The following is a 144,179-nucleotide window of genomic DNA, read 5'->3' as shown; positions in this document are numbered from 1 at the left end:
TACCTGCAGCTCAATGTCTTATCTTCCTTACAAAGATTCTGTTCTTATAGGTTTGGGCTAGAGATTAGGATACAGATTTGTAGCAAATCCCTCAGTAATTCTAACCTAGTGGTTCATGGACATTATGAAAAGCATTTCCAAAAATATGTATAAATAAACTCTAACACTTTTTTGCTTATTTAGAGTAGCAACAAGAATACTATATTTTCTTTCCTTGAAGAATATTGGGAGAATTCCAATAAGGTGTCTGTATTTTAAGGGAAATATAATGTAAACCACAACATTTATTGCTTTCAGATAGTTTTCTTGTCATTGGAGATTGCATGAGATATTAGAGTAGGAGATGAGAAAAGAGGAAAAGTTATTTGCTGAAGAATGAAGCAGACTCATTTGTCATATTGCACTTGAATTTCTAGATGTCAAGAAGTTATGTATTAATGCATGAAAGAACATGAAGGGGAAATGCTAAATAAATCAATCTTCAAAAAAGTAAAGTCTAAAAAGAATATCAACCAGAAAAACAGGCAGCTTGCCTCTAGGATAGTGGTGTCTGTTGTGCTTTAATATCTCAGAGTGCCTAAAAGACTGATAGAGGACGCTAAAGTGAACCCATTTACTTCCTCTCTGATGTGCCCAGTATAGCTACAAATATGCAGGCCAATGAGGGGTAATAAAGCAATTTATATTCCTGGGGTCTGTAAAATTGTTGGGGATCATCAGCACACGCTCTGCCCTGGTAGGGCCAAAAGAAGACTTTAATTAATAGCCCAATCTAACCAAAGACCAGCCCCTCTTATTTTGCCTATTAGAACTAGAAGTTATTTTACATACTTATGACACTGTCAGTTATTTGAGCAATTCTGCCTTTCGAAGGTTTACTCTCCACTTGCAGACCTCTGCCTTTAATTTACACCTGTAGCAATATTTCATAGCTTTTTTTCCCCAATCAGATATAACATTCTTGAGTTGAAAAACTTGTGTATTCAACAGTTTTCAAATTCTGAGAAAGCAAAAAGTGGCCCTTCAGGTAGCCAGGCCATGGTGATCCCAACTGAACTTTATCAAAACTCAGAATAGAAGCATCGTTTATATAAAGCCACTTTGTGACCATGTTTGGAACAAGACAGACAAGGACACTAAAAACCGTAAAGAAGATTAAACATCCCCCTCGTATAGCTAACAGAAATGACTATTAACCCTTTACTAATGATACTTCTGGTCTACATCTACTTTAATCCTCTCCTTTCCTAGATAAAAGTCACCAAGGTACCCTATCACGGAGTTGATCCCAGTTCTTGACAACATCTAATGCAGCACTGGCTCCTGCTTCCTTAAATCTTATTTAGGACTATCATCTCTAGTTCAAATTCTATACAAAGCCCCTCCCAAATCCACTTAGTGAATTATCCCATAATTACTAAAGGGTGCATTCTTAGCCACTGAAGCAAGAAAAATAAACCTAACTTATTTTTCTTTAGTACAGGAGTGTTCCTGCTGGTCTTTGTTCACTAAAATGTAAAACTTGTCAATTTAGAAAGCATATAATGTTGTACCCCCAAATGAAGTAGGCACATACATTGTGGGTAGAAAGTGAGGGGGACACACTGGAGCAGGAATGGATTTGTAGTTACCTGGTTAAAATCAGCTTGAAGTGGCTGATTAAGAAATGCAGCAATGCATCAATTGAATAAATATATCAATCAAATAAAACAATACATTAATAGGATTTTACTTTTAAATGGGAAATACAGAGTTGTAGCAAGTAGAAGGACAAAGAAGAACTCTTCTATTTGAGCATATTAGCTACAGTTTTTGTTTCTGTATCTGGTTGTAGAGTTAATGTGACACTCTATGAGAATCTATACAATATTGACAGATTGATTGTCCATTAGTGCTTTTGGTAACAGAATTCACAATTCAGACAAGAGTCTTTCAGCAAAGACTCTTAGGCCCACTTACTCTAATTAGGTCAGTTGATAAATAAATATATTCAGATAATATTTTTCATCTTTAGAGATAAATGAGCCTCCCATGTTATGACAGGTTGTGCTCACTCACATATCAATTTCATCAAGAAATAGATGAGTGGTGGTTCTCAAATATGGTTGTACATGAAGTTCAGGCCTCACCTGATACTATTCGATCACATTGAATGAGGGGAGCAGGCAAGACCATTTTTTGCACCACCGTATCTGAAATGATCAACGTGTAACTAAGAGTAAGGACCATTGCATAGGCCAGGTGTGATGGCTCATGCCTGTAATCCCAACACTTTGGGAGGCTGAGGTGGGCAGATCACTTGAGGCCAGGAGTTGGAGATCAACCTGGCCAATGTGATGAAACCACATCTCTGCTAAAAAAATACAAAAAATTAGCCAGGTGTGGTGGTGCACACCTGGAGTCCCAGCTACTCGGGAGGCTGAGGCATGAGAATCACTTGAACCTGGGAGGCAGAGGTTGCAGTGAGCCGAGATCACACCATTGCACTCCAGCCTTGGCAACAAAGCGAGACTCCATCTCAGAAAAAAAAAAGGATAATAAATCTTCTTTATGCAAAGAAGCTTATTAATTGGTTGCTAGATATGCACCCATCCTATATAACTACATTATTCTTGTTAAGTAAATGCAAAAATTTCTGTAACTAGAGTTTATAATCAGGTTGGGGGAACAAAACTAATAGACATAAAATAGCCAAATTTTCCATCTTATAAATAAGATTGAATTACTTCAGTAGTTTTCACATTTGGCTGTGCACTGAAATCACCTAGGGGAATATTTGTAAATAAAAATGTTATTTGGCTCACTCTGAGAGGTTTGGATGTAATTGGCAGGGAGTGGACCTTAGGACACTGGCATTTTAAAAATCTGCTCAGATGATTCTAATATGCCACCAAGTCTGACAACCACCAAATTAGATTACCTTTAAGGTTATTAAATAAGGAAAAATTAAGAATAACATGTATATTTGGGATGACAATTTACTAAAGGGAATTTAAAGTAACGAAATTTAGTAAAGGGAAGAAAGTGATGAGAGCTGGAGTAGTTGAGACAGGCTTCTTGGAAACAGGGAAATTCTGTCTGTACTGGTTTGGATACTTTAGTTGGAAGCTACAGAAACCAAAAGCTACATACTGAATGATATACCCCCAAAGTTCCTAGGTTGAAACTCTGCCCCTCAATGTGAATGTGTCAGGAGCTAGGGTTTTTTTTAATGTGATAATAAGGTTAAATGAGGTAATAAGAGTAGTGACTTTAATCCCCTAGGACTGTGACCTCAGAAGAAGGGGAAGAGAGATTGTTCTCAAGGAAGAAAATCCCCAACCATGCTGACCCTTTGCTCTCAGACTTCCAGCCTCCAAAACTGTGAGAAAATAAATTTCTGCTGTTTAAGCCATGCAATCTATGGTATTTTATTATGGAGCAGCCTGAGCTAATATACCAACTCTAATTCAGTTAAGGAAAATAGACTTAACTAACATAAGGATATTAGTAGCTCACAGATTTGTTGGGGAAGCAGATGTATCAGACTTTAAACTAGGTAAAAAGACAAGCTGTTGCAGATAATATTACAGGAGAAGTCTCATAGCAGATTCCATCACTAGGCTGAATAAACTTTTTTTTGAGATAGGGTTTTGCTGTGTTGTCCAGGCTGGAGTACAGTGACACTATCGTGGCTCACTGCAGCCTCAACCTCCCCAGCTCAAGCAGTCCTCCCACCTCAGCCTCCCTAGTAGCTGTGTCTAGAGTGCACACCACCATGCCCAGCTAATTTTTGTATTTTTTGTAGACAGGGATTTGCCATGTTGGCCAGGCTGATCTCAAACTCCTAGGCCCAAGTGATCTACCTGCCTCAGTCTCCCAGAGTCTGCGATTATAGGCATAAACCACCAAGCCCAATAAATAAACTTGAACTCTCTCACTTGTCCTTGAGGTATTTAGGAAACAAAATCCCACTCAGAGGTATCCACTTGGCTGAGTTTATACCACCTGCTTACCCTTTGATAATACAGGACAATAAAAGAAAAGATACAGTCAGAAAAACCTTTGGGGACCTCTTTGGCTTCTATAATGGAAAAGCATTCAGCTGAACAACAAATCCGTACAATATATTAGAAGTAGAATTTGGATATGGAAGTGACAAATAGGGTATTCTGAACAAAGCAACATTGTAGGCTATGATGCAATGGAGGCATATAAATACAGCAATTTTGTTCTTGATATTTCTTTTATCGTAAATCTAAAATACTCTCTATGATTTTAACTATCTCGTGGCTTCAACTGCAACCTGGACACTGATGATTCTCCAATTTATATTTCTATTCTAGACAATGCCTCTTACTTCTAGACTAGACTTGTGGTGGTATATTATTGTCTCAAATTATTTACTTCCTTTTCCTGAAGGAGGATCATACTTACGAGATTGTTTTTTATGTGATTTGCAACGCTTCCTCTATAGAAATACACTTGCCCATTCCACTGATGTTGACATTGGTCATGTGACTTGCTGCAGCATATAGGATGTAAGCAGATGTGACATTGGATGCATCTGAGCAGAAGTTTAAAGAGTCATTGCAAGGTTGGCTCTGGGAATGCCCCATATCACGGCTGCTATCTTGGCCATAATCCCAGAATGAAGACAACACACAGAACAGAGCTGAGTAGAATCCAGTGAAGCTGCAGCAGCTTGTATGTATTTTGAGCATGAAGTAAACTTTTGTTGTTGAAAACCAATGAAATTTTGGGATTGTTTCTTATCACAGTCTAATATAGTGAAAAATGTTTCACGGAGTTTTCTACTGGACTCTTTTCTGAGGGTTCTGCAGTCACTCTAAATCCAAAATCTCTATAACGGAATTTATCATTACTTAAATTTGTCTTCCTTTTTTGCATTCCTTATTCTCAAAAATTACATAACTGGAAACTCTATGATCTTCCCTTTCTCTCAGAGGTTATCTGTATCCCGTATATATAATATTAAGCCAAGTGCTGTAGATCCCACTTAAAAATTATTTATTTATCTATTTATTTATTTATTTTTGAGATGGAGTCTCACTCTGTCACCCAGGCTGGAGTGCAGTGACATGATCTCAGCTCACTGCAACCTCCACCTCCCAGGTTCAGGCGATTCTCCTGCCCCAGCCTCCTGAGTAGCTGGGGTTACAGGCATGCACTGCCATGCCTGGCTAATTTTTGTATTGTTAGCGGAGATGGGGTTTCACCATGTTGGCCAGGCTGATCTCTAACTCCTGAGCTCAAGAGATCCACCTGCCTCAGCCTCCCAAAGTGCTGGGATTACAGGTGTAAGCCACTGCACCTGGCCTTAAAATATTTTTTCTTTTCTATCCCTTCTTCTCCAAGCCCTGAAGCTACAAAAATAAAGTCAAACTTTTAGACATGGCATAAAAGATCTTCATAATCCTACCCTAAAAGGTTATTATATATGGTTGAAGGTGAATAAATATTAATAAAAAGAATAAACAGCCTAAATGAACACAAAGCACAGGTTTGAGGACAGAGTGAGATTACTCTATATAAACAAAATTCAACCTGATTATGGACAGATGTTAAAAACAGCAAGCCTTTAAAATGAGATCTTAATCATATTTCCTCTTATAACTAAGGTTTTCATGACCTGGATAACACAGACTATGCAAAGAAAAACACCTGGCTGTTTTTCTGGACTGAGTCAGGAGACTTGAATGGGTCATGTTACCTTGGCAAGTCTCCCTATGTTCTCATCTCTGAGGTATAAAGAATACCAGCCTTGCTTTCTTCCCGGTGTTATTATGGAGTTCAGACGAAACAATTCTTCTGATAACTCTTTGTACACTATAAAACCTGTAAACAAATTTTAAAATTTAATTTTTAAAGTTCATTGTTCTTTAGAATTGTGGACCCAAAGCATAGTTTTTGATGAGGTCCTCAGGGAAAGATGTAAAAGTCAAGGACTTAAGCTAGATAATGAGAATCAGACTCGTAATTTTTGGATAGAAGAGCAAATGTTGAAAGTTATAAATTTAGGGGAAAATAGGAAAAGAGGGAGAGTGGCAATACTGTAAATATCCCCAGTGGTCTGAGATTAAATGGAAAGTGAAGTAATTGTTTTAAAACGGTTTCTTCTGCTTAAATTTTTAGTGACTAACATCTTTCTTTTTTCCCGGGAGAAGATAAAAGAGGCTTAAGTTTACTTAGCATGTGGCCCTGAGACTTTTTGGATCAAGGCCCCCACCACCCCGGCAATTTTTTGTATTTTATTGGGGGGGGTTTCACCGTATGTCGACCCTGACCTCTGATCCCCCTGGGATTACAAGCGTGAGCCACCGCGCCTGGCTGGCCCTGAGACTTTTTCTCTCTCAAAAGCACTTTCATTCCATAGAGATATGGCAACTCCTAAATGATGTTGGCAAGACATTTTGAAATTGCAGGTTAAAAGACAAAGAATATGAGGTTAGCTAGATAACTGCAAAGGATGACTCATGTAGTGCTCTGATTAGTTGTTGTTTTAATGGGATTTTAAAAGTGTAATTCTGTGTCAGCTGCCTGCATTATCCAAAGTTTTAAAGTATATTCATCATCATTCTCTCCTGTCAGAGAACAAGATTTAAGACGAGGCTCTCTGAGTTTGAATCAGCAAATTACTAAACAGGAAATTGGATCACCAGTAATTAAGTCAGCATTTAATGATGATAATAAAGAACCAATGTTCTTTAGCCCATATCCATCTTGAGCACGAACAAAAGTTTACCTCTCCAATAGACAAAATTTAATCTTTGACTCAATATCAGTTAATATTAAATATTTCAATTAAAACAATCACTCAGTATAGTTATAAAAAAAGTCACAATCTTAATATCAAACCTGGATTAGATAATAATTAAAAATTTTTTAAAAGATCAAGGCAATTTTTCCTCCAATTATATTATTACAATGTACAAGATCAAATTAGGTTATAACAACTGGAGGAATCTTCAATAATATATTATATCCACAGAGACTTCATTTTCCAAATATTTAGCTCCATGTGAAGACATACAAATGTGCTATGTTATATCAACAAAGCAAAGAGTGGGTGGGTGGAAAATACTGTCTGTTGTTTGGCAAGTTTGCAAACAAGTTGATCTGGAATGTCCATGAAGTCAAAGAAACTGTTAGTAATAGTCCTTCATTATCTTATATATACTTCATAATTCACCCCTCAAGGGCAAGGCTTGGGAAAAATGGCAAGGCAGGCTGAGTTGTGGTCATTGAGTTGTTCATAAATCAATTCTGCTCCTTACTTCTACTCCTCCTTCTTTCTCAACCTCTTTGTTAAGGATAAACTTATATTATTTGCTTCTTTTCTTTCCTTTTCCTTTTTCTTTCTTTTTTTTTTTTTTCTTGAGACAGAGTCTCGCTCTGTCGTCAGACTGGAGTGCAATGGCATGATCTGGGCTCACTGCAACCTCCGCCTCCTGGGTTCAAGCAGTTCTCCTGTCTCAGCCTCCTGAGTAGCTGGGACTATAGGCACACGCCACCAGGCCCAGCTAATTTTTGTATTTTTAGTAGAGACGGAGGTTCGCCATGTTGGCCAGGATGGTCTCGATCTCTTGACCTTGTGTCCCGCCCACCTCGGCCTCCCAAAGTGCTGGGATAACAGGCGTGAGCCACTGTGCCCGGTCCCTTTAAAAAAAAAAGACAGGATCTCACTCTGCTGCCCAGGCTGCAGTGCAGTGGCACTGTCACGCTCACTATAGCCTTGGCCTCGCAGGCTCAAATGTTCCTGCCTCAGCCTCCCGTGTAGCTGGGAATGCAGGTGTGAGCCATGACACCCAGGTAATTTTTTGTAGTGATAAAGTGTTCCTATATTGTCCAGGCTGGTCTCAAACTCCTGGCCTCAAGCAATCCTCCTACCACAGCCTCCCAAAGTTTTGGGATTGCAGGCATGAGCCACAGCACACAGCTATTTTCTTATTTTCTATACTATAATTTTATTAAGAAAACCATGGAATTAGCCCTCTCTCAGTTAAATACTGATAGCAATCTTTTCCTCTGGCTGTGATTTACATCTTTTTTATTCTTTCTCTGTAATTTCTCACTCTTCCCTCCTCCTCTATTTTTGTTTATTTATTTTTATTATTTATTTATTTATTTTAGTTTTTATGTAATCCTTCCTAATCCATTTTTCCCTTTTGTGCTGCCACAACAGAATAGCACAGAATAGGCAATATACAATTAATAGAAATCTATTGGCTCATGGTTTGGAGGCTGGAAAGTCTGACTGAGGGGCAGTGTCTGGCAAGGGCCTTCTTACTACATCTGCCCACAGGACAAAGTAGAAGGGCAAGAAAGAGGAGAGTGCAGGGAGCCAAACTTCCTCTTTAATAATAAACCCACTTCCTCAATAAGAACATACATCCATTCATGAAGCCAGAGCCCTCATGGCCTGATCATCTCTTCTTAGGCCACACCTACCAACACTGTTGCATTGGGAATTACATTTCCAACACACACTTTCTGGGGGACACATTGAAACCATAGCACAATCCCTTCCTTACTTCCTAATGTGGTGTAGTGCAGAATTCAAGAGTGAATGGTGGAGCCGGGAGCGGTGGCTCACGCTTGTAATCCCAGCACTTTGGGAGGCCGAGGCGGGCGGATCACGAGGTCAGGAGATCGAGACCACGGTGAAACTCTGTCTCTACTAAAAACACAAAAAATTAGCCGGCGTGGTGGCGGGCGCCTGTAGTCCCAGCTACTCGGAGAGGCTGAGGCAGGAGAATGGCGTGAACCCGGGAGGCAGAGCTTGCAGTGAGCCGAGATTGCGCCACTGCACTCCAGCCTGGGCGACAGAGCGAGACTCCGTCACCTGGGCGACAGAGCGAGACTCTGTCTCAAAAAAAAAAAAAAAAAAAGAGTGAATGGTGGAGCCAGACTCCCTAGATGTAATTCCTACCTCTGCTACATGCTAGTTGCATAATCTTGGGCAGGATACTTATCTTCTGTTTGCCTTAGTTTCATCACATGAAAAAGTAGGTGAAGAAAAGTACAATCTCATGAAGTGAGATAATATATGTATAGCCCCTAGAATAGTGCCTATCACTTAGTAAATGCCTTTTTTTTTCCTAGAATGAAAGTGGGATTTTTGTTTCTTTTGTTCACCGCAGTTTAACCATTATCACTCTATCTCTAATACCTAGAACAGTGCCTGATACCATTGTTTATTTTTTCTTCCTCTTATTACTATTATTATTAATTATTATTATTATTCGTTGTAGAGATGGGTCTCACTATGTTGCTCAGGCTGGTCTCAAACTCCTGGCCTCAAGTGGTCCTCCCACTTCAGCCTCCCCAAATTGCTAGGATTATAAGCATGAGCCACAGCACTCAGCCTGACGCCATTGTTGAATTAATTAATTTGGCACTTTCCTCTTTATTTCTATCGTATTTATCTTACTATTTCTTTTCTCTTTGGAGCTCTGCTTCCTCTTTCCTCTGTGATTCATCTTTGTTCTACTTCTGCATTTTTTCCTTCTTAGGTTTCTATCATCTACTGCTAACACTTTTCTTTCATGTCTGGGTTTAAGGTTTTTGAATAGAATAAAACATTAAAAAGTCAATTTTTATTAATAATTAGTCATTGGGTTACCGATGAAGAGATAGAGAAAGAAGAAATCCTTAGTCAAGGAAAACTAAAAATAAAATACCATTTTTAGTATAATATTTTATGTTAAATTTATGATGACTTCTATTTCAGTCTTTTGTACATATTAATCTGCTACTTTTTATCAATAGCTTTAGTTTGGCTCAAACATAACAATAGTTCAAATAACGATATAATAAATAGTTCTATAACCTTGATCTGGATTCATTAATTATTAATATTTTACCATTAAAATATTTTATTTCACATCTCTCTCAGTCTGCCACCCTCCCTTACACATACAACCATGTATACATCCTTCACTAAGAACAATTTGAAATTATTACAGATGCCACGTTTACCATTAAATACTCAAGGATGAATTAAAAAAATAAATTTCTATGTAACCACTACCATATTATACCTAAGAAAGTTAACATTAACCCAATAATATCATTTAATATAGAGTCCATATTTAATTTTTTCCAGTGGTCCCCAAAAAGTGTATTTTAGATTTTATTCTCCTGCAGGTTTATAAATTATGGTTGGTTAAGAATCCTTAGTTCCTTATAATCTAGGATGAAGGAAGCATTCAATTTTTTATGACATTGACTTTTTTAATGAATTCAGGCCAATTGTTTAATAGAATGTTCCACCTTTTGGATTTTTCTGATTAGCTTCTGCTTAAACACTTTAGACAAGAATTCTACATAGGCAACATATGGCACTTCTCATTGCATCGTATCAGAAGACTTACAGTATTAGGTTGTTCCACCATTACTAATGCTAATTTGATTACTTGTTTAAGATGATAATTACTAGATATCCCATTATAAAGGTACATTTTACCCTTTGCAATTAATAAATAACCTGTGAGATTAGAGTTTGACACTATGTTATCTTGTTTCCCAACAGCCACTCATGCACTGACTTAACCATCCATTGATAATCCTTTCCTGAATCAATTATTAAACTGAGTTCTTTGAAATGGGAATTTTCTAATTTTGTCATTCCTTCTTCATTTCTTAGTAGATATTCTTCTATAAAGAAGAGCTGCTGGGCCCGGTGCCGTGGCTCACGCCTATAATCCCAGCACTTTGAGAGGCCAAGGTGAAGAGATCACTTGAGCCTAGGAGTTTGAGACCAGCCTGGGCAATATGGAGAAACTCCATCTGTACTAAAAATACAGAAGTTAGCCAGGGAGTAGTGGCAGTGCCTATACTCTCAGCTACTTTGGAGGTTCAGATGGGAGGATCACTTGAGCCTGGGAGGTTGAGGCTGCCATGAGCTGTGATTGTGTCCTTGCACTCCAGCCCTAGTGACAGAACAAAAACCTGCCTCTAAATTATAAAAGAAAAGAAGCTTTTTTGCTTGCTACCTCTCCTATCCCTGTTTTTATATCATTGTGGACACAAGTATTTTTTAAAAATCAGTCTGTTATTCATTGCCATTATTGTTATTTTTGATGTTCAAATTATACCAAATTTGGCAAGTTACAGTTCTGTTACACCAGTTTTGTTTACTTTTGACAAGATCATATTTAGTCCGCACACTTCATTACTTTCTTTCTTTACTTTTTTTTTTTTTTTTTGAGACACAATCTCCCTCTATCACCCAGGCTGGAGTGCGGTGATGCGATCACAGCTCACTGCAACCTCGGCCTCCCGGGTTCAAGCGATTCTCCTGCCTCAGCCTCCTTAGTAGCTGGGATTACAGATGTGTGCCACCATGCCCAACTAATTTTTGTATTTTTAGTAGAGACGGAGTTTCACCATGTTGGCTTGTCTGGTCTCGAACTCGTGACCTCAGGTGATCCACCCGCCTCAGCCTCCCAAAGTGTTAGGATTACAGGCTTGAGTCACTGTGCCCCGGCCCCCACTTTGTTACTTTCTTGCCCAAGATGATCTTTCCTTGCCAGGGACCTAGAAGTAGACTTTTTATGAAAAGTCTTACTCCTCCTAACATGTATTAGAAACAAAGATCTGGATACTAGGAATGGTCATTGTTTCTCAGGGGTAGTTGTAGGTCTTTTCAGTGGATAGAACTAGGGAGTAGATATTATTTTTATTTTTGTTTTTCTGTTTTAATTTTTTGTAGAGACAGAGTCCCACTATGTTGCTCAGGCTGGTCTCAAACTCCTGGGCTCAAGGAATCATTCCTCCTTGGCCTCCTAAAGTGCTGGGATTATAGGCGTGAGCCACTGCACCCAGCCTGATATTATTTTTAATCACAGGTTTATACATTGTTCAAAACTATGTAAAAGGGATATATTCAAGGGAGTGTGTCCTTAGTCCAGTCTCCATTATTTATAGGTCATTTTGTGTTAAAAGTTTCTGATTTAATTTTTTTGAGTTGCTATTTGCAAAATAAGTAGAGATCTATGTTGATGTACGTTTCTTATTCTTGTGCATCTAGCTTTTTTTTTCTTAAAAATATCATGGAGAATAGTGCTCCATTGTGTGCATGTATCATAATCTATTCAACTAGATTATTAACCATGGGAATTTAGGTTTTTTCCAAAAGTTGCAACTACAAATAATATATCAGCATGAATTACTTTGTACAAACATTTGTTTTATATTCATGGGGGAAATCTCAGGGTAAATTCCTAGACGTTGAATTGCTTAAGTAAATGCATATGTACTTTATTAGCTATTACTAAATTCCCCTCACTGGAAATGTAATACTTTATGTGCTCAGTACCAATGTATATATAGGCCAATTTTCCACAATTCATCAATATTTAATTTTCAAGATTTTTGACTGTGGCCATCTGCTAGATTAGAAATCGTATCTCATTATAGTTTAAATAGCATTTTTCTGTTGAGTGAATTTAAGCATCTTTTTATATGCTTAGCAGCCACTTTGTTTATATTTTTCTGTGAATTAACCATGTCACTTGCCCATTTTTCTGTTCGGTTTTAAATATTTTTCACCTCTCAATTTTTGGGACTGTTTACATGTTGTAGAAAATAGCCCTTTATCTCTGACATAAGTTGCTAATTGTTTCTCTCAGTTTGTCATTTGTATTACTGCTGTAGCTATGCTGTTTTGCAATTGAACAATTATATACATGCACCACACATTTATACTCAATGTACTGAGCTTAATTTTTTTTCTTTTATTGCTTCTAAATTTGATTTGGTTTGTAGTTTTTGTTATAACTTAGATATTATAACCTCATTTCTAGGTTATAATAAAACGAACACGTGTTTTCTTCTAGTAAATGTGTGACTTCTTTTTAAAAGTATTTGTTTATTTTTTATTTTTATTTTTATTTTTATTTTAGACAAGGTCTTGCTCTGTTGCCCAGGCTGGAGTGCAGTGGCACAATCACGGCTCACTGCAGCCTCTCCCTTCCAGGCTCAAGCAATCTTCTTGCCTCAGCCCCCTGAGTACCTAGGACTACAGGCACACACCACCATACCTGGCTAATTTTTTAAAACAATTTTTTTTTGTAGAGACTAGAGTCTAACTAACTATGTTGCCCAGGTTGGTCTTGAACTCCTCAGCTTAGGCAATCCTCCTGCCTCAGCTTCTCAAAATGCTGGAATTGCAGGTATGAGCCACCTTGCCTGGCTTTAAAATTTTTTTATATCTTGGATTAATTTGGAATTCATTGTGGTATAGAGTGTGAGTTATGAATCCAATTTTATTTTACTTTTTTCAAATTACTGTACAGTTGTCTCATTATCATTTATTTAAAATTGCATTTTTACCCAAGAAACTTGAGATTACACTTTTATCTTTCTCTAAACTTTCCTAGCTATTTGTTGTTATTCCTGAACTTTTTTTCTGTCTTACTGTTCTGAATAATCATGTACCATTCTACATTGTTTAAAATTATAGAAGGTTTATAATGTATTTTAATATTGGTGAGGTTAACCTATTCTTTTATCCTGCTGTTTCAGACTTTGTGTTGCCACTCTTACCTATTTATTTTACATATGAACTCTAGAATAAACTTATCTAGCCCTAGAAAGTCAAAAATTAAAAAAACTTGTATTTTCCCCATACAATTGACATATAATAAAGATAAACATAATAAATGTTGAGTGTCCTATTCAAAAGAAGATCTTTCCACAAATAATGGAACACTTTAAAAGAAACGTCATTTTTCTACTTTTACCAATAAAACCGGCAAGTAAGGCAAAGTAGAACCGCTTCAGTATAAGACCTTGGATATCTTTTAATAAATAGGAAAGAACCAATTATGATGAACTCATTTGTGATTTGAACACGTATGCTAATACTTAAGTCATTGCTATTAAAAAGGCTCATATCTCTTATTTATAAATATTGCTTGGAAAACTTCTTAATAGCTAATAAATAAAATTAGACCAGTTCACATCACAAACCAAAATACATTTCTTATGTATTTAAACACAAAACTTCAAACCACTAAATTTACATATATTAATGAAAAGCAAAAAAATCAAACAATTAGATTTTTAGAACAAGACTAAGTCACTGAATCTTGAGTGGAATACATTTTTTTAGCATAATCATTAAAAAAGAAAGAGGCAGGGGGCAATGGCTCACGCCTGTAATCCCAGCACTTTGGGAGGCTGAGGTGGGCGGATCATGAGCTCAGGAGTCCCAGACCATCCTGGCCAACATGGTGAAACCCTGTCTCTACTAAAAATACAAAATTAGCTGGGCGTGGTGGCACATGCCTATAATCCCAGCTACTCGGGAGGCGGAGGTTGCAGTGAGCTGAGATTGTGCTACTGCACTCCAGCCTGGCGCCAGAGCAAGACTCTGTCTCAAAAAACAGAAAGGAAAAGAAAGAAAAACTGATATGGGGATACAAAAGTGGGGAGAATGTGAGGAGGTATAATGTTGCAAATTTACCTATCAGATAAAATGTTCACTATTTGGGTATTGGGTACATTGGAAGCTCAATCCTCCCCAGTATGCAATATACCCATGTAACAAACAAGCATATGTAGCTCCTGAATCTAAAATAAAATAAGAAAAATCTGTATGAACTAACATGAAAAGATACTCAAGCTATATTGTTGAGTTGAAAACTAAGTTGCAAAGCAATATATGATGCGATTCCACTCTATAAGTGACAAAGTATATTTATGTGTTTTTGTTATGTAATATGCACACACAGACACATATAGAGAGAATTCTAGATGGATATACAAACTATTAACAATTGTTATTCTTGGAAAGTAGCAGGCATGAGAGATGAGAGACTAGAAACTCACTGTATACTTTATATGTATGTAGTTATATACTGTTCAATTTCAATTTTTGTAATAAAGATTTATTTCCTGACATTTTAAAATAACTTTTTAAATTTTAAAATAAAAGCAATGTAAAAATAAAAGTAAAAGATTGATAGAATAGAAATGTCAAATATTTAAAAGATTTAAAAGCATATCTAATATTCTATTACATGAATATTAGTCTATTACATGAATAAAAGTCTGAAATTTTTGCAGCAAATAACAAAGGGCCTTATATTCTCAATAGGTAAACAGTCTGTTGTAGTTCGTGGTTTAAAAATACAGCAAGAATCTAGCAGGTATACAAAAATAATTTGTATCATTGCAAAACAGTATTAAAAATGATGACAATAATCTTGCTAAAAATCGAAGACCCATAAATTCCAGTAAACATAAGTGCTCCCCTCCCAATCAAATTAGCAAGATCTTGTTATCTATCACTTGCAATGTAAAACAACTACTTGGCCAGGTGTGGTGGCTCACGCCTGTAATCCCAGCACTTTGGGAGGCCGAGGTGGGTGGATCACGAGGTCAGGAGATCGAGACCATCCTGATCAACATGGTGAAACCCCGTCTTTACTAAAACTACAAAAATCAGCTGGGTGTGGTGGTGCATGCCTGCAATCCCAGCTACTTGGGAGGCTGAGGCAGGAGAATCGCTTGAACCCGGGAGGTGGAGATTGCAGTGAGCCAAGATCGCGCCACTGTACTCCAGCCTGGCGACAAAGTGAGATTCTGCCTTAAAAAAGAAACAAACCAACAACAACAACAAAAAAAAAGAAAGAAAGAAAAAGAAAAAAGAACTACTCAGCTCTGGGACAGTGAGGTCAAATGGGATAGGTTGGCACAATCATTTGCAACAAATGTTACACATTATATGTTTAGATTTAAAAATGTTCATATCCTTTGATGTAGTAGTTAAGCTTATAGGAATCTGCTGAAAGGAAATAGTTCAAAACACGGCAAAAATGCTAATGAAATGTTTAGAAACAATTCAAGTGCGCCCTCTCTTGGGAAATAATCTAGAACTAAAATCTGACATCTAGTGTTCACTGCAATAACTGCATAGTATTAAATGAATGTCTCGTAGTCCTATCATAAGCGATGTCTTGTAACAAACAGTGTTTAAAACCTAAAGCATATTTTGCCTTGGAAACACATACATTTGTTGGTGGAAGGGAAAACTGCACATAAATTAGTAAGAGGAAAATTCAGACATTAGCTATGCGTTTTGTAATTTTTTAAGTCACTAGAGCAAGATTAAGAAATGAACAAGTTGTCTCAAGGAAAAAATTTCCTCAAGTGGTGAACAAAATTGGGACAGTCCTGGGAACACATATGACACTAGAACTGCTGAGGTGGGAGGGGGTAAGGAAAAAAGGAGACACTGGGAATGACTATCTTCCTTCTTTTATTCCGTCCTTCAGGGCCAAGGTCAGAAAAAGCAAAGTGTTATTAACGATTAGGTTTTATTGTTGAAGCTTAGATTGAGAACCCTGGGCTATGAGAAGCTTAGGAAATGTTAACTAGCCACACTGATGTACGGAAAAAAATCTGTATTTTATGTTTCTACTATCTTCATTTTCCCCACTGAAATAAATAATTTTAATCCAACCATTTCAGGCAAGAAGGAAGAAATAATATTTGTACTCCATGTCTTGTTACTCCATCTGCTACCTTTTACTTTCATTGTCATTTTTTCCTTGCCCCTAGTATTTATTGAGGTTAGAAAAAGGGATACAAAATTTGAGGTGTAATCAAAGACAGCTTAAGGAAATTTAATATATATTTATCTCATGTTCTTTCTGAAAATTCAAATCACTGAACAAAACTTAGTGACTAAAAAAATGCAAAATTGACAGAATCAAATCTTGTATTATTAAATGAGTTTCTATTTTAGAGGCTGTATAAATGTTCCCCACAATTGCACTTCCCTCTCTTGCTCCCAAAGTTTGAGCAGATTGAATTCTCAGTTATTCCCCTCTATGTCTCTTCAGTGAATCTTAGGCAGACTGAATACTCATTCTTGCTAAAATATTCAGATGCTTACAAAACCTAGTCAAGATTTATCCCAAACAGAGAAACACACGTCTCAGGAAGCTGAGCATGTTGCCTGTACTGACTCCCTTTATCATTATATCTAGCCATGGCCATGCCATAAAATACGTGCCACCACTTACCAACTTTTCCTTTAATAAAACTCATTAAACTGCCTTCAAAACTATTTACCTACATACTTGCTCCCTTCTTACCTTCACAGTTGAATTTCAAATGGATTACACGTTTTCTGTAATTGTTTTTGCAGTTAGTGTTATTATGTACATCTTTTCTGTATCACCAAACCTAGTTTTCTAGTATTCCATAAAATTTCATTGAATGCTTGTACTATATTTAACCAGTGAATTACTTAAAATATTTAGGTTTTTTCACCTTTACACACAATGCTATAATAAACATCCTTTTATACAAATCTTTGCAAACTTTTATATTATACCAATATGACACATTTTAAAAAGTGGAATTTTTATGTAATGGAAATATGCATTTTTTTCCCAGATTTCAGGCCTGTGTTCTATTAACGAATATTCCTTATTGCAGTATAACATGCATACAGAAAAGTAGATATATCATAATTGTATAGCTTGATAATCATATGCTCTAGGTCCTGACTCACAGGGGGCGAGGAGCAGGTGGTTAGTCATGCAGATTTGCCTATGGAAAGACTGAGCCCAGCAGGGAAGGGCCTGGCTAAATCAGGGCTGGAGGGAACATAGTTGTGTTACTAAGTGGAACACAGCTGTGTAATAAAGTGTTACAAAGTGAACACACCTTTGTAACCCATCCAAGTCAAGAATCAGAATATTACTGGAAATCCAGAAGCCATTTAATGTCCAATTTTACTTAGTATCCTTCTGAAGGGTAATTACTTCCTGACTTCTACAGATATAGATTCATTTTGCCTGGTTTTAAACTTTACAGAAACAGGATTATGCAATATGCAGTTTCTGGCTTCTTTTTGGTACATATGTTTAAAATATTTGAGAGTGAAATGTGGAATGAAGATGTTTCATCCCTAATGTATTCTTGACCTCTCAGCATAATTTGACACCATTGACCATCCCTCCATTTTTAAATTTTTCTTCTGTCTCTTCCGTGACAGTCATCTCCCGGCTTTCCTCCTACCTTCTGGCTGCTCCTTCTCCTATTCCACAGCCTTTCTTTTCCCTTGCCTTAAATAGTTGATGCATTTAAGTTTCAGTCCTAGATAACCTTAGCTAAATTCTTGGCTTCTGTTATCATCTATATACTTCTAAATCAATACATCTATACCAAATAACTTCTCTGAGATTTAGACTCAACTATCCAACTTGATCCTATCACTTGCATGTTTCAAAACTCAACATCCCAAAACTGAACAATTTTCCCTGCTACAAATTGCTCCAGATTTGGGATTGTTCCAGGGTTTCTGATCTCAGTGAAAACTACCACCAGCTGTGGCTTTCACAACGTAGAAGCCCAGGAGTCATCCTTGACATTTCGCTCTCAGCATACCCTACAGCCACTAAATTATTAAGTTCTGACAACTCTTCCTTCTAAATAGTTTAAGTAACTGTTCACTTCTCACCATTATCATTGCTAGCATTCAGATCCAAGCTACCACCACCTTTTGCTTAGACTATAGCCTCCCAACTAATTTCCAAACAGATTAATGTGCTACTTAAGGCTTTTTATTGGTTTTTATATTACATTGAAGAATTTCCTTAAGTCAACAAATAAAACCTATGTAAATCGAGCCCCTTCATACTTCTTTTTGTTGAGACACAGTCTGGCTCTGTTGCCCAGGCTGGAGTGCAGTGGCGCTATCTTGGCTCACTGCAACCTATGCTTCCTGGATTCAAGTGATTCTCATGCCTCAGTCACCCAAGCAGCTGGGCTTACAGGCATGTGCCACCATGCCCAGCTAATTTTTGTATTTTTAATAGAGATGGGTTTTTGCCATGTTGGCCAGGATGTTCTCTAACTCCTGGCCTCAAGTGATCCATCTGCCTTGGCCTTCCAAAGTGCTGGAATTATAGGTGTGAGCCCCCACGCCTGGCCACGTTTCTACTTCTTGAGTTTTTCTCTTCTCCTTATCCTCCCCTTACTCCAGACATTTCTCTGCACATGCCTTAAAAGGGTCAGAAACAGTCTTAAAAGTTGAGCAATTATATCCAACATGGTTAGCTGCAAGATGAAAGTAAGAAAATAGTATAAGAGCAATTTGGTAGGAAAAAAAATATTTCAAATATGGGGTCTGTTTTGGAGGTGGAGGTGAAGGTAGAAAATTCAGAATGTAACGCGATAAGGGAATAATTATTTACAAAGTGTTCCAAGCTGCTTAAGAGGCCAATTAGCATAATGACTAGTAGTATAGGCTTTGCAATCCAACAAACCCATGTTCTGATCATGATTTGGCCACTTAGAGCCTGCATGACTTTGGTGACTCATAACACCTCTAAGCAGGATTTCCCACAATAAAGCAATACTTTATCCCTCACCAGGATTAAGTTATATACATCTCATATTTGGTACAATTATTAGCACATAGTTAAATGTTAGGCAAATTATCATGAGGAAGAAAATAAGGCTATAATAATATTTCCATATATCAAGCAGGAGTAACTTATGCTTCATCGATGCTAAAGATAATTAGCATCCTTAGGGCATATTCTCCTAAGAGGTTTATGGACTCTGGTTACTTGGTGCTTTCCTCTCTGGATCCAAGGATAGATAAGTTTCCAGGTAACCGTGGGCTCAGGATGAGCTAAGCATATATTTACTCTTACTGAGTCCTATTTTTTTAATTAAAATATGCTTTACTTTAGCCAATTTGTTTCCTTTCCTCAGAATAAAAGCCTAAAAGTTGGATTTTCCCCTATCTTTGTAGTCAGGATTTTGTGACCTCCTTGGGGATAAGAAACCAATATTTTCTATATAGCTAAGTCAACGTTATCAAGACAAGGCAAATCCAACTATTGTGTTAGTGCCTGCTTTTATTGTAAATGGAGAACACAGCTGGTGATGCTTATCTCTTTCTTTACTGCCCTTGAAAGGTATACATACACAAGCAATTGGAACCCAAATTAAGAAATAATGACTAGAATAAAAGAAAAATAAAATTAATATTTTAATTATTTAAGCATTTTAATTTTCATTATAAAAATGATACATGATTTAGTGAAAATAATAGATTGGAATTAAAATGGCAGCATTCTGGCTTTGCCTCCAGTACTAATTATAAAGAATATAATCTTGACAAAGTCATTTCTTTTCTCTGGTCCTCAAATTTTTCATATGTAATCAGAGGGTTAAAGTTTATTATCTTATCAAAATTCTATGAGTATATACCTATACATATAGAAGAAATGAATAGAATGTATATATATGTGTATGCATATATGTTATATATTCATTTGCATGCCCCCAAACACCCCTATATATGAATCTTAGCTTTATATGGGAAAGTAGACTATAAATAAGGGGGCTGAAATAGATTATAGGTAAAGTCTAATCCTGTGATGACAGCATTTGTTTATAGCATCAAAATGCCCATATTGTCATTCATCCAAGGCCAATAAGCAGTGGGAAGCTGTTAGAAATGCAAATTTTTGGGCCCTACCTCGTAGAAGGAGAGGCCTAGTGACGTGTGTTGCAACCTGCCCTCCGGGTGATTCTGATAAACACTAAAGTGTAAGAACCACTACATTTGAACATTCCCAGGGCAGTGAACTATAGGCTAGAGTCCTAGGCAGAAGTAAAGAGCAAGTAATTAAAGGGGAAAAAGGAGGTTACTCTACAGAGAACTTGGTGGCAGAGGTGTTAGGAACAGAGGTTGATGAGACATAGCAGTGGGGACAGGGGAATATGATGGCAGTAGGGAAGCGGTGTGGCTTTAAGAATATAGAGCAGAGGTCCAAGCAGCAATCAAAAAGCAGTAGCCACATGGTCCTGTGTTAAATCATTTGTTCTCATGCAGTAATTTCTCCTAGTACACTAAAACTGCTGGCTTTAGAACCTATTCTCCTACAGTGGATCCTAAAGGAGGACAATTGTCCTCAGTCTTCAGCCACAGCTACTCTTCATCCCCACAGCTACTCTTCATCCCCACAGCTACTCTTCATCCCCACAGCTATTTACTGGAGAAATCTGAGATACGAAAAATTAAGGCTTCTCAAGTGGATCCTGTATGTATTCTCCAGACCCCTTCCAACAACCCAAGAGTCTCCTGATTCCCATTTTAACTCTCCCCTTGTTGGCAGCCAAGAGTGTGTGTATGCTCAGGGAAAGTAAGAAAACCACTGCAGTTTTTCACTGGGCTAGAGATGAGGCAGGCCAGAGAAAGTCCCAGGGGTGAGAATAAGCCTGTGGAAGCGACAAGGCAAGAACTCAGCATGGAGACTCTTCAGGAGGCTTATAGACGCCTTGTTGTCATCCAGGACGTTCCCCTGAGAGGCGAATCCCCGGCTTTGCAACTTCCTGGCCAGCGTGAGGGCCACCAGCCGGCTGTAACCTTTCCTGCGATGTTCTGGCAGGGTGTAGCCATGGCACATGGTGGCAAACTGGTCTGTGATGGACCAGGAGACCGGGTTTCCCTTCTCATCCCGGACACACACACTAGGGAAGCAGGCGATGAGGTTGGCGATGTACCGGAGACATTGTTCATTGCCGCCCCGCGACCAAGTCCTGTTGAGTAGATCCGCATCGGCAACACTCAGGTAGGTTAGTCGTGGGGAAGGCCCGTTGCTAGACCAGAATGACACAAGAACAAACAGGACCTCAGACTCATACGGTTATGCATAACTACAGTTTTTTTTTTTTGAGACAGAGGCTTGCTCTGTCGCCCAGGCTGGAGTGCAGTGGCGTGATCTCGGCTCACTGCAACCTCTGCCTCCCGGGTTCAGGCAATTCTCCTGCCTCAGCCTCCCAAGTAGTTGGGATTACAGGTACCCGTCACCATCCCAGCTAATTTTTGTATTTTTAGTAGAGACGGGATTTCACAATGTTGGCCAGGCTGTTCTCGAACTCCTGACCTCGTGATTCACCCCTCTCGGCCTCCCAAAGAGCTGAGGTTATAGGCGTGAGTCACTGTGCCCGACCTATAACTACTCGTTTCATATTGGTTCAAACTGAGAAACCATCCCTGAGAGGGCACCTAAGATTTTCAGTGAGTTAGAATCCACCATTCCCGATTTACGAGCACCTTTCCGGGTTTCATTTCTGAGAAGACAAAACACATATTACACCAAATTTAAGTTGTTGCTTCTAATTTTGTGTTCACTTGCTTTTGCTTTCAGCACAGGTTAAAGAACGTTGTTTCTGTTGTTAAATGAATTAAGTTTGGCCTGCAGCTCCCTCCATACCTTGAGTCCCCATGTGTTGAACTGCAACCTAACTTGACACAAAACCAACCTTAGGAGTATAACGAACAGCTGAGTTTGTTACACAAGCCAATCACAGGCAGGTAAGTGAGCAGACCATGCCCAAATACACAGATACCTAACTGTTGCCAATCAGAGGATTTACCTACTTTGCTTCTGTGTGTGGCGTATAAAATCTCCCACTGGTGGGTATAACTCTGAACTTCTCATTCGGAGTGCTGCCAGATTCATGAACTGTTCTTTGCTCAAATAAACGTTGCTAATTTTTTTTTTCTTTTGAGAGCTTTGCTCTGTCTCTCAGGTTGGAGTGCAGTGGTGCAATCTCAGCTCACTGCAACCTCCACCTCCCCGGTTCAAGCGATTCTCATATCTCAGCCTCCCGTGTATGTGGGATTACAGGTGTGCCACCACGCCTGGCTAATTTTTTTTATTTTTAGTAGAGACAAGGTTTCACCATGTTGGCCAGGCTGGTCTCCAACTCCTGCACTCCAGTGATCCACCATCCTAGACCTCCCAAAGTGTTGGGATTATTACAGGTGTGAGCCACTGCACCCAGACCAACGTTGCTAAATTTAATCTGTCTAAAGTTTTTCTTTTAACACTTTCTGTAAACAACAACAACAACAAATACCCTCAGAAGTGCTTTTATTTAGTCCTGACTCTGCTGAAATCCTCTCTGAGGCCTTGGTAAGTCCAGATTCTTGAAGCCCTAATCTTTTGCTCAATAAAAAAAAAATGTTTTAGAATAGAACTTCTGTGGTTATGCATCCATGGCCAAAAAAGAAATAAAATCTCTTAATATGCCAAGCATATGTGCATGCTTTAGAAATGTTTTTTTTTTTTTTTTTTTTGAGAGGGATTCTCGCATTGTTGACCAGGCTGGAGTGCAGTGGCTCACTGCAACCTCTGCCCCGTAAGTTCAAGCGATTCTCCTGCCTCAGCCTCCCAAGTAGCTGGGATGACAGGCACGTGCCAACATGCCCAGCTAATTTTTGTATTTTCAGTAGAGATGGGGTTTTGCCATGTTGGCCAGGCTGGTCTCGAACTCCTGACCTCAAGGTGATCCACCCGCCTCGGCAAGTGCTGGGATTACAGGTGTGAGCCACTGCGCCTGGCCATATTTGTTCTTTAAAACTGTCTCCTAGACCTGCTGTTTTCTAGGTTAAATAGTCCCAACCTTCAACTTTTCCATTGGCGGTATTTGTATAGGCCACTAGCTTTCACTGTATTTATTCTAATGTTATGAAAGTTTTTATTAATTTACTATATAAAGCCCCTGATATTAAGATAAAGAAACATAATTGCTGCAATTTCTAAAAACTGAAATGGATTACTTAGTTGAAAGCCTATGAGGCTGACAGTGCCTCAGAATTTGCTCTCAGTCTTAAAGCTATTAATATCATAAGACTATCCCCAGTGACTGGTAAGAGACTGATAATGTTCTTGTCATCATCTTTATAAAGTAAAAATTTGTGTTTTCTTTTAATTAGAGGTGTGTAGCATTATTGCACATGTCAGGCATATTATCAGCTATGGAACTGGGCCAGTCATCTATCCACTAAGCAGGAGGAATAAAATAGCTGGCTTAATGGAATTTTCAATTGAGTTTTTGAAAATGAACTTTAAAACAAGGGCAAAGAAGCTTCAGGCAGAAATATCACTGCCAAAAAAAACATTGCTAAGGCAAGTGTTTCAGGAGTAGTTTTGTTAGAGACTGACCTTGTTTCCAAAGGGCCGGGTGTTCGAAATAGAGTTCACATAGTTGGGTAATGTCTTAGGTGTTAAAGGCAAATTGTTTGCATCAGTGTTGTGTGGGAAGTTAAGGAAAAAAAAAAGACAAAATGTCTAACTGTATGCAAAAGAGATCAATTCAAGTTAAAACCCCATTTCAAAAGGCTTGACTGGACAGAGGAAAATTTAAATAATACCTCAGGCATACAATAGTAAACAGATTATGGGATACTTCAAAGAACAAATAACCTGGTTTCTTCAACAGAAAAGTAATGCAAAAAATAAAGATGAAGGGGAACTTATAAGTCAAAGGAAACTTTAGATGTATTAAAGAGTTCTATGTATGAACCTTGTTTAGATGTTGATTCAAAACAAACTTAAAAATATTATGACAATATCAGAAATATGAATACTGTTATTTTACTTTAAGGAAATATGTTAACAATATTTTAAGGGACTGTGCAGAAAAGACTAACATAGAAGGCTTGAGGCCATCGCCCTTAAAAAGGCCCAGTTGCAAGGCTGACCCTTGGTTGGTGTCTGGGAACGTGGATCTGGAGGGGGGCTACCATTTCCAGGACTCACATAAATGGCTCACTGTGATTAAATTGTGCAAACAGTGTAGGTTTTGCTGAACACTGGCTTTCTTCTGCAAGTCTAGGAAATCGATCTGTGCTTGGCAGAGGATGCTGCCAATAAAAATCCTGGGCACTGAGTGTCTAATAATAAGTTTCCCTGGTAGACAACTTTTAGCAGAGCACAGTGGCTCATGCCTGTAATCCCATCACTTGGGGAGGCCCTGACAGAAGGATTGCTTGAGGCCAGGAGTTTGAAACATTTTACACATATCATTATAGGTCATTGCTTAGGGACTGAGCACATTCTGTGGGACTCCACTGAGAGAGAACTCTTGGAAGCTTGTGCCTGGTTTCCTCTGGACTTTACCCAATGCTCTCTTTCCCTTTGTTGATTTTGCATTTTATCTTTTCATTGTAATCAATCATAGCCATGAGTATATTTGCTGAGTCCTGTGTGTCAACATAGTGAACCATAGAACCCGTGGGTATTCTTGGGGACCTCGGACACAAGAGTAATATCAGTATAGTGGGTGCTTTTTTAAGACTCATTTTTTAGAGTTACATATTAAAATATTTAAGGATAATGTCTGGGACATTTTCTTCAAAATAATCCAGGAAGTGGAAAGAATATACAGTTGTATGAATTAAATAAGGTCAGCTACGTATTGGTGGGAGGTTCTTTATACTGTCCTTTTAACTTTTATGTGTGTTTGAAATTTTCATAATTAAAAATACAATAAAAGAAAATCCAGTTGCTTTCCTATGACTTAAAATGTACATTCTTCTTAAGGTTTAGTGCTGTTTTGCTCAACTATTTCTTCAACATTCACTGTAGGAGTAAAGAAAATTAACATTCATTGAGGTGGGTGATTTTTAATTATCTTGCTTCAGTCTCTTCCAAAACAACATGTCAGGAAAATATTATAACAATTTTTTAAATATTAACTGGCTTGGTTTAATCATGCTACATTATATACATTTATCAAGACATCACATTGTACCCCATGAATGTGTACAGTTATTGTTTGTTGATTTAAAATGATATTAATTTAAACAACACTGAAAGGAATGAATTCAGGAGAAACTGAGACTCAGAAAGGTAATTAGTAAATGACGGAGCAGGGACTCCAAAAGAAGAATAAATGCAGATACAAACTAATCAATGTTTTGAAAGATTGCATCTGGAGTTGGACTTGGGATTCTTTCTTGGCTTTATAATTTACCCCTGTGTGTTACTTCATCTCTGTTTAAAAAGGTGTGTAGGGGAGGGAGAGGTAATAATAATAGTCCTACTTTACAGGGTTGTGGAAAGAACTAATGGGATAATATATTTAAGACATGTAGTCCCTGGCAAATAAGAGCTCAACATAAGTCAGCTGTATACCCCCATCCCTGAAACAGCAAAAACAATAATAACCTTGGACTCAGACAGTATAAAGTATTTAGAATTATTTGAGGGATGAGGACACCAAGGAATACTTTTTCCATGGATACTATGAAAACACAGGAATTCTGAGTTCATTTATAACTATGGACAAAGATACTGATTTGATTTTCAATGAAATTATGAGCAGTCAAGCACAGGAGAGAGGAGAAGAGTAAGCACACACAAACACACACACACACACACACACCCATTTATGCTCAATGGTTGAAATCCAAAGTGCCTAGATATTCCATGGTGATACTAAGTACTCCAGTTACTGCTACCTGTACTTCTATAGCAGTAAGTCCTGCCCCAAATGCAAAAACTTGGTTTACATACAGGAAACTGGTATCTGGCAGAGTTGAAACAGGAGAAAAATGAACAGCCTTGAAGGAAGTTAGCTTTACATTCAACTGCTTTGAGTTGGCAACCACTTTGGAAACATCATATAACTCACTCTGCAGCCCTGTGTATAGAAAGACATAATTTAATATGTGGGCATTTTAGTTGAAAGAGCAAAAAGTAAATTTGTTGCAGTAATTTTATACTGAGAATCATCAATACTAGCAGTTTGCCACCTTGTATTATCCTAACCACTATATATTTACATCTAAATTATTACAGCTATTGTCTAAGTTTCAAATTTTTGTAGGAGTTTCACATTCCCATGATGTTGCCCATTGGGACCACTCATCACGATGTTCATAGAAACTTATGATGGGAATATCTCATGGGACTTTAGATTTCTTGGGAGAATATTAATACTTTGGACTCTCACACTAACCTTAAGCTCTATGAAATAAAGGATGACATTTTAGAGCTCTAAAAGTCTATGAAGTATACAAGAGCTTAGATTTGTTTGGCATGGCAAACCAACTTCAAAGACTCTCTTTCAGTCTATTACACCTCGCCATTACAGAACGCAAGGTGTAAACTCAGTGTTGGTGAGATTTACCCTGAACTTACCTTACCTATTGCACTTGTCATAGTTATTTGATAAATCTTGATTCAGTAGGTGTTGTATATATATAAAGTGCTATGCTAGACAATGTTCATAGTGGTACACAAAAATGGTATGGTTCCTATTCTTTATTTTATTTAGAAACAGGGTCTTGCTCTCTTGCCCAGGTTAGAGTGCAGTGGAATGATCATAGCTTCCTATAACCATGAACTCCTGGGCTCAAATGATCCCCCTCTTTCAGCCTCCTGAGTGCGTACCACCGCTTGGCTGATTTATTTTTTAAGTTTTTGTTTTGTTTTGTTTTTGTAGAGATGGGGTCTCCCTATAAGTCCAGGCTGGTCTCAAACTCCTGGCCTCAAGTGATCCTCCTGCCTTGGTCTCCCAAAACGCTTGGATTATAGGCATAATCCACCATGCCTGGCCCTTCCTGGTCTTTGTTCTTAGAGAGTTTATAGTATGATTCCTTTCTCCACCTTTCCAAATCCCCATCTACTCCGTCCTTTGCAGTCTGTGTCCTGATGGATTGAATTCTCTGCAAACTGACTTTTCCTCTTCCCATGACTAATGGCTTGTTTCCTCCCCTCTGGTAAGGCTCTTCAGTGTGGGCCCGGGACTTCTTGAAGAATGCATGAGTGGGAAGGTGTATTGAACACAATGTGCTATCTGAGCCTTGGCTCCTCCCTCGGGGAGTTAAGCCTCAGAAAAGATAAGTGGGCTTTTGAGTTAATGTTATTGAAATTGTAGATGCTGTGGCTAGTATCTCATATTATAACACTGAATTCCATCTAAGTAATTCAAAAGACTATGAGAAAAAAGGAGGCAGTGCCTACTTTTCAAGTGTGTGTTCTTAAACACACTATAGCTTAATTTTGGTCTCAAATTTTTTAATCTACATGTTTTCCTTCAATCCCTACCCCCACTCTTTGATTCTCTCAGTTCATTTGTTTAAAAAACCCAGGTGTTTGCTGTGCAGTTTTCACAATCTTGGATTTTGTTGATTGCCTCTTCATGGTGTTCTTGATCATGTCCTTATGTCGTCTTTACAAGTTACGACTTTTAACAAATGATTTTCTCCTTTCCCACAAGTGAAAGGAAACTCCACATCTTGCTCTGCCTCTTTCTACCTACCTTCTCATGAGAAGAGTGGCTAACTGGATAAGCCAGGATTCAGGACATTTATTAGACTAGTTACCAATAAGCAGGCTTCTGAAACTCTCAGGTTAATACACATGTAGATAATCTTTTTCACATCAGTGCAACCAGTAATGAGCAGAAGAGCCTGGCCTGTGTGGGTAGCTGTATACTTTTTCACTTCCTGCTTTCATATGGCAAACTAAAGGGGTTTAGCTACTCTGGGTAGCTTGTTGGGTTAAACATGATTTAATATTGTTCATTAATGGCTGTCAGATTAACAATGGCAAAGGCATTCCTATGCAGGTTGTGTCATTCCTCTGGACATCAAGTCCTGAAGCAGCTCCATCACCTAATGCTTGATCTACCCAGGAGCCAAACTAGTATCTATGACTGGAGCCTGCACTGTGGCAAATGTTGATCATGTTGTGCCTGGTTTCCTCTGGACTTTACCCAATGCTCTCTTTCCCTTTGTTGATTTTGCATTTTATCTTTTCATTGTAATCAATCATAGCCAGGAGTATATTTGCTGAGTCCTGTATGTCAACATAGTGAACCATAGAACTTGTGGGTATTCTTGGGGATCTTGGACACAAGAGTAATATCAGTATAGTGGGTGTTTTTTTAAGACTCATTTTTTAGAGTTTTTGGCCTTATGGCCAGTAGGCAGGCTTTTGGAATTGTGTTATGGAAACAGAGAGGATTTATGACCTTTGTGGGTACTCCAATTAAGAATAGTAAACATACCAATGACTTCTTAGAAGGTATTCAGTATTCCAAGAACACTACAGCTGTTACCGCAGAAGTCTGTAGTCAAAAGACCACAGGAGAAGCCAAGGGTAATGTCCAGGCTGACTTATGTGCTAAATGAGGGACCTTTACTACTCCAGCTATATTAGGTGATACTAATTCACATTTGTCCTCACCAAACCTTCAGAAAGAATGATTGGGTCAATTTACATGACTATAACTTACTCACAACTATCAGCTCAGCCTTCTGAAAAGGATATTGGAAATTATATAACTTTTTTCTATATGATGATGGATTGAGGTGATTTAGTGATAATAGGCCTGTAGCACAAAGATCCATCCAATTACTACCATGATTTTTCACACCAATGAGGAAATTTATTCATTTCCATGTTAAAGTAATACTGGTCAGAACATTTTTTTCTAAATTGGCTGTGGAAGTGATAAAATCATGTCTCATTTCTAACCAGCGTGACTGGGGCAAATCTGTAAAAGTGAGAGATAGTTTAGAGCTTCCTGCCTAAGGTCTTTTTGTGCATTTACAAATAATTTTTTTTTTTTTTTTGAGATGGAGTCTCGCTCTGTCACCCAGGCTGGGGTGCAGTGGTGTGATCTCGGCTCACTGCAAGCTCCACCTCCTGGGTTCATGCCATTCTCCTGCCTCAGCCTCCCAAGTAGCTGGGACTACAGGTGCCCCACCACGCCCGGCTATTTTTTTTTATTTTTAGTAGAGACAGGGTTTCACCGTGTTAGCCAGGATGATCTCAATCTCCTGACCTCATGATCTACCCACCTCGGCCTCCCGAAGTGCTGGGATTACAGGTGTGAGTCACCGCACCTGACTATGAATAAATTTTATTCATCTGAAGTCTTTGGGTTATGACCATGTGTTAATCATTATTTGTAAATTCTCCAGGTGGATAGAAGCTTTTCCTTATTGGAGGGCCTTAGCTTTCTGTAGTTGAAAAAAAATACTAGACTTTATATTTCCAATATGAGGTTCCCTGCTTTCCTGTTAAATGATCAAGGAACTCATTTCACTGGAACAATCATAAACAACAACTTTATTGCCTGTGCCAACACCTAATCATTATGAAAAGTTGGAAGAGTAAGTGTACACTGAAGCTGAAACTATTCATCTAAACTGTCAGAAACCCTTAATCTTCTTCTCTCCTGGCATAAAGTTCTGCCCCAAGCCCTGATGGCCATGCCGTTATCACCTCACAGCTCATATAAACTCTTTCTGTATAAAATCACTTTAGCAGCTTAGTCAATAGGGTGAGACCCTGTCTCAATAACAACAACAACAGTAACAACAAAAAGGGCCCTGTGTGGTGCCACCTGTAGTCCTAGCTACTCAGGAAGCTGAGGAGAGAGGATCCTTGAGCCCAGGAGTTCATGGCTGCAGTGAGCTATGATCACATCACCGCATCCAGCCTAGGTTGCAGAGCAAGACCTTGACTCAGAAAAATAAAACAGTCATTTGAGGACATTTTATGCAGATCAATCGATTATTTCTTTCCAGAATCAACTGCTTCAGAAAAAATAAGAAGCCTACCTAGTGGCTAAGACCTAAATTATAGTTATTTTAAAAGTGTGATAGAAAAGGATTAAAACCAATAAGGAAAAATATTCTCTGATTCTCACTGATATCCATCCATATTACAGTAATAGTAGAAAAAATATGTCACCTAAGAACAGCTCCATTTAAATGGTCTCTTTTTATCCTGAAGGCCAGGCATGCCTCATTAGAAGTGACAAATAAGTGTTCTTACAACACTAGAATATAGAAATGGTAAATGCATAAAATGTATGTGTATGTATTTATACATATATGTGTGTATACTTTAATCTATATATTTTCATATATATGAAATATCTATATCTATCTGGATATATGCTAAGGAGGAAAAAAACCTGGCATAATATAAGTCTTGCACTTGACCTCACCTTGTATTTGAAAAACTTGGTCCCAGTTAAAAACATCACATTCTTCCAATAGCTGTCGATAAGCCCTGACATCCTTGTAGAACACAGCATAGGCATTAGTATAATGATCAAGGTTATCTGTCTCAGCCTAGGACAGAAGATATAATCACAAAAACGTAAACATATTATCTGGATAATCCAAATCTTAGGTAGATTAGATACCATTAGCTGGACATGTTTAGCTAATTTTTATAGGTGGCTAACAAAATTAGCCCCCTATAAAACAATGGCTAAATGGGAATGGGGCTAATATGCTGTAGTGAGGGGAAAATGAAATTTTGTAGCTTTTGCTTGATTCTTCTGGGATTAGGAAAGAGTTTTTCTTTCTTTCTTTTCTTTTTCTTTTTTCTTTTTTTTTTTTGGAGATGGAATCTCGCTGGAGTGCAATGGCATGATCTCAGCTCACTGCAATCTCCGCCTCCCCAGTTCAAGCGATTCTCCTGCTTCAGCCTCCTGAGTAGCTGGGATTACAGGCGCACGCCACCACACCCAGCTATTTTTTGTATTTTTAGTAGAGATGGGGTTTCACCGTGCTGGCCAGGATGGTCTTGATCTGCTGACCTCATGATCCGCTCGCCTCGGCCTCCGAAAGTGTTGGGATTACAGGCGTGAGCCACTGCGCCCGGCTGATTTTTTCTTGATTCTTTCTCCTGGGATTAGGAAAGCTTTTGTTTTGTTTAAAAATTTTAAAAATTATTTTTTATTTTTTAGCAACAGGGTCTTGCTTTGTTGCCCAGGCTGGAGAGCAGTGGTGAAATCATAGCTGACTGTAGCCTCGGACTCCTGGGCTCAAGCAAACGCGCTGTCTCAGCCTCTCAAGTAGGTGGGACTACAGGCACGAGCCACCACATCTGGCTAGGAAGGTTTTAAGACATCTATTTCACATTTTTCTAGGATTTTGTTTATTTATAAAAATAAAGAGAGTATATAACTCAGTGGATTCACCTCCAAGAATTACACCTTTCAGAATCTTCCTAATGTGGTCAGGATGGTACCTCTTTGGCCACATGAGCTTCTCCTTGGTCTCAGGGGCAGAATGGGGCAGATGTTGTCTTCACTCTTCTTCCAAATTCCCACATGACCAAAGTCATCAGTCATAAGGAATCATTCACCCAGGGAAAAAGCTAGTATCTATAAGTCAGCCATTTGTGCTTCATCCTTCTAGAGATCATGAAACACTAAGGAACTACTTTTTTTTTTTTTTTTTTTTGAGACGGAGTCTCGCTCTGTCGCCCAGGCTGGAGTGCAGTGGCGCAATCTCGGCTCACTGCAAGCTCCGCCTCCCGGGTTCACGCCATTCTCCTGCCTCAGCCTCTCCGAGTAGCTGGGACTACAGGCGCCCGCCACCACGCCCGGCTAATTTTTTGTATTTTTAGTAGAGACGGGGTTTCACCGTGGTCTCGATCTCCTGACCTCGTGATCCGCCCGCCTCGGCCTCCCAAAGTGCTGGGATTACAAGCGTGAGCCACCGCGCCCGGCCGGAACTACTTTATTGAACATGTTTGGACTAGAGGTTTTTCAAGTTCCTGACACTCTGAAGCCAGTCAAATTATAAACTAATGCTGAGGCTGGGCATACTGGCTCATGCCTGTAATCCCAGCACTTTGGGAGCCCGAGGCAGACGGATCACCTGAGGCCAGGAGTTCGAGATCAGCCTGGCCAACATGGTGAAATCCCATCTCTACTAAAGTGTCTACTAAAAACACAAAAATTAGCCAGGCATGGTGGTGGGTGCCTATAATCCCAACTACTCAGGAGGCGGAGGCAGGAGAATCGGTTGAACCTGGGAAGTGAAGATTACAATGAGCTGAGATCATGCCACTGCAGTCCAGTCTGGGTGACAGAATGAGAGAGAGAGGGAGAGAGAGAGAGGGAGGGAGAGAGGGAGGGAGAGAGGGAGGGGAGAGAGGGAGGGGAGGGAGGGAGGGAGGGAAAGAAGGAAGGGAAAGAAAGAAAGAAAAGAAATGAATGGTGAAACAGATAGTGTTGTAAGCTAATGTAAATGGCTACTATGGTTATAAAATACCATTACCTGTTTTTTCTTTCCAATTCCTACTATTTTTTAATTTTTTACCTTTCAAAACTGTACCTCTCTTTGTCGTCGGGTGATAACAGCTTTGAAATCTGGCCATGAATCCAACACCACTTCTTTTTGAAAGGGGTTCCCACGATTTATGTTCATCACTGCTCCGTAAACCTGAGTCAGATAACCCAGAGAGACAAGCCAATCATACTATTAGCTGTTTCAGTCACATATTATCTTCTTTACCTCTTGTTCTACTGTGTAATCATGTCCACGAGAGGGGAAATTATAAATATATATATATATATATATATATACATACATTCAGACACATAATAGACACACATATTAATTTTTCTATTGTTATTTTATCAGTGCACATGAAAACTGGTAAAAAGTCTATGAAATCCTATAAAAACTCTTTCTAAACCTAGTTTTTTATAGGATAGCAGTGAGAGGTACCAAATTCATAGGCTTACTAGGTGGGTACTTGGCACATAGGCAGCAGTAAATACTTGCTGAATGAATCAGGATAACATATGCACTTAGGGTTCATGCATATTTAAAAATTTCCGCAAATAATTTTGATGCTCAGCTGCTTTTCAAGCCCAGTATACTACTTGAAAATCACCTGTGAAATGCAACTACTTCTTCAACCCTAAATTACAATTAGACATCATTAGAGGGTGACACCAACTCAAATTAAAACAAACAAACAAACAAAAACTGCACTTTAGATTTGATGGAGCAAGGCTCTATAAGCATTCCCTGAGGGCTAAAACGATGTCTCATTCATTATTATGTCCATGGAGCCTGACAAAGATGATTGAATGCTTGGTGACTCAACCAAACTGGAATAATATTAGAATTCTTTCTATGGTCTTTCACATTTTTTCTTTTCTTTCTTTAAAGTTTGCCCTTCTTTTATTATTACTATTATTTTGCGACAGTGTCTCACTCTGTCATCCAGGCTGGAGTGTTGTGGGGCAATCACAGATCACTGCAGCCTTGAACTCCTCAGTCTCGCTCTGTCATCCAGGCTGGAGTGCAGTGGCGCGATCTCTGCTCACTGCAACCTCCACCTCCTGGGTTCAAACGATTCTCCCACCCCAGCCTCCTGAGTAGCTGGGACTAAGGCAAGCACCACCACAGCTGGATAATTAAAAAAAATTTTTTTGTAGAGATGGGGTCTCATTATGTTGCCCAGGCTGGTCTCGAACTCCTGGATTCAAGTGATCCTCCCACCATGGCCTTCCAAAGTATTGAAATTACAGGCATGAGCCACCATATGCAGCCACATATTTTTCTCTACTAAGAAGGATGACTGTCCTACAAAATAGCTTTCATATGTCACATGTATGCTTGTAGAGGTTGGACAAAGTTGGTGGTAACAAGGACTGCTGAACTATAGGAATCCTTTTTACCACCATTCATGTTCATCAACAGTGAAATGAATAAATACATTGTGGCACATTGGTACTATAGATTACAAAGCAGCAATCAAATTAATTTCACAAACATGATGTTGAGCAAAAGAAGTTAGATACGAAAAAGATACTGTGTGATCCAATTTATGTTAGATTCAAAACAGGCAAAACTAAATTATGGCTTTGGAAGTCAGGATAGTGGTCACTTTTAGGGAACAGGAAGAGGTAGTAGTTGGAAAGGGGCATTGCAGGTGGGAAGGAGTGATGTCAAAAGTAATTTTCTTTCTCTGTAGTAGTGGATGTTATGTAGGCATTTGCTTTATGAAAATTCATTGAGCTGCATAATTAAATTGTGTGCACTTTGTAGCTAGCATGTGTTAGATTTCAATGGACTTTGTTTTGCTTTGTTTTGTTTATAAGGACATTGGAACCTACATTTACTTCCCTTATCACTTTCTTGTTTAATTAAAAAACAACTTTTTTAAAGAAATGGGACCTTGCTGGCCTTGAACTCCTGGGCTCAAATGAACCTACTGCCTCTGCTTTCCGAGTAGCTGGGACTACAAGCTTGCTACCGCACCTGACTTTATCACTATTGTAATCTAAATCACTCATTTTCTTCAATGCCTAGAATTGTACAACTTTCTTCTATATTACCCAATCTGGACCTCATTCACATATCCTCATAGAAGGAGTCTTTCCAAATTGGGTTCGGCTTATATTATTGTGTAACATGGGTCACCCTTAGTGAAAATTCAAGATCTAAAGTAACCTGGAAGGGTCATGTTTGTTCTGTTAATCATTAAATTATGTGGCTGCTCATCTTGCATATACAGAGCAATGTTTATTAATATAGTTTCACATGAGGAAACTATACATTCTTACTCAAGAATGTAACCTAAATATGATTGGAATGCTTAGCATGTTAAAAGGCAAAAACCCTTTCAATATTCAGATTCAGAAAGAAAAAAACATAACTTGTTTGTATAGGATTTGGAACCAAGTGAAATATTTGACACTGGTTAAATACAAACTCTTCCAATAGCTATTTATTCAAAGGGTGAATGTTGAGTTGAGGGGGTGTGGCTAGAAGGATGTCAATGTGCTGGGGGAATGAGATGAGAGCTTATGAAGGAACTTTGGAAGGATATTTAATCACTTAAACACTAAGCTGAGGTTACAAAATCCATAGCCAAAAACTCCAAAAAATGGAGGAAGTGTAAATAAACAAAACTGTATTTTCTTTAATATTCTAATTCTCTAACATCTTTTATTATCCTGTAAAGGTAACTGAAATTTTTTTCATTATCTCTGGCAAAATAATTATTTGGACATATTATTAAAGCAAAGTGGCCTACCATTTCATTCTATTAATTCACTTCAGTGTCAGCATTGATCTTGGGGAAATTTGGGTCGGATTGTCAATTTGGTACCTTTTATTTTTTAGCCAAATGATTCCAAAGTATTATTCACATTTTCGTTACCACATACAGTTTAAGCATGATCAATAAGGCAAGATGGCCAGATTTAATTCACCCAGTATAGTGCATTAGAGGACTCCTTCTAGATCACTTTTGTTCAAATTTTAATGTACATAAGGATTAAATAGGGTCTTTGGTAACAATGCAAGTCTCTGTCTTCACAAATTCTTATTTGTTATGACTCTCATGGGTGATTTGCATGCCACTCACATTTGAAAACCAGGCATAGGGCAGTCTCCTTGCTCAAAAAATTCAGCTCTTAAAGGCAATTTCACTGCATTTATAACAAGATCTAAACCTCAGTTCTATTATTTTAACTAGATTATGTTCTTAACTGCAGTGCCACCTAGTCCATACCCTTCTGCTATTTAAAATACTTTAGAACTCAAATTTATTTAGAAAGAATCTAGAAATTACCTAAATTTCTTTAGGAGTCATCCAGGTGACTATGAAAAGTGTAGTTTCCAGGGGGTGAGAGGAAAGGGGAGGGAGAGCATTAGGACAAATACCTAATGCATGTAGGGCTTAAAACCCAGATGATGGGTTGATAGGTGCAGCAAACCACCATGGCACATGTATACTTCTGTAACAAATCTGCACATTCAGCACATGCATCCCAGAACTTAAAGTTTAAAAAAAAAAAGAAAGGAAAAAAAAGAAAAGTATAATTCCCTGGGCCTTATCCACAGTCTATTCAATCTGTCTCTAGCAGGAGGGAGCTGGGAAGCTGTATGTTTAACAAGTGCTCCTAGAGAGTCTTCTTATCAGAAAAAAAGGAAAATAGCCACAAGTTTGACATTATTTTACAGATTAACACAATAAAGAAATAAAATAAAATTATTAATTTTATGGTACCTTGAGTGATTCAGGAAAGCAACTCTTCAACATTTTCTCCAGTATCAGTAATTTGGTAGAACAGTTTAGCACCAACATCTTTTCCAGAGCTCTTGCAACTCCACACCTAATTAGAAACTTGAAGGTAGGCATTTAATTTTTGCCTGTTAATATTTGGATCTATTTAGGAGTATTCTTGTAATTCTATTTTCATTGGGTATAATTCTGACTGCCATTGCTCCCTCTGAAGAGGGAAAAAGGAAGATGGGGAGGCACTGGGATGGGTAAACCAGAGAATACATGGGAAGTGTTAATGACCTAATCCCGAACAGATGTGAGTATCTATCCTTGGTTAAGTCTATTATATACATTGATTGTACTCTAAACTCTGTCTTCAGAGCATGTATAACAGTTGTAATTTTGTATTTGTTTGTGTTTTATTTGATCTAAATCCATCCTGAGTAACCTATAAGCTGTATGAAGGTAGGACCAATGCCTTCTTTGTGCTCCACTGTATCCACAGCACCTGCCAAAGGACCTGGCACACAGTAGGGATAGTCCAAATAGTTGATGAATGGAAAATATGAAGCTCAGGGTAAGAACCTCGAGCTAAGTTGGAAAACATCTTTTTCACAATGTGGGGCAAAGACTAGAGAAAGACTTGAGTGGGTTGGGTCGTTATGAGGAACAACTGGAGAGAAATATCTAGATTGAAGATGAAGAATCAGAAGTAGTCAAAGGCTGAGACTCATTTTAGCCTGATAAAATTAAAGAAAAAAGAAGGGCCTAAATATAATGTATGCAAAGTCATCTGTTCTCATGCAATTAGATTTTTTATTAGATTTGGGGGCTTCACCTCCCCTGCTTTGTTACTTATCAAAAAAGTAGTGACAACCCTCCCCTAGTATATCATAGATTCAACTCCATTTTTCCTTTTAAGTGGAAAGGGGCAGGGGTTGCCCCTCCAAAGCCAAGGCTTGTTGTTCCCCACTTAGGACCTGAACATTCAGAATTATGGAGATTAACCATAGCTATGACTGGTATGAGAGTTTGGGCTGGAGGAAGTGTTATAAGTAAATCCACCTTGTCACCTTGAAAACTAAGACAACAGATTGATTTACACTACTATTTCCACACAGCCAAAAATATCATTATGGCAATCGTCAAAAGGTCAATTCAAAGATGGGACAGTAAAGATGATGAGGACTTATACCCCCCCAATTGCTAATGTCCCCCCACCACCTCTCACACAACCCATTCCCCCAACCCCACATTCACAAAAAGAGTACCATCCCAAAATATATATACTATTTATATGGAGTCCAACAAAACTATACCACTTAAAAGTTGTGTTAAACCACCATATATGTTACTAGTAGGAAAGATGCATATTAGTTCAGAAACCAACGTAATTACATGTGTTAGTTATTACTTGTATACTTGCATTGACTCATCCTTTAATCAATACCACAGTATTTTAATAGTCAGAGCCAGAGAAGGTATTTGGCTTCCCGTAGCCTTGCATAGGCCTTGGGAATCTTCCCCTTCCGTCTATGTTATTAACAATATTCTACAGAAAATTATTAAAAGGCGTAAATGATTTAGTTTTACATTAATTGCAGTAATAATGGTTTGATTGCTGTTACTGCGACTGCTGCTACTGCTGAGTTGCATTACATCAATCTATTCAAACTGTTCATTTTGTGGATAAATGGCAAAAAGATTCTACTCAGATGTGGAATTCTCAGTCAGGTATTGATCAAAAATTGGCCAGTCAAATTAATAACCTGACAAACTGTTATATGGATGGGAGATAGAATTATAAGTTTAGAACATAGATTACAAATGCAATGTGATTGGAATACTTCTGATTTTTGTATAAATCCATTTCAATATAATGAGTCTGTTCACAGTTGGGAATCAGTAAAATGCCATTTACAAGGAAGTGAAGATAATTTAGGTTTAGACATAAGCAAGCTAAAAGAACAGATTTTTGAGCCCTCTCAAGCACACTTAACTGCTTTACCTGGTGCTGAAGTTTTAGACAGTATCTCTGAGGGGTTATCTAATCTCAACCCCATGCAATGGGTAAAATCTTTGGGAGGATCCACTATTGTTAATTTTGTTCTGTGTATAATTTGTGCTATTGGTTTATTGTTCATATTCAAAATTGGAAAAAATATTCTTCAATCCAATCGTGATCAGGGCCAAGCTATGATTGCTATGGTTCATTTAAATCAGAGAAAAGGGGGAGATGTAGGGAGACTCCCTGAAACTATTGCTATGGAATAAAAGATGAAATGCTCCTGATTATTGTAAATACAAAATTGCATGCAGGATTGTGTAAAGACAACACCAGGCTGGACTGCCAGAATGAGCCAACAGCGCATGATGTGCTTCCCCCTGCAGAGAGCATATGAATGGACGTGCAGTCAGGGAGGTTTCATATCGCCAAGATTCCTATCCCAGAAAAGCAGATGTTCATAGCTCTGGGAAAGGAATGCGACCCTTGTGGAGAGCCTATAAATGGACGCATGAGGGTGCCTGTCCATATGGATAAAATAGGGCTATAAACGCCCTCATCTTGCCACGGCTTTTCTAGGCCTCTTTAGGGTTAAGGCATATTCCCTTCTGAGATTTCTGGTCTAACCAGTTGTCTAGCTTCACATCCTGTTTCTATGGATTGTTTGTAACCAGCTTTTGCTGCAGCTGTTACTGCTGATTAATATCTTGCTAATCATAGGTTATGGAAAGACTGTGTTTCTGTTTTAAGGCTTTGTTAGAAATTACTGATGCACACACTATATTGTAAATTCTTATCTCTGTATACTGTACTTCTGCATACAGATGTTATGTTAAAGAATTACTTCATCCCCATGTGACCATCTCATCTCATAATCAAATGACCCTAAATCCCTCACTAACCTACCCTCCACCCTCACTAAACTTAATAATAAATGCTGGTATATTCAGTGCATTGGTGGCACTGTGGGACCAGAAGGCGGTGACCGCCCTGGACCCTGCTTTCACTATCTTGTGTGAGTCTATTATTTCTCGACCTGCCGATCTGCCTGGGAACAAAGAAAGAGCCCCATTGCATTGTGGGCTGCTGGCCAGCCCCCGCAATACACACCACCACGCCTGGCTAGTTTTTTTATATTTTTAGTAGAGATGGGGGTTTCACCATGTTGGCTAGGCTGAATCTCGAACTCCTGACCTCATGTTATCCACCTGCCTTAGCCTCCCAAAGTGCTGGGATTACAGGCGTGAGCCACCCTGCTTGGCCTCCAGCTTCTTAATAGTAAAACCTCTACTTAATCAGGCTTCAACCTACCCTTCTAGACTATACTCTTGCAACTCACAAATTAGGGTGACAAACTAAAATCAGAGACATTCCCCCATGGGTTCATGCAGAGATTACACTACAATTAATCTACATTTGACAATGCCCTTTTGGTAAAGAGCAGAATGTCATATCCTTACCACTCAATTACTACTGTCCATAATCAGTATGTTCTGGAATCGGAAGTTAAAGGTTGGTAACTCCTTTAACCAAATTATAACCAATAGACTCACTGTTTGAAAGTATTTATCAAGAGAAAGAATTATGCTCATGTAAGTTTTAGAAACTGAAGTTTCTTTGGGGGCATTTGAGTGTTTATAAGCACAGAACAAGCATCTAAAATATTTTATTGATTAATATTTATCATAACAATGAAAGCATGACACTCTCCTGGGAGACTTTTAAGTCTTATAAACAATAAAACATAAGATCTCTGTTTTTGTAATGTAATACACTATTTACAATATAACGGTGGGCATTTGTTAATGAGGAAATACATTTTTTTACGCACTTGTAATCCAATGCTAGTAAGTATTTACTAGCATTATGTTAGGATTTTTGTTCAGAGAGGTTGTTCTAGTTGTGCCCATATCACAATGCAAACAAATTTATACTTGGTAATGCTTATTTTCCTCACATCAAAATTTAAGAGTAAAAATTTTCCTCATATCAAAATTTAAGAGTTAAAAAAAACCCAAACAAAAACACGCCAAGAAACAAAACAAAATATATCTTTCCTTGAAATCTAATTGCAATGTATTCATTCTGTATAAGGTTGGATTTCATCTCTTCTCTATTTTTCCCATCCCTTTCTGCAATTATAAACTATGACTTGAAATGTACTATATTAATGAATAAATGTTTACCTGCTGGGGGTTCAGTTCAGAACTGAGGGTTTTCAGCTGTGTATCAGTCCAGTAGCCCTTTTATATAAATGGTAAGATTATTCTTCAAGGCTACCTCCCTAATTAGCCCTTAGTGGAAAGAGGAGGGAGAGAAAAAAGAAAGTGCCCACACCTGTAGAGGGGGAGGAGTTTATGATGATGATCAGGTGAAAATCATCTCACTTAAGCACAGGCATTTCCACTCCATCTCTTCCTTTTTATCACACTTAGCCTTATGGTGTAAAAGCCAATGAATGCTAATCTTGATTTAGAGATAGGTATTTTCTAGACATAAAATCTGTCTGTTAATCAGTATCTCATGAACGAGAATAAAAAGAAAAGGAACCCAGGCGAATGGTAGTACAATAAGAAAATAATAAAAAGGTACTGACCCCTTAGTTATTTTTTATATATTCTGAAGGAAATGATTTTTCTGCCCTAAACTTCCAAGGCTGAAAGGGGGTAATCTCTACAGAGGACACATAAGTACATGAGAGTAATTTCAAGAATTTTAATTACTTCAGCCTATTCTTTTAAATGAAAAGTCATTCAGAGTTTACTCACTTCTTTCGAAAGACTGCAATTTCAACCACCATGTAAGTATTTACTTGGACATCTCAGCACTCAATATCTGAATCTTGAAATAATATGCAATACAAATGTCTCAACGGCATATGCAGAGTGCTTCAGTTTGAATGCGGTCACATTGGAGGATTCTGTTTACCATCTTTAGGTCTCATAAAATGGTAATAAGGTAGGGCATTCTTCACTAGAGGACACTGAGCTTTATAATACATTGGGCAGCTAGTAGTTGACAGCGAGCGGAGAAATTGTATTAGATGTCAATTACTAGATGTCAAATAAGAGTTTTTGATCTTGCTGTATATATTAATGACTTCTTTTTTAAAAGATGTTACTGAGAACAAAGTATACCTACTCTTGGCCCTAAGGAGCCTATATAAATACAGTTTTCTAAATATTAACTGAGTAAAATAGATTTTTTAAAAGTTAAGCTAAGGCTTTTATTTGCAAAACAGAAACTCCTTTAGACAGTAAGTTCAATATCCTAGGGGAAACTTTAAAAAGTTTGGAGTCTGGTTATTTATAAACTCTTAGACATGTAAAAATCTCCCCAAATTCAGATTACATCTTGTTTCCAAGTGCATTTAAAACAGAAACTGGAGCTCTTTGTTCTTTATAAAACATCAGAACTAATTGGAACTAATTTTTGCCCGAAGAAAAAAATAATAAAAAGGCAAAAAAAAAGGTAATTAAATTTGAGATATTTATATATATTAGGCTAAGGCAAACATTTAACTCTGAGATTAAAGGAAAAAGGAGGAAAAAAGGAGATTCCCAGTATAAGATTAATTTAAAGGAATTGTCTTCTGAAAACCCAGGTGAACAAATCCGCAATACATATTATCACTCTACTCAGAAAAATACATCAGATTGTACTTTGCTATAATAGGGGTTACTCATTAGATTCACTAGCCCCTTCTACTTGTAGTTTATCAGAAAACTCCTAAGAAGAGGTTCAATTGTTTTTTCACTTCCTTGTTCTATCATTTACTATCTGTGTTATCTTAAGTTATTTAGCCTCCCTGTGCCGCAGTTTCTTCACCTGCAGGATGGAGATAATAATGAATGTTATGTGGTTTAATTCCCATAGGGTCGTCATTAAGATTAAACGTTGGCATAACTACATGTATATATGTAATGGGATTAGACTAGCACCTGGCATATAGCAAGCACTCAATAAATGTCAGCCGTTTTTCTTATTGCTATTACTGTCTTATATCCCTGTTGTATTATTTGAAAACTTACAGTAATTTTAAGGACCCCTCTAGGGGGTAGAAATGGGGCAAAATTGGCTAAGGCACATTTATTTCTATTAGTTTAAAAATGAACAACTTCATTTTAAAAATGTGCCCTATTGTAGTTCTAATGAATTTAGAAAATGTCCCTCTTTTATCTTCTTTGTCCAGTTTTAACAACTATTATATCCAATTTTGGATACGGTTGCTGAAGCAACTTCACAGCCCTGATAAGAACAGAGGCTACCTTAATAAGACAGCAAACACCTAAGTCAAGAAAAATTGTTTCTATGGTGGCTTAGTTGTGAAGAAACACATTTAGTAACAACTCTTAACCAAAATTGCGAATTAGAAAACAAAAATAGCTCACTTTTTAACATAATAAAGCCCAACGGAGAAATTAAAATTTCTCTCTGCTTTTGCTTTCCTTCTTTCCTTTCTCTCTCTCAAAGCTAAATATTTCTTAACAATGAATGAAACATGAGAGGATTTAGACTTATGTTTAGAAACTAAGCCAACCCATATAATTCAAATACTAATTTCGACAGGTGCAACTGCATATTTTCGGTAAACAGAGAATGCCAAGAAATTCTATCCAACCAAATAAACAAAAGTAAATCCTTTAATTTTAGGTTCCAGTGCAGGTGGCTCATATTTAAACAAAGCCTGTTTGTTGAACATGCCCAACTGGGAGTTGAGGAAAATCGAAGGGCTCATATAAAGTAAGAAATTTAAGTGGCTGACATTACACTAAGGTTCTGCAACATATCTGTAAAGTCGGCCTCTCAAAACAGTTCTACCAATTCACCTTCCTTCAGCACAAGTACTCGGTGCCCATTTTTCAGTATGTTCAGCAATTTTCTTTTAGCTTTGTCCCGTCTTCGTCAATTTGATAGGTGAAAACATGTTTTAATTTGCATTTAAGTGGTGAAGTTAAGGTTGATCGTCTTTCAAATACTTATGGATGTCTTCCTTTGAGAATTGCTCATTTTCCTATTTGTATTTAACCTACTTGTTAATGACATTTTAGAGCTCTTTATTAATAAAAGCTTTATTTGTTTTATTTATATTGTAGATATTTTCCTGTTTGTGATGTGTCTTTGGCTTGATTTTGTATTATTTTTATCTTTTTTTTTTGAGACAGAGTCTCACTTTGTTGCCCAAGCTGGAGTGCAGTGGCAGGATCTCACCTCACTGCAACCTCTGCCTCCCAGGTTCAAGCGATTCTCCTGCTCCAGCCTCCTGAGTAGCTGGGATTACAGGTATGCACCATCACGCTCAGCTAATTTTTGTATTTTTAGTAGAGATAGGGTTTCACCATGTTGGCCAGGCTGGTCTCGAACTCCTGATCTCAGGTGATCCACCCCCCTCAGCCTCCCAAAGTGCTGGGATTACAGGCGTAAACCGCTATACCCGGCCGGTTTTGTACTTTTAAAAATCTTATTTCAAAAAGTTCAAAATATTATGTAAGAATTTTTCATGGTTTTACTTTTGCTTATATGCATAATAGGGCATTTGCTACCCTGACATCCACTGTTCATTTATTTCTTTTTAGCTTCTATTTTGATATTTAACTTTATTTACTGGGAATGTATTTAGGTATAAAGAAGGAATATTAAACATCCTTTCACCCTACATCATGTAGTTAGCCAGTTTTATGAAGACCATTTATTGAATACATATTTTTCTGTATTTCATTTGAAATGCTATCTTTATCATATGCTGCATTTTAATACAATATATCCTCTATCCCAAAACTGTATATTTTTTTGTTTTAAGTTTCTGGCATTGGCATTTATCAGTCACTAGAGAAGAGATGCATCACAGTTGGCATGGGCTGTGCATGGGAGAACTTAGATGGCTGAGGGCACTACAGAGGAGGACTGTTATTTGAATTATTGAGACCATGTATAGTTAAAGTTTATTTATTTATTTATTTTTATTTTTTTGAGATGGAGTCTCACTCTGTCACCCAGGAGTGTAGTGGCGCTATCTGGGCTCACTGCAATCTCTGCCTCCCGGGTTCATGCGATTCTCCTGCCTCAGCCTCCCCATTAGAGGAGCCCGCCACTGCGCCCAGCTAATTTTGGTATTTTTAGTAGAGACGGGGTTTCACCATGTTGGCCAGGCTGGTCTTAAACTCCTGACCTCAGGTGATCTGCCCGCCTCAGCCTCCCCTGAGATTACAGGTGTGAGCCACTGCACCCGGTAGTTTAATTTTATTTGGATCTTGTCTTGGGTCTCTTTAGTGTTGCCATAAAGGAATACCTGAGGCTGGGTATTTTATAAAGAAAAGAGATTGGCAGGGCGCGGTGGCTCACGCCTGTAATCCCAGCACTTTGGGAGGCCAAGACAGGTGGATCACGAGGTCAGGAGATCGAGACCATGCTGGCTAACATGGTGAAACCCCATCTCTACTAAAAATACAAAAAATTAGCCGGGCGTGGTGGCGGGCGCCTGTAGTCCCAGCTACTCAGGAGGCTGAGGCAGGAGAATGACGTGAACCCGGGAGGCGGAGCTTGCAGCGAGCCGAGATTGTGCCACTGCACTCCAGCCTGGGCGACAGAGGGAGACTCCATCTCAAAAAAAAAAAAAAGGAAAGAGATTTATTTGGCTCATGGTTCTGTAGGCTGCACAAAAAACATGGTGCCAGCATCTGCTTCTGGCCAGGGACTCAGGCTGCTTCTACTTATGGTGAAATGTGAAGGGGAGCTGGCATTTGCAGATCATGTGGTGAGAAAGAAAACAAGAGAGAGAGGCGAAGGTGCTAGACTTTTTAACAAGCGGTTCTCATGGGAACCGAGAGAACTAATTTACTGCTGGGAGAATATCACCAAGCCATTCATGGGGGATCTGTCCCCAAATTTCTCCCATCTGGCCCCACCTCCAATATTGGCATCAAATTTCAACATTAGATTTGGTGGCATGAAAAACAAATCTCATGTCTTTCTCACATTGCAAAATACAATTATTCCATCCCCCAAAGTCTTAACTTGTTCCAGCATCAACTCAAAAGTCTAAAGTCTCATTTGAGACTCAAGGCAAGTTCCTCACAACTGTGAACCTGTAAAATAAAAAAACAAGTTATTTACTTCCAGGATACAATGGTGGTGCAGACATTCCCAAGGATGTCTGGGAGGAATAGGCCAAAAGAAAGGGGTAATAGGCCCCATGTGAGTTCCAAACCTATCAGGACAGATATTAAATATTAAAGCTCCAAAATAATCTGCTTTGACTCCATGTCCTGCATCCTAAGAACACTGGTTCAAGGGGTGGGTTCCAGAGCCTCAGGCATCCCCATCCTCATGACTTTGCTGAGTGCAGCCCACGTAGCTGCTCTCATGGGTTGGAATCTAATACCTGCAGCTCTTCCAGGCTGAGATTGTAAGCTGTTGGTGGCTCTACCATTCTGAGGTCAGAAAGTGGTGGCCCTGCTCCATCTGCTCCACTAGGCACTTCTCTAGTACAGGCTCTCAGCCCCTGTGGCAGGCTTCTGTCTGGGCACCCAGGCTTTCTAATACATCCTCTTAAATATAAGTGGAAGCTGCCAAGTCTCCACTACTCTTGCATTCTGCATGCTTGCAGACTTAACACCACATGGAAGTCCCCAAGGCTTACTGGGTACACCTTCCAGAGCAGCAGCCTGAGGCCCTTTGAGCTGGTGCCGCTGGGCTGTGGGGAGCAGTATCACCTGCCCCGTCAAAAAGCCATTCTTTCATTCTAAACTTCTTAATCTGTGATGGGAGGGGTGGCATCAAAGATTTCTGAAATAGCTTTGAGACGTTTTTTTCCATAGTCTTATTAGCACCTGGCCCTTTTTAGTCATGCTCATCTCTTCAGCAAACTATTGCTGCTGCTTGGCCATAATCTTAGATTCCTCTCCTAAAACCACTCTTCTTTCCTCTTCTAACACAAGGCAAGGCTGCACATTTTCCAATTTTCCTCTGGTCTCTACTGTAAGCAGTTAGAAGTAACCACGCAGCAGCCTGAGCACTTTGCTGGTTAGAAATTTCTTTTCCCAGATACTCTAGGCCATCTCTTAAATGAAGCCTTCCATAAAGCCCTAGAGCATGGACACAATGCGGACAAGTTCTTTGCTATGGCGTAACAAGTGTGACTTTTGCTTCAGTAACTTATAAGTTCATCATTTCCATCTAAGGCTTCCTCAGTGTGACCTTTGCTGTCTCTTTTTCTACAAGCATTTTGGTCTACAACTACTTAACCAATCTCTAAGAAGTTCCAAACTTTCCCTTGTCTTCCTTTCTTCTCCTGAGCCCTCCAAACTCTTCCAACCTATTACCCAGTTCCAAAGCTACTTCCACGTTTTCAGGCATCTTTAGAGCAATGCCTCACTCCTGAATACCAATTTTCTTAGTATGTTTAGTGTTGCTATAAAGGAATATCTGAGGCTGGATAATTTATTAATGAAGAGATTTGGCTCATGTTTCTGCAGGCTGTACAAGAAGCACGGTACCAGCATCTATGACACCACGCCATTCGTGAGGGATCCGCGCTATGATCTAAAGAACTCCCACCAGGCCCCGCCTCCAATGTTGGGGATCAAATTTCAACATGAGGTTGGTGGGGCCAAACAAACCCTAAGCAAATCGTAACAGATCTGTAATTAATTCTTAAATTCTTTCCAGAGAGTATACCAAAATGCGGTCTTATTTAAAGAAAATACTGTGTATGTTTTGGATTGGATGCTACCTACCAAAAGATATTGTAGATCTCTTAAAGTTAGATTACAAACTCTTCAAAGCTACAAGAGTAGTATGGCCAGTTCACACAGGGTGAAGAACTATATCACTCAGCAACAAAGGTAAGTTAAAATCCCAGCTAACTATCAGTTATCTGTTAAACAGATGCCCTGAGAGAAACGGCATACGTAATTCCTCCCTCCCCACCAAAAGCTACTATAACATTAGTGTTAAAAATCACTGAGTTAGGGCTCTACTACTCATTCTAAAAACATGAAGCTTTAAGTTTCCAAGTGAAGGGTTTTTAAGACATTTTGTAATAATCTTTACTTTTAGTCACTTTGCCAGGTTTTTCTTTGAGATTTTATTTTCCTCCAAAATCTATTAATAGACCTTCTTTACCATTATTCCTATAAGGATATTGCTTGTGACCCTTTTCTTGAGCTGCCCCAAGGTCCTCATGTGTGATCTCCTCACTACAGTAAAAACCCAACTTGTTTAACTGCAGGTTTGTTCCTTGTGGTCTCTGCCTGAAGGGTATTAACAGAATTATGGCATCTCCCAAATTAACTGATATTACAGGTCACGCAAAAAAGTAATTGCAGTCATTTTATTTTACAGATTAAAAAAAAAAAAAAAACACCCAAGACAATATACTGTAGTTTGTTAGAAATAACTTTTTATATACTAGGTTATAATTTATTCACATATATAAGCTTATTATCATAATGAGAAAAGGTTTATACATTTTGGTTTTTTTTTGTTTTAATAAATGTGCTAAGGTTCCTTTTTAATACTTTTTGGGAATCTGTTTTGATGACAGTAGAAAATATTCAACATTAATTCACTAAACAACCAAAGAAGTAAAATTTTGATACTACCTCCAAAGTTAAAGATACCAGGCATATCTTCACTGCTTCCCAAAAAGACTAGGGAGTTAGGTAAAAGAATGAAGGCATTTGAGGATTTTTCAAGTTCCAGATGACCAGACAGAAACTGTAAGCCATTGGCTACAGAATGAATGATAGCAAACAGTAAGGTTTTTATGCATTAGACACTATATGTAAACACTTATCACAGCTCCTGATACGAGCTGTTAACCAATAAATGAGCTCCATTCAGGCATTATAAACTATTAGATCCTTAAGGCAATTCCTATTTTAAGGTTTTAGGCAAATACTTATAGATACAGCAATATAAATGTTAGTTTCCTAGATTTGGCAACTGCTAAAAACAGTTTTCAGAACTACATTAGATGCTAATGATAGACCTACAAAGACTAATTTTAAAATGCATATCAGGAGATAATAAATCCTACAGAAGCCTTAGCCTCTGTACATATAATCATAGGTTAACAGTTTTACAAATTCACGAACATTAAATTAATATGGAACAATCTAAAAAAAAAAAACCTCTTTAAGAGGCATCCAGTTTCTTATAGGCTTCTTCAATGAAGGTTGACATGCTCTTCATCTGTGATGAGTTATGAAGAATATCCAAGTCCTTTAGAAGAGCATTCTGGTTTGGAATTAGCGCCAAAATTTCTTTCTGTGGGAAAGATAGTATTAAATATAGTTGTTAACATTTTATTACGAGAAATCTCAAATGTATGTTAGAGAGGACAGTAAAATAAACCTTAAGTATCTATCATCCAACTTTAATAATTGTCAACGAATTGCCATTCTTCTTTCAAATCTATCTCTCCCTCTCCCCATCCTGCTCCTTTCACCACTGGTAAATGATAGGATTTGTTTTTGTTTTTGTTTTTTTGAGGTGGAGTTTTGCTCTTGTTGCCCAGGCTGGAGTACAATGGCGCAATCCTGGCTCACTGCAACCTCCAGCTCCCAGGTTCAAGCAATTCTCCTGCCTCAGCCTCCCGAATAGCTGGGATTACAGACATGAGCCACCACACCTGGCTAATTTTGTATTTTTAGTAGAGATGGGGTTTCTCCATGTTGGTCAGGCTGTTCTCAAACTCCCGACCTCAGGTGATCCGCCTGCCTTGGCCTCCCAAAGTGCTGGGATTACAGGTGTGAGTCACTGTGCCCGGCCAATAGGAAAACTTCAAATTACTTCTTGAGAAAACATGAAGACTTTCCAATGCTACAAACATTTACACTACAATGTCTACTAGAGTCCTTTGAAGAAAGAGTTTACTACAAATAAGACAGTACTATTTTATAAGGAGTTATATGCTATTGTTAGAAGCATTAAAAAAACCAAACTGTCAATATTTACTTCTAGAAATGTATCCTACAATTATGACTACACAAATCAGTAAAGACATATGTACAAGGGTGTACCCAGTCTTACCTGTATTAAAAAAATTATGTATTTCCATCAGTAATTTACAAATTATATGACCTCCATGCAACGGAATGTTACATAGCTATCAACAAAAATGAGAGATCTATGTGATTGATGAGATGTTCAAACTATATAGTCAAATGAGAAAAGCAGTTTGCCAAATGGTTCATATCAGGTTCCATTTGTTTAAAGAACGAAATAGGACATAATGTTTTCATATATATGTAATGTATAACTGGTCTATGATATGCAGGGATGCCTCATTTTACTGTGTTTCCAGACACTGCGTTTTTTACAAACTGAAGGTTTGTGGCAACTCTGTGCGAAGGAGGTCTATCAGCACCATTTTTCCAAAAGCACATGCTCACTTTGTATCTCTGCATCACATTTTGGTAATTCTTGTAATATTTCAAACTTTAAAAATTATTACGGTATCTGTTATGGTGATCTATGCCCAGTGTTCTTTGATGGAACTGCTGTAATTGTTCTGGGTGCCATAACTGCAACCATATCAAACAGTGAACTGAACTGGTAAATGTTACGTGTTCTGACTGCTCCACCAACCGGCCATTTCCCAGTTTCTCTCCCTCTCCTTGGGCCTCCCTATTCCCTGTGACACAACGATACTGAAATTAAGCCAGTTAATAACGCTACAACGGCCTCTAAGTGTTTGGGTGAAAAGAAGAATCATGTCTCTTACTTAAAATCAAAAACTAGAGATTACTAAGTTTAGTGAGGAAGGCCTATCAAAAGCCACGCAAACCAAAAGCTAGGCTTCTTGTGCCAAACGCCCACGTTGTGAATGCAAAGGCAAAGTTCCTGAAGGAAATTTAAAGTGCTACTTCAGTGAATACACGAATAATGAGAAAGCAAAACAGCCTTATTGTTGGTATGGGAAAAGTCTGAGTGGTCTGGATGGAAGATCAAACCAGCCACAACATTCCCTTAAACCAAATCCTAATCCACAGCAAGGCCCGAACTGTTTTCAAGTCTATGAAGGCTGACAGAGGTGAGGCAGTTGCAGAAGAAAAGCTTGAAGCTAGCTGAAGTTAGTTCACAAGGTTTAAGGAAAGAAGCTGTGTTTATAACATAAAAAGTGCAAGGTGAAGCAGCAAGTGCTGATAGAAAAGCTACAGCTAGTCACCCAGAAGACCTAGCTAGCTAAGATCACTGGTGAAGGTGGCTATAGTAAACAACATATTTTCTTTTTCTTTTTTTTTTTTTTTGAGATGGAGTCTCGCTCTGACGCCCAGGCTGGAGTACAGTGGTGTGATCTCAGCTCACTGCAAGCTCCGTCTCCTGGGTTCACGCCATTCTCCTGCCTCAGCCTCCTGAGTAGCTGGGACTACAGGCGCCCGCCACCACGCCTGGCTAATTTTTTGTATTTTTAGTAGAGACGGGGTTTCACCGTGTTAGCCAGGATGGTCTCGATCTCCTGACCTCGTGATCCGCCCGCCTCGGCCTCCCAGAGTACTGGGATTACAGGCGTCAGCCACCGCACCCGGCCGTAAACATATTTTCAATGTAAACAAAACAGCATTCTATTGGAAGAAGATGCTAGCTCTAGGACTTTGATAGTTGGAAAGGAGAAGGCAATGCCTGGCTTCAAAGCTTTAAAGGACATGCTTTTGTTAGGCTCTTGTTAGGGGCTAATGCAGCTGGTGACATGAAGTTGAAGCCAATGCTCACTGATCATTCTGAAAATCCCAGGGTCCTTAATTCTACTAAATCGACTACATCTGCGTTGTCTGTGCTGTGTAAATGGAACAACAAAGCCTGGGTGACAGTACATCTGTTTAGAGCATGGCTTACTGAATATTTTAAGCCCACTGTTAAGAGCTACTGCTCAGAAATGAAGATTCCTTTGAAAATATTACTGCTCATTGAAAATGTTCACAGTTACCCAAGAGCTCTGATGAAGATGTACAAGGAGATTAATGTTGTTTTCACATCTGCTAACACAACATCTATTCTGCAGCCTATGAATCAAAAGAGTTGTTTCAACTTTCAAGTCTTATTATTTAAGAAATACATTTCATAAGGCTACAGCTGCCCTAGGTAGTGATTTCTCTGATGGATCTGGGCAAAATAAATTGTAAACATCTTAAAAGAAATTTATCATTCTAGATGTCAGTAAGAACATTCATGATTCACAAGAGGAAGTTAAAATACCAATAACAGGAGTTTAGAAAAAATGGATTCAATTTTGAATCCTCATGGATGACTTTGAGAAATTCAAGACTTTAGTGGAGGAAGTGACTGAAGATGTGGTGAAAACAGCAAGAGCACCAGAATTAGAAGTGGAGCCTGAAGATGTACCTGAATTGCTGCAATCTCATGATAAAAATTGAAAGGACAAGGAGTTGCTTCTTATGGATGAGCAAAGAAAGTGGTTTTCTCGAGATGGAATCTATTGATGATGAAGATGTTGTGAACATGGTTGAAATAACCATGAGGGATACAGAATATGACAAAAACTTAGTTGACAAAGCCATGACAAGGAATGAGAGAACTGACTCCAATTTCGAAGGAGGTTCTACTGTGGGGAAAATGCTATGAAACAGCAATCACATGCTACAGGGAAATCTTTCGTGAAAGGAAGAATCAACTGATGTGGCAAATTTCATTGTTTTCTTATTTTAAGAAGTTGCCACATGCATCCCAATCTTCAGTAATCACCACGCTATCAGTCAGCAGCCACCAACGTCGAGGCAAGACCCTCCACCGGCAAAAAGATTATGACCTGCTGAAGGTGCAGATGATTGTTAACATTTTTTAGCAATAAAGCGTTTTCTAAATTAAGGTATGTCCTGTTTTTTTTTTTAAAGAAATAATGCTTTTTCACACTTACTAGACTACAGTATAGTGTAAACATAACTTTTATATGCAGTGGGAAACCAAAACATTTGTGTGACTTGCGTTATTGCAGTATTTGCTTTTTTGCTGTGGTCTGAACCCAAATTTGCAATATCTCTAAAGTATGCCTGTAATCAATATGGTAAATAGGCACTTACCTGAAGTGTGGGTGCTTTGAGAGTTTTCTGAGAAAGTTCTGGAAGAGAGAGTACTCCACTACTATTTATTTGATGCATCTAAAGTAGAAGAAAGCTACAGATTATTTCAAAAAGCTGATTTTTCTCATCATATTATACTTGAAAGTTGTCTTGGCATAATTTAACCATTAAAAATTATATCCAAATTCCGATAATACAGTTTAAAATAATTACCTGTTTTACTCTCTCCTCTTCTTCTTCCACCTCACTTGCCAGAATCTGAATTTTGTTCTTTAGGCTCTGAATATTCCCAGTCATTAACTCTGTGGTCTCTACCATTTTATCTATTTCTTCCTGAGTCAGAAAGAGAAAAAAAACATTTTAACTTAAACACATTATTATATTAAATCCTAATAGATATTGTTATACATACACATTTAAAAAAACACCATAAATATTTAAAACATTTTTAGCAGCAACTGGTGAATTTACTTTTGTTTCTTTCAAAAAACAGACTTCTTGGAAAGCTGGTATGTCAAGGTACTAATGTGTTATAAGGATATCTAATTTCCCTGGAATAAGGAGATGTAGATGAACACTTCCTCAAAACTTACCAATGCTGGTAGGGTCAGAGATCATGGAAGATCCAAGTGTAAATCTAGCAGAGCCCAGAACTGATGACAGAAATACAGCAACCTTCCTTAAGCAGCATAAAACTTCATGTAGTGGAGAAATTCTGAATTGTTTTCATTTATTTAGGAGCATTTAAGAGTCTGCTGTTTAAATTTGTCAAAAGGAAGTAATGTTGGGCATTAGAGCAGGGAGAATAAAAAAAAGAGTAACAGTTTCCCACATTAAAGGAATATATAATTTAGAGAGGAAGATGAAAAGAAAATAAGAAATGAATAAAACAAGTATGGGGACAACACATCAAGGATGTGTTGTGTGCAGGCCAAGTATAAAATTAAAATTAGCAAGCCTCCAGGTTTCTAAAGGATATTAAACGTGGCACTGCTTTCAAATATAGTCCTAGCAACAGTCAATGATAACATTGCCTGTACGCTTTGGGGAACAAGTAAATAAGCCACACAGAAAATATACATAAGTAATAACTCTTAAATCTTGTTCAGCAATAAAGTTGATGCTATATCTACGTCATTCTCCAAATACTGGATGCAGAACTGTTGCTGGGAGAGTAGTCTTCCTCAAGAAATATATTTTGGCTTCTAAATGACCTTTTTTTTTTTTTTTGTCCAGAAAGGGTAGCTGCAGGGGTCAGCAATTGCCCATGGGATGTTTTTGTACAGTTCAAGAACTGTGAGTTGTTTTTACATTTTAAAAGACTGGTCAAAACCTCAACAAAACAAAAGGATATGCAACAAAACAGTCAACCATATGTGGTCCAAAAAGGCTAAAATGTTGTCTGGCCCCTTACTGGGAATGTGCTGTTCCCTGAATGCCTAAGATTTTGGGACTGTGAGCCCTATTCACTTGAATCTAAACTCCATGGAGGAACAGACTCTGTTTTTATTTTTTATTTTGTAAATTTCAAACACATACAGTGAGAGAATGTTATCATGAACACCCATATACATACTGGGCAGTTTCAATTATCAACTCAGGACCATCTTTTTTTTTTTTGAGATGGACTTTTGCTCTTGTCGCCCAGGCTAGAGTGCAATGGCGCTATCTTGGCTCACTGCAACCTCTGCCTCCCGGGTTCAAGTGATTCTCCTGCCTCAGCCTCCCGAGTAGCTGGGACTACAGGCACCTGCCACTATGCCCAGATAATTTTTTTTTCTGTATTATAAGTAGAGACACGGTTTCACCATGTTGGCCAGGCTGGTCTTGAACTCCTGACCTCTGGTTATCCACCAGCCTCACCCTCCAAAAGTGCTGGGATCACAGGCGTGAGCCACCGTGCCTGGCCCATGGCCATCCTGTCACACCTTTAACTCCATCTGCTTCTCCTGCTTCCCCTGTGCTATTTCAAATCCTAGATATCCCATCATTTTATCTATAAATATTTCAGTATACAGCTCTAAAGGATTTAAAGATACATAAGAGTACAATATCATTACTACACTTTAAAAAATCTCAATAAATTCCTTAATATCAAACATATGGTTAGTGTTCACATTTTCAATTTTCTCATAAATTGGAGTTTTTTTTACATTTTGTTTTAATCAGGTTCCAAACTGGTTGTGACTGGTTGATATATCTAAGTCTCTTTTCATCTATAGGAGGCTTCCATTTCAATTTATTTGTGGAGATTAGATAGTTTGCTCTGTGGAATTTCCCATGGGCTAAATTTTGTGAACTGTATTCCCTGGTGAAGTTTAACTGGTTCCTCAGCCCTGTATTTTCTGTGAATTGGTTGTTGGATCTAACAGAGGGCTGTCCAATATAAATATAAAACAAACCACATATATTAGTTTCCCGTGGCTGCTGTACCACCTACTTGGCTTAAAATAACAGAAATTCATTCTGTCATGGTTCTGGAGGACAGAAGTACAAAATCAAGGTGTTGGCAGGGCCACAATCCCTCTGAAGACAAGAGAGGAGAATGGTTTCTTGTCTTTTTCAGCTTTTGGTAGCTGTCAGCATTCTTTGTAGCTGCACTGCTCTAGTTTCTGCCTTTGCCTTCACGTGGCTTTTTCTTTGGGCCTTCTCTTGTCTTTCACGTGGCTTTGTCTTTGTGCCTTCTCTTGTCTTTTATAAGAACACTTGTCATTGGATTTAGGACCTACCCATGACAATACAGGATGATTTCATCTTGAGATCCTTAATTATATCTGACAAGACCCTTTCCCTAGATTCAACCCACTACAAAGGGAATGTATAAGCACTGAATGAATAAAGGGGTTAAATATAACAAGGATTAAAATTTCTCATTATAAAATTTATTTTGTTCCACAGCTTTGGTTATCTTTGGGTATTACTACCGTACTCATATGGTATCTTCTTTGAGGATTTTTTTTCTCAATTCTTTTTAAAAATGTTTTTATGATTCTCAAAATTTCCTCTTTATCTTCTATTTACCATAAGCATTATCTGTTGTGTTTATTTGCTTTAGTGCTTCTTCTAATTTAGTCTACATATCTGAAAGGTTTTTTCTTTTATGTCTCATTCATTCCTGAATTCTCTACTTCCATTTATCAGTATTGCTAATTCTGATTTGTAATTTTTCCCCTATACTATCATTTTTTCTGAATTTATTTCAGTTCACTTGATAAATTAGGTTAATGTTCATCTGTTCTAGGCACATGTCTTTTTGGCATGCTTTCGGTGTATCAGAAATGTTATTTTTGGTCTTTATTGTCATATTTTCTTATGCTAACTCTGATTCTGAAATCCTATGGCTCCATTTTTATGACAAGATCAAAGGAGTCTAAAAAATTATGCTTCAGCTGTTCTAATGCCATCTTCCCAGAATCTCTGAGACGTTGTTCACCATTGTTGTTTCCCCAGCACCATTACTGAGTGACAGCACAATGAAAACGTTAAATAAATACAATTTCTGTTACTATTACAGGTTTTGAAAGATCATCACCAGCAATAACTCTAGGATGCAGTGAGAAAAAGCAATGGTTCTAAGGCACAGAGGAGAAAATTGATGATACAGATAGAGTTTACAAGCTGCTAGTCTGAAGATCCTCTTAAGCCAATGAAGAACTCTCCTTCCCCAAATGCCAGTGGTGCTTCTTCTGAGTGACTAATTATAGATATAATTATGTTTATGTCCCATGGAGGTCAAATTTCAGCTGGAGACCAGAAATGCTTACCAGTAGCATAAAAATCACACTATCATTTATTATTTCAGAACACCCTTAACTGATGTGCATAAATACTAAATGTTAAAATTCTCCATGATTATACTCTCATACCTTTTAAAATAACCTAAATAAACGTCATCTAAGTGTTTAGGTGATGAAGCTAGTGCCAATACTAAAAAGATGCCCTACAAAAGTAGGAACCTTGGGATGGAAATAAAATATAATATCACACTTTGAATAAAGTGAAGCAGCCACCAAAAAATGCCACCCTATTTTTTTTTTTTTTTTGAGACGGGGTCTCGCTCTGTCGCCCAGGCTGGAGTGCAGTGGCGCAATCTCGGCTCACTGCAAGCTCCGCCTCCCGGGTTCATGCCATTCTCCTGCTAAAAACATGTATAGATTTGTGCTCAGAAATTGTTCCTTCAACTTTATTCTCAATCTTATGGAAAAATGGAAATGAATTATTTGTTACCTTTGAGTTATACATTTTGAGAATATATTCCTTGCAGAAACTACTACCACCTTGTACTTACTAAATTGCAACTAAAATCTATGCACCACATCTAAAACTACTTCAAAATGTCTAAGAGATATATGGTCTGATGTGTGTTACTTTTTATAATTATCCAGTAAGCTCCTTAAGGTTGCTTTGTCTTAGTTGTTCAGATATCCATCCATTAAAAGCTTGAAGTTAACCATGATAGACAAGGTTATCTGCTATTATCTTCCACAGGATGCCATACAACATAGTGATCAAGAATCATGTGCTAATGTCAGAATGACACAGTTAGCATCTCAACTTTAAGCAATTTGTCTAAGGTTCAGTTAGAAATAGCATTATGTCTTTTTATCACATTTGTAAAAAGAGAATAATTTAGGTCATACTCTAAGTCATTGTGAGGATTAAGGGATATAACTGTAAAGTGCTTAGAACAGTGTCTGGAGTGTAGGAAGTCCCCAGTACATATTAACTCTAATGATAATTGTGTGTTCTTGCCATATACAGGTCAGAAAAACTTATACGTTTTAAAATTCCACAGTATTTAGTGATAAGCTCCTCTAAATTGATAATTAAAAATACTAAGATAGTTCAGTTAAAATCTGATGAAAAAAATAGGACTGCTACTTAACCACAAATATATTAGAAATACTTCAACTTTAGAGGTGCCAAGTTCAGACAAATATTTGCTTTAATGAAAACAAAAAAAGAAAAACATTTAATGAAAAAACCTGGTTCAAGGTCTAGTATTCACTACTGGAAGAACATCATGATACTTTTAAAAACTTTGGTCTTTTCCCCTTTCCCTAACTCTCTAATTATGGATTCCCTATTCAAATTTCATACCTGCAATAATGCCAGACCTTCTTCATTAGCTTTGTCTCGTGCCCTTTCCATATTCAGTAGACTTGATACATTAGTTAAATCTTCCATCTTTTTGGGAGGGACTTTCAGAGTTTCACACAGTTGTAGCAATCTTAAGGATAAAATAAAAACAATTATTTTGTTTATTTTTGAGTATTATTATTATTATTTTAAAACAGTCCTCATTTTTTCCTGTCCTCATATTCTTAAGGGTACAATATTCTTTTATCACCACTGGGTAACAGTGCCCGTAAGTCTCCCCCTCCAAAAGCCCTGACAAATCATCATTTAGCCTTTCAGTGTATTAAGATTTACCTCAAATTAAGGGACATTGGGGCTACTTTACTAAAAGAAAATTTTCTATTTTACACATTCGACAATTTATATACATTTTAAAACCAAAATTTCCTTTTATCATCCAGATGTTTTCTAGACTATTACAGGACATGAGTCTATCATATGTTGTGAATTGTTGGTTAAGAGACAGAACACTAGTCTAGAAGTCTTAACTATGACCCTGGACCCCAAATCTCAATTATTTTAGAGAATGTGATAAAAAATAGAGAAGATTTACATTAGTTATTCTAAATGATTTCAAAGAAAACTGAGTTCTATAGAGTTTAAGGCAAATAAAACACTAAGATTAAAGTGCATTGCTCAAAAATACTATAAACATGAATGGCATTTAATATTAAAGTTAAAAAATTCTTTTACAAATTCGAGTTGATTTGATCACTAGTAGAAACATCTATTTCTATTGTCACATCTGGCAGACCACAAAATAGCTTTCCCAGATTTGATTCTTAAATTTTATGAGGAAAAGCTAAAATTGATTCCTTTTATAACAGCAGTATCTTTGGGTTCTACTACTTCAGATTTGAAGAAATCTGAACAATAGTGGAACCCACTATCCCACTTTTGGGATCTTGTTAAAAATCTTAATTAAAAAAATATTTTATTTTAGATTCAGGAATATATATGCAGGTTATGTAGGCAAATGTTGTGTAGGCAAATGTTTGGTGTACAGATTATTTTTTCACCCAGGTAACAAGCATAGTACTTGATAGCTGGTTTCTCAACCCTCACTCTCCTACCTCAACCCTCACTCTCTTCCCTGGTATCTGTTGTTCCCTTCTATGTGTCCGTATGTATTCAATGTTTAGCTCCCACTTGTGAGAACATGCACTATGTGGTTTTCTGTTCTGTGTTAGTTTGCTTAGGATAATGACCTCTAGCTCCAACCATGTTGCTGCAAAGGACATGATCTCGTTGTTTTATGGCTGCATAGCATTCCAAGTTTTATATGTAGCACATATTCTTTATCTATAATCTACCACTGATGGGCATTTAGGTTGATTCCACGTCTTTGCAATTGTGAATAGTTCTGTGGTGAACATAAGTGTGCATGTGTCTTTATGGTAGAGCAATTTATATTCCTTCAGGGATATACCCAGTAATGGGATTGCTGGGTTGGATGGTAGTTCTGTTATAAGTTGAGAATCTGCCAAACTGCTTTCCACAATGGTTGAACTAATTTACATTCCTACTAGCAGTTTAAAAGCATTCCCTTTTCTTGGCAACCGCCCAGCATCTGTTACTTTTTGACTTTTTAATAACAGCCATTCTGACGGGTTTAAGATGGTATCTCATTGTGGTTTTCATTCGCATTTCTCTAGTAATTAGTGATGTTGAGAGCATTTTTTTCATATTTGTTGGCCGCATGTATGTTTTCTTTTGAAAAGTGTCTGTTATGTCCTTTGCCCACTTTTTAATAGGATTGTTGGTTTTTTGCTTGCTAATTTGTTTAAGTTTCTTATAGAGTCTTGATATAGACCTTTGTTTGATGCATAGTTTGCAAATAAAATCTTAATTTTTGTAAAGAAAAAAACAGGCAGCAAAAACTCCACAAATCATAATTCTCATTAAACTGTTAAGACAAACTCTAGTTATTTAGAAAAATCATCGTAGGCTATCACATTTAAACACAAACTGTCTGCCTAAGCCTTCCTAAGAGGGAAAAGTTTTTTATTTTCTTAACAAAAATATTTTATTTATGAAGTTTCTTCTATATGTTTATTAAATCAATTATGTGGAAGGGTCATTCACTGCTCCAAATGTTCTAAATAGCAGTTAGATTTCCAAGACTCTCACTAACTCTTAGAAACTAAAACCATGGCTTGAATATATCCTACTATATCAGCAACATTTAATCACCACTTATAACATTGTTTCTATAGGGCAGACTTTCTGGAAGTATGTTCCTTTAGAATTGTAACGGCGAATAGTTTTGTTTGCCTAGCAAATTTGTCTGTGTAATCATGGGGCTAGGTATATAACCCAGTCTATATCAATCATATCCATGGTAGCTCTTGTCACAAAATCACGTCAAGAATAGGTGTATATCACCTAAGCTCAGCAAATCAGAAACCATCTCCTAGAATTTTCTAACTGAAGCTAAGGGGTAAGAATTGTCTTTTTCCTCTTTCTTTGCTGGGCTAAAATGATAGATACAGGAAGCTGCCTATGACTATAGTTGTAATCTAGTAAGAACTGAAAACTAAAAAAATGAAAATAATGAAGCTAACATTTAGTCAAAAGCAGAGATGCGACTAATATATGAAAATGAGTTCCCAGAAATATCAATTTGGGAGATGCTAGGTTAAAGAAAATGAAATAGATTTATTTACTGCAGGGCTTCTTACATGCAAGGTACCCAAGTATAATTCACCACAGGTTACTTTTATCCATAGAATATCTGTAAGAACAAGTATTTCAAATATACTTTGAGAAACACTGCTACAGAAAAATGTATTTAGAGTTCCAATTAGGATCAGTTTGCTAATGCTGTACTTTGTTGTATTGGTAAAAGTAATTGTATCTTGGGTACTAAGATACTTCAGGAACTAAAGAAAGCAAGCTGTGAAAGTAAAAATAAGTAGGAAAGGCCTTGAAATGTGTATCTCCATAGCTGTTACATGATGAAGAGACTGCCTATCTGTTGAATATAATCTTTTCCAATGAACCAAGGTGATCACTATGAACAGCAACTATTATGTAATGTAATGTTCTCATTCATACACTAAACATTAGTATTTGTTTTATATTAAAAAGATCCTAAACAGCTACATTTTCATTATACTTGTATTAGCTTGTTTATTATCTTTTCAATATCTTCTTCCTTCTTTAATAATAGGCTGCTATACCTTTAAGCAATTTACAAGCCTGCTTCTAGCAGTTTTCAATTTGTTAAACCTTTCTCAGCAAACTCCCACCCCCACCCAACCCATCTCATTCACTCTTTCTACTTGGCTACTATGGGTTGAAAATTATATTTAAAGAAAAAGTAAATAGAATTTGTACTCAAAAGAACTCCTTAAAATAGGTCACAAACATTTCTAGGCAAACTTGAAACTGAGAAGCAGAACATTTTCTTTTTCTTATTATACTTTAGGTTCTAGGGTACATGTGCACAACGTGCAGGTTTGTTACATATGTATACATGTGCCATGTTGGTGTGCTGCACCCATTAACTCGTCATTTATGTTAGGTATATCTCCTAATGCTATCCCTCGCCCTCCCCCACCCCATGACAGGCCCCGGTGTGTGATGATCCCCTTCCTGTGTCCAAGTGTTCTCATTGTTCAATTCCCACCTATGAGTGAGAACATGCAGTGTTTGGTTTTTCCTCCTTGTGATAGTTTGCTGAGAATGATGGTTTCCAGCTTCATCCATGTCCCTACAAAGGACACGAACTCATCCTTTTTTATGGCTGCATAGTATTCCATGGTGTATATGTGCCACATTTTCTTAATCCAGCCTATCATTGATGGACATTTGGGTTGGTTCCAAGTTTTTGCTATTGTGAATAGTGCTGCAATGAACATATGTGTGCGTGTGTCTTTATAGCAGCATGATTTATAATCCTTTGAGTATATACCCAGTAATGGGATGGCTAGGTCAAAGGGTATTTCTAGTTCTAGATCCTTGAGGAATCGCCACACTGTCTTCCACAATGGTTGAACTAGTTTACAGTTCCAACAGTGTAAAAGTGTTCCTATTTCTCCACATCCTCTCCAGCACCTGTTGTTTCCTGACTTTTTAATGATTGCCATTCTAACTGGTGTGAGACAGTATCTCACTGTGGTTTTGATTTGCATTTCTCTGATGGCCAGTGATGATGAGCATTTTTTCATGTGTCTGTTGGCTGCATAAATGTCTTCTTTTGAGAAGTGTCTCTTCATATCCTTCGCCCACTTGTTGATGGGTTTTTTTTTCTTGTAAATTTGTTTGAGTTCTTTGTAGATTCTGGATATTAGCCCTTTGTCAGATGAGTAGGTTGCAAAAATTTTCTCCCATTCTGTAGGTTGCCTGTTCACTCTGATGGTAGTTTCTTTTGCTGTGCAGAAGCTCTTTAGTTTAATTAGATCCCATTTGTCAATTTTGGCTTTTGTTGCCATTGCTTTTGGTGTTTTAGACATGACGTCCTTGCCCATGCCTTTGTCCTGAATGGTATTGCCTGAGTTTTCTTTTAGGGTTTTTATGGTTTTAGGTCTAACATTTAAGTCTTTAATCCATCTTGAATTAATTTTTGTATAAGGTGTAAGGAAGGATCCAGTTTCAGCTTTCTACACATGGCTAGCCAGTTTTCCCAGCACCATTTATTAAATAGTGAATCCTTTCCCCATTGCTTGTTTTTGTCAGGTTTGTCAAACATCAGATGGTTGTAGATGTGTGGTATTATTTCTGAGGGCTCTGTTCTGTTCCATTAGTCTACATCTCTGTTTTGGTACCAGTACTATGCTATTTTGGTTACTATAGCCTTGTAGTATAGTTTGAAGTCAGGTAGCGTGATGCCTCCAGCTTTGTTCTTTTGGCTTAGGATTGTCTTGGCAATGAGGGCCCTTTTTTGGTTCCATATGAACTTAAAAGTAGTTTTTTTCCAATTCTGTGAAGAAAGTCATTGGTAGCTTGATGGGGATGGCATTGAATCTATAAATTACCTTGGGCAGTATGGCCATTTTCATGATATTGATTCTTCCTACCCATGAGCATGGAATATTCTTCCATTTGTTTGTGTCCTCTTTTATTTCGTTGAGCAGTGGTTTGTAGTTCTCCTTGAAGAGGTCCTTCACATCCCTTGTAAGTTGGATTCCTAGGTATTTTATTCTCTTTGCAGCAATTGTGAATAGGAGTTCACTCATGATTTGGCTCTGTTTGTCTGCTATTGGTGTATATGAATGCTTGTGATTTTTGCACATTTATTTTGTATCCTGAGACTTTGCTGAAGTTGCTTATCAACTTAAGGAGATTTTGGGCTGAGATGATGGGATTTTCTAAATATACAATCATGTCATCTGCAAACAGGGACAATTTGACTTCCTCTTTTCCTAATTGAATACCCTTTATTTCTTTCTCCTGCGTGATTGCCCTGGCCAGAACTTCCAACACTATGTTGAATAGGAGTGGTGAGAGAGGGCATCCCTGTCTTGTGCCAGTTTTCAAAGGGAATGCTTCCAGTTTTTGCCCATTCAGTATGATATTGGCTGTGGGTTTGTTATAAAAAAGCTCTCATTATTTTGAGATACATCCCATCGATACCTAATTTATCGAGAGTTTTTAGCATGAAGGGCTGTTGAATTTTGTCAAAGGCCTTTTCTGCCTCTATTGAGATAATCATGTGGTGTTTGTCTTTGGTGCTGTTTATATGCTGGATTACGTTTATTGATGTTGAACCAGCCTTGCATCCCAGGGATGAAGCCCACTTGATCATGGTGGATAAGCTTTTTGATGTGCTGCTGGATTCGGTTTGCCAGTATTTTATTGAGGATTTTTGCATCAATGTTCATCAGGGATATTGGTCTAAAATTCTCTTTTTTTGTTGTGTCTCTGTCAGGCTTTGGTATCAGGATGATGCTGGCCTCATAAAATGAGTTAGAGACAATTCCCTCTTTTTCTATTGATTGGAATAGTTTCAGAAGGAATGGTACCAGCTCCTTCTTGTACCTCTGGTAGAATTCAGCTGTGAATCCGTCTGGTCCTGGACTTTTTTTGGTTGGTAGGCTATTAATTAATGCCTCTATTTCAGAGCCTGTTATTGGTCTATTCAGGATTCAACTTCTTCCTGGTTTAGTCTTGGGAGGGTGTATGTGTCAAGGAATTTATCCATTTCTTCTGGATTTTCTAGTTTATTTGCGTAGAGGTGTTTATAATATTCTCTGATGGTAGTTTGTATTTCTGTGGGATCAGTGGTGATATCCTCTTTATCATTTTTTATTACATCTATTTGATTCTTGTCTCTTTTCTTCTTTATTAGTCTTGCTAGCAGTCTATCAATTTTGTTGATCTTTTCAAAAAACCAGCTCCTGGATTCACTGATTTTTTGAGGGGTTTTTTTGTGTCTCTATTTCCTTCAGTTCTGCTCTGATCTTAGTTATTTCTTGCCTTCTATTAGCTTTTGAATGTGTTTGCTCTTGCTTCTGTAGTTTTTTAATTGTGATGTTAGGGTGTCAATTTTAGATCTTTCCTGCTTTCTCTTGTGGGCATTTAGTGCTATAAATTTCCCTCTACACACTGCTTTGAATGTGTCCCAGAGATTCTGGTATGTTGTGTCTTCGTTCTCGTTGGTTTCAAAGAACATCTTTATTTCTGCCTTCATTTCGTTATGTACCCAGTTGTCATTCAGGAGCAGGTTGTTCCGTTTCCATGTAGTTGAGCGGTTTTGAGTGAATTTCTTAATCCTGAGTTCTAGTTTGATTGCACTGTGGTCTGAGAGACAGTTTGTTATAATTTCTATTCTTTTACATTTGCTGAGAAGTGCTTCACTTCCAACTATGTGGTCAATTTTGGAATAAGTGCGATGTGGTTTTGTGAAGAATGTATATTCTGTTGATTTGGGGTGGAGAGTTCTGTAGATGTCTATTAGGTCCGGTTGGTGCAGAGCTGAGTTCAATTCCTGGATATCCTTGTTAATTTTCTGTCCGTTGGTCTGTCTAAGGTTGACAGTGGGGTGTTATAGTCTCCCATTATTATTATGTGGGAGCCTAAGTCTCTTTGTAGGTCTCTAAGGACTTGCTTTATGAATCTGGGTGCTCCTGTATTGGGTACATATCTGTTTAGGATAGTTAGCTCTTCTGGTTGAATTGATCTCTTTACCATTATCAATGGCCTTCTTTGTCTCTTTTGATCTTTGCTGGTTTAAAGTCTGTTTTATCAGAGACTAAGATTGCAACCCCTGCCTCTTTATGTTTTCCATTTGTTTGGTAGATCTTCCTCCATCCCTTTATTTTGAGCCTATGTGTGTCTCTGCACGTGAGATGGATCTCCTGAACACAGCACACACTGATGGGTTTGACTCTATCCAATTTGCCAGTCTGTGTCTTTTAATTGGGGCATTTAGCCCATTTACATTTAAGGTTAATATTGTTATGTGTGAATTTGATCCTGTCATTATGATGTTAACTGGTTATTTTGCTCGTTAGTTGATGCAGTTTCTTCCTAGCATTGATGGTCTTTACAATTTGGCATGTTTTTGCAGTGGCTGGTACCGGTTGTTCCTTTCCATGTTTAGTGCTTCCTTCAGGAGCTCTTTTAGGGCTGGCCTGGTGGTGACAAAATCTCTCAGCATTTGCTTGTCTGTAAAGTATTTTATTTCTCCTTCACTTATGAAGCTTAGTAAATACTAGAGAAAAGTAATTACTGAAAATCACAGGCAGTGGTGTGTCTTTTAAGAACTCCTGAGAAGAAATCTCCATTGGTGATTTATCATAAGATGAAGAGCAATAATATCTTAGAAAATTATACTTGTTGCTCATGCAAATAATTTAAGACAATATGAAGTAGAAAACCACAGCCATAGGGTAAATATCAGATAGATAAGAGTGGTGAACTATTAACTTCAAATTATTAAAAATGAAGTTGAAGGGAGTTCAAGTTGACAAAACTGTTTTCAAATTCTGATTCGGAACAGTGAACTGTGGAAACAGGATTTCGTGATTTTCAGGGTTTTTTTTTTTGTAAGTTCCCCTGAAACTTATTTGAGAAACGTGTGCATCAGCAGTTTAGAAAAAAAAGAAAACATATTTCCAAGTTGTTCACCTTCTTTAAAAAAAAGAAAAACTTATATTCCACAAGTGTCATTTGGCAACATAGGAAGAAGTCAGGTTTTTAAAAATTATGTTTTAATCATTTTAATTAGGCAACAGTATTACCTTTTCTTCAGGAAGTTGAGATGGTATTGTATTTCTTCTTTTTCTTTAACACTGTTACTCAAAATTGTCCTAGAAGAGAAAAAAAGATGGAATAAATAGTAGTCTGAAGCACAAATAATATACTCTGTGTACTTTTTCTCTCTAAGTTCTCTCCAGTGCCCCTCCCCACTAGCCAGGCAAAATCAATCACTTTTCCTTTCATATTAAAGACACTTTAAACAGACGTACAATGAAAAAATTCTACTTATATATATGTTTTGCCACACTGTATTGTAATAGTTTATATGCCTGGCTCTTCTGATAGAATTTGCTCCACAATGGCAGAATTCTGTCTTATTTTCTCTGTATCCCCTCCAGTGTGGTACCTTCTATGTAAAATGTCACTTTGAAGTCGACTTCTTCCTAAAGAATCTCTATTGACAAAAATTAAAATTTTATTGATAGCAAGTCAGGCCATAAACACTTGCTTTTATTTCACTGATGGAATTTCAAGTTTCTAAAATTAACAGAGACTTTTCTGCTGAAGGCAAATACTGCCACATCAATTATATCTTCTTCCAAAATAGAAATATACTCTATTACCTTAAAATAGATAGCAATATTTAAAAGAATAATATCCATAGGAAACACCTAAGTGGGAACCAAAAGAATGAAATGGAAAAATTTTATACTCACATTATTACTGATTCCATCATAGTTTGCAAATGGTCTCTGGTACTCTTTGACAGAGGTTGCCAGGTTTTTCTCTTGCTGGCTGCTATCTTTACGTGTTTTAGGTTAGTGTGCTTTGTTTGTCCTGTCATTAGTAATAGAAGAGGCTCTGATCAATCTAGATGTTTTACATGTTTTTCCTTAAAAACTGAATGTTTTCATTTAAAAAAGCTTATGAAATTATCAGAACAAAATATTATAAAGCTGTATAAACTGTTTAATTTACTTCTTATCACACAGCTATAACATCCCAGGTGTTGAATATGAAAATGCTTTCTATTGATAAGTTAATGGAAATACTACCAAATGATAATAGAAATAATTTTAAATGAAGAATCAAACTTTAATTATGAAAAGTTTTATTCTCAGAAATGGCCTAAATTCTTTAAACATTTCATTGAGAGGACCAGAAAACTATTTTCCAAATGTTGGACGGCAACTGGAACAAAACAGACTAATCAAACCACAAATAGATGGTGTCAACTATGGTGGTTGGTACTGTTCTACTTATTAGGTATTTAAAAAAGAAGAAATAGTGCTGGATCTCATGAAAATCAGTGTTGGAGAGAAAGGATATTGAACAAATTATAGGTGTGCAAAGCATACAAAAGGGAAAAAAAAAGTATTGTATGCTATGGGAGTATAAAACCAGAGAACCTAACCTAGTGTTGGCTGAGGAGATGTAGAGAATCCTTCCATGAAACAGTGATGTTTAGGCAAAGGCAACTACTCCAAACTAGTTTACTCCAAACAAACTTATACTAGTGGTTCCAAACTAATCTATACAGAACAGAAAGCATATTTGCCTTGAAGAAAAATTAGTAGGTTTGTATTTATATCACAGATCACTAATAATTCAGGCTGTGGGCCACTTTGATTTTCTCTATTTCCTATCAACTCAGTGGCATTGAAGCCTCTACAGTATTTTGCCAGAGGTGCTAAGTAAAATTTCAGTTGACAAAAATAACTAACCACTACTACATATTCTTACAAAAATGCAAATGTAGTTGTTTATTACTATCTTTTGCAGAACTCACAAACAAGATGCTGAACATTTTTTCATGAATGTAGATATAGCTTGATATAGAAGCAGGTTAAACAAGGTTAATAGAAAAGAAATACCTTCAGAAGACAGATCTTTTAGATGATTTTTATTTCTTTTCACTGTGTTTCTAACCTAGAGGGAAAAACACATGCATAAACATAAACAGAATTAAACATCAGATAAAAAGATACTGCTTTTACAATAGATTTTTATATATGTCAAAGAGTATTCACATAATTTCTAGCAGATAGAAAAAAATGTATGTTGCTACTTCTACAGAAAAATGGTATATATTTATCACAGGCAGAGGATATACTAAAGCAATTCTTGACAATGGTGATAATAACAGAATTTTATATAGTGTCAAAGAATGTTTTAAATGAATCATTACTCACTTTGCCTACGAAATAGTGTTACATACTTTACCTCCAAAAAAAATATAGGCATTGCCTAATGAGTAGGGTAAAACCTGAAACTTTTTTTTTTTTTTTGAGATGCAGTCTTACTCTTTTCGCCCAGGCTGGAGTACAGTGGCACAAACTTGGTTCACTGCAACCACTACCTCCTGGGTTCAAGTGATTCTCCTGCTTCAACCTCCCAAGTAGCTGAGATTATAGGTGCGCACCACCATGCCTGGCTAATTTTTTTGTATATATATATATTTTTTTAGTAGACATGGGGTTTCACTGTGTTAGCCAGGATGGTTTCGATCTCCTGACCTCATGATCCACCCACCTCGGCCTCCGAAAGTGCTGGGATTACAGGCATGAGCCACAGTACTCAGCCCCAGCCGAAGATTTCTAAATGAGAACTTGACATTTTCATTACCTGTTTCTTTGACAGCACAACTTCTTCATTATCCTTTTTTCTCTTTGGATTTCTTTTTAACTGTTGTGAGCTTTTCTTGGAAGCATTTGCCTTACCAGACATCTTGATCTAAACACAGTGCTTCAAAAAAAAAAAAAAAAAAAAACAAACTGTAAAAGATGAAAAGAATACAAAAAAAGCTAAAGCCTTGCACAATGTTTTGTTTAAAAAACTTCCCTATAAATGTTCCACATTCTCTTTTTTTAAAGAAAAATCATAATAAAAGTTTGGGGATATTACTGTATGCTTTGAAACAAACATATTTTAAAACAAATAATTTTGACTTTTATCAGAATAGGATATCTAATTCAATTTCGTTCCTAGAAATTAACTTCCATTTGTATGGATTTTAGAAAATCATTTAAAAATGCTTTTGTATCTCTTATTTTATACTCTATCGTACGATAACATCCTCTCCATGTTTAAGTCCAAGGAAATAGAAATATAAAGTAGTCACAGATAGTGTCAGTTTAAGGAGTAAAACCTAGGTCTTGTTATTTTAAGTAATAAATTTACCATTACCCAATTTTTGCCAAAAATGGAAGGAGATACTTTTTAGGATTATACCATCAATCTATGTGGAAATTCATGTGTCACACTAACAATTTAAACTGCAATCCTATCTGGACTATGTGCATTTTAACAAGAGTACAGAAATGTACTGATTACCCTGCCCTCCCGCAAATTACAAAACAGACATGGGATTGGAAATGGGGATGTTGATAAAATTTAGTGTAATTTTCCCTCTTTTGTTACCAAACTCATTTCTGATAAGAAGGAACAGAAGAATGAGATACTTATTCTTGCATTACACCATAAGAAGTGGATAGAAGTTAAGTGCAGTATACATGGAAATATGTATATGCACATATTAGCTATACATGCCTAGAAAAAATATATATATACACATATTAGCCATAGCTAGATATACAGATAAATTATCCATCATTCCTTTTCTAAACATTCAGAATTATTATACTGATACAGTTTAAATATATGTGCAGATTTAGAGAGAGACAATGATAAATCTATCCTCTCAAATGTTAAAAGCTTCAAGCTCCCCTCCACCCAAGACTGGAAAAAAAAATTGGGAAAGAATCAACAGAAAGATCACAAACTACATTTAGCAACCACATATCAGACCAGTTACAAAAAGCAGTGGAAGTCAAAATATCACTTTACCCTGCTCTTGAACAATGTGATACCTTGCCAAACACTCATTCTCTATCTTGTGTTCAATTTCTAAAATGCCTAATTACCTCAACTTTACATCTACACCCTTATATTTCCCCTACTTAAAAACCCATCCACATGACAGAATTTCACTTGTAGATCTCTCCTGGAAGGGCTGACATATACAATAGTTCAAGTTGTTCACTGAATAAGAGCATCCAGGTGAAGGGGCAAGTGACACCTGAGACTTTAGATTAAAAATGGTACACATTCCTTCTCACAACTGTTAATGAGAAGTAAGGTCTATGTTCCCTTGTCTTAAATCTTGGCAGACTCTGAAGCTGTTTGAGCAGTAGAATATAGTAGAAATGATTCTGTTCTAGCTTACTGGCTTAGACATGAAGAGACTGGCAACTTTGACTTCCTCTTGCTTAGAAACACTTGTTTTTTTTTTTTTTTTTTGAGAAGTCTTGCACTGTCGCTTGGGCTGGAGTGCAGTGGTGCGATCTCGGCTCACTGCTGCAACCTCTGCCTCCCAGGTTTAAGCGATTCTCCTGCCTCAGCCTTCCGAGTAGCTGGGATCACAGGCACCTGCCACCACGCCCAGCTAATTTTCTGTATTTTTAGTAGAGATGGGGTTTCACCATGTTGGTCAGGCCGGTCTCGAACTCCTGACCTCAAGTGATCCTCCCGCCTCGACCTCCCAAAGTGCTGAGATTACAGGCGTGAGCCACCGAATCCGGCCAACACCTGCTCTTATAACCCAGCCACCACCGTATGAGGAAGGTCAACACCAAGAGGAACTGAAACCCCAGGAAAGTCTTAGCTGAGTTCCCAGCCAAGAGCCAGCACCAACTTGCCAGTCTGGTACATGTACCTAAGTCAATATGCTGCAGCCCACACTGCGTGGACAAGACATGAGCAAGCCCTGCCTAGTCCCTCCCAATCCCAAATTTTGGAACAAATTAAGTGAGTAAAAAATTTACCCCAATACGTTCTGTGTAACATTCAAACTCTTTACCATGCCATTTTTAGTCCTTAACAACCTAACTCTGCCTACCTTTTCATACCTCTCTCCTACTACTCCTTAATCAAATCTCCCTCTCTAGCTAGATTTGATGATTTCCTGAACACACTTTGAGGAATTCTGCCTCCCAAACATACACCGTACGTTCTACCTGAGCAGCTCTCTCTTGTCTCTGCCCACTGTCTTAGATCACGAGCCACTTTCTTTTCAAAATCTTCCTAACTATTCTACTTCATTTCTCTCTAAGTCTGTGGCTCTTATGCTCTGTCTCATTTGGTACTTATTTATAGTTTGGTTCCATTAATCATTTTCTTCTTGATATTCTTTATTAAAATAACATGTAATTTAGTGCTACTCCAAATCTCATTCAAACTGTTTGCCATAATCCTTTCAAGTGTGGAAATTGAACATAATCATTTAGAAACTTTTATAGCAATTTGATAGAGTAATTTTATGCACATTGAACCTTATCATAAAATAATTAGCCTCGTCTTTGCCATATCATTTCTAGTAATTAGTATTTTTTAAAAAAAGACTTATTTCATAACAGTTTTAGGTTTATAGAAAATTGAGCAAAACACACAGAAACTTCTTATATAATCCCTGCCCTTCCCCATTCCCTGCAATCTCTAGTATTAACATCACACACCAAACTGGTACATTTGCTGTAATTGTTGACACATCATATTACCCAAAATCCATTGTTTACATCAGAGTTCACTCCTGGTATTATACCACAAGGGAGTTTGACTAATAATTGATTTTTAATTGCATTTTACAAAAGTATCAGTTATGACTGATTAGAAATAAAAAGCAAAACTGGTCTAACAGAGTTTGAGAAGTACTGTTAACAATGAAACCTACTTGAGGCACTAGACTATAGCACAAAGTTTCTCAACCTCAGCACTATTAACATTTTAGATGGATCATTCTTTGTTGTGGAGTCTGTGGTGTGTATTGTAGGATGTTTAGCAGCACGCTTGGGTCTACGTAGACCATCAGATGCTAGAATACTTCCAACCCCTGAGTAGAGCCAACCAAAATTGTTTCCAGACATTGCCAAATGTCTCCTGGGTCAAAATCAACCCAGGTTGAGAACCCTACCATAATGGTTAAGAGCAGTCCTGCGACGAGGGTAAATTGTTCAAGCTCCAAATCTAGCCCTGCCACTTAATTAATTGTATATCTTTGGGCAAGTAAATTAACTCATTTTCCCCATTAGTAAAATGATTAATAAAAGTACGAACATTAAAGGATTTTGTAAAGCAAAAATGATTTAACAAAGAATATATAAACCACCTAGAACAGTATTTCAGACATAGTAAGAATCCAATAAACAAAAGACATCGTTTCTATCACTTCTGGGCTACTCGCAGTGCATATAAAAATGAATAGATATTTTGTCCCTTTCTTAGATCCAAGGGAAACTATAGCTTAGTGATAGTGCATAGGTAGAGACAGACATGAAAATAATTATTACGTATATTTATAAATGTTATAAAGAGGCAAGTGAGCGAATGACTGTCTTAAACTGGTTTATGCTATGCATAAGAATGTATAGGCATAACTCTTTTTATTGTGTTTCACTTTATTGAGCCTCGCAGACACTGTATTTTGTTGTTGTGGTCTTACAAACTAGTTTGTGGCAAGCCTGCACTCAATAACTATATGGATGCCATTTTTCCAACAGATTGTGCTCACTCTTCATGTTTCTGTGTCATATTTTGATAACTCTCACAATATTTCAAACCTTTTCATTATTATATCTATTATGGTGATTGATGTTACTCTGTAATTGTTTGGGGGCACTATGAGCCATGCCAATATCAGACAGAGAACTTAATAGGTAAATGTTGCGTGTGTTCTGACTGCTCCACCAACTGGCTGTTCCCTGCCTCTCTCCCTCTCCTTAGGCCTCCCTATTCCCTGAGACACAATGATATTGAAATTAGGCTATTTAATAACCCTACAATGGCCTCTAAGTGTTCAAGTGAAAGCAAAAATCACACCTCTCTCACTTTAAATTAAAAGCTAGAAATGATTAAGCAAGGTGAGGTAGGCACGTCAAAAGCCAAGATAGGCTGGAAACTACACCAGTTAGCCAAGCTGTGAATGCAAAGGAAAAGTTCTTGAAGGAAATTTAAAGTGCTATTCCGGTGAAGACATGAATGATAAGAAAGCAAAAACAGCCTTATTACTGATAGGGAGAAAGTTTGAGTGGTCCGGGATTGAAGATCAAACTAGCCACAACACACCCTTAAACCAAAGACGAATTCATGGCAAGGTCTTAACTCACTTCAATTCTATGAAGGCTGGGAGAGGTGAGAAAGTTGTAGCAAAAGAGCTTGAAGCTAGCAGAGCGTGGTTCCTGAGGTTTAAGGAAATAAGCCATCTCCATAACACGAAAGTACAAAGTCAAGCAGCAAATGCTGATGCAGAAGCTGCAGCAAGTTATCCAGTTCTAGGTAAGATAATTGATGAAGGTGGCTACACTAAACCACAGATTTTCAATGAAGACAAAACAGCCTTCTATTGGAAGATGCTGTCTAGGACTTTCATATCTAGAAAGAAGTCACTGCCTGGCTTCAAAGCTTCAAAAGACAGGCTGACTCTCTTGTTAGGGGCTAATATGGGTGGTGACTTGAAGCCAATGCTCACTGACCATTTTGAAATATCCTAGGGCTCTTATTCTTTTAAATCTACTGTCTGTGCTCTGGAAATGGAAGAACAAAGCCTGCGTGACAACACATCTGTTTACAGCATGGTTTACTGAGTATTTTAAGCCCATCTTTGAGACCTACAGCTCACAAAAAGATTCCTTTCAAAATAATACTGCTCAATGACCATGTACTTGGTCACCCAAGAGCTCTGATAGAGATGTACAAGGAGATTAATGCTGTTTTCATGTCTGCTAACACAACATCCATTCTGCAGCCCATGAATCAAAGAATAATTTTGACTTTCAAGTTATATTATTTAAGAAATACATTTTGTAAAGCTATAGCTGCCCTAGACAGTGATTCCTCTGATGGATCCGGGCAAAATAAATTGAAAACTTCTGGAAATGATTCAACATCCCAAATGCTAGTAAGAACATTCATGATCCATGGGAGGAGGTCAAAATATCAACATTAACAGGAGTTTGGAAAAAGTTGATTCCAACCCTCATGGATGACTTTGAGGGGTTCAAGACTTCAGCAGAGGAAGTGATGAAAGATCTGGTGGCAATAGCAAGAGAAATAGTGGAGCCTGAAAATGTACCTGAATTGCTACAACCTCATGATAAAACTAGTGGAAAAGAAGTTGCTTCTTATGAATGAGTGAAGTTCTTGAGATGGAATCTACTCCTGGTGAAGATGCTGTGAATAGTCTTGAAATATCAACAAAGAATTCAGAATATCACAAAACCTTAGTTGCTAAAGCAGTGGTAGGGGTTAAGAGGATTTACTCTAATTTTGAAAGAAGTTCTACAGTGGGTAAAACGCTTTCAAACAGCATCGCATGCTACAGAGAAATCTTTAGTGAATGGAAGAGTTAATTGCTGTACAAAATTCATTATTTTGTTATTTTAAGAAACTGCCACAGCAACTCCAATCTTCAGCAACCATCACCCTGATTGGTCAACAGCCATCAACATCAAGCAAGACCCTCCACCAGCAAAAAGATTAGGACTTGCTGAAGGCTGACATGATTGGTAGCATTTTTTAGCAATAAAATATTTTAAAATTAAAGTATATATTTTTTTTACACATAATACTATTGCACACTTAATAGGTTACAATACAGTGTAAATACAACTGTTTTATGCACTGGGAAACCAAAAAATTCTTGTGACAGGCTTTATTGGTCTGGAACAGACCCCGCAATATCTCGGAAGTATGTTTGTACATTATTCATAGAAAAAGTATTATTTTAATAACATTTTGAAATATTTAGCCAAAAAGTAGAAAAATGAAGCATCCAAGGGAAAACAGTAAAACTCGGACGGCAGGAAAGCTCGGAAAACAAAAAACAAAAAAACAAAAAACCTGGCGTGTTCAGGGACAGGAAAGTTCAGCGAGGCTTTTAATGTGTATAGGAGGAATGCAAAGAAATAAGGCTGGTACAGTAGTTTGCCGCCAGACTATATGCCTTAGGAGAGAGGGAGGCATTCTAGGTTGTCTTGTTTTCCTTGCCAGCTTGTTGATACTCATGGGACTCAATTATCTCAATTTAGACCTCTATGTGGGCACAAGAGTGAGTAGGACTCCTGGAGAAACACAGACACTAATGTCCAAGGCTGCACTTGACTTCACTAATGCCCGCGGGAGAAATTTAGCAACGAGGATGAGCCGTGAGGATGATTCGGGGGAAATAGGGAGGAAGTATTCATGGCTTTGCTCCCTCCCCCGTTATCAAATATCTCAATCTCAGGATCCTAACGGCAGACGTTTTAGGACAGCGGGCATTTCCCTGTGAGCAATCCCCCCTCGCTATCCTCAAATGCAAACCGCGGAGTCTGCCACAAACGCGTTGGCTTTAAAACTCATCCCTGAACTTTAGATCCACCCAGCCGGTTAAGGATATCACGACTCACCACTGATTCTTCTTGCACCCTTCTGGGAGCCGTGCTTAGAGTAATTCGCGCCCAAACATTCTCAAACAGAGGAGACCCGGAAGTGGGCGGCAAGAAAGCGGAAACGGGCATCTGACCCTACCCCTAAACGTCATCAGGAATGCGCCCATGAGAGGGCGATTAGATTGGCTGGAGGGAGGGCGGTGTCGGCCTACGCCCCCAGAGTCTTCCGGCTGGCGCTGGCGGTGGCGCGGTTTGTGTGGGTGAGGGCGGGGAGGCCTGGCTGTGTGGATCTCTGACAGGTGAGGCGGGGGACGCAGAAGTCCAGCCGCCCTCTCCCACAGCGGAGTCCGAAACAGGCCTACCAGTGAGTAGGACGTACACCTTTCAGATCGCTCCATTCTTCTGGCTCCTGTCCCTCCTCTACCCCTGTATTTTGAACTTTTGTCCTTTCTATCCCCCTCTGTCCTTTACTTCTGTCTTCTTTACCTTCCTACTGTGACGGGATCCCACTCTCTGCCTTCTCCTTAGGTTTAGATTTTCACTTCGACCAACCTCTCGTTTTGGGCGAAGTCCCTGGCAGTTCGGAGGTACTTCTGGAAAGAAGGTGCTTTTAATACTTTAGGGGCCATGTCGTTATCTTCTCTGGCCACCTAAGCACCCTGAACTGTTGCCGTTGGCAGAGGTCATTTTTTGTATGTTTCCAAAGGGATGCACCTGCTTCATGGCTGCCTCCCTTCTAGGTTGTGGGTTATGATATTGTCAGGGTTTTTCTAAGAGTTTTCGGGACTAAAAGTGATTTTCTGTGTGTAAACAGGATTAAGAGTGTAAACAGGGTTAAGAGTGAGAGGTAGAATAGAAAAGACAGGTCTAAATTGACATAAAAGCTTAAATTACTAACTCGTTCTCAGTTTTGTCTAGAAAGAAGGTGGTCTTAGGGAAGCTCGAAGCCCTGGATAACGTATTTGTGTACAGTTTTAAACCACTTGATTATTTTCTCCCAATATAATTCTGTGTTTAATGATGTACTTATGCTAATATCAAATATAATTTTCATGCCCTATGTTTCCATCTCCAAACCCAATTGGTTGAACATCAAAGTACCTTCTTGAAGTATTAATGTGCAATCATACGTCAGCAGCCAAAGCTTGAAACTTATTGGTTCAGAAATCTTTTTCTCACTGATTTGTTTTTGAGGTGTGGGGGTGGGATTAATTATTGCTCTTTAACTCATTTTAGTTGTCAGTAACATATTTGCTTTGCATGTTGCTTCTTTGAATGCTTGAGGCCTCTCTTGATGGTCTTCTGAGAAAATTCAGAGGTCGTATTGCCATCCGCAGTAGTTGTGTTTTTATCTAAAAATGGTGTCTGTTTCCAGCCTCCACAAATTCACATGTGATTTTCAGGAAGTCACTTATACGGGGCTCTTTTCTATTAGTTGTTCAGATTTAGGAAAGCCCACGTGAAATGAGTGTGATATTTCCTGCCAACAGTTTAATCTCAGGTGGTTTTCAAATTACCTTTTTCAGGATTACTATTGAAACAGTTTAGTTGTAGCTTCATTATTTTTTTCACCCACCTTTTAAACTAGTAAATGTAGTGGATGGCCTGCAAAAAGATGGATGACAAGGACCCCATGGATTTAAAGAATAAAAATCGTGCCAGTATTAAAAAAATGGAAGGTTTTTTTGTTTTGTTTTGAGACGGGGTCTCTCTCTGTTGCCCAGGTTGGAGTGCAGTGGCACGATCTCTGCTCACTGCAACCTCTGCTTCCCGGGTTGAAGTGATTCTCATGCCTCAGCCTCCCAAGTACCTGGGATTACTGGCGTGCGCCACCATGCCCGGCTAATTTTTGTATTTTTAGTAGAGACTGGGTTTCACCGTGTTGGCCTTGAACCCCTGGTCTTGAACCCCTGACCTCAAGTGATCCACCCACCTCGGCCTCCTGAAGTGCTGGGATTACAGGCGTGAGCCACCATGCCCGGCCTCTTTTTTGTTATGTTTCCATTTAGACTTTGTTCTATGTACTTTTTACATGGTCGAACCTATTACATTTACAATTATGTGTCTTGAGTCTTTTACTTACTAGTTTTTGAGTTTGTTTCTCTTTTTTTGGGAAATTATGCGTAACACATTTTTAACTTTTTACTTATACATATATTTACAGAAACTGCATAAAACATAACTGTATAATTTGATGAATTTCCACAAACAGAATATATCTACGTAAGTGGCAATCAGATCAAGACCATTACCCCCAAAAGCCCCTCTCTTGCTCCTGTTGTATTCTAGCAACCATAAGTAACCATTCTTCTGACTTCTGACATCAAAGATTAGTTTGCCAGCTTTCTAAACATATTTTAATAGCTACATGAAATTCTACCATTTGTATATGCTGTAATTCACTTATATGTTATGAGACACGATTTTCCGAAGTTTTCTCTATTACAAATAAAACTATAGGAAACATCTATTTTATATATTACTACAGAAGCTTTCCCAGGAGTAATGTTCCTCAGTGGAATGGCATAAACATTTCTGAAGCATTTCATATGTATTGACAATTTACTTTCCAAAGTAGTTACAATAGTTAATACTCTCACCAGTGGTTTATGTCTCTTGTTTAACGACCCCATAATAAGTGTTGAGTATTTATTTCATTTAAGCTTTACTAAACTGATAAGTAAGAAGTGGTATGGAAAATAAAATTTGAAACTCCCTTTACTTGTTGCCTTATCCAGTATAAAACACATAGTATAGTGAATATATTAATGTTTGTATCTCAATATCTTTTTAAACAATAGGCTCTGTATGTTTAGGCTGTATGACTCTGACAAGTTTTAGTAATTCAGGTAAACAGTTTACTGCTTTGTGAGGTGGGATTTTGATCAAGCGACTTTATTTCTCTGAGCCTCACTTTCTATATCTGGAAAGTGATGACGCTGAACCCAGCAACCTAGTATAAAATTCTATGCTAGTTATCCGGAATATGCAGCTCTAATGTTGGAGCAGTTTATAAACTGGCACAGAATTAGATTACTGAAGAGGCCATTTAGCTCACCTTATGGGTTCTGGGATGAGTTGCGAGTGTATTAGTTAAGTGCAAGGACTTTGAAACAGGCTGCATAGGTTCCAATCAATGCTGGCTCTTCTGTGCCTCAGTTTCCTAATCTGTAAAATGAGGATAATAATAGTACCTACCTCTTAGGGGTATTGTAAAGATTAAAATTGCTACTCTCTGTGATGTCTTTATAGCCTTCTATGTTACTGGCACATAGAAACGCTGCAAATTGGAGATAATGCCTTAGCTGAATTAGCCAGAGAAGAACATTTTAGGCAGAAGGAAGAGCAAGAGCAAATTCAGAAAACTTTGACATATGTGCAGCCAACTGTAGGTAATCCAGTATTTCTAGTGCACAAAATGCATAAAGAGGACAAAGACAGAGATGGGTGTGAGGGGGAAACAGAGACCAGTTCATGAAGGCCTTGAATGCCTTATTCATCACATTTTTTCTCCAATACCCAACCTAATGTCGATCATAAACTGATATTTAATAAAAGCATTTTGAATGAAAATAATTAGGAGGCTGTAGTATATCTTCCACATGATACCGAGTCTTTGAAAAATTCCATGGGTAGTGTCACATAGTCATATTTACATTGATGTCGTTGTATGGAAGGGATTCGTATAGAATGGAGTAGAAGAGGGGGAAGACTGGTCAGTAAGACCAGCTAAGAGGCTACTGAGGAAAAAGACTGGAACTAGAGGACTGATAGTAATTGTGAAGAAGAGGGGCCAAAGTTATAAAATATCAGGTGCAGGAAGCAGAAAAGGGGAAGAAATGAAATCAGACTAATACATCCTCTTCCTTTTCTGTTCGTTTCTTATCAGTAGCTCCTATTTCCCACCCCCTCTTCTAAATGTTTTTACTCTGTGTTTCTTTTTCTAGGTCAGTTCTTATTTCTTCTGGGTGTTTCCATGCTCCACCATGTTAAGAGCTAAGAATCAGCTTTTTTTACTTTCACCTCATTACCTGAGGCAGGTAAAAGAATCATCAGGCTCCAGGCTCATACGGCAACGACTTCTACACCAGCAACAGCCCCTTCACCCAGAATGGGCTGCCCTGGCCAAAAAGCAGCTGAAAGGCAAAAACCCAGAAAACCTAATATGGCACACCCCAGAAGGGATCTCTATAAAACCCTTGTATTCCAAGAGAGATACTATGGACTTGCCTGAAGAACTTCCAGGAGTAAAGCCATTCACACGTGGACCATATCCTACCATGTATACCTTTAGGCCCTGGACCATCCGCCAGTATGCTGGTTTCAGTACTGTGGAAGAGAGCAATAAGTTCTATAAGGACAATATTAAGGGTGAGATTTTAATGTAAGACATAATATTTATGATAAGACATATGCCTCCTAGTTTTTTATTTTTTGGGGGTTAATCTCTGTAAAGATGATATTCACTCTATAAGTTTGTAGTTAAAGACTATACTCTGAAAAAAGTGGATTTTTTTAACTTCTGTGGTCAAAAAGATAAATGAATTAGAATAAGGTGCTAAATTTTTGAAAGAAAACAACACATGCACATTGTTTAAAAGGAATTAGGTGAGGTGAAGTTGCATGAAGAAAAGAAGACATTAGCTTTGCCTTTGAAAAATGCTCAATTAACATTATTGGGATAGCGATTGGAGAGGAAGATAGTTTAGGTGATTCCCAAAGAAAGTGTAAATGTGATAACATGGTACAAACATATTCAGTGCAATCTGGCATTCATTCACTGAAAATTATCTTAACTATTATTTCTTCTTTCTGAGCTGTAATAAAATTGTACTGTTTGAATACTAAACTTGTAGATTTATAAGTTTGTATTGCCCATGGAAAGTTGAACTTATATTTAGTATAGACTATTTTAGTTATTTAAAAGTGTTGTACGATGGTCATAATTCTGTTTTCCAGAATATTTGAATAGCCGGGAATCCTTTGTGGCCATATTAGATAAAAGAACAAAAAAGTAAGCAAGCATACAAATGCTAAGTTATTTTTACCATATATGAACAGCCAGATCTTTTCAGAATTTTACACATATTTCAATCAAGTACCATATCTTCAGATAGACACGAGATGATTGAGATTTGTTGTTTCTTCCATTCTTTCCTTTAGTGAGGTCTGGAACTAAATTTGTGCATTTTGGCACAAGGGAAACAACTGACTCTCTTAAGAAGTGAAGTATCTTTAAGTTGGTTTTGACATGTATGAGCATAAAAATAGTTATTATAAAAGTATACTGTTATGAGATGAATCAACATTTTCAGTAGTGTTAAAGTAAGTCATTTAACCTTGATTCCAGACTCTTGAATCTAACGTTATTTTTCTTTATGTATTTAGCTGGTCAGCAGGGATTATCAGTTGCCTTTGATCTGGCGACACATCGTGGGTATGATTCAGACAACCCTCGAGTTCGTGGTGATGTTGGAATGGCTGGAGTTGCTATTGACACTGTGGAAGATACCAAAATTCTTTTTGATGGAATTCCTTTAGAAAAAATGTCAGTTTCCATGACTATGAATGGAGCAGTTATTCCAGTTCTTGCAAATTTTATAGTAACTGGAGAAGAACAAGGTGTACCTAAAGAGAAACTTACTGGTACCATCCAAAATGATATACTAAAGGAATTTATGGTCCGAAATACATACATTTTTCCTCCAGAACCATCCATGAAAATTATTGCTGACATCTTTGAATATACAGCAAAGGTATACTTTGTGGTTATTATAGGTTTTTCTATAGTTCCTTGAACGTAGGAATTTTTACATGCTATAACCGAATTTAAAAACTGAATCTGAGTAATATAAATTTAGAATGTTTTGTTATTGTTACTTTTTGTTTTTAATGTACTAATTTTATGTTCTGTCATTACTTGCAAGAATCTGGGCAACAGATCTTTACTGTGTTTTCTTTATTCCTAAAATTTAACTCTGATAATTGTTAGATTCAGGGAGGTCTTCTACTTACATTTTTAAATTTCCTTCCGAAATTCAGATGTAGTTGTGAAGTAGACACTGGTATCAGACAAATGGGGATTGGAATATCAGCTTTATTTCTGCTAAAAGCTGAATTGGAAGATATCACTTATCATTCATATCTGCAACCTCAAGGAGGTCCCTAATATTCACCCCTGAATTAGACTCATCTTTCCCAATAAGAATGATGGGAAAAGTCCTTCCATGGGGACACATTTTCCTCCTCCTTTTTCCTGTGAGCAATTTGTTTATATTTCCCCCCATTATTCACACTTTGCTTCTTACCAGCAATGCGCTCCTTCTCCTTACTTACATTAAAGTTAGACCATTATTTCATGGCACAGGGAAAATCGTCATCAACCCTTTTTATCTCTATCAACCCTTGTAATTACTCTTATCTCTAAACTCTAGCAAGCATTGTGTAGCAAGCATTTTAGGGTTGGTTAACTCTTGGTAAAGATAGTTTTTCTTGGCTGTGCAGGATATGTGTGATGTACTCTACCTAACATGAAATTTTAGGGGAATAGTGGAAATACAGTTTTTGTAGTGATTGTGGTGGAAAGAACCTGTCTGGGATATGGTTAGTATTAAATGTCACAGTAAATCAAACTGAAATCTTTGATTTTTAAAGCCATGCATTTTATCCCATTTTGTTTCAACATATAGTACTAAGAATCAAATTATTTTATTTTTTTTCCTACTGTGTACTTATTCATGTTTGATGCCTTCATTCAAATTAGAAAATTAATAACTAGTAAATAATAATAAATTTATACATCTTCAGCAGATTAACCCAAAGTTTGGGTCTACAACCTCTTATGAGGTCCAAGTCATTGGTTTGGAATTAAAAATGCCTCATTTAGTTCTCAGGCCAAAGGTTACATTCCTAACCTCAGCTAGCTAATTCCACAATTTAAGCTTTTAGAAGAATGGTTAGTATAAATTCTTGTCCACCAGAAAAATAAAGTAGGTACAGTCCTGATGATGGTTCATGGACGAACCATTTAAATTGGAAAGCAAATTAAATGTAACAAATAAGCATGAAATATTTTGTTAACATTATGAACTACCAAGTTTATTTGAGTTTAACATCATTTTAAAATAATATTTACGCTTAGAAAGTGGATTTAATAGAACCTTTTAATATTTTTACTTATTCACTGTTACAATTTTTTTTTTTTTATGTAGCACATGCCAAAATTTAATTCAATTTCAATTAGTGGATACCATATGCAGGAAGCAGGGGCTGATGCCATTCTGGAGCTGGCCTATACTTTAGCAGATGGATTGGAGTACTCTAGAACTGGACTCCAGGCTGGCCTGACAATTGATGAATTTGCACCAAGGTGAGTAAATTAAACCTAGATATTGTTTCAACATTAAGAAATGCATAGGACCATTTTATATATTGATAAAATGAATTTATAAATATAAATGTCAGGCTAGATTTAGATTTTCTTATATTTTATCTGAGTGATGAGAGAAAAAGCCAGTATTTCTAATAAAAAATAGAATTAAATTTGGCTGTACTTCTTTGTAAATTCGAGGAATATCTTGTCTCCAGCTATTTAGAGAACACAATTAAGTTGCACATTTTAACAAATTACATTAAAGTGTAAACATAATGTTGAGACAGTTTTTTCTAATTTTTCCATTTTAGAATACAGAATTCATCTATTATTATTTTTTTTCTGTTGCACTATCTAATGTGATGTTTTGGGATCCACTGTGCTGTTGAAACATTTGTTTCACAACAGTTTCTTAATAATGTTGTATGAAAAATATGGGAAAACTTAAATAAAGTTTATGAAATATTTAAATTTGGAAGTCAAAAGTCATTCAGTGGTTCACTCAGTACAGCAATCACTTGCTAAGCTTTGCTGTGCCAAACACTAGCCTATATGCTGACAATACAACATGTAGAAAACATAGCTTCTGCCTTTAGTGTTTATAGACTACTGAAATGCTCCTTTATACCAGGGATTTGTTACTTACTGTGACAGTAGTTCCCAAAGTGTGGGCTAAGAACAGTTGGGCATTGCTAAGACTCTTTCTGGGGTATTTGAGATCAAAATTGTTTTTATGCTTATTTAGAGCTTTGTTTGCCTTTTTCACTTTCATTTTCTCAAGAATTTATAGTGATGTTTTTCAGAAGCTACACGATATGTGATATTGCAACAGATTGCAGAAACAGATATGAGAATCCAGCTGTTTTCTCTTAAATACATTGAAGAGATTTGCAAAAATGTAAAACAATGATGTTTTTATTATATATGTATATATTTTAAGAAGCATACGTATTTTTCATAAGAAATGTTACTAATGTTAACATGTTGTGGGTTTATTTTGATTTGATTTGATGATTATTGAGATAGGACCTTGCTCTGTTGCACATGCTGGAGTGCAACGGCATGATCACTGCTCATTGCAGCCTCAGCCTGCCAGGCTTAAGCGTTCCTCCCACCTCAGGCTCCCAAGTAGCTGTGACTACAGGTGTGTGCCACCATACCTGGCTAATTTTTAAATTTTTTTGTAGAGATGGGGTTTCGCTGTGTTGCCCAGCTGGTCTCAAACTCCTGGGCTCAAGCTATCCTCCTGCCTTGGCCTCCTAAAGTGCTGAGATTCTAGGCAGTAGCCACTGTGCCCTTCCTTATTGTTACTTTTAAATGAACTAGTAAATAAAATATTGATAGATATTATACAAATAAAGAAATAAATTCTTTGGAATTTTCAGTCAGTTTTAAGAGTAAAAAGGGAAACTGAGATCAAAATATTTGAAAACTGCTGTGTTAAGAACTTCTTTCAAGGCTGGGTGTGGTGGCTCATGCCTGTAATCCCAGTGCTTCAGGTGACCGAGGCAGGCAGATCACATGAGGCCAGGAATTCAAGACCAGTCTGGCCAACATGGCAAAATCCGGTCTCTATTAAAAATACAAAAATTAGCTGGGCATGGTGGTGCTTGTCTGTAATTCCAGCTACTTGGGAGGGTGAGGCACAAGAATCGCTTGAACCTGGGAAGTGGAGGTTGCAGTGACCTGACATTGCTTCATTGCACTCCAGCCTGGGCAATAGAACAAGACTCTGTCTCAATAAAAGAACTTCCAAAAATGTGTCAGAAGTAGATTTGCAAGCTTTGTGCCTTTAGAGACAGGCAAGTAACCTAAATGTTTAAATCATCACAGAATATAAGATAAAAGGGAGAGATGAAGGGCACAAATTGGAGAAGTATATGCCTAGACCAATGCACAATCATTCTTTTACAAAACACTTTCTGGCTATTTAAACAAAGCAAATTTGCTGTTTTATTTCATTCATAGGGGACTCCTGTCTTACATATTGAGTATTCCTAAAATATATATTTTTTAAATAAATTGAATCTTTATTTAATGGACACAAGAAGAGATTCTTTCATTAAGAAAACCAATTACAAAGTGAATAATTCTTACCTGAAACAAAATTTCTTCCATATGCATAAAACTGTAATTTTATGCTAGGTTTAAAGTTACATAAATATACGTGTACTGATCTTAATTCAAATTAAGTTGTTTGAAATTAAAATATAGACCTTGATTTTCTAGTGTGTGATACAATTAGTTTTATTTTCTGCTCTATATTGTTGTTTAATTAAATTCTGGACCTAACATTACTATTTTAGGTTGTCTTTCTTCTGGGGAATTGGAATGAATTTCTATATGGAAATAGCAAAGATGAGAGCTGGTAGAAGACTCTGGGCTCACTTAGTAGAGAAAATGTTTCAGCCTAAAAACTCAAAATCTCTTCTTCTAAGAGCACATTGTCAGACATCTGGATGGTCACTTACTGAGCAGGTAGAATATAATTTAAAATGTAGAATTTTAATAAAGTTATATATATATTTTTTTCTGAGCAATGTGGCACAAGCAGGAAATAGATTTAAGAAGCTATCTGTTAATATTTGAAATAATAAATATTCTGAAGCATAATGTATACTTAGGTTTGTAATTTTACATAATATAATAAATAAATAAATAAATAAATAAATAAAAATTGTCTCCCTCTAGTGGTTAACAATATAAAATCACTTACATCCTAGCTTCCCTGTAGTGCTGAAACACTTGTAAAAGTAAACAAGGGCAGGCGAGGTGGCTCACGCCGGTAATTCCAACATTTTGGGAGGCCGAGGCACCCAGCCTGGCCAACCTGGCAAAACCCCGCCTCTACTAAAAATACAAAATTAGTTGGGCATGGTGGTGCATGCCTATAATCCCAGCTACTTGGGAAGCTGAGGCAGGAGAATCACTTGAACCTGGGAGGTGGAGGTTGCAGTGAGCCGAGATGACGCCACTGCACTCCAGCCTGGGCAACAAGAGTAAAACTACGTCTCAAAAAAAAAAAAAAAGAAAACAGAATTTGATGATGAGGAAGAAGCAAAAGTCATAAGTTAATACTCTCATATAATTGTAAGAGTTATAATTCTTAACGTAAAATTGCCTATTTAAAATTAATTATATATACATACATATTTTATGTGTTAAAGTTATATGTTTAAGCAAGCATGCAAGCAGACTGTTTAAAGACTATTTTTACTTGGGTAATTTAATTTGTTCTGTTAAAAATTTTATAGTTATGGCCTTGTTTTTATACATGTTCTCTTTACATATGAAATTATTTTGGTACATTTAAAAATAATTTATATGTGCAAAGTTACATTGCTTTTATACATTTAAATGTTGAATAATAACTATTATACTCTATATGAAATATAACTTCAGGTTCTTATAAACGGAGAAATAGATCTGGCACAGTGGCTCACGCCTGTAAATCCCAGCACTTTGGGAGGCCAAGGCGGGCGGATCACAAGATCAGGAGATCAAGACCATCCTGGCTAACACGGTGAAACCCAGTCTCTACTAAAAATACAAAAAAATTAGCCAGGTGTGGTGGCGGGCGCCTATAGTCCCAGCTACTTGGGAGGCTGAGGCAAGAGAATGGAGTGAACCCAGGAGGCGGAGCTTACAGTGAGCCGAGATCGCGCCACTGCACTCCAGCCTGGACGACAGAGCGAGACTCCATCTCAAAATAAATAAATAAATAAATAAATAAATAAATAAATAAATAAATAAAATAAAAATAAATAAATAAATACATGGAGAAATAAGAGATTTTTAGGGTTGGAAGGAACTTTAATAATCATTTTTATTTTAACCTGCTTATTTTTTCAGCTAAAGAAACAAGTTCAGAGAGATCCAATGACTTGCCCAAATCACAATTAGGCATACAATAAACTAGAACTCAAATTTCCGAGATCTCAGTTCATTGTTCATCTATTTTATTAACATTTATTCAGTGCCTGTTTTGTACACATCATTGTGGTAGATACTGTGAGGTAGACAAAATAATCAGGAGAGAGTGAATTATGAAATGAAGGACTATATAATCTTAAGTAGAAAAAGAATGCATTCTTGATATACTTACAGAAAAGTATTTAGGCAATATAAAAGTAAGCACAACAATATCTGATATTTCAGAGGATCATAAGAGGCACTAAACACTGACTCTGACTCCTCTAATTTTGGCTTCTAAACTAATTTATCTAAATTTATTTGCTATTCTGAAGCTTAATATGGAAATTGACATAGAAAATATGCAGCAGTTGCTGTTTAATCATGTTGCTGTTTATAGTTGCAATATCTATCACCTGTTTCTTTGAGTTTTTGTTTTTTATCAAATATTTTAGGATCCTTACAATAATATTGTCCGTACTGCAATAGAAGCAATGGCAGCAGTATTTGGAGGGACTCAGTCTTTGCACACAAATTCTTTTGATGAAGCTTTGGGTTTGCCAACTGTCAAAAGTGCTCGAATTGCCAGGAACACACAAATCATCATTCAAGAAGAATCTGGGATTCCCAAAGTGGCTGATCCTTGGGGAGGTTCTTACATGATGGAATGTCTCACAAATGATGTTTATGATGCTGCTTTAAAGGTAAATTTTTCCACTTTGCAACTTTGTTTTCAGAATTTACAGATTTATAAAGATTTATAGATTTTAAAACTTACAAGTCAAGATTTATAGATTTTAAATTTATAAATCAAATCCCTTACAGATTTATGTAATAATTTAAACCATGTTTGCAAAATAATTCAGATTTGATTTTATAGTTTTCAAAACAATCCATTTAAAAATACATTTGTATTAAAGTATTTTATTAAAAGAATTAAAAAGACAGCTAGTATTAAAAAGCTCATACAAAGAACAGCAGTTTTTGATAATCTACTTGTTTTTTCCTGCTTCCTGGAGTAAGATACATACTTCTTTGCTTATTTTTGTTTTTATCTGCATAGTTTAAAATCACATGTATACTGTTTCTTCTAATTTCATCAACTGTAGACATTACACATGAAACCTTAGACACTATCTATTGCTTTCCTAGAAGGGTAGTTTAGATTTTGGCCGATTCATACCCCTACTTTTCTTCCTCCCTTACTACCAATATAATTATATCTCAATATAATCTTCTGTGAATTCTTCTAGTGTTCTCATTTGACTTAAATTGTTTTTTCTCTATTTCTGCTCACTATTGCTGTTCTTTGACTCCTCTTTGCCATTATAGTAGGAATATATTTTCATTTCTCCTCTGTTTAATTCTGAATCTTGGATCCCTTGTCTGTCTCTTGGTTATTTGGATGTATATCTCATAGAAACCTGCTAAAAATGGTGCATGGGAGATACATTATTTGAAACTTTGCCTGTTTGGGAATGTCTTTCTTCTATTTTTATAATTGATTAATAGCCTGACTAAGCTTGACATTATTTCCATTCAGGAAATTCATAAGCAAGTTTATAAGCATTGATCTGTTTTTTATTCTAGATTTTTATTCTGGCTTTCAATATTTCTCATCAGAAATTCGATGCCATTCTCATTCAGGATCTTTCTTTCTGAAAGTATTGGGACCTCTTCTTTATTTTTTGTATTGATGTATAACTTGGTGTATTTTTTCCTACATGGTACTGAACCTTTATTGGGTCTTTTTCATCTCACCTTTTTTAAAAAAATATTTTTATAGCTCTAGGAAATTTTCTTGTATTATTTCTTTGACAGTATTTTTCTTGTCATTTTCATATGATTTCTCTTTCTAGAACTCCTAGTCATAAGCTACGGACCTCCTTAAATAATATCCTGATGTGCTGATGTTCTTATCTTTTTTTATTTTTTATTTTTTTTAAGACAGAGTCTTACTCTGTCACCAGGCTGGAGTGCAGTGGCGTGATCTCGGCTTACTGCAACTTCTGACTCCCTAGTTCAAGCGATTCTCCTGTCTCAGCCTCCCGAGTAGCTGGGATTACAGGCACACGCTACCATACCCAGATAATTTTTGTATTTTTAATAGAGACGGGGGTTCACCGTGTTGGTCAGGCTGGTCTCGAACTCCTGACCTCGTGATCCGCCCACCTCAGCTTCCCAAAGAGCTGGGATTATGAGCGTGAGCCACTGCTCCCTGCCTGTTCTTATCTTTTCTATAGTATATCTGTTTGCCTTTTTGTTCTGTGTTCTTAAAGGTTTGTCAACTTTATGTTTCTACTTATTTTTACATTCATGTATTATATTTTTAATTCATAGAGCTCATTTTTGTTTTCTAATTTCCCCCTTATAATTAATGTCATCTTCATTTGTTTCATTAGTGCAGAATTCGTTTATATTCTGAATTCATGATATTTTCTGAAGTTTTCTTTTGCATCCTGTATTGTCTCTGTTTTCTCTCTGTGCTTTTTGTTTTTAGTCTTTAGTCAAGAGTATAGGCTTTTATTTCAGTAAGACATCTTACCCTTACTTCTCTCTGTATTTGGTATTTGATAGTTCATTGCATCTTGAGTTCATTTTCTGTAGACAGTAAACTTTGGTTCTCCTGACAGAATGAGAGAGGGGTGGTTGCAGACTCTCAAATTGTCTTCTTTTTAGCTTCTCATTTTACACTTACGTAGAATCCAATACAGATTCTTCTTTCTTGAATTCATCAGGGAAAAGCAGGTTGACCTTGATCCTTTTTGCTAAATCATATATCATTCCACTGTCTGTTTTCTACCTTCATATATGAAGCTATGATTGAAGGTTTAAATGTTTCCTGATTTCATTAAAGATGGGGTTACATTGTTTTTCTGCAGCTCAAATCAAAAGTAAATTGCATTTTAAAATATATTTTTCTTAGAGACTTTATGTAATTATGAAAACTTTACCTAAAAATAAAGATTAGAGAATTGATGTTGCTTTAATTTTCTCCCAAGACTTAAGAGGTTTTGTGTTTTTTGGAATATACTTGTTAGTTGTCTTTTCAAGTAACTATAAACACACAAATTCTAATTAATGCCTTTGATGTTTATTTAATTCTGTTCTTATGAAACATTAACATTTAGTTTATAATTTTATTAATATTAGTAATTATATAACACTCATAACAAATTTATATAGTTTACACACATTTTTAATATTCTCTTTTAGTTTTGTTAAATGTTTTTCTTTTTAGCTCATTAATGAAATTGAAGAAATGGGTGGAATGGCCAAAGCTGTAGCTGAGGGAATACCTAAACTTCGAATTGAAGAATGTGCTGCCCGACGGCAAGCTAGAATAGATTCTGGTAAGATAGTGAGAAAGTTCATATATGAAATCCAGTAGTTAAAAAGAAATTCATTTGTTTGAAGATAACATGTATAGTTAATAAAACAAAAATAATGAAAAATGGAACTTGGGTAAATTTTTTCTCATATACTTGTATCTATCTATATATATATTTTCTCATACATGGATGCACACAGGCAAGCATATGTACAGTGTGTGTGGATGTCTACCCATTGTATATATGTACATGTTTGTGGGTAGATGTCATTAACATTTTGAAGATGACACTGTTGATGATCACAGTGTTCTCTGCATTGGAGTATTCATTCATTCGATGCATACTTTTTTAGTTTATTTTGTTTGAGGCACTTGCTATGTCTGGGTATACAACTGTGAACAGGACAGACATGACCTCTATGACCTCTGTGCACACAAATCTTACATTCTAGTAAAAGAGAGGAAAATGAACAAGTCAATAAAGAATTATAGATCATGATAAGTGCTATGAAGGAAATATGAAGGAGTATAACCAGGGGTAGGGGTTGTGGGAAGTTTTGTATAAGGGTAATAATCTGGTAGTTTGAGGTAAAATGTATTCTTTATCATGTAAGGAATTATCTTTGTAATTTTGATTTACTACTTATAGATTATAGAAGGGTTCTTTTTTTGTTTAAAAGTGATTGGCTGAATTAAAAAAAATTAGAAAAGCTACTGGGTATTCATTCTCTACCTTATAAATCTTAGATGGCAACTTCTCTGTTATTTTGAAGTGTCAGAAGATTTATTAGGAACGGTGGGAAAGTGTATATGAATAGTTTGGTAGAATAATGAAAGTCCTTCCTTACAGAGACTCTGACATATACCTCTACTTTTCTCTCACACCCCCTTCTCAGATTGGGATTTGCTGATCTATATTGAAGTTGCATTAAGAATTAAGAATACTACTTAAAGATATTAAATTTATAAGGAAAATACATCATAACCAGAGCATTAGAGTTAGATAATTATTTGTGAATAAAATTTTTCTTTGGGAAATTACCAGGTTCTGAAGTAATCGTTGGAGTAAATAAGTACCAGTTGGAAAAAGAAGATGCTGTAGAAGTTCTGGCAATTGATAATACTTCAGTGCGAAACAGGCAGATTGAAAAACTTAAGAAGGTATTAACAGCTTGTTTGTTTTTTTTTTTAATTCTGTGTTCTGGGCTCTGGCTAAGCTCTTAAATTGTCCTGCTTACATTAATCCTTACAACAGCATGAGGTGTGTATTAATTTCCATCATTTCAAATGTAAGGGAACTAAAGATAAGGCATTGAAAAACTTGCTCAGGATAAATAATTGGACAAACAGGACTCAGTCTTAGTCTGTTGACACAAAAAACTTATTTTAAACCATGATATCTACCTCTGTGAAACTTATAAGTTGTTATTACAAACCACACTACAATAATAATACCTTCCATAATTTATAGATTAAACCCAAGGCTTAGATGATTATGTAACTTACTAAAAATTAAAAACAGAATAAAGTTTAGAGTTAGTATTTGAACCCAGGGCTTCTTATTGTAATTTCTTTCACCAGAATGATGGCATCTGATACTACTTTGGAATAATTACTTGCTTTTTGATTTTTAAAATTCAACTATATTTGGTAGTGCTTTAGTAAGGTACAGTTTACAATAACCTTTAGTTATTTTGATTGAAACTAGAGTACCGTATTCCCTTCTTATTTTTAGTTTGTCACTGAGTTGATCCAGAGCATATGAAATACTAAAATAGATAAATTAATTGTCACTGTTGTAACCTATATATTTTTGTTGTATGAAGCTACTTTGGCCTCTTAATCTTTGGCTTTGTAAGTACTGCTGTTTCCAAGGTAGGAAGCTTAAACATTTAATGGTTTTTCTTTGTTTACTTTTCTTGAGATTGTTTAATGTCTGGCTTTTTTTTAGTTCAATCTATAAAAATCTAATAGTATTTATTTTTGGAAAACCCTTTCTTTTCTCTTATACTTTAGGTTATTAACTTTATATCTTCATAGCCTGAGGGATTTCATTTATCATGAATAATGATAAACCTTATTTTGGGCAAGAGAGAAATTCATTAATGATAATATAGGAATAATAGTTAACATTTATTGAGCACTTACTGTGTACCACATACTGTACTAAATCCTTTTCTTGAATTGTTGTTTTTGTGTATTATTTTATTTAACAGGTAGTTACTATTTTTATTTCCATTTACAGATGAGGGAAAATATATTCCAATATAATGATTGGAGAGTCTCATTTAGTTGCTCAAGTTTATAGTTTAAGTGACAAAGCTGGGATTTGAATGCAGGCTTTTTGACTCTAGAGCCAGTTTAGGAGAAATAGATATTCTGATGTAACTTCTTCCTAGTTTTGAACTTCCTTAGGACCATGACCAAATCAAAGTTCTTCTATTATAAAAATTAATTTTCATAGCTAGACTCAGATATTTTTATAGCAAAATATATTTCTCCTGCAATACTCTGAGCTCTCTTTAGTAATGAACTCAAGTTTATATTTTCTTATGCTTTCCTTTTACCTGTGGTTTTAACAATATTTTACCTGTGGTGGTAATTTTTTAAAAAACGTGAACTACTTCAACAGTAATTTTATATTAAATTATTTTTCTGTAACCCTCAGCCCTAATTAATTTTAGCATGTGTTTTCACTCCTTGAATTTTAGTAATCTGTTGTTGAGATAATTATAGCAAACTACCTAATCTAAGGATGACTAGTTTTCTAGTAAACCAGAAAAGGTGTACTTCTTAGGTCTTTGCTCAAATGTCACCTTATCTAAGAAGCTTACAGTGATCCAATATCTACAATAGCACCCTACTACCCTGTGCCAAATCACTTCGTTATTTACTCGATTTACTTTATTTTTCTCTTAAATTGTATGTGTTTATTGTTTCTTTCTCCAATAAAAGATAAAGAAAAATGGGCATTTTTATGGAGAATTTGGAGTTGAGTTTTTTCTTGCTCTAAATTTAGTTGGACCTCCATATCTGTGGGTTCCACATCTATAGATTTAACCAATAATGAATTGAAGATATTTGAGAAAAAAAGAATGGATGCGTCTGTACTGAATATGTACAGACTTTTTTCTTGTTATTTCCTAAACCATACAGTATAACAACTATTTATGTAGTATTTACATTGTATTAGGAATTATAAGGAATCTGGAGATGATTTAAAGTGTACAAGAAAATGTACATAGGTTATATGCAAATACTACATCATTTTATATAACGGCCTTGAACATCCCTGAATTTTGGTTTCTGTGGACAGGGTGGGCAGTGGGTCATGAAACCAATCACTCACAGATACTGAGGGATGACTGTATAAATTTTCTGTACAACCTCTGCTTATATATACTATATAATATTAGTGGCATCTTGAGCAGTGTATTTTAGACTCTTTTACAGATGGTACAATTTGTAAAAAAATGGATTTGTGCAACTTTATTTTGACAAATGCAGAGCAGAGTTAGGACCCAGGGAAAACGTTTTTTACTATGCTCTTCATTGTATATCTTTTTCTTAGTCCCTCTTTCTCTCTTGAGATTATTTTTAAATAAAAGTATAGCAATATACATATTATTATCAATATATTATTATTTATCTAAAGGAAACTTAAAATATAACTAAAATATTCTCTAAGTTTTGATTTTTTTTCTTGTCACTATTAATCTTTAGTGTTCCTTCAAAATACTTCATATGAAAGACCCACTTGTTTACAATGTCTTGGTACTTTAGAAAAGCCTAAGTAACATGTGCTACTTGGGAAGGTCAGCACTATTATTGCCCTTCATGTTTCTGATTTGTTAGGATTATACCAAATGTAATATTATTTTAGGAAATCCTGAGTGAATGAATGAATTGAATGAATAAAATTCCTAGGTTATATGTTATTCTTTTCAATTTTTTGCTCTTATATTTGGAGTTAGGATTGTGGAAAAAAATGCCATATGGTATGCATCAGGGTCTAATCTCTTGATCTCTGTTTTATTCTCTCTTCATGTAAATTGTCCCTTTCCTTGACTTTTTCCATAGATCAAATCCAGCAGGGATCAAGCTTTGGCTGAACGTTGTCTTGCTGCACTAACCGAATGTGCTGCTAGCGGAGATGGAAATATCCTGGCTCTTGCGGTGGAGGCATCTCGTGCAAGGTAAAGATATATAAGTTTGGAGGTTTCCAAGGACTAAAAGTTGACCAGTTTAGCTTTTCAGAGTATACCTAAATAAAAGGTTGATCCTATAAACCATGTGAGCCCAAAAGAAAATAACGGCATCCATAATAAATTTAATTCTTATCATTTTAAAATCTCTGTATTTAAAACATTCATATATTTTGAGTGAACTGTATTAATAATTGTGTATTTTACTGTGGCTGAGGAATTTTGAAACTATTGTAATGAATCCATTTCACTGATTCTCAGGTTGAAATGTGTTGGACTCTCAAGTATATCACCAGGTTTATGCCTATTACCTTGGTATTTTACCAGTTAAAATGGCTCTGGGGTAGAGAGGGGAATATTAATCTGAGAATTTATAGGAAAAACTTGTCATCCCATTGCTTTTGAATTAGTTTTAACCATGAAGCGACCAGAAGAGCAACCAATTTCCTCACACCCCCATCCCAGTCCTTCTTCCCTTGTTATTGGAGCCATGTGTTCTTTTAGGAGTAGAATACTTACTGTTACTAGTCTTTTATCTCCTGTTGACATTTTGGTCTACTGCATTTGATTTTCTACTGTAATATAATTGCTCTTACTAAGTTCACTAGCGACCTCCTCTTTGTCTGATACTGTGGATAATTTTTAGTCCTTATCTTGAATTCTCTACAGTATTTAACATTATTGACCACCTCTTCCTTCTTGAAACTTTTTGCCTTTGTAACCCTTAACATGCTCCTTTGTCTCCTAACTTTTGTCATCCTGCATTTAAAAAAGGCTAAGTGAAAAACAGAATCTAATCTCATGTTATATCTGCTTCTGTGTTCCCACAGACACGATATTTGGCAAAGTGAAGTTTTTTGTACTTACTACCTAATAGGATTGTTGTGAGAAGACATTAAATCATTAAAAATAGTTCCTGAAACAGAATATGGCACTTAATGTGTTAATTTTTATTATTTTTCTATTTGTTGTTATTTAAAAATTATCTCATTATGTATATCAATATATAAATAAATTCATTATATTAAGAACCAGAAGGAGTCTGAAATATTACCCTTCTTGCAAGCTAACAAGTTATCCTGTATAGTGGGGTGCTGGTTGATGATATGAGGTCCCTGGATCAGAACCTAATGACAGTTTGTTACTACAATATTAATAGCCATAACATCAGCAGGTTTTGGGCTAGTTCCTTTGATCCCCAATTGATGTGAGTGATGTGAAAAGGACTGCTAGATGATACCTCATGTACAGTGCAGTGGGTTGCATTCAAGGAGATTCGGTTGCATTCAAGGAGATTGGGTTGCATTAGGGATTCGGAATCTTTTGTAATGGGTAATAAGCACGGCCCCCATTGTTCTAGAGGCAGACATTATTATATTGGACAGAAAGCAAACCTACCCTTTGCTCTGGAGGTAGCCAATATTTCTGTCTTCTAAGGTGATTCAGTATACAGACATCTTTGAAAAGATAGTCCAGAATAAAGAGCCGTCAGTGCTTTGCTCCACAGGATGTGCAGAAAAGCAAGTGACCCATGGAAAATTTTCTTCCAATATATGGCAGTATCATTAAATAGATTACTTTTGCTTTTAAGTGTTTATTTCTTAATATAATGAACTTTTTAAAAAATGTTGCTTTAACTGGTTAAGGTATAGTATAAATAGTATGTGCTGTTTTTTTCTACTACTAATTTCATAAAAAAATTAGATAACGTTTATTAAAGTCCTTTGATGGTTGCCAATGCCTTTTAGATTAAAACCTAATCTTCCGATAATCTGCAAGATGTGCTAGATGTGACTCTTGCCCATCTCTCTGACTCATCTTATACCACTTTCCTCACTATGCTGTGTTCCTAATGCCCTTCTTTCTATTTTTAGAACATAAAACATATTTTCCTACATCTCAGAGCCTTTGCTTTTAGTGCTTCCTTTTTCAAACACTCTTACTCTTTTATGTTCCCTTGGGATCCCCCTTTTTATAATTTATATCTTAGTTCAAAAGTCATATCTTCACATCTTCAATAACTTTAAAATAGTTCTTCCAGACACCCCATTCCATCTTTGCGTGGTTTAGTGTCGTTATAGTACTTATTACCTTATGAAATTGTCTTACTAGTTTATTTATTTAGTTGTTTATCATCTGCATCCTCTGACTAGATGTTACAGATGTTAATGTCTATAAGAACAAGCACTTCTTCTTTGGTCTCATTTATTACTGTATTGCTATAGTAGATATAGAGATATAGTAATATCTGGCACATATTAGGCACACAGCTAATGTTGGATGAGTTAGTGAACAAATGGATGGAATATGCTAAAAGATTTACTTCTTATCAAAACATATTTATGGGAGTGTTGCTGTTTATCCATTTGTGTTAAGTGGTGAATTATTCAGCAACCTTCAGGTACTTGTCTATATATATAATTATTAGGTCATTCAGTCATTTCTTGGTTGACAAATGTTGAAAAGAGAATTGGATGCATAAAGGCATCCAGAATAAAGTTTTCATAAGTATTTTCAGAAGAGATGCTTTCATAATACATTAAAAACATTCCTATTTTACATTTTTACAGTCGTTTACTTATGTAATAAAATATGTTTAATTATATTGAATATTATGGTAAACAGATATCTTTATCACAACGTAATGAAGTTAATGGAACCACCATTTCATGTTTCAGATGTACAGTGGGAGAAATCACAGATGCCCTAAAAAAGGTATTTGGTGAACATAAAGCGAATGATCGAATGGTGAGTGGAGCATATCGCCAGGAATTTGGAGAAAGTCAAGAGATAACATCTGCTATCAAGAGGTAATATGTAAGGTTTCTTAGGCCAGAATTTCATCTTTTCTGTTAACACAATCCCCTTGAATCTACTGGGAGCTTAATTTCCTTACATACAACTGAGAAATTTTTGAATTTTAAAATAATAAATAGTAAATTAAATATTAATTATATTATATAAACTATATAACATAATAGAGTATGTAATTTATTCATTACATATAATATATAATTAGAAACATACATGATACATATTATATATCTATACTATCATTATTTAATATGTACATGATAATATTTAATAATAAATATCAAATATTGAAACTATTATTAGTTTTCATATAATTAATACTATTTTGAACTTTCACCATAGTCCCCTTCAGGAGTTTCTGATGTCAAACAGATGTTTAACTAACAATGATATTGCTTCATGTCCTCCAGGTATTTATATTTCAATCTGCTTACTATGGTAGAGTTTCATATTTTTTGAATTTGTTTACATTATTCATTGCTTGAATAATTATAAAATCTTAATTTTCGTAATTGAAAGTAAACATTTAGTTGGCATCTATGCATACATTACAATCAGTATTTACTGAACTGATAATAACTTACATTTCCACAGCATGACTTGGAAATATATATTAATGTGATCATATTTCTCAAGTGTAAAAACTAGCTTTTTGATGATTGGTCTTCTCAACCTCTGTAACAAGCTTCCCATTAGAAACTGAATTTCCATACTTGTATACTAGATAAATATCAAAACAGCCAAGGTGAAAGTCATCAAAATGGAACTTTTTTCTTTTAACAAAGATAAGTGCTTTCTTGTGTTGGAAGTAAATTTGTCAGTGCAGCAAGCAAGCATTTTGATTATATAGCATGATGAGAAACCATATTGCTGTTAGCTGGGGAGAGTTCACACTTATGAAGGGTAGATGAGATATGGACAATTAAAAGCAGCCAGTCTGTCACATATATGTATAAATGACTGTGAAGTCACTTTTTAGTTTATATTTAAATCTTTCTGCATGTTGTACTCTGTACCCTGGCTCATGAAGGTGGGAGGTTGTCATTTTTTTGTCTTACTTCACCGTGATGTTCTCGGTGTTATGTGCTTATAGTCTGTGCCATCTTTCAGACTTTCCTCTAAGGAGGAGATGGCTTTAATGGAGCTCTCAATGTGAAATAGATGCATTAACAAAATACGGATGGGAACAGGGAGATCATCACGAAAAATAGCTAATGGATGCTGGGCTTAATACCTAGGTAATGGGGTGATCTGTGCAGCTATTCACCATGGCACGTGTTTAACTATGTAACAAACCTGCACATTAACCCCTGAATGTAAAATAAAAATTGGAAAAAAAAAAAAAACCCAAAATACAAGTAAACAAATTAGGTGTTTTTAAATAAACTTGAAAGATTTGCTGTGAATAAATTAGTTTTTATATCTTGCCTTTGGAAAATTAATATCTAACTACTGATATATTTTTAAATGTTTTTCAGGGTTCGTAAATTCATGGAACGTGAAGGTCGCAGACCTCGTCTTCTTGTAGCAAAAATGGGACAAGATGGCCATGACAGAGGAGCAAAAGTTATTGCTACAGGATTTGCTGATCTTGGTTTTGATGTGGACATAGGCCCTCTTTTCCAGGTACTAAAAACTGTTGGGGGGAATTTCTAAAGTATTTACTAGTCACTTACATTTAGAAAACTTAGTAAAATGATGAGAGACATTGAACAGATTAATACATCTCCTGGTAACTGGTATGCAGCCACTGACTTGGTAAATGCCTTTCTCTCCATTCCTGCCCACAAGGCCCACCAGAAGCAATTTGCCTTCAGCTGGCAAGGCCAGCAATATACCTTTACTGTCCTACTGCAGGGGTTTATTAACTCTCCAGCTTTGTCATAATCTTATTCGAGAGACCTTGATCACTTTTCACTTCTGCAAGATATCACAACTGGTCCATTAATTGATGACATTATGCTGATTAAATCCAGTGAGCAAGAAGTAGCAAACAAACTGGACTTATTGGTGAGACATTTGCATGCCAGAGGATGGGAAATAAATCTGACTAAAATTCAGGGACCTTCTCCCTCAGTAAGGGGTCCAGTGGTGTGGGGCCTGTTGAGATATTCCTTCTAAGGATAATCTTAGAAGGATAAATTGCTGAATTTGTCCCCTACTAAAACCAAGAAAGAGGAAAAATGCCTAGTGGGCCTATTTGGATTTTCGGAGGCAACACATTCCTCATTTGGAATGTGTTACTCTGTGTTACTCTGGCCTATTTATCGAGTGACCCGAAAGGCTGCCAGTTTTGAGTGGGGTCCAGAATAGGAGAAGGCTCTGCAACAGGTCCAGGCTGCTATGCAAGCTGCTCTGCCACTTGGGCCATATGACCTAGCAGATCCAATGGTGCTTGAGGTGTCAGTGGCAGATAGCAATGATGTTTGGAGCCTTTGGCAGGCCCCCATAGGTGAGTCACAGCAGAGGCCTCTAGGATTTTGGAGGAAAGCCCTGCCATCTTCTGCAGATAACTACTTTCCTTTTTAGAGACAGCTCTTGGCCTGTTACTGGGCTTTGGTGGAAACTGAGTGTTTGACTATGGGTCATCAAGTCACCATGCGACCGGAACCGCCTATCATGAACTGGGTGCTTTCTGACCCATCTAACTATAAAGTGGGTCTTGCACAGCAGGTTTCCATCATCAGATGGAAGTGGTATATATGTGGTTGGGCTTGAGCAGGTCCTGAAGGCACAAGTAAGTTATGTGAGAAAGTAGCTCAAACGCCCATGGTCTCCACTCCTGCCACCCTGCCTTCTCTTCCCCAGCCTTTATATATATATATATATCTGTAAGGGGGAGTTTATTAAGTGTTAACTCACATGATCACAAGGTCCCACAGTAGGTCTTCTGCATGCTGAGGAGCAAGGAGAGCCAGTCCGAGTTCCCAAACTGAAGTACTTGGAGTCCAATGTTCGAGGGCAGGAAGCATCCACCACGGGAGAAAGATGTAGGCTTGGAGGCCAGGCCAGTCTCTCTTTTCACATTTTTTTGCCTGCTTATATTCTAGCCGCGCTGGCAGCTGATTAGATGGCGCCCACGCAGATTAAGGGTGGGTCTAGCCCTTTCCTAGCCCACTGACTCAAATGTTAATCTCCTTTGACAACACCCTCACAGACACACTCAGGGTCAATACTTTGTATCCCTCAACCAAGTTGACACTCAATATTAACCATAACACATATAGTCCAATTAATTCTGATAGAAATAAAAATAGAATATAATTAATCTTTCAGACTTTTAAAAGTCTCAGTTCAGAACTAAAACTGATTATGCCTCTGGAACTATGAAGATTACTTTCAAAGATCTTATTGTACTCTTTATTGAGATTTGACTAATATTTTGTGGGAAAGATAGCCCACATGGGATTGGTGAAAAGTGTTTTGAAAAGGAAATCAAATAGCAATATAAGCTCAATTCATAAGTAAGGTTATTTTCGTTTATTTTTGTTGTTGTTTTTTAACTCTCTACTGATATGTTACTTAGTCACAGAATATTAGACAGGAAAATAATTTGCTGGAGATAAATTACACTATCATTTTCCATAGAATGATAATACAAAAAAAATTGTCTAAAAAGTACATTGTAATAATTTTATATGAAAAGCCTTATCTACTACATATTTATTGATCATCTACCAGATACTAGGCTGAGTTGAGTAGGATACAATTTTGTCCTCAAGGAGGTTACAATCTCCTAACAAGAGAGATTTACTTGTAATTTCATCAGAGTATGAAAATTACTATAACTAAAATATGGACAAGGAGGGCATCTCACTTGTTACAAGAAACCCAGAAACTTATGTTTGTTGATCCTTGAAACTTATGTTTGTTTCAGAAACACAGTGCCATTTGCTTTCTAGTAAAATCACTCTCTGAAGTGGATGGAGGAGAGCTGCAACTAGATTCAAGGAGTCCGGAGAAGAAAAACAATGAGAAACAATGAAGACCTTAAATAGGGCAATGTCAGGATCTCAAGAGAAACCAAATCTCAGCTAGGATTTTGAAGAAAATTTAATGGAGGGACTACTTACAGATATGTAGGCAGGATTGATAGAACCACTAAGGAGTAGTGAGGCCTCCAGGAATTAAATTTTTAAGAATTTCAAAAGCCAGTTGTTTTTCATGGTGTGAAATGTGTCTCATTTAAGTTCCTTATAGATTCTAGAGATTAGACCTTTTACTATTGCCTAAAACCAAAGGTGATAAGTACTAAAAACTCATAAATCCCTATACTTACTATATTTTATTATTAACTGCTCTTTAGGTTATTTCCATCTGTTTTATCTATATGGTAGAGATACTGTATCATTGTGTGGCTATTATGCATCTTTTTTTCTGCTTTGCATTTAGTAATGTCACGTTAATAGGGTGAAATTGGCTATGGTTGGAATATTCACAACATAAAAATCAGCAAACACTAAAAATTAGGGATTGAGTTATTATTTTCAGAAAATTTGATGAAAAATGTAAATAATCAGAACAAAGTTCTCTGAGGGAAATAATGTAACAATGAATATTAAATTTAAACGTTTCTGATACCTGTAGGCATTACATTAGGAAGACCCCCAACATTTGAGGAAACATTCTTTTAGAATTCAAAAAAATATTATTTTTTGTTTGTTTTTTTTTAACTTTTATTTTAAGTTCAGGGGTACACGTGTAGGTTTGTTATATAGGTAAACTTGTGTCGTTAAGCCTAGTACCCACTAGTTATTTTTCCTGATCCTCTCCCTCCTCCTGCTTCTCTACCCGCTGATAGGCCCCAGTGTGTGTTGTTTCCCTCTTTGCCTTCTTTGTGTCCATGTATTCTCATCATTTAGCTCCCACTTATAAGAAAGAACATGTGGTATTTCTGTTCCTGTGTTAGTTTGCTAAGGATAATGGCTTCCAGCTTCATCCATGTTCCTGCAGAGGACATGATCTCATTCTTTTTTTCTGGCTGCATAGTATTCTTTAGTGTGTATGTATCACATTTTCTTTATCCAGTCTATCACTGACGGGCATTTAGGTTGATTCCATATCTTTGCTGTGGTGAATAGTGCTACAATGAACATACATGTGAATGTGTGTGTGTTTTTTTTTTTTTGAGGCAGAGTCTTGCTCTTTCGTCCATGCTGGAGTGCAGTGGTACGATCTTGGCTCACTGCAACCTCTACCTCCTGGGTTCAAGCGAGTCTTCTGCCTCAGCCATATGAGTAGCTGGGACTACAGGCACATGCCACTATGGTGGCTAATTTTTGTATTTTTAGTAGGGATGGGTTTCACCATGTTGGCCAGGCTGATCTCGAACTCTTGACCTCAAATGATCCTCAAGGGAGCCTCTGCCTCCCAAAGTGCTGGAATTACAGGTGTGAGCCACCACGCCCAGCTGCATGCATGTGTTTTTGTAATAGAAAGATTTCTATTCATTTGGGTATATTTATGGTAATGGGATTGCTGGGTTGGGAGGTATTTCTGTTTTTAGGTCTGTGCGGAATCACCACACTGTCGTCTACAATGGTTGAACTAATTTACACTCTCACCAACAGTGTATAAACGTTCCATTTTCTCCACAACCTTGCTAGCATCTGTTATTTTTTGACTTTTTAATAATAGCTGTTCTGACTGGTGTGAAATGGTGTCTCATTGGGGTTTTTAATTTGCATTTCTCTGACAATCAGTTATTTTGAGCTTTTATAAAATATGATTGTTAGCCACATGCATGTCTTTTTTGAAAAGTGTCTGTTCATTTCTTTTGCCTACTTTTTAATTTTTTTTTGTAAATTTGTTTGTTTTTTTATAGATGCAGGTATTAGACCTTTGTCAGATTCACAGTTTGCAAAAATTTTCTCCCGTTCTGTAGGTTATCTGTTTACTCTGTTGATAGTATCCTTTTGAGTGCAGATGCTTTTTAGTTTAATTAGATCTCAGTTTTCAATTTTTGCTTTTGTTGTAATTGCTTTTGGCATCTTCATCATGAAGCCTTTGCCCATTAGTATGTTCTGAATGGTATTGCCTAGATTGTCTTCCAGGGTTTTTATAGTCATTATCTAGTAATAAACAATGACTTATCTTTACTTTCTGACTGTTTAGACTCCTCGTGAAGTGGCCCAGCAGGCCGTGGATGCAGATGTGCATGCTGTAGGTGTAAGCACCCTCGCTGCTGGTCACAAAACCCTAGTTCCTGAACTCATCAAAGAACTTAACTCCCTTGGACGGCCAGATATTCTTGTCATGTGTGGAGGGGTGATACCACCTCAGGTATTTTTCATCTCTGTTTTTCTAGTACTGTGATGGGAATCTTGAGTAATGATAGCTTATATGTGGTTCTAAAGATAAACTTGTTGTAGATTTAGGAACATATTATTTCCTGGTGATTTCACTAAATAAATTCTACAAGGCCTAAAAGTGGACAGTGTTGTTTTGTATTCAAGTTATATTGCAATTTATTATGTGTAATTTACACTTTACAAAGCTTCAGTGAGAGAACTACCTCCTTGCAAACCAGTAACCTATGCTAGATGCCTGCCTTCATTCTCAATAAACAGTTATGGAGAAGGAACAGGATAAAAGTAATAAAACTCGTAAGTGGAGTAGAGAACAGTGGTAGTAAATACACAGTGAATATATCAAAACCTAGCCAGAGATACAGTGAGTACTCCTTGCCCTGGGGGGTGGAATGAGTCCTTTAGTTTACTTGCTTCTATTTAGAAGGAGCTACCTTGTCCTTTTCCTCCAGGATGATCCCATCCCTAAATGTTGTCTTACCTCAGAGCTATATCATTTACATGGTCCTATAAAACCCTTTATTATTTAAGCTAATTTGATGAGGGCATGGTATTTTGGGAGCCAAAAATATCCTATTGCAGACATAGATGGAATCAGCTTGTCTTGAAAATTATAGGCTGAATGGGGAGGAGGTGAATACATGAATAAAACTGTGAGTCCTCTTAGGAAAGGAGAAATAGATGTTACCTACAATGATATCAGTTAATTTATTAATGAGGTAGGGAGACACCTTCCACATATGACATTCCTGGCCAGTTAAAATAGTTATTTAAGATACAGATAGGTTCTGTTTCCAATCCGGTTCTCAATTATATCAAAATTTTCTTTTTTACTGAGAATGGAAAAAATGTCAAGTTAGAAGAACTGTGTGTGAAGCCGCTGTAAGTAAATGACTCTCAGATGCTAGCTACAAAGGCCCCATCACTATAGCAGGAATCCGTCAGTGAAGTGTGACCTTGTTTCCAGCTCTACAGTTTTTTTTTCCTCCATTAAAACTCAGAATATAGAATAGTACATTCATATACTACTTGTGAAAGGAGAAAATTCATATGAATAAGGTTGTGAGATTTGTAATAAAGTGTGGCTACTGAACAAACTACATATTTATTTTCTTTCCAACAACACATTATTTAATGTGATATAATCAACACAAAATTCTTTTTGTTAATATACTTGCCTATTATATTCATAAAATAGGTCATTATTTGAGAAACTAAAGGGTAGTTATTCTTTATCGCAGTCTATCTACAGAACACTTCTATCAGTGTTGCAGTTTTAGAGTCTGTGATACCTAGGCATGATATTAAAATGTAAGGACCAAAATAATTAGCCAATAGAAAACATTTGAATTGGAATTCATGTTGAGAAAAAAAAATGCCTGTTATATAAGTGAGCTGACATTTTCAAGAATTATATTTCAAATAAGTTGTATTAATTCTCTGGATATTTAAATTACTTAGAACATCTTTAGGTGTTTGCCATGTGATTTTTCCCATGAATTTAACAACTAAGGATAAGGGCCACTTTCTGTGTTATACTTTTGTGTGAATATGGGTATTATATAATTATAGCAGTTAACACCCTTGTATTTTCTCACTATCTGTTTGCAGTGAATATGTAAAATGTTGCTATTATTCAATTAAAGGTCACTTAGTTTTAAATTAGAAGGCACTAATATCTAGTGGCTAATCAAACAGATACAGCCTCTGCCATGTGGAGCTTACAGTTTCTGCAGTCTGATTAAATGAATAAACGTGGTCTGTCCTCACCAGTATGTTACTACAATCAGCATTTTCTAGCTGTCTTAGCAGCAGTCGCCTCCAAGGTTTTTCAGCAAGTTGAGTAGACTCACGATGCCTGCTTCCATCATGAAGCAGGCACTGTGCTATCCCTGGCCCAGCTAAGTGGAGGACATTCAAACATATATTTTTATTTGGAAATAATTTCAAACTAACAGATAAGTTGCAAAAATAAAAGTAGTACAAAAAATATCTGTATACCCTTTACCCAGATTCACTTACTGCTAACATTTTACCCCCTCACAAAGGTATATTTTACAAGGCTTATGTAAGAAAGAGTTAGATAAGTCACATACCCTTTTTTCAGTTGCAACATCTTGCAGTTCTCTTCCAGTTGAATCCTCCATTCTAAATCCATAACTAAGATGTCAGGACAAATGGTACACGGGATTTTTAGGAAGGAGGGAAGTATAAGACCTATGAATCTGACCATCTCCACTTTAGAGATGATTATTATTACATGTTTCATTCAGTTCCCTGATGAGCTCTTAAACTATATCATCTGCTCAAGAACAATGACATGTTTTGAGCACTTTTATGTGTCAAGTGCTGGGGAAACAGATTGGACATGATGTCTGCTTTCCGAATTTCACAGGCTAGAAGGAGACAAGTTCAGTGAGATGTGTTCAGTTCTATTGCAATATTATAGTATTATAAGAATATTACAAGTATATAATAGAGACAGAAAAGTAGTAGTTGGGGAGTAATTAGCATGACCATATAATTTATCACTTGAGAATAGAAACGGGTGCTCTTAAAAAGGGTGCTGCAACAATAAACACAAATCAGACTGTCCTGTCATATATGATCACCCTACTGGATAATGATCAGGTTCTTGTAGCACATCCTAACCGCAATCGATATTGCAGCTACGAATGTTCAGATGTTATAACAGTTAAAATCCTGCAGTATTATTTGTGCCCTTGATATCTTTTCACTCATACTTTGACTGTTCAAATAAACTAAAAAGGCTGGGCACGGTGGCTCATGCCTGTAATCCCAGCACTTTGGGAGGCCGAGGTGGGCGGATCACGAGGTCAGGAGATTGAGACCATCCTGGCTAATGTGGTGAAACCCCGTGTCTACTAAAAATACAAAATATTAGCCAGGCGTGGTGGCGGGCGCCTGTAGTCCCAGCTACTCGGGAGGCTGAGGCAGGAGAATGGCGTGAACCCGGGAGGCAGAGCTTGCAGTGAGCCGAGATCGTGCCACTGCACTCCAGCCTGGGCGACAGAGCGAGACTCCGTCTCAAAAAAAAAATAAATCAATCAATCAAATAAATAAACTAAGAAAACAGCAACAGCAACAGAGAATGAAAAAAAGATGGGCTTATTTTCATTTATAGAAAATCTATCAGGTGTCCAAATTCAAAGTGCCATCATTCACTAACTGCAGACAAAATACCTAGGAGAAAATAGTTTTTTAAGCTCAAACTTATCATATCATACTAAATTTAACACAAATAATGACAACTAGTGAAAACTTAGGTGAGAGAAAATTATGGCTTAAGGCTCAGAAGTTCTCAGTCAGGATATCCAGCTTCCTACCACAAGCAACACATAGAGGTATTTAGAAAATGGGCGGAGTGTTTTGTTTTTTAAATAACTTGGGCTGGGAGGCTGGTGCTGATGGCTATTAGTAGCACTCCCAATCAAGGAAGAATTTTTTAGCCCCAAATGCTAAAAAACTTTCAGTTGAGAAAGTTTTGGGTAATTGAGTGACAAAGAAGAAAGGATAGGGTTTTATTTCCGTGAAAATTGAAATAGTGTCTCTTATTAATTAAACACATTCTTTCAACAGGATTATGAATTTCTGTTTGAAGTTGGTGTTTCCAATGTATTTGGTCCTGGGACTCGAATTCCAAAGGCTGCCGTTCAGGTGCTTGATGATATTGAGAAGTGTTTGGAAAAGAAGCAGCAATCTGTATAATATCCTCTTTTTGTTTTAGCTTTTGTCTAAAATATTATTTTAGTTATGATCAAAGAAGAGAGTAAAGCTATGTCTTCAATTTAATTTCAATACCTGATTTGTGCTTTCCTTGAAAGCTTTACTTTAAAATACCTTACTTATAAGCCTGGTGTCATGCTATAAGTATGTACATACAGCTTCACTTCAAAAATAAAAAAAAAACCCCTAAAAACTCTCTATAACAATACTTTATCAAGAACTCTGGACAATGGTATTATTTTTAAAAATCATGGTGATGTATTTATTAGAATGTTTCTTATAAATCTGTTTACTTTTTATATTAATAATTAAACTGTACCTAAAAAACTGACTATTCCCATTTGTCAGTTTAGCATTACATTGTCTTGAGCACCAGAAAATAAAATCCATATATTAATAAAAACCTATCTTGAAAAACTAGTGGAGTGTATTTACGTGGCAAAAGAGATTTCGGGAGGAGTCCTCAGCCAAATTCTACCAGAATCACCTTGATAAAAGAAGTATTAAAATCAAGCATAGCAGTTTGGAATATGGGGAATTTGACAGTATATTTCTTCAAGTCTGATTTTACTTTCTTCCTGAGCATGACCATCTGACCTTGTTATTTCTGGGCTTGGCTCAAGACCCAGGAGAGTGGATGTTTATGAACATTCCTTTAAATAAAAGTGCTTAGGTTGTAGTTATGGCTTTGTCTAGAATGGTGATGTCAACTGTGAGTGTAGGTCTGTGACACAGAAAGAATTCAACTTTCCAGATCTACAAAGATGCTACCTTGCATAGATTTGCTCCTTAAACATAAATTGCAAAAATAAAAATATCACAGAGAACACCTGTACCAAAGTACAGGTGAAAGATTTGCTCACTAAAGAAGGAAAGTTGCCATTTACCTGTGTAACAAATCTGCATATCCTGCACATGTTCCCCAGAATGTAAAATAAAAAAAATTTAAATAAAAAAGGAAAGTTGTCCTTTATTGTTAACATGATCCATTACATGAATATAAAATAAATAATTATCTTTTGTAATAAATTTCTATTGTATTAGATCAGAGAGCAGTCTTTTGGAAAGTATTATAGGTACATTACTGTAGAATTTACAAACTCATTGTAATACAATGTATTTAATTTTCAGAATATGATTATCTGAATGGTATTGTCGTGATTATTGTTCTCATTTTACAGATGAACACTCTGACTTCAAGTCCAATGATATATTCACTATGCCACTATGCCATTTTATTGACTTTTCCTTGTAAAGCAATGCACACTAATTTAGTAAGTATTTGGTTTCTGTGATGTGTTCAGTTGTGTGCTGGGTGACATGTGAAATAAACTCATCCTTGAGGAATTTACAGTTCTTGACATTCAGTATCTTTTGAGTAGACTACTTTGGGAGGAAGAATAGCAGCCACTTGCTACCAAATTTCACGTCCATTTTGTGTGTGTGTGTGTGTGTGTGTTTGTGTTTGTTTACCTGAAGTCAGAAGTACTGGCTCCAATAACCTTACTATTGAAAACCTATTTTCTGAAATATCCAGTGGCATAACTCATAGAAATGAAATCTGGCCTGACTCTAAGATTAAATTTTCTTGTTATTATTATTAAATCAAGAAAGTGTTAAAACTTAAACACTTTAGTGTTATTTAGATTCCAAAAGAAATTTCATCTGACTTTTATTACTATCCTTATTTTTGGATGAAAACTTGTATGCCCAACAATGAGCAGACTTTTGGAAATGATCAGGAAAATAACCAAGTATATTAAAAAAGTAGATAGATATTTTATACAGATAAGCTATCCTATATTCACCAAATAGTGCAAGAAAATAATTAGTGGATCAGGAAGACAACTACTTTCCTCATTTCCTTTCATCGAAAACATCTGATTCAAAATAGAAGATTCCAGCACAACCAAAACATACTGCACAAAGCAATTTAACTTACTGATACGTGTTGTTTCACAGGTGAGCACTTCATCAATCTAATAGTGCCCAATCTTAGTTACAGCTATTTCATCTTTGATAAGGTTATATTTATGATGCATGATGCCAGTGAGGCAACTGACAGAGATAGGAAGAAGATTTTGCATTCATAGCCAGTGTGATCTAGATATCTTTGCTTTGTTTACAGGCTAATGAAGAATCAAGAGTTCGTCTGTGAGAAACACTACGTACACATATCCACACCTGAACTGAAGAAATAGGGAACTCAGGCATTAACTAACTTAAACTCTTATCAATCAGGGTTCAGAGAAGAAGAATCAGTAGGAGAAATGTGTATGTGAGAGTGTGTGTGTGTGTGTGTGTGTGTGTGTGTGTGTGTGTGTGTGTGTGTGTTGTGTGTGTGTGTGTGTGTGTGTGTGTGTGTGTGTGTGTGTGTGTGTTTATGAGCTGGCTGGAACCCCACAGGCATAAGCTGAAGCTTGTTTTCTTCAGGGAACCAGTCAGGAAGGAAGATAATAGACGGAATGGAGAGCAATTGTTGATTCAATGACTGGAGTCTGGGCTCAGGAAAGGTTCAAACCCTTTTTATTATTTTTATTTTTTATTTTTTAATTATACTTTAAGTTCTGGGATGCATGTGCAGAACATGCAGGTTTGTTACATAGATATACATGTGGCATGGCGGTTTGCTGCACCCATCAACCCATCATCTAGGTTTTTTAAGCCCTGCATGCATTAGGTATTTGTCCTGATGTTCTATTTATCTTATTTGTCACATTTTTCTTTACATTTTTGAACATATTTGTAGTATATTAGCTATGCTAAGGTTTTTGCATGACAATTCTATTATTTCTGTCATTTTGGAGTATGCATTCATTTTTTTTCTTTCTGGTTATGGGTTATGTTGCTTTTTTGTAGACCTGGTAATTGATCATTAGATGACAGATACTGTAAGTTTTGTATTAGTTTGCTGTATTAGTCCGTTTTCACATGGCTAGAAAGAACTACCTGAGACTGGGTAATTCATAAAGAGAAGAGGTTTAATTGACTTACAGTTCTGCATAGCTAGGGAGGCCTCAGGAAGCTTACAGTCATGGCAGAAGGTGAAGGGAAAGCAAGGCATGTCGTACATGGCAGCAGGGCAGAGAGAAAGAGAGGAAGTGCCACATTTTTAAATCATCAGATCTCATGAGAACTCACTCCCTATCATGAGTATAGCATGGGAGAAATCACCCCGAAGATCCAGTCACCTTCCAGCAGGTCCTGCCAATAAGTGGGGATTACAATTCAAGATGAGATTTGAGTGGGGACACAGAGCCAAACCATATCAGTTGCATTCCTTCAAAGAGTATTGAACTATGTCCTCACACAAAGTTAAACTACTTGCAGTTCATTTTTATTTTTTCCATGCTTGCTTTTAAGCTCTGTTAGTCTGGGTCAAGAACAGCCTTTACAGTAGGGCTAATTTAGTGCCTTTCGTTTTTTTTTTTTTTTGAGATGGGGTCTCACTCTGTTGCCCAGGCTGGAGTGCAGTGGCATGATCTTGGCTCACTGCAACCTCCAGCTGCTGGGTTCAAGCAATTATCTTGCCTCAGCCTCCCTAGTAGCTGGGATTACAGGTACGTGCCACCACACCCGACTAATTTTTAATATTTTTGGTAGAGACGGGGTTCCATCATGTTGGCCAGGCTGGTCTCGAACTCCTGATCTTGTTATCCTAGTGCCATTTTTAAAGTTCTGATATCGCATGATCCAGTAATTCCATTTCTGGGTATATACTCAAAAGAAGTTAAAACAGGACTCAAACAGATTTGTACACTAATTGCTATGAACTGAATGTTTGTGACTACCCAAACTTTTATTTTGAAGTGCTTACCCCTAGTGTAATGGTATTTGGAGGTAGGATCTTTGGGAGGTAATTAGGTTTGGATGCCGTCATGAGGATGGGATCCTCATGATGGAATTAGTGCCCTTGTAAGAAGAGACCAGAGTTTTCCTGGTCAGGTGAAGATACAGTACAAAGGCAGCCATCTTCAAGAGAATCCTTACCAGGAGCTGAACTGGTTAGCATCTCGATCTTCTACTTCCCAGCCTCCAGAACTGCCTGTTCTGGAATAACAGAAATAAATAAATAAAGAACAGAAATAAATAAATAAATGGCCTGTTGTTTAAGCCATGCAGTCGCTGGTAATTTGTTAACAAAGACACAAATGTTCATAGCACATAGCAGCATTACTCATAATAACCAAAAGGCAGAAACAACCCAAGTGTCCATGATAAAATGTGGTATATACTTATACAATGAATATTATTCAGCCTTAACAAAGAAGAAAATTTGACACATGCTACAATATGCACATGTGTCCCTGAAGACATTTTGCTAAATGAAACGAGCCAGTTAAAAAAAGAAAAAAAAAGTATTGTATGATTCCAATTGTATGAGATTTCTATAGTTGCCAAATTCACAGAGAAAAAAGTAGAATGGTGGTCACCTGGAGCTGGGAGGGGAGGGGAAAAGGGGAAGTTATTCTTTAGTGGCTACCGAGTTTCAGTTTTGCAAGAGAAAAAGAATTCTGGAGATGGATGTCAGTGATGGTTGCAGGTCAATGGGAATGCACTTAAGTCCACAGAACTCTACACTGAAATATGGTTAATATGATTAATTGTATGTTATATAAATATTTTATCAAAATAAAAACAATATATTTAGGACAATGGCACATAATACAGGCTTTGTAAATATTAGTTATTATTATTATTTTATTAGTGTTCCTATTATTATTATGTTATAGAAATAATGAATGTTAAGGTGTGAAACCAAGAAGGTAGGTGGAGAACAGATTATTTAGAGGCTTATGCTGTTAAGAAATTTGGATTGTTATCCTGAAGATTATAGAGAGCCATATAAGAGTTTTAACCAGAGAAATAATCTGATTGTTTCAGCACAGCAGATAGAATATGCCTTTTTATGTGGGCAATGACGGAGAAAAGAATTAAAAGGCTGTTATAGTGATATAATAGAGAATTCAAAGTATCTAAGCTTATCTGCTTAGGCGCTGATGAGAGATGTCGGAAATGGAGAGGAGATGATTTTATTTTGGAAGATTGGCTTGACAGAAACTAGATTTTACCTTTTATAAAAAAGTCTCTAGATCCTTAGGTATTGCTGTGTGGAATCTGCTATATCCCCTCACCCATTTTGGTTGTTTTCTATGGACCTCTTTTGATGTGCAGTGATTTCATGACTGAATACGCTGGTATAATGTCAAAATCAGGAAAAGGTAAAATGATGGGAATTTTTTCTCAGTGATAATTTGTGTCAATACTAGAGCTCTCTGAGCTTTTCCGGCATCAGAAGAGCACCAGAATGATGTATTTAGGGGGCACTGAAGGCATGAAAATTCTCTTCCTGTAACGTAATGAAAATTTAAGTATTGTATAAATATTTTAAGTACAGGAAGTGAAGCAGAGCTTTGGAGAGGTGTCCTTTCTGAGCAAAACCTGCATGGAACTGGAGATTTAAATTAAAGTAACAGAAAACAACAAAAAAATTTGGATGATTACTCCTTCCTTTGATTTTCGTCTCACAGGATGGGAATTTATATAATGGGGGGTGGGGGGTGAGGGGAGAAGATTTTAAAAAGCTCTAGATCTGTCTATTTGCTAACAAAATTATGCCGCATGTCACTGCCACCCTCCATTCGCATCCTTAAACTCCTCTGCACTTCATACTAGTCAAAAACCTATTCTTAAAAATGAATCTAATAAAACCATATATGTTATGGTGAAAATATCTATTAATGCAAAATATGTTTATTCTACCAGAAATATTTTTATTTTAACTGAAGAAAAACTTACCAAAGTGATTAATATCTAAATATACTTATTGCTGCTTGGTAGACACTCAGTAAAAATGATAATGAAGATGATGATGATGATAATGACAATGATGACAACTAATGTTATTTCTACCAATAAGTAAATCCTAACTCACTTCCAAAGAACTATGGGTCATGTTTTAGGCCATTAGACAAAGTTTGATTTTAGAAGTAGCCTAAAGTTGAGAGATAAAATTGAAAAACCATATATTTGCTGTTAAGATATCCTTGTATATGTTGTGCTTATCATTATGAAAAATGCTCTAAGCATCCAAAAATGTTTTCAAGGAAAAACTATTTTGGTTTTCCTAATTAAACACAATGCTATTGTTTTCTGGTTCTCAGATCCTTGTTTTATTACTTTTTTTTCTACTGTACCTGTAGGTGTCTCCCTAAGTTCAGGATTATTCTATTTTCCTGACACTGTATTTGAAATGATGCCCATCCAAGAAACCCTTAGGTGCTATAAACACTCTGAGAAAAAGCATGTCTGTGTAATAACTTACTTAGATGCTCCTAAGGTCACCCTTTGTGATTGTGATCTGTGGTCAATAAAATTAAATGTTGATAATTGTTTATGAACTGTGCTGCATGTCATACTAGAATAATGTGAGATTAATACTGAATTATATTCTGTGAATCCATCCCCAACTCACATAGACTCCTTTTTAAGTTACTAATTCTCCATGGCCTGTTTCCTCCATTTACATTCAAACCTCTTATTGTTATACTGACCTCTTCTTACTATTTACCATAATTCCCCTGAAGTCTTGAAAAACAGGGAAATGCAGAATTTAGTAACTTCTGTCAGGATTATTCCAATACCCTTTTGGTTCTGAAATCATGGGCAAAATATTAATTCAGACAAATGCTATGGATTCATGACCATATACTTTTATTGGTTGACTATCATTTGCCAAATTTTAATATGCTATTACTTTTAGAAAATAAAAACAAAGATTTTCCTGTGATTTTGTAGAGCTACACATGCCCAGTAAACACTATATGTCTCTTTAGCAAAGAGATGTTTTTGCTGTTCAATTCCTTCTGTGAATGGAAAGCTCAGCCCTGAGCTTGCTTAAGGGGGTAGAAAAGTAGAGCCCCACTGATGACATTCTCAGGTTTTCTGGACCATCTTGACTTGACTTTAAGCATTCTGTCCTATTGCCTTTTTTTTTAGTTTTGTCATTCTCATCAGACCATATGGTCATCAGAGCAATATTAGTGGCAATTTTTTGTCAGACAGAATAAAATGGTTATCGAGACATCAAGAATTGAAGGACAGTAGGCAGATGGCCCTCTTTGCCTGTAACATATTCTCATTGGTTTAGGGTATCTATGCTGCTAAAAACATTATTTGAAAAAATTGCAAATACACTGAGAAAGCTTAATATTAAGTTGAACATTTAATTTTTGTTGTTGTTGTTGTTGTTTTTTTTTTTTTTGTGATGGAGTCTTGCTCTGTCACCTAGGCTGGAGTGCAGTGGTACGATCTCAGCTCAATGCAACCTCTGCTTCCCAGGTTCAAGCAATTCTTGTGCCTCAGCCTCCTGAGTAGCTGGAATTGCAGACACGCACCACCAGGCCTGGCAAATTTTTGTATTTTTAGTAGAGATAGGGTTTCACCATGTTGGCCAGGCTGGTCTTGAACTCCTGAGCTTAAATGATCCACCCCCCTCAGCCTCCCAAAGTGCTGGGACTGTAGGCTTCAGCCACTGTGCCGGGCCAGAACATTTAAATTTAATTCTAAAATGACTGCAAGGGCCATTGCTAATTGTGCATGAGTCATACACTGTTCAACTCCAGAGAGAGCCATTTACTTTGTCGACATGCACTGTTGTAGTCCTGCATACTTTGTGCTGCAGAGTAATAGGGCCAGGGGGTGGTCATGTTGTAACCCTGTTTGGGAGGGCCGAGGCGATTCACGACCAGAGAAGACAACGGGAACCCCTTCTACTAAAAAACAAAAAACTACCGGGCTGGTGGCGGGCCTGTAGTCCACTACTCGAGGGGCTGAGGCAGAGAAAGGGTGAACCAGGAGGCAGAGTTGCAGACTGAACTGTCCACTGCACTTGCCTATAGATGAGACTCTCTCAAAAAAAAAAAAAAAAATAAAAAATAAAAAGTCAAATGTTTTTTACAAGATTAATAAGACAATGATGTAATTTTTTGAATGTGACCATGTGGTAAAAACATATTATTATTATTATACTTTATAACAGTCTCACATCTAACCCTTGAAAACAAAACTTTGCCTACCACATGATTCTTTTCCTTGAGGAGAAGATAAAAGAGGTTCCTAATATTCTTCTGTGAGAGAAATAACACCTTCAAAAAACAGACAATATCTGGAGCCTCGTCATTAATAATGACAAGGATTAAATGGTCAGCGCATGAAATTCATAAAAGGAGACAACATTGAAAATATAGAGTATGAATTTTATCATTTATTAACATGTTACTGTGATATCTTTTTTAAAAAATGAATTAGATTACTAACTTCAAGTTGCATTTCTTTTTTGCCTAAGACTGGCCAAGGCCTCTGTGATTAGAGAGATACTTCCTAAGTCATGGCCTATGGTTGATCTGCTTTGAAATCCTTTAGGGTTGTTTATTAAAAGCATAAGTTAGCTCACAATAGACCCTTTACTTTCAATCCATTTTGTAAAACCCATACTCAAACCCAGGGTGGTTGTACTAAATACATGTTATTGGTCACAAAAGAATCTGATAACTAAACAATTTTATGATTTGGGGGAGAAAAACTTTTCAGACATGCCTTATATGTATCTAAATTGACAGCATCATTAATATAAATTGGATCATAGAGATGATGTTTGCAATAGGCCAAATAATTGAGATAACTTGTGTTTATTGCCTTTTTTAGGTGAGAAAATTTCATCACTTCCTATTTGGCACAGAAAGCTTTTTCTCCCAAAGAACTAAGCTCCTTGACTAAGATTTATTTTGATCATCAGGTGAAAAATCCAGGAAAAGAAAGAATTTTTTTGTGCCAAAATTCAAAATGATTTTCTCCTATCCTCCCAAATGTCATACTTTACTATAAAAGGCATTTGGAATAATTCTAGACTTCCATTTGCTAAGAATCCAGCTAAGGGTTCTTTAAACATCCAATTGTTAGTCAGTCTGTGCGTATGAACCATTCTTGAGCAGAGTAAAAATAGTCATGTGAAATGCCTTTCCTCTATTGTTTTCCTGAAGATGTCACTGCTTGATTACCATAATAGACATGATATTAAATAGCAGTTTTACTCATTTAAAATTTCTGAAACTCTTCAAAGTCACTATTCAGTGGGACAATAAATTGTAGAACAACAACAAAAAAATCAACTCATATGATTTCAGAGATGCTGCCCCAAAATAGTTTCCTGCACCCTACATTGTGCTGGAAATTTCTTTAGCAGTAGACGACATCTTTAATTTCAGTTAGAACTCAGAGTAAACTAAATAGCTCTGATGGAGATGTTAAGAGATCTTCCATATTAGGTCATTTACACACATACATTTTGATCTAGGAGAGATTATACAGGAGGTAATAATATGAAAAGGGGATTTGTGTGAGTAATGGAATGGGGAAAGGGATAGGGAAGAGGAAATGATATTAAGGCATGTTCTTGCAATGGGTTTTCCTAAACAATAGGAAATTGGCAGCAAAAATATTTTTTAGTTACATGCGTGCAACTTAGGCTGTCATTCACTCTACTACCCTATTGTTTATCTTCCATGCAAATATGGCTTTACTGAGGCCAAATTTAATTCAAGAATCAGGAAATACCAATATATGTGTGGTAGTATACTTCCTAGGATAATGTCAATAGGAACTCTGCACTCCACAGGGAACCAAGAGTGGAAAGAAAGCAGGGTGCTAAGAAATGTTGCATGCATACCTCTCCGTATAGACACATTTCCTCTCTCAGTTTCTTTATTCGTATTCAATAATTGGAGTATTTTTTAACACAGATGCATGTGAATTTTTTTTTGCGTGTGTGTATGCGCATGTGCACGTGTGTGTGTGCAGATGATGTGGAAGTAATCTAATCGTGGGTATTGACGGGTATAATGCCTTCCATTTCTAAGATTCTGATTTCAATTTGAAAATGAATTTCTCTTTCTTTCTGTCTCATTGATCAAGTTTCCCCTGTAGGCTTTTATTATTGTACATCTAGGACTTTGTATCTCAGCTGAATTCTGTGAACATACTGAGTTTTGGAAAGAACATGGACTTGAGCAATAGACTGACCTGGGTTGTATCTCTATTTCAGCCCCTTCCCAGCTGTTGGATTCTGGGCAAGTTATCTATTTGTCCTGCTTGGCCTCAGGTTTCTTAATACCTTAATACTTTCCTTAAATGCTCTTTGCATGAACGTGTGTCTCAGGCAGAGTAAACTGAAGACATGCTCATTTTACTTCCCTTAGGGAGAGAGAAAACAAATGTATGAGTTATCTAATAATACAATGGGCAAATGTTTTTACTCCATTAAGACTGGAAGGAAAACAAAATCTGACCTTCTCTTTTACATTGACTACCAAAGATATCAGAGGACACCAGTAAGTAAGGTGTAATATTTATTTAGTCAGTTTTCAAGGTGTGGATTTGTGATCTATAGAAATCTACAGCAGCACATTCAAAGTAAGTCCTGCAAATAGCTTTGATTTGAGTCACCTTGTCAGTTTAGAAACAACATCATAAATATAAATGACAAATTCCCAAGGAAAGGCAACGGCCATGCCACTTTGCTAGCTTTCACAAAACCTAATTTTCCATGCACTCTCTGGTGCATTAAAAAAAATAAAATGTAACATCAGTGTTGAAAGGTGTTTCCAGATGGCATTTTATTAGCTACTGAGGTTATTTCTATTCTCTATCAACTGCACACATCACAGCAACAGTTTTCACTTTTGTATATGATAAGTTCTCACTGTTTCATGAGATGCTAAATAACACTTGGAGGACTGGTCCCTAAAATATTTTTTGAAAATGCCATGTTCATGGCATAGTTCACAGGATCACAAATGCTGATTTGCTTTATTTACTTGAAGGTCAGACAATGTCAGTAATATTCGTTTGCCCTTTTAAAAATTATTTCTGCTTTTGACCTCACTTATGAAAGTTCCACTGAATGTTGTATATCTCAGAATAATTTTAAGTAGGAAAAAGAAATTGTTTGAGAGTTTATTCAACTGAGCACATTCCAAATGTTTAAGACTAGAAGTTCCTTTGTGAAAGCAGGTCAAGTTGATTTTATTAAGAAACAGTGAACGTAGAGGCACCTCCTAAGCTCTTACATGACATTATGTAAAGAGAAATCTTTGTCTATTTTCCATGAAATTCCCTGTCATTTTCCTCTCTACTTTTCTACTTGCATCTTTTTCATACGGACTTTCTGGAACAAATTCACTCAGCGTTCCCTAAAAGTATAGATTAAAAGAAAACCAAACAAAAAAGAAGAACCAAACCAGAATTAGGGTTTAATAAATATATTTTAGGCTAAATTCTGGCTGGACCTTATATCTTGATGTGTTGATTTCCATGGTTATTAAGAACATGAGAACTGGGTCATAATAAACCCTTGATTTGAATAGGAAAAACAAAGGATTATCGAGGAAAAAAATAATCTAACCAAATGGAAGCCAAGGACTCTCCTGACCTGCTCATTATTGTCTTCCAAGGGATTTACCTGAAACCATGGAATGTGGTTCTCCTAACACATGTTCTTACCAAAAGTACTTGGAGCATTAAAAAGAAGGCACAGTGATTGGTTAGTGTTCATGTCAAATGATCTGGGCATCAAATTAATTCTGTAGTAAGAGTATAAATTTCCATTAGCAATGAACATCCAATATGGAGGGAGAAGAAAGCTGAATAAAAGACTGTGGTATCCTGTAAAGATGAAGTTCTCAGTTAAAAAGGAAAGGAAAGGTGTGGAGGAAACAGTATGAATTGGATCAGAGGTAAGACAAGTGACATCTGCCCAGACTGTGCTGGCCACTTCACATTTAACTATCACAATCACCCTAATAAGAACGTGTCATGATTCCCAATGAGAAATGGGCCCAGAGTACTAAAATGGCTTTTCGGTCAAGTGGTAGAGACAAGAATTTATACCAGGGATATCACCAAAGTCTGCTCCATTTCTGTAGATGACAGCTTCATTCTCATGCAACTCCCATGCTCTCTCTGAGAAGCATCCATGACCCCAGGCCAGGTTATTTCAGCAGAAGCTGGAGACACTTGCACCTTCGCCATTTTTGCTACTTCTGCTTAATTTAGATTTTTCTTTTTATTAATTTTTAATTTTTATCAGTACATAACTGTTGTACATACTTATGGGGTACATGTGATATTTTATACAAGCATACAATGTATAATGATCAAATCAGAGTAATTATGATACCCATCACCTCAATTGCCTATTTGCCTCTGGTACATAAGGACTGCTCACCTGCTGCCCTCTCTTGTTACCTGCTCCAGATGACTGTTAGACCAAAAGCCCTTTATCCCAAACTAAAAATTATTTCCTGTTTAGAGGCAAAAAAAGAATAAAGCATTTATTCACTGATTCACTTGCCTAAATGGAATTGGTAGTAGTCCCTCAGGAGACAGGGGAAGAGGAGACACAAGAAACTGACTGAAGCACCGTGAAAGGCCAGGATACCATGAACATTTTCAGAAAGGAAGAAGTTCTAGTTGTTTTTTCAGGGTCATGTGAATTGGGTGCTACTAAATTAGATAAAGTCAATGACCTTAAATGTGACTAGCACAGCTCCCACGAATTCAACTTTACTATGTGGCCTTTCTCCATAGTTGATGTTCTACCCTTTCCTCTTCTAACAGATGGAAAAACTGACACTGAGAAGGTGAAATGACTTCTTCAAAGTTTCACAGTCAAGTTGTGGTGAAGAAATGATGAGACTCTCAGCTGCTCTTATTCAGCTTGCAGTGTAAAACAGGGCAAAATCAAGTTTCTGCACACACTGGTGCTAGAATTCACTTCAGTGTAGTCTGTCCAGCCTACAGTGTTAGCCTCTCAGGCGGCTCTGGTCATTTAAGCTCATCTGTATCAGTCAACAGATGACGGCGGCCTCAATATTGTGTGCTACATTGAAGGAGCTGCTATACCACAAATGGCCAGGAGAGGTCAGCATCAGAAGTACATGACGGTACTCCTGGATTTTCAGAAAAGCTGTGATAGCTACAAGGAAATCAAAAAGAATATATCTGTGAACCATACATCAGATAAGGGGTTAATTTCCAAAATATGTAAGGAAATGTAAGGAATTCCTGTCACTAAGTGCCATATATATATTATATTATAATCTATCTACCTAAATGATAGGCAAGGATTATAAACACAAAAGAATAAAAAAAATAGGCAAGGACTGGAACAGAAATTTCTCCTATTGACATACAAACAGCCAACAGGTATATGAGATGCTCAACATTATTGATCATTAGAGCAATTAATATAAAATTATAATGAGATATTATTCATGCCTGTTAGAATGCCTTTTATATACATATAAAAAAACAAAAGATAAGTGTTAGTGAGGATGTGAAGAAATTGGAACTCTTGCACATTGCTGGTGAGAATGTAAAATGGTGCATCAGCTACAAAAAACAGTGTAGAGTTTCTTCAAAACAGTTAAAAATAGAACTATCATATAAATAAATCAAGAATCCTACTTCTGGATATATATCCAAAAAAACTAAAATCAGGTTCAACATGATATATCTGCACTCCCATGTTCCTTGCAGTGTTCTTCAAAATAGCCAAGATAAAAAAGCAACACAAGTGCCCATAGACAGATGAACGGATTTTAAGAATGTGGTATATACATACAATAAGATATTATTCACTATTAAAAAAGAAGAAAATTCTGCCATTTGCACAACATAATAAACCTGGAGCACACTATGTTAAGGGAAATAGGCCACTCACAGGCAGACAAATATTGCGTGATTCCACTTATGTGTGATATCTATTATAGTTAAACTCATAGAGGTAGAGAATATAATAGTGGTTTCCCAGGACAGAGGGGTGGAGGAAATGGGAAGTTGTTCCATTAGCATAAAGTTTCTCTTACGTCAGATGAGCAGATTATAAAGATATGCCATATGACATAGTCCCTATAGCTAACAATGCTGTATTATGTACTTCAAAATGTTAGGAGGGCAGATCTCAGGTTCAAAAGGAAAATATTTGTAAACCATATATTAAGTGTTCTTACTATAAAAACAAACGAACAACTGAAAAACAAAAACAAAAGAAAATAAAACTTTGGGAGATGTCGTTCTCCTTAGGAAGAGGCAAGCTAATATGCTTTCTGTGCTTTGAGGCCAGAAAATCAAGGAAACAGCTTAGGACCGTAGATATTGCCTGGGATCTATACTCAGTTGATCTGGATTTCCATCTGGAGTCTACCTCCTTTTAAGGAATCATGTAACTTCTTTTAACTTGAGTTTTCTCATGTATTAAAGTGGGGTTCATAATATGTACTTTACAAAGTTATTACTAAATTATAAGGTTATTGTGGAAATGAGTTAAACATTTGGAAACCAATGGGTACATATAAATTGATAAAAATATTTTTTGGAAATTATAAGAACTTTTCCTTTTCTAACAAAATGGAAATAAGCAAAGTCATTAGAAGAAGGAGAAAACTGAGCAGTGATACCTATAGAAGTCTGGGTCTTGGTTACAAAAAACAAAGAAAACAACTCTGACTAAATGGAATTTATTGACAGGACAATACATAGTTTTCTGAACTTAAGGGATGGCTGAAGAGATAGACTTGGAGGTGGACCAAAATTTGGAATAATGTCACAGCCAAAATTTCATCCTGTGAAAGTTTGCTGATGCTGCTTCTGGCTCCATTGTCACTGGATGTGGTTTCCAGGACATCAATTCCTATTGCCGTCAGCATCTTATCCTTAGACCCTCTGCTATTGCTTGAGTCTCAACTTTATCATAGCTGCTCTGAGTAAACACTAATTTTTTCTTTATTTATTTCAACAATATTTCTGTAGTTTTTAGGGTGTATATCTTGCCCTTAAATTTATTCCTCAGTGTTTAATTCTTTCTGATGTTATTGTAAGTCAATTATTTTCTTAATTTCATTTTCAGATTGTTCACTGCTAGTGTATCGAAATAAAATTTCTTTTCTTGTAGTCCACAAACTTGCTGAATGAATGTATTCATTCAAATTAATTTTTTAGTGATTTTTTTCTGGATTCTCTATATGCAAGATAATGATACTTGAAAATGGAGATAATTTTAGTCATTCCTTTTCAATCTGGTTGCCTTTCATTATCTCGCAAATTATCCTGGCTAGGACTGCCAATACAATGTTGAATAAAAGCGGCAAGAATAAACACTTTTGTCTTCTTCCTAGTCTTAGGGAAAAGCATTGTCTTTCTCCATAAGTAGGTTGTTAGCTTAGTTTTTATAGGTGTTATTTATCAGATTGAGAAAGTTGTATACTATTCTAGTTTATTGAGTGTTTTGTCATGAAGGGATTTTAGATTTTGTAAAATGCTTTTTTTTCCTGAATCTAGTTAGATGGTCATGTGGATTTTGTCCTTTATTCTACTGATATGATGTATTATACTTATTTTCAAATTTAAACTACTTGGTCATGGTGTAAAATTTTTTATATATTGTGGCTGATTCTGTTGGTATTTTATTAAAGTCTTAATTTTCTCTAAACTTGTATCATTCTGTCAAGGTTTGAAGGTTCCAATGTTCAAAATCTCAGTTGGGGCATCTATTGGTTGATTTTATGCCTGATACCCACTGCTAGCTGCCAGAGGGCTGAACACAGTCTTTCTTGTTTTTTAGGTAGTAAGAAATGAAGTCTGAGTCTCACCTTTACTTTAGGATTTAGGTTTCTCCTCAAACAGGAAAAATGGTTATTTGCTAGACATCCAAAAATGACAAATGTTCATTACAATATTCCATACAAACATTCATGTTTTATGTTATACATTTACATTCATATTTATAAGCACACAGTATAATTTCATGAAAGGGCAGCAGGATTTTTTATTTTATAAAGTAAATTGAATCATGCCCAGCTTTGCATTTTCACTTTGATGTGCAGCCTCTTTGGTGTCTTTGGCCTAACAATGTAGGCAAGGCAAGAAGTTTACTACGTAAGTTACAGATGCCATTGGGAGCACGTTTGATGATTTTTGGTGTGATATATTTTAAGTGCTGAAGAGCCTCCTTCTCTATTTTTCTTCTTAAAGCCAGTGCCTTGTGCTGGGTGAACACGGTAACAACCCAGCTCAGGAAAGTCAGAAGTCACTTTTCCCCCTACTCAGTTCTCATGCTTCTGTGTTAATTCTTCCTATTCATACCATCCTTCTACTCTGTACATATACACACAAGTGTACTGGCAAAGCAAGTGTAAAGGCCTCACAAATCCCTGTATGGAATTTGGAAGCTGACTCAGAAGGAGGTTAAGTGCCAAACCCTGGCTCTTCCAGCACAGTGAGAGCTCCCCAGAATCGAGGTGCTTATCCATGCTTGTGAATTGATTACCTTAAGCACCATGATTTAACACAGCCCTGCCTTTCTAGAGCAGCATGGAGGGAGCAGGAAACTCTACATTGCGCCAAGCAGAATTAGCCCTGGAACCATAAAACATTGATTAAAAAATCATAGACAGGCCGGGCGCGGTGGCTCACGCTTGTAATCCCAGCACTTTGGGAGGCCGAGGTGGGTGGATCACGAGGTCAGGAGATTGAGACCACGGTGAAACCCCGTCTCTACTAAAAATACAAAAAAAATTAGCCGGGCGTGGTGGTGGGCGCCTGTAGTCCCAGCTACTCGGAGAGGCTGAGGCAGGAGAATGGCGTGAACCCAGGAGGCGGAGCTTGCAGTGAGCCGAGATCGTGCCACTGCACTCCAGCCTGGGCGACAGAGCGAGACTCCGTCTCAAAAAAAAAAAAAAAAAAAATCATAGACAACACAAACAAATGGAAAAACATCCCATGCTCATGAATTAGAAGAGGCAATATCATTAAAATGGCCATACTGCCCAAAATAATCTAGGGATTCAATGCAATTCCTATCATCATTTTTCACAGAATTAGAAAAAAAATGCTACAATTCATATAGAATCAAAAAAGAGCCCAAATAACAAAAGTAATTCTAAGTAAAAAGAACAAAGCTGGAGCCATCACATTATCTGACTTCAAATTATACAACAAAGCTATAGTAACCAAAACAGCATGGTACTTGTACAAAAATAAACACGTTGATCAATGGAACAGAATAGAGAACCCAGAAATAAAGACATGCACCTACAGCCAACTAATCTTCAGCAAAATTGACACAAACTTACACTGGGGAAGGGACAGCCTCTTCAATAAATGGTGCAGGGAAAATCGGACAGCTATATGCAGAAGAATAAAACTGGGACCCATGTTTCTCACCATATGAAAAACCAACTCCATTTAATCCCATTAAGATGGATTATAGACTTAAATGTGGAAACTGGAACTATAGAATTCCTAGAAGAAAACCTCAGAAAAACTCTTCTGGCCTAGGCAAAGAATTCATGAATAAGACCTCAAAAGCAAATTCAACAAAAACAAACATAGGCTAGTAGGACTTAAACCATAAAGCTTCTGCAGAGCAAAAGAAATAATCAACAGAGTGAACAAACAACCTATACTATGAGAAAAAATATTTGCAAACTATGCATCTGACAAAGGACTAATATCCAGAATCTACAAGGAACTCAGATAAGTCAACAAGAAAAAAATCAAATAACCCCATTAAAAAGTGGACAAAGCACATGAATAGAAATTTTTTAAAGAATACATAAAAATGGTCAATAAGCATGTGAAAAAATAGCCAACATCACTGATCACCAGAGAAATGCAAATTAAAAAGACAATGTGATATTATCTTAAACTAGTTAGAATGGCTATTACTAAAAAGTCAAGAAATAATATTTCTTGTTCACTGTTGGTATGAATGTAAATTAGTACAACTTCTATCAAAAACAGTATAGAGATTTCTCAAAAAACTAAAACCAGAACTACCATTCAATCCAGCAATCCCACTACTGGGTATCTACCCAAAGAGAAAGAAATCATTATATTAAAAAGATATCTACACTGATACACTGATATGCTTATCACAGCCCTATTTACAATATCAAAGATATGAAATTAACCTAAGTGTCCATCAACAATGACTAGATAGAGAGAACGTGGGGTGTGTGTGTGTATACACACACTATATATATATGGTAATACACTATGTATATCATGGAATACTATATATTTCAGTATTTAGTGCTGAATGTATAAATATATATGATATAAATATATATATTATATAATTATATATTATATATATAATTATATTATATATATTATATATAATAATATTAAATATATATTATATAAAATATAAATATATATATTTTATATATATAATAGCATGCTACTCAACCATAAAAAAGAATGAAATCATGTCTTCACAGCAACACAGATGGAAATGGAAGCCATTATCTTAAGTGAAATAACTCAGAAACATACAGTCAAATACCACATGTTCTCACTTATAAATGGGAGCTAAATAATGTGTACACATGACCATGCAGAGTGGAATAATAGATACTGGACAGTTGGAATGGTGGGCAGGTGGGAAGTGGGTGAGGAATGGGAAATTACTTAATAGATACAATATACACTATTGGGTGATGGTTGCATTAATAGATCAGACCTCACTGCTACTCAATATATTCATGTAGCAAAAGTGCACATATACCTCCTGAATCTATAAAAATAAGAAAATTTTAAAAAGAAATTTCCCTTCACGACAGCTGTGGTAGAAGCACTAACAATGTGCCTAAAAGTAGACATTAATTTCTCATAAAGAAAGAGATCATGAAGTCTTAATTAATTAAAGTAGGTAAAGTATCTAGTAAGTATCTTGGTGTATAGCAACCGCTCAGCGAATTTTAGTAATTTTACTTTCCCCTTTCTCTTTCTCCTTTTCATACTCTCCCACTCAGATTTTTCTGAAAAAAAATAGGAGGCATGGCTGTGTGGCTTAGGGGGCATCAGTTGCTGCTAGACATCTAAAGACAGGGACATATATAAAAACGGAAGTGGAAGTCCACTGAGGACAAACTTATCATTTTATTGTGATTTTGGGGGGCAGTATAAACAGTGTTTAAGACTCTGGAATTTGGAGTACAGAACTTAACTCTGATTCCTGCTAGCTGTGATATCATGATAAACTAAACCTCATCTGCAAATTATGATAACAATATCTATATCAATATATGTTCTGGAAGAACAAACATAACAAGATAACGTATGTCAAGGACGTATTTCAGTACCTGGCACATGTTATAGTAGCTAGTTAGAGCTTTGCTGAACACTGATCCTCCCTAATGGACACCCTGCCTCTTCTTTTGTGTGAACTTAGCATGCCCTTCCACCATGGATTCTTGTCCATGGGCTGTAAGAAACTCATATTTTAATCCTGTATCTTCTAAAGTGCAATACTCTGAGCACATAAGTTTGGAGAAAGAAAAAGGAAGAAAGAAGAAGCAGTATGGTTGAGAACGGAGGTGACTCCAGAGGAATTGCTTAATCCCTTGTTTTAAACTTGCAGTTTTCTTATTTATTTATTAATTTATTTTCAACTTTTATTTTAGGTTCAGGCAGTACATGTGTAGGTTTGTCACATGGGTAAATTGCATGTCATTGGGGTTTGGTGTACAAATGATTTTGTCACCCAGGTAGCCATCAAAATACCAGTTAGGCAGTTTTTTGATCCTCACCCTCATCCAACCCTCCCTTATCAAAGGCCCCAGTGTCTGTTGTTCTCTCTTTATGTCCATGTGTGCTCAATGCTTAGCTCCCACATACGAGTGAGAATATTAGATATTTGGTCTGTTCCTGAATTAATTCACTGAGGATAATGGCCTCCAGCTGCATCCATGTTGCTGCAAAAGACATTTTAAGTACAATTTTTATTTTATGTCTTAGATTTATAGGAAAATTGAAATGATGGTACAGAGAGTTCTCCTATTTCCCCTATTGTTAGCACCTTACAGTAGTATGGTATATTTATTACAATTAATAGACCAATATTGACACATAATTAATAACTAAAATCTGTATTCTATTCACATTTCCTTTGTTTTTTACATAATGCCCTTGCCTCTTTAGGCTCCTTTTGGCTATGAGATTTTCTTGGACTTTCCTTATTTTTGATAAGCTTGACACCTTTGAGGACTCCTGTACAGATATCTTTTAGAATGTTCCTCAGCTGAGATTTGTCTGATGTTTTCCTCATGATTAAACTGAAGTTACATATTTTGGGGATCAGAAACAGAGCTGAAGGCCATTTTCATCAAATCAAATCAAGGGTGCACACTGTCAACATGACTAATCATTGTTGATGTAGAGGACAGCAGGTACCTATCTGAGGGCACTGTAAGGGAACCAACATTCATTGAGCATGTGGTCAGGTTTGTTTTGTTTGTGACCCCATTTAATATTCATAACCACTTAAAGAGGTATGTTTTAATTATCACCACTTTGTAATTGTAGAAACCGGGATGAGAGAAGTTGAAAAACTTTCTCACCCCAGCAAGCAAAATGCAGACTTTGTATTTGGAAGACTCAGGTCTATCTGATGCTAAAACTTCTTCTCTCCACTATGCCATTTTGCCTTCTTTGTAATTATATAAGATTTAAAATGTTGGCTGAGATTTTATATAAATAGAACTAAAGGTGTTTTGTGATATGCTAGTTGATAAATTGAGTAGGAAACATGCAGCTTCTTTGATATTGGATTCAGATGAGTATGTTATTGGGAGACACTTGTTCATAATTTATGGCACACCTAAATTAATTTAGTTTTATGTGACATTTATTTTATGAATTGAAGCTGATGAACAGAGATGAAATGTGAGCAGGCTGAGGGGAGGAAATACTGTACTCAGATGTAATGTGCAGTTGCCATCAAATAAGTTTATTAGACTCGATCTGGAGATTTGATGGATAATTTATGAAGTATTCAGAGAAAATCCTCTGTGTTGTTCACGCCAGTCATTCTTTTGGATGAGGGATTTTTATGGTGCCAAGAGTGAGAGTGGAAGGACTGACCATGAGTCACTATTTTAATGCTCTGGTATGATGCCCTATGTCCCTGGTAGTATTAGTTTGATCTTTGAGGGACTGATGTCCAGGGAATATATGTATACATGAATTTCGGAACCTCATTTCTTTCTAGGCCAGATGCACTTGTGTTTACAAATTTTAAAGTATTGGTTATAAAATAGAAAAGTGTCTCATCACCGCTAAATACATACTTTCAGATAAGCAGTTAATAGTGGTAACCTAGAATAGTGTTGGTATCAAGGATATAGGAATTTAACTGACCTCAGACTGAAATATATACATGTGGCTATCATGGACAACTAAAAGAAGCACAAGTTTCACACCCACATTTTAAAATTAGAATTGCAACAAAGAGTGGTTACAGGGCTGAAGCCAAGACTCCATTAGTTGATGTACTGAGTTAGGCCATGCTTTCTATTAGGAGTGGGGTTTGACAGGTACGATTATGCCTAAGGACAGCTGGGACTCTGCAGTTGACACTTTGTTGTCTGCCATTCATTTTTCTTGTGCTTCTTGGTAGTAATATCTCAGGTTTCTTTTGGGGAAAATCTCCTTAGCCCCTGGCCCTGGTCCTCAAACTTACAGTTTCAGGGATGGATTCTGATTGGTTTAAACAAATCAGGGTAGCCCTCTCCATAGTTACACTAATTGGCTATGGATGAGTAAGTGATTTAAAATAGTCCAATGAATGTTAAGTCTAAAAAATTTTATTTGAAATGATGAAGATGAGATTCTTCCGATATTGAGAGAAGCAGGCAGCATAGAACTGCTGCAGCTAGAGAGGAAGAGCCCCGAGTTGCTGGGTGGAGACAAAAGGTAGAACCCTAGAATGGGTCAAATCTGAGGAAGGAGAACCAGGTGGTAAATTCCAGAAGATGTTTTTGGAATTCCAGATAAAGCTGGTGCCTGAAGTCAGATATCTGACAGGAGCAATTAAACCACCTTTTTTGTTTGACTGATGAAGGCTGTCACACTTATTTATGTAATTATTTATTTCATATGTGAAGTGTTCCTAAGTGATAAGGGGCCCAAATGTAGTTAGAATGCAAAAATAAATTATGGGGTAAATGAGAAAAAAATCACCATAAAAGCCACTATAATTGAAAATGGCACCTGACATATGAGGCGCAGCTTCTACAGAGACTGGTATGACTGTGTTATGACATCCTAGCACCTATTGTACTTCGTACATCACTTCCGCTTGCGCATGGGGGCGGCAAATCAGAATAAAAAGCTGATTTATTCAGGGGTCCACAAGCTCTGTTGTGAAGTTTTCTATGGCTGGAGAGAGGAAGAAAGGGAGAGGAAACCAGAGATAGGAACAGGTATCAACAGCTAAAGACTATTGTTGGGGAAATGGCCATGCCCTGAGAAGGTCAGTAAGCAATGTAGTCAGTGGCCTGAGGTCAGCAGAGCAACAGCAGATGTAGGTGCAGAGGAACTGTAACTCTGATTCTATGAGGAAAACACGCGGAGGACCCTTGCAGGGAAGGTACCGTAAACCACAGCCAAAGCTGCTGGGGAATAAGTGTTCCCCAGGTGAGGTGATTGAAAATATTCTGGAAGTGAAAACCCCGAAAGGGGAAGAATTTATATTCGTCAGCAGAGTGGGCCTGAAAGCTTATCACCGAGAGATCTTGGATCAGCACAGTTCTGGGCATAATCACCCAGGTTCCCCAGACACTCTGTGGTTGATCATTTTCAAACTTCAGAGCATTCAGTCTGCAGAGAAGAAAGATAGTGCAGCCTCAGTACTGAAAATGTCAGTATCAATCAATGCCACAAATGCTCTTTAGAGATTTTAAATTTATAAGTCTATTAGGGAATTGGATGTTTATTTTCACCCACTGTGGTTGCCTACTGTGGTTGCCTACTGTGGTGACACGAGACTACCGGCCAGGAACTTGAGTTTTATGTTTGGCTCTTTCTTTAGTTAGCTGGTCATCTGGAATCCCAGGGTCTTCCTTTGCCACTAATTAGTTATGGATATGTACATAAATTTCGAAACCTTTTTAGTTTGTTTTTCTTGAAAATGTGACTAATAAATATAACAGGGCTGTTGTGAAGATAGGTTGCATGAATATTTCAAATCCTTTAGGACAGTGCCTGGAACACAGAAAAATAGATCTCGAATGAGTATATCTTCCAAAAGACATAATTTTGGGGTAGGAAAGGTATGTGAACATTGCTTATTACTAGATTTCTTAATAAAGCATCCAAAATCAAATAATCTTTCAGGCTTCTCAATGGCTCCCCAAAGACTAACCCTGTGCCACTGTGAAGTAAGGTTTAGTTGGACTGTCTTTTGAATATAGCAGTTAGTATATACAGCACTGGGCTCCAAACAGAGCAGTGAGAGGTAGGTGCCTCCATGGAAAAAGAGTGTTCAGATTAGAAGTGGCACATTTTATCATGTGTTCAATTCATTCATTTCCATGGTGGTATGTATGGTGGTGTTTGGTGTAATGGGATATAATCATTATTAGAAAAAAAGATAGAGGATGAGTATGACATGATATATGGATTCACTGGTTTGAGGAACTCTAGATTTTATTAATACTACACTTTCGTCTCCAGTATGAATTGATATCATACATTAAAGATTTCTGATAATGAGAAAAATGCTCAGACCTAAATACAATATAAATGAGTTATAAACAAGTAGCAAAATCTTCAATTAGCCAAAGATATTAGAAAGAATGCTGCTTTTATAAGACTTAACAAATGAAGCATTATTTCATCTCAAGGAATTAAAAAAATTGAGACTTAAGGGTAATAGCCAGTTTCAAGAAAATCAATGCTAATTAAACAAGAACAAGCTGTTCTTTCTAACAGTACCCTCGAGGAGGGAAAACCTGACATTCCCCTTTGTCACAAGACTTACTGACGGCATGTCAAGCTTTAATACAGAAGATGACTGCACAGGTGTGCTGGGCATTCACAAAGATCCAGTGATGAAGGCATGAATTTGTATTGAATTTGATGAGCATGTTTCCCCAGAGAAAAGAAGTTGCATATTCAGACACTTAGGATGTAAGTTGTGGTTATATTAGTCGTAAGAGACTGATTATCCAGATGCTATTTGAAATTGTTAACATAAATGTATTGTACCAGTCTAATATTTCGTTCTATAAAGAATAGACAATACAAACAAACCAAAGTCTTTAGGCATCAGGCTAATCCTTATACTTGTGTCACCTCTTCATTAAGAAATTGGGGCTCTAGGCTGGGCACGGTGGCTCACGCCTGTAATCCCAGCACTTTGGGAGGCTGAGGCAGGCAGATTACCTGAGGTCAGGAGTTCGAGATCAGCCCGGCCAACATGGTGAAAGCCCGTCTCCACTAAAAATACAAAAATTAGCCAGTGTGGTGGCAGGTGCCTGTAATCCCAGCTACTTGGGAGGCTATGGCAGGAGAATCGCTTGGACCCGGGAGGTGGAGGTTGCAGTGAGCTGAGATCACGCTATTGTACTCCAGCTGGGGGACAAGAGTGAGACTTCATCTCAAAAAAAAAAAAAAAATTGGGGCTCTAAGCCTTGTTTTACTTTACTCAAATTCTTACTTTCCCATTGATGATATAAACGTGTGGCTCGTTAATCCTATTTCTGGAGGCTTGGTTGCCCCTTCAACTCTTCTACTTTTTAAGATCTCATCTTCTTACACTTCCCCTGGGCCATTGTCTTCTCTCTATTTTCTGTATCTTAACCTTTCTCTCTTGACTGGCTTGCTTCACTCACCTTCGTCCACGCCCATGCTGAGAGATCCATTCTCTGTCATCCAATAGTTCTCCCCTTCTTTTTTTTTTTCTTTAAATAATACACCAACTTCTCTAAATGTTCATTCTATCACTAGCTCTTCTTTATCCCTCATTTTCTCCATGAACCATGACACTCTAGTTTCTTGCTCTTACTGCTCAAAGGAAACTGCTCTTAAAGATTAAAGGCATTAATGATTTCCTAATTATAATTCTATCATATATCTTTCAGGAATTGTCTTCTTGGATTGATCTTGTTCATTTGCTGCTTTTATTCTCTTTTGACTTATCAAAAGGACATTTCACTTCTTTAACAATCATAACACAACAGTCTGTTGCTTCTATTGATACTTCTTTGCCTATTCCCTTTACACTTTTGTGTGAGTTCATCTTTTTTCACTTAAAAAAAAAATCCTTTCTCCCCATGTTTCTCATTCAAGCCACAGCCCTTAGTCTGCACATACATTTTCCAAGTGACCACCAAAGTGATCCATTTCAAATTTAGGTGTGATGATACCATGTGATTGCTTTAAATCCTTCAATAACTCTTCAAGGATAAATTTTTTTTATGTGGTAAATATTCTTTTCTATTATCTGTTCTCTACCTAACTCTGTAGTCCCATATCTCTTTATTTTGTTTTATTGTTTGCTTAAATTTTTAATTTTTTGTTTCAATAGGTTTTTGGGGAACATGTAGTGTTTGGTTACATGAATAAGTTCTTTAGTGGTGATTTCTGAGATTTTGGTGCACCCGTCACCCAAGCAGTATACATTGTACCCAATCTGTAGTCTTTTATCCCTCACCATCCTCCCACCCTTCCTCCTAGTCCCCAAAGTCCAATGTTTTATATCATTTGTATGCGTTTGCATCCTCACAGCTTGGCTCCCACTTATGATTGAGAACATGATGTTTGGTTTTCCATTTCTGAATTACCTTACTTGGAATAATAGTCTCCAATTCCATTCAGCTTGCTGCAAATGCCATTATTTTACTCCTTTTTATGGCTGAGTAGTATTCTAATACATATATTTATCACATCATATTTTTTTTTCTACTCATTGATGGGCAATTTGAGTAGATCCATATCACTTAACTCTCTGCTTTATAATGTATAATCTAGCAATTTAGAGCTTTTTAGAGTCTCCTACTGTGCTTTCTCAGTGAGTTACTCTTGCCTGTATTGCCCCTTCTGCCAGTCATGTCCTTCCCTGCTCTACTCTACACCATCCTTACCCTTTTATCAGATTAACACCTACACATATTCTTGATCTCAGCTCAAATAGATACTTAGGAAGCCCTTCCATTATGCAACAGTCTAAGTTAGGGGTCACTCCTTGGTGCACACATAGCACATGTGCACGTCTCCATTAGTGCACCTACTTCATAATATTATAATGATCTATTTATGGGTCAGCATTCCTCACAGACAATGCATTCTTTGTGATCAGGAGCTATTTATTTATCTTTGCATACCCGGAGCCCTGAACCGTATCTGGAATATCAATGTAGTTAATCCTTTATTATGATCTCACAAAAACACTTCTCAGGAAAAGATTGTCTTTCTTTGTCTCATTCTGCCTTGATAACTCTGAACTTGATAATGACAAAGTTCTGTCAGACATACAGTCATGCATTGCATAACAACAGGAATACCTGAGAAATGCATTGTTAGGTGATTTCACCATTGTGTGATCATCATGGAGTGCACTTATACAAACTTAGATAGTATAGCCTACCACACACTTAGGCTATATGGTCTAATTTGTTGGTCCTAGGCTGCAAACCTGTACAGAGTAGTGCTGTATTGAATACTGTTGGCAATTGTAACACAATGGTAAGCGTTTGTGTATCTAAACTATCTAAACATACAGAAGGTATAGTAAAACAATGGTCTTATAATCTTATGGGAACATAATTGTATATGTGTTCTATCATTGACCAAAATGTCCTTAATCAAAATGTGGTTATGTGGTGCATGACTGTATTTATTTTGTGCTACTTATAAGGATTATAAGCTTTAAGGTTCTAGATAAGAATTGAGAGATTAAGTAAAAAACAAAATAGGTAAAAAGATTTTCTATTTTCTACAAATTTACATTATGAGAATCCAAGATATTTGTTATATTCTGTGTATTAGTCCATTTTCATACTGCTATGAAGAAATACCTGAACTGGGAAGTTTATAAAGAAAAGAGGTTTAATGGACTCATAGTTTGACCTTGCTGCGGAAGCCTCACAATCATGGCAGAAGGCAAAGGAGGAGCAAAGGCATGTCTTACATGGTGGCAGGCAAGAGCGTGTGCAGGGGATCTGCTCTTTATAAAACCATCAGATCTCATGAGACTTATTCACTATTAAGAGAACCACACAGGGAAAACCTGTCCCCATGATTCAATTACCTCCCACCAGGTCTCTCCTACAGTACCTGTGGATTATGGGAGCTACAATTCAAGATGAGATTTGTGTGGGGACACAGCCAAACCATATCATTCTGGAATGTCAAAACTTAACAGTTATTATATAATGACATTTTTATTTATTAAATACTCTATGTAGTACTTCTAATATTAGTGCCCATGTGACTCATAATCTAGGAGAAAAATCAAGTTCCACTTTCTGAATGGAGCAACTTTCTTTGGTCATGTGCCTGAGAAACATTCAAAGAATGAACAACCTGAATTTTCCATTTTTTAGCCCAACCTTCATGCCTTAGGATCTACCCTATAGTCAGGGACAAATTAAGAATGTGTGGGCTGGGCATGGTGTCTCACGCCTGTAATCCCAGCACTTTGGGAGGCTGAGGCAGGTGGATCACAAGGTCAGGAGATCAAAACTATTTTGGCCAACATGGTGAAACCCTGTCTCTACTAAAAATACAGAAAAATGTAGCTGGGCGTGGTGGTGTGCACCTGTAGTCCCAGCTACTCAACAGGCTGAGGCAGGAGAATCACTTGAACCTGGAAGGTGGAGGTTGCAGTGAGCTGAGATTGTGCCAAAAAAAAAAAAAAAAAAAAAAAAGAATGTGTGAACTTAGACAAGGTAGGTAGCTGGTAGTTCTAAATTGCACTCCTTGTTAGACCTTTCTCATTTACATCCACATTCTTGAGTTATTTGGTGACTGGTTTTATCAAGCTTATTCTAAATATGAACCTCAGAGAGGAAATCCACTACATCTTCCACACTTTTAGATAACCTGAGCCTGTCCTATTTTCTTAGTATGCCCTGAGCATTTACCTACGGGTATATCTTCTTTAATTAAAGGTATCATAATAGTTAAGCATAAAGTCCCAGAGACACTACTTTTGGCATAACTTTCAATTATTAAAAAACACTCCACAAAACCTGTGGGACTAAATTTTGCTGATGCATTGCAACAAAGAGCCTTTCTCTTGTTTTTCATTTGTCCTTTCATGGCTGCTAAACTTCCTCTAATTGCTGTTTTTATTTATGTGATCCCAGGATGCATTGCCACCAAATGAAGAGCATGCCAAAGGAAATAAACAAGTTTGTTCCTAAAATCACCTGAGGCTGTCATTAAAAAACATTGGGAGACTGATCTTAATAAAATATTGGAGGAGAAACAAGTTGGATAGTCCATGGTATCACCTAACAGCATCTCCTCTCAGGGCAGAAATCTCTTCTACAACTTTCTTAATTGAACCAGTGAGGGATGTACCAGTGAGGGAGAACATTCTAGATCATTATATGTGTATTTTATATACACATTTTAAGTAATTGCTTAATGTATATTTTATTTTATATTCTATTCATTTGCTTTACATTCAAACTTTAAACATTTCCTAGGTCTGCATGGCTCGCCCTTCTTGCTTCCTTTCTTCCATTTAATTCACATCAACACCTAACACTAATATCAGTTTGGGCTCAGGCAGATATGTGTCTGAATCTAAGCTCTTATCAGTTCTTAACAGAAGGACATTAGCTAAGTTACTTAATATCTCTAAGCTTCAATTTTTTCATCTGTAAAATGGAGATGATAATGATTACAATGTTGTTATAGGAATTCAGTTTGATAATACACATATACATTAATTTCATTCTTTTTCCTTTTTTAGGAATTTAGTATCTGGAAGTACAAGACCCTGTCCTGATCTCAAGGAGCTCAGAGTTTAGTGAAGAAGACAGATGACAAGCACTGACTAGTGTAATGTGAAGTGTGTTACTGGAGTTACACACACAGTGCAAGCCTATATACACGTGTCATGTTTCATTAGACTATCCAAAATTATCTAAGCATAAACTTAAACATTTCAAAAGTTATATTGTTTATAATAAGCTATATTGTTTATAATAAGCTTCAGAAACTACAGATAATCAAAAAGAGAAAAGAAAATCATACTCTAAGCACTGTTGACATCTTGTAGTATTGATTTTTAGATATTTTTCTCTGCTGTATTTACATAGATATGTCATATCTATGTCTATATATGATGCATTTGTAAATAAGTGGGCTCACATTAAATATTACTTTTTGTGACCTTGCTTTTTTCCTCAACAATAGACTATGAATTGCTTTCCATTTTAAACTTTTTTTTTTGCATCACGTTTTGTGCTTCAGTTTCCCTTTTCAAGGCACCCCAGAAGAATTCAGTATGTGCTCTCTCTTTCTATACCCCCTCCCTGGATTTGGCTGTAACTCCCTATGGTAGCAGTGTATCACTTTGTTCCCAGAACTATAAATGTCACTTTTAACATCTGCTATATTGCTGGACCCTTGTAGAAAAAAAAGTAAATATAGAACGAGGTTGTACTTCATTCTCCCAACCCCTTGCCCTTTTTAATACTGTGGCACTTAAAACAGAACACAGTGAAAAGAATGTTACCTCTTTAATGTACAGTTTTAAAAAAGTCATTAACTGACTCGATTAGCTGAAAGTCTACACTAATTCAGGCAGAAACAGGGCCGAAGTTTTATTTTTCATAGTATATTAAAAAAAACTTTTTAAAAAGAAAATTAGTATCACACATACATGCTTAGAAAAGCACAGTTTAGATTCTTGAGAAAAAGTAATTTTCATGTCTTTTAGGCAGACTATTTCCAAACATTATATATATGCATGTATCTTAAACACATATTTTATAATCTGAGTATTAATTTACCCTTCTCAGAATTGAGGGCCCCTGAAAAACTTCTATTTGACCACTCTTAACATAGTCTCAAAAATATGAACAATATTTTTTATACAAAAAGCCCGGGTGACAGAGCGAGACTCCATCTCAAAAATAAATAAATAAATAAATAAATAAATAAATAAATGGTCTGAAGTGTCAAATGACTCATGCAAGACATATAGACAGTGGCAGTAGAACTAGCAATCTTGTTTTAAAATTTTCTATGTAGTGTATTTCTCTAATTACAACATGGACTTTATATATACAGTAATGAATACACACTTTTGTTTGTTTGCTTTATAATACTTGTCACTCTTTTAGGAAAAATATATATTAAGCATAAAAGTATCCACAACCAATGTACAGACTAAATAGCAATAAGAATAGTTACAATAATAAGGCAAATACCAATGTACTTGCTATTAATCTTAAGAAAGACAAGTGATGATGGTGGCATACTTGGCTTTTTAAACTTAAAATATGATACTTTCAACATCCCACGATTTTTTGTGATTTTACTGTAATTACATTTTCTTTTTACAAATAGATTCCCTTTCTCGGGTTAAGAAAGTTCCCTTCATTTCTTAGTATCCTAAAAGATTTTCTGGTACTCCTCATTTAGGTCCTCTGGCCTGAAGCTCAAGTTTTAGGTATTCTGCTCTGCAGCTCATTTTCTGCAACTGTGCTCATGTCTGGGGTCAAGTGACAGGAAGACTAAGAAAGAAAATAAGCAATTGGCTTTTTTGCCCTATCCTCTTGAGACCACCACTTCTCTATTGGAAACAAAGTTTCCCATGCCTCAAACTTTAGGTACCTCTTGGACCTTGCTGTTGCCAATATTCCTCGTTTATACCACTACTGTGAGATCACCTGAAGGCTAGGGCATGAGAGAAAAGAAAAAAAAAAAATAGAGACAAATGGGGAAATTTCCCTTCACGTTCTGTGTCAGGAAACTTTTCCGATTCTTCAGGAAAGAACTTGAGGGTTTCTAGAACTCTCTCTGTTGCCACTTCCATGTTTTGGGCTGCCTTGGGCTCTGGCTACATTCCATGGGGGAGATAGTTTGTAGAGTGCTTCCTCCTTTGACCCAGAATTAGGACTAGCCAGCAGAACTTCTTATATTTCTAGCTCTCCTTAGAGCAAAGTTCAAGACAGGCAACCATATTTATCTTTATCTATGGAACTTTTTTTTTTTTTTTGAGACGGAGTCTCGCTCTGTCACCCCAGGCTGGAGTACAGTGGCGCTATCTAGGCTCACTGCAAGTTCTGTCTCCTGGGTTCACGCCATTCTCCTGCCTCAGCCTGAGTAGCTGGGACTACAGGCACGTGCCACCAAGCCTGGCTAATTTTTTGTATTTTTAATACAGACGGGGTTTCATCGTGTTAGCCAGGATGGTCTTGATCTCCTGACCTCGTGATCCTCCCGCCTCGGCCTCCCAAAGTGCTGGGATTGCAGGTATGAGCCACTGCGCCCGGCCTATGGAACATTTTTTTAACTAATAGACCTTTTGAAGGTACTGCCCTTCCCTTTAGGGAGCCTTCTTTTGTGTGGAGGTGCTCACTTTGATCTTCCATCTTGTCTCTAGACTTTATCTCCTGTATTCAGGGGCTTCTGAAATGCCAACCTAGGGAAACTGCCTGCTTCAATGTGCTACATAGTTCTCTGGAATCAATTTTTCTTTGCTCTTACTTACCTCTGAGGTTATTCCCTATTTTTAAATAAACTCATCCATGACAAAAAGGTAGATTGTTTTAATATTTTATATAGTATTATAAATATTCTCTATGTGGAGTACTTTTTTATACCTCTAACTCAAAACACTTGCTACAAATGGCAGTTTTGATGGATTTTTAAAAAATAAAATTGATTTGTGGTTTTGATATGATGTGCATACTGTTCCAAGGAATGGCTGTAGTGAACCCCTAGTTATGTTACCTTGATGAATTAATGAATCAGCAACTCTATCTCTAATATTTCAATTTATCTCTCTGGAATATTTTTTTCTCAGATTTTTTAAACATTTGAGATAAAGAGAAGTCAAATTGACTTGATTTTAGGTATTCACTTGATACATGGGTATATTTGCATTACATTCTAGTTCATCCTCAGTGCTAATTTCAAACAATATGAACTCAATGATACATTTACTGTAATTTAAGTATCAACGATTATGATGAATATGAATTTCTTTGGATTTGTAAAGTCCACCTCTAAATATACTTAAGTGACAACTCTGGTATAAAACGCCTTCTCATTCTGTACCCTTTATCCTTCTGCTCTCTCCCTTCATCTGCCTTCAGAAACGTGTCTCTGTTCCTACAAAACATTGAGAAAATGAAGTATTAGAGCAAGGTGGTTTCTTCTGGAAAGATTTGCATTTTAACCATGATAAAAGCTTTAAGTTATGAGTCTATGATAACAAAATTCCAGGCACCAGAGAGGATTTTGAGAGAAAAATCACCCGAAAAATTGGCCTAAGATTGTGGCATAATGCAAAATGCATGGCTTTCAGATTTTAAAATTTTGTGTTGATTTATTGAAGGAATTTAGGTGGGAAAAGGTGGTTATTTTCTATGATGCCTGGAGGTTAGCAATACATCCTCGTTCCGTAACAAAACCCAGTGATGCTCAGTGTGATTTACAAGAAGAGTATTTGAGGAATAGTGAAATATATAAAGACAGCATTTTTTTTCCATAATAACTAAGTCAGCAGTGTGACTCCCTATGGCAAACTTTATTTCAAAGTCTCATAAGCCTATTAATTCTTCAGTAAGCGGATTCCACTGGACAGGGTATTAGGTATATCTGGAAGGCTCGAAGGGGTAAGTTCTGAATAAGTTGTAATTTTAGGGTTTTAAATTAGGTTTAACAAAGCCTGTAGGGTATTTGAGTCTAATATTCTCTGCACATTTGAAAATTAATGTTTGTGGCTTAAAAACATCTGGGTTAGATATTAAGTTTTCTTTGGTGTAAAACATTATTACAACAGTAGATATGTAACTAGAGAGAGAAATTGAAGTTTGTGGGTGTGTTACAGTTCAGTAGGTAGTTTAGTTATTGCACTAATTCTTCCAGCTTGCATTCTCTTTGTGGAGTACTTGGAATTCCTTGGTATGTGTGGCTTCCTAAGTAATACATCTGATGCTGATGAAAGCCAACCAGACCTATCCTCAGAGGGTGAACTTATTCTTAGATGTTGAAAGTGAAAGTCAACAACCACTCTGCTGTCTGTATTAGAGATATTTATCAGAGGAAATAAATGGTATGAATATAGAGCAAACTGAGTGCCTTGGGTATAAACTAATGACGATCAGGCCTGTGTTAAACACGTCACATAGTCATTGTTGACTCAATTTTGCTTGATCTTTGGATGTAGTCAGCCTTAATCTTGGATGGATCTTGCTGCACGTTTTAGAATGAAGTCTGTGAGTTGCCATGAAATGGCCTTCCATGATTATGATATAGTGGCTCATTGGTTTGGATTCACTTAAGCTGTGGTGACAGACATACACTGAGCCATTGAATTGTGGAAAATATCCTCTAGGGCTCCTCATTAGTCACACTAGAGACTCAAACATCATTTAAAACATATAAGCTTCATATGACTTGATCATCCAGTATGTGAATTTTCTTTCCAAATCAATCAACCATTCCCAACTTCTCTCCCACATGCCTCCATCAAAACAAGTTATCCAGTGTTACAGCTCTTTTAGAATTTGTCTAGCAAGTTCTCTGGTCTTCACTGGAAAACCCATAAAACATTAATAATAAAACTAGTTCTCTAAAGAACAGCTACTCGTTTGCTATCTCTTCTAGTAGACGTAGGGAGTTCAAACTGTTTTCACCATTACTGCTTTTGAATCCACATAGCATTATGTCTAGTGGCATTCTAATCTCTGGTGCTTCAAATGATGCTCAATTAATATGCTACAGTACTTGTGTGATAAGAGCTTCATTAGGTGATGTCTGGGACCTGCTCAGTGCCCAAGTTTCAAGTATAGGACTTAAAACATAGTTGTTACCTGATATCTGCCCTTGGTAAATGCTTCCTATTTCCTTCTCTCATACCTACTTTCTAGTGAAAGGTTGACAAGCAGGAGTTATGCATCCAGAATGATCCTTTATTGCTCTTCTTCCTGTATTTACTCTGCAGAGAAACACTGAAGGATAGCATGCACAAAGTTGTGAAGGAAGATGTGGCAGACAGACCCTAAGGTGAGCTCCCATTATCCTCGCCTTTTGGTATTTATAATGTTGTTTAACCCCCTTCTCCTAAATGTGAACAAGGCCCTTGACTTTCAGCTAATCAGTAGAATAGGGCAAATGAGATGAAATGTCAGCCCCTTGATTAGGTTATGTTATATTGCAAAGGTAAAGAAATTTTGCATATATAGTTAAGGTTCCCAAACCAGTGGTTTAGAAGTATCAAAAGGGAGGTTATCAGGAGAGATCAGGTGAAAACCCTTGACAAGATGACTGGGCCTTCCCTGAGTGACAAACTCTCTTGCTGACCTTGAAGAAACAAGCAGCTAAGATGTGAACTGCCATGGAGAATGAGAGGTGGCATGGAACAAAAGGCAGCTTCTAGGAGCTGAGGGCCTCAGTGCTACAATTGCAAGAAATTAAATTCTGCCAACAACCACACGAACTTGGAAGAGTACCCTTAATTTCAAATGAGATTGTAGCCTGGTTGACACATTGATTGCAGCCAGTGAGACTCTCAACAAAGAACCCAGTTATGTTCCCAGACTCCTGACTCACATAAATGGAGTATTTTAAAGTGTTGGGCCAGGCACAGTGGCTCATGCCTGTAATCCCAGCACTTTGGGAGGCTGAGGCGAGAGGATCACTTGAGGTCAGGAGTTCAAGACCAGCCTGGCCAACATGGTAAAACCCTGTCTCTACAAAAACATTAAAAAATTAGCTGGCTCTGGTGGCATCCGCCTATAAACCCAGGTACTTGGGAGGCTGAGGCAAGAGAATCACTTGAATCCAGGAGGCGGAGGTTGCAGTGTGCTGATATCGTGCCACTGCACTCCAGCAATGTAAGACTCGAACTCAAAAAATATATAAATAAAATATATATAAAATAAATAAACAAGTAATGTATTTTAAAATGTTATATTTATGGTAATTTGTTACACAATAATTAAAAGAAATGAATACACAAGTAATATAGGAGATTTGGGATTTTATAATCACAGACCTGTACCCGAGAGAGGTGACTACTAACTTTCTGCTCACATAAAACGTGTGGAAAAGGACTCCCTTCTTAATATTTATACCTATGAGAGGGGATTTGTAGCCAGATAGGCTCAAATTATGATCTTACCTCTGCCACTTTATAAGCTGAATAATTTGTGGCAAGTTCTTTCACTTGTTTTAACTTGTCTTCTCATTAGAAAAAGGGGATAATAGTAGTAATGATTTTGCAGTATTGTGGAGATGAAAGAGGTATGTCAAGTGCTGAGCCCACAGTTGTTCAAAAACACTACTCTCCTTCCCCATTCTTTATGTTTGCCAGGAGCCTCTCTCTTTTGTATACATATTTACATTACACGTATACTTTTAGATTCAGCTCATATGGTTTATTGGTCACATCTTCTAGTTCATTAACTAGACTTCAAGCACCTAGCAGACAAGGATATGTCTCATTCTTTTGTGTTCCCAGCATATAGCACAAACGCTGGCATAACAGGTGTCCTTGTGGCACTCCAGCTCAGTTGGATCTCTTCTTTGAACTCAAATGTGTTTGTTTGGGATGGAATGCAATCGATTTTGTACAGAGGCTTGAGTAGGTGGTGATTGATTTACTAGGGCTGGGGGATTGGTTTGACCAGGTATGCCATTTACATAGCCCGTGAAAAGCCTGGCCCTCCCATCCTAGTCTTTTATTATGCAAACGTGCCTCTGCCTGGAGCTCTGCCAGGATGCATGCACAGTGTGGTATTACCTGGAGGCCGCCATGATACGGGCGCACGTGGTGACAAGGAAAAGAGAGTGGGGGCCGGGCGCGTTGGCTCACGCTTGTAATCCCAGCACTTTGGGAGGCCAAGGCGGGCGGATCACGAGGTCAGGAGATCGAGACCACGGTGAAACCCCGTCTCTACTAAAAATACAAAAAATTAGCCGGGCGTGGTGGCGGGCGCCTGTAGTCCCAGCTACTCGGAGAGGCTGAGGCAGGAGAATGGCGTGAACCCGGGAGGCAGAGCTTGCAGTGAGCCGAGATTGCGCCCTCAAAAAAAAAAAAAAAAGAAGAGAGTGGAAAACGCCATATTGAATGTACTTGGCTTTCAGGTACAGCTGCCAGTATTTACATATAAAAGCTTCTGGTTTGCATTTTTATGCCTGACTCTTCAGGCTGCTTTCTGTTAGAGAAGAAATAGTTTGGGGCTGCTTTGTTTTAAAGGAAAATTCCACCTAGAACTCTTTTACCCTTTTTAGCTTTTTACTCTTTCTCTACCACTTACTTTACAATACTGCCTTTCCTATTTCTTTAATTTTAATTTTGCTCTTGCTTTCTGAATTTTCATGTGTAGGTCATATCTCCCAAACAGATTATAAACTCCTTTAGGGTAAACCTTATTTATATCCAATACCTTGTGTGTTTGTCTGCTCTCATGCTGTTAATAAAGACATACCTGAGACTGGGTAATTTATAACGAAAAAGAGGCTTAATGGACTCACAGTTCCACATGGCTAAGGAGGTCTCACAATCATGGCGGAAGGCTAATGAGGCTTGTTTTACATGGCGCCAGGCAAGAGAGCTTGTGCAGGTGAACTCCCATTTTTAAAACCATCAGATCTCATGAGACTTATTCACTACAACGAGAACAGAATGGGGGAAACCACGCCCATAGTTCAACGATCTCCACCTGGCCCCACCCTTGACACATAGGGATTATTACAGTTCAAGGTGAGATTTGGGTGGGACACAGCCAAACTATATCACCTTGCCTAATAGTGAAAATATACATAGCATTTCTAAAAAAATAAAACAGGGACTTGGATGGGATATTACAATCGGACATGGACTTAAATGTTCATCAGTTAAAATAATTTGCACTCTTGTTTACTTAGAGATTAAATACCTTGAAGCGATGATATTTATTATTAAGCAGGTGCATTGCTGCCCAATTTTTAATTTTTATTTTTTGGATACACTGAAGTATAATATCACTTGATTGTCACTGACCAAAAATTTTATTGTATTATAGTGTGAAAT

At 36.9% G+C, this 144,179-nt stretch overlaps 3 protein-coding genes and 1 non-coding gene across 7 annotated transcripts; 2 read left to right on the top strand and 2 right to left on the bottom strand.

The window, feature by feature from the left end:
- Positions 1-20,106: 20,106 nt before the first annotated feature.
- Positions 20,107-36,707, bottom strand: GLYATL3 (glycine-N-acyltransferase like 3). The gene is made up of 5 exons (XM_032140696.2): positions 36,630-36,707; positions 32,933-33,040; positions 30,805-30,931; positions 26,352-26,478; positions 20,107-21,642 (listed from the first exon to the last, which is right to left on the bottom strand). The coding sequence occupies exons 1-5, from the start codon at positions 36,705-36,707 to the stop codon at positions 21,216-21,218; spliced, it is 867 nt and encodes a 288-aa protein (XP_031996587.1). The 3' UTR covers positions 20,107-21,215.
- Positions 36,708-47,928: 11,221 nt separating this feature from the next.
- CENPQ (centromere protein Q) lies at positions 47,929-75,482 on the bottom strand. Its single transcript, XM_032141121.2, has 9 exons — positions 75,398-75,482; positions 68,583-68,702; positions 67,832-67,886; positions 66,674-66,794; positions 65,999-66,067; positions 57,774-57,903; positions 52,887-53,006; positions 52,674-52,751; positions 47,929-48,900 (listed from the first exon to the last, which is right to left on the bottom strand). Exons 2-9 carry the CDS (start codon positions 68,682-68,684, stop codon positions 48,769-48,771), a joined length of 807 nt encoding a protein of 268 aa, XP_031997012.1. The 5' UTR covers positions 68,685-68,702; positions 75,398-75,482; the 3' UTR covers positions 47,929-48,768.
- A 114-nt stretch (positions 75,483-75,596) lies between these two features.
- MMUT (methylmalonyl-CoA mutase) lies at positions 75,597-109,357 on the top strand. Of its 4 annotated transcripts, none has more exons than XM_032140577.2 (15): positions 75,597-75,743; positions 79,327-79,750; positions 80,768-81,135; positions 82,591-82,748; positions 85,058-85,229; positions 87,119-87,367; positions 89,905-90,016; positions 91,040-91,155; positions 94,075-94,190; positions 96,878-97,009; positions 98,492-98,639; positions 103,128-103,295; positions 106,922-106,999; positions 108,250-108,342; positions 109,197-109,357. In XM_032140577.2, the coding sequence occupies exons 2-15, from the start codon at positions 79,366-79,368 to the stop codon at positions 109,224-109,226; spliced, it is 2,325 nt and encodes a 774-aa protein (XP_031996468.1). In that variant the 5' UTR covers positions 75,597-75,743; positions 79,327-79,365; the 3' UTR covers positions 109,227-109,357. The 4 variants fall into 4 exon arrangements, 3 of the variants coding, with proteins under 3 accessions (XP_031996468.1, XP_031996470.1, XP_031996469.1); XM_032140578.2 differs by having other exon boundaries at positions 75,655-75,678; XR_009211281.1 differs by lacking the exons at positions 106,922-106,999; positions 108,250-108,342; positions 109,197-109,357 and adding an exon at positions 97,356-97,423 and having other exon boundaries at positions 103,128-103,256.
- A 31,290-nt stretch (positions 109,358-140,647) lies between these two features.
- LOC116460522 (U7 small nuclear RNA) lies at positions 140,648-140,709 on the top strand. The gene has a single exon (XR_004245827.1). It is a non-coding gene; the product is annotated as a U7 small nuclear RNA (small nuclear RNA).
- The last annotated feature ends 3,470 nt before the right edge of the window (positions 140,710-144,179 follow it).

The sequence above is a fragment of the Hylobates moloch genome, unplaced genomic scaffold (assembly GCF_009828535.3).
Source record: "Hylobates moloch isolate HMO894 unplaced genomic scaffold, HMol_V3 SCAFFOLD_20, whole genome shotgun sequence".
NCBI classification, from domain to species: Eukaryota; Metazoa; Chordata; class Mammalia; order Primates; family Hylobatidae; genus Hylobates; species Hylobates moloch.
Note: the sequence above shows the minus strand (reverse complement) of the source record. Positions and strands in the feature narration are given on the sequence as shown.

Coding starts and splice junctions, on each gene's coding strand:
- MMUT (XM_032140577.2), top strand. CDS start 79,366: ATGTTAAGAGCTAAGAATCAGCTTTTTTTACTTTCACCTCATTACCTG. Junction 87,368..89,904: donor TTTATGATGCTGCTTTAAAG/GTAAATTTTTCC, acceptor TTTTCTTTTTAG/CTCATTAATGAAATTGAAGA. Junction 94,191..96,877: donor GTGGAGGCATCTCGTGCAAG/GTAAAGATATAT, acceptor TTCATGTTTCAG/ATGTACAGTGGGAGAAATCA.
- GLYATL3 (XM_032140696.2), bottom strand. CDS start 36,707: ATGTTGGTGCTAAACTGTTCTACCAAATTACTGATACTGGAGAAAATG. Junction 30,932..32,932: donor TCACCCGACGACAAAGAGAG/GTACAGTTTTGA, acceptor CTTCTGTCCTAG/GCTGAGACAGATAACCTTGA. Junction 26,479..30,804: donor CCAAGTTTTTCAAATACAAG/GTGAGGTCAAGT, acceptor TTCTATACACAG/GGCTGCAGAGTGAGTTATAT.
- CENPQ (XM_032141121.2), bottom strand. CDS start 68,684: ATGTCTGGTAAGGCAAATGCTTCCAAGAAAAGCTCACAACAGTTAAAA. Junction 53,007..57,773: donor AAGGTCTGGCATTATTGCAG/GTATGAAATTTG, acceptor TTTCTGACTCAG/GAAGAAATAGATAAAATGGT. Junction 52,752..52,886: donor AAGAGGAGAGAGTAAAACAG/GTAATTATTTTA, acceptor CTTCTACTTTAG/ATGCATCAAATAAATAGTAG.